Here is a 144,179-nt window from a genome sequence, read left to right on the forward strand (position 1 = left end):
GGAGCTTGCCGAGATAGTCTGCGCATTCAAGGTAAACACTTCGGCCAAGTGACGCAGTGGCTAACGCAACTTCGTAATAAGCACCTTTCCCGCTCCGCTCGTCGAGCGAGTAGGTTCTGCCTGCCCCCACCTCTATCATAGCGCTGACAAGGGGAGGCCGCCAATTGTGAAATTCAGATTCAATTCATACTGCGCATGATAAAAGCTCATGGCCAGAGGTGTAATGTGGCAAAGCACCAAGATGCACTTCTCAGCCGTTGTCGAGAAAATCGACAGTTAAAATAAACCGTTGCGGTGAAATACTCTCAACGATTAATAATTATCGACAGCGTCGTGGCGCAGCGGTAAGCGCTCGGGTTCGTAATCCGAAGGTCGCCGGATCGAATCTCGCGCCATGCAATTTTTTTTTAGTATTTGTTTTTTGTTATTCAAATGTGTCTATACACACACACACACACACACTCACACACACACACACACACACATATATATTGAGAGGCACCCACTTGCCTTTCTCATACTGTGGCATCAAGCAGTCAGGCCTGCAAGATGAGTGGTTTGCCAAGCGAGTGGAATCTTCCTTAATTTATCGAGCAACATGAATTCTCGTATCTTACTATTTAGTTACAAATTATCCACCTGTATGAATAATACGCAACGGAAACACGCATCTGACTATCAGTGATTTATAGAACTGACTGTACACTACGCACTGGCAATACCACATTTACCTTTTGTCTTTGATTTAACGGCTTTTATATAAATTCGGGACATTACAATAACATACAATTTAATGAAAAAAGGCCACCAATCTCTTTCTTTTCACTATTTGATTTATTCCTAAACACACAAATTCTACAACCTACAACAAAATCACATGAGAAATTCCGCCCAGTGGGCATGGCTTTACGTTAGTGAATCTCTATACTATGGTCTCGTAATCTGTTTACCGCAACAGTGCACTCCCTGGATCGGATGGTGGATCTTTTATTATACCTCACACTTCGCCTCTCACAATAATCCTCACGAAACTTTCCTCCAGATCGAGCGATACAGAAGGAACAGGCATACCCACAAATCTTTCGAAACTACCTTGCTACTCCCATGCAAAACACACATACCCAAATTACAAGACATACACAACACAACAATATGAAATATTACACAAAGAACGGTTACAACTTCATCACTTTCCGCTTTCCCACTTCAATCAATATTTATCCCAGTTTCACACGACACTGCCCCACTTTGTAATTCTACTTTCCTACTGTGAACTCTGGAGATAAACGCACGTCTTCCTGTGCAATGCAAGCCAAGTGGCGTTGCTGGAAAAACGGCCGACTCACCTTGATTCTCTCTCAGAGTTTAAATTCAGCGTCACACGGAATGATATTTCTTAAATACTTCAACTTATGATACACACGCTATTTCTTAAATATTTCAGCTTATTGTACACACGCTATTAATTCTATTTCAGCTTATTGTACACACGCTATTAATTCTTAAATATTTCAGCTTAAGCTCACGGAAGTATCTCAACTTATAACTACACGTGGGCTCTTTGTGACCGTTGGTTTACTACAATCCCCTTAAAATTACCTGCCTCACTTTGTAATTTTCCCCACAAAAGGTCCTGTGAAAGAGAAATTATTAATTCTAACTACTCTTAAATATTCCACATCCATACCATGCCTCCACTCTTTCATTACGGAGCACAACAAAAAAACAGGTCTTTACAGCAGAAGGTTCAGCGGCAGAGTGCTGAAACATGGCCGTATTCTCGATTCTCTCGCACCTCTCTCGAAGTGGGAGAAGCACCCTGCTACCTTATTGGTCAGCCACATTTCAGACGCTCAAAGCTCTGGTAACTTCCATCTCTTTGGTCTCACCAAAGGTAGCCAAAGGATCGACTCAAAGATGATCATATATTCCGATTCACTATCTGTGGTTAGCAGACGACCATACATTCATTCCTTTCACAGATCTCACCAAACTGGATGTAGGGATTTATTTTGAGGGAGTGCACATGTGATCAATTAAATAAATAAATTGTCATTCTTTCCCACACTGGTATCCGGCTTCGCTGTATTAATTGAAATTGAGTTACTTTTACACAAAAAATGTGTTGTTCTGACAAGAATTTCGTACCTATTTTCAATGTTGGGCGGTACTGTACCCTTTCAATATCCCGGCAATCAGTTGCAATAATTATGCATATAATAAGTTGTTGAAGGTCGTTTGTCGTGGAAAAACTGGCGACTTCGAACACCATTATGTTTTCCGCAAACAAAGTTGTATTTCACAAATGTTATTAATTGTCTTCATAATGTTAACTACGTATAGTTAACGGAAGACGTAGAAACGATATTCCGAAACGAATACGTATAGCGTAAGTCAGACGTTCGAATTAGAATAGAAACCCCACGAACACAAATTTGTTGTGGCAGGTATGAAATATAAGCTCCGTTACTCGCTCATTACACTTGAAGGACAGCTGTTGAATGGGCCGAAACGAGCCGCCGCATAAAAGAGTAGTTGCCTGCTAACTTCGAAAGAAGGTAGATGCGGTCCCTAGCGGAACTTATAACATCGTCGAAAATCAGTGCGGACGTGAGAGCTTTGGTACACCCTGTTAAACAAACGGAAAAATGGAGGCGGTACAATTGGAGAGCGATACGCCTTCACCAAAATGCATAAGCAATTCATTAATAGTTTATATATATATATATTTGAATGACAAAAAACTAATAATAAAAAAAAATGTTGCATGGCGCGAGATTCGATCCGGCGACCGACCTTCCGATTACAAACCCGAGCGCTTACCGCTGCGCCACGACGCTGTATAAACGTATTAACCGTAGAGAGCATTTCACCGCAACGGTTTCTTTTAACTGTCGATTTTCTCGACAACGGCTGAGAAGTGCATCTTGGTGCTTTGCCACATTACACCTCTGGCCATGAGCTTTTATTATGCGCAGTATGAATCGAATCTGAATTTCACAATTGGCGGCCTCCCCTTGTGAGACATTTTCCTTGTTTGTCGTCGTGTGCGTCACGCTGTTGTTTGTCTTTCAGCGCCGCGTGTTTGTTACTCAATTTTGACGCGGCGTTGTCTTGCGCCTTGATCTCGTCCATGGCTCCCAGGAACATTCCACGCGCAGGTGCCCGCCATTTTAGTTTCGACAAGTCCACGCAGCATGTGCAACCAAGCTCGTTAGAAATTCGCGACTGGCTTGTAGATACGATCAAGGTAACTTCAGAACAGATTCACACGGCTTTCTTCGATTCTGGATCGTATGTATTTTAGGTCAATTCTTACAAAGAAGAAGACAGCAACCAGCCACTATTAATACTGCTATTTATTTAGGTAAATAGCGCCGTTACCGGTTTCGAACTGGCAAGTTCATCATCAGACGGCTCTTCACATGATTTGCAAGCTACACTTCACATTATCGTCAGTTTTCGATTTTTATTCTTACACTGTGGCGAAATATTTTTTTTGTGTGTGTGTGTGTGTGTGTGTGTGTGTGTGTGTGTGTGTGTGTTGGTGCCCTACGGTAGAAAACAGTTTTAGAAGCGCCCTATGTGAAAATAACTAACCTCCAAACGATGAAATAAAGTGTAAATAAATATGTGAGGTTATGTGGTTATGGTACTTACGTCGAAAATTCCGCGCGATTTTGTTACGAAGTTGGAGGATTGTATTTTTCGAATATTCCAAAATATATCCAGCACTTACGTAATTTGTACATCACCATATTGTGCAAAGCACCACACACCGAAAAGAAGTTGCCACATGTGAAGTTATCACAAAGCTTGCAGATTTACAAAGATAACAGTGTCAGAGACATTCTCTCCCAGAGACATCACAATATACATATTGCTTTGATTTCACAATATGACTGTTTTTAAAGAGTAACATAACATAATGAAAATTAAAACACAAAGATAAACCTTACATTATGAGCATATAATATTACAGACGAAGTTGACAGATATAGTAACCACCTTGTGTGAATGCTACTTATATGGTATTATGTAAATACTGTGCTATATACAAGGAGCAACATAGAGTTAAGATAAAATGAATAATATGACAGTAACAATTATATTTACATCTATGGTGCACTGAAATTTTGAATCAAGTACAGTAGCAGTAAAGTATCTTTTTTTTTCCCCTCCAAGGAATCAAGGTAGCATTACAAGGTAGCAACTTCGCAACAAAATTGCGCGGAATTTTCGACGGAAGTACCATCACATATTTATTTACTCTGTATTCCATCGTTTGGAGGTAAGTTATTTTTACATAGGGCGCTTCTAACACTGTTTTCTACCGTAGGGCACCAACACACTAAAAATATTTCGCCACAGTGGAAGAATGAAAATCTAAAACTGACGATAATGTAAATTGTATCCTGCAAATCATGTGAACAGCAGTCTGATGATGAACTTGACAGTTCGAAACCGGTAACGGCGCTATTTACCTAAATAAATAGCAGTATTAATAGTGGCTGGTTGCTGTCTTCTTCTTCGTAAGAATTAACCTACATTAATTGCACACGGCTACGGTCTCACCATGTCAGTTTTAGACAAAATAGCATATTTTAGGTCAAGTTTCTAGACCCACTTCATGTTGACAGGCTCCTTTTGCGACACAGACAAGTCCCTTTCACTCACTGCGATGGCTCTAATAGTACGATTACTATGGCGGATGCGGAGGTGGAATATACGAATGTTTGGGAGTTTAACCGTCTGCCTAAAGCTGACGACAGTTTCGTCAAGACCGTCCTGTAAACTTTCCCAGCAATTGTGACAGAAAAAGTGAACTAGAAGTGTTATTAATGACATGTCACTTAGAATCAGTGATCAACTTTCCTACACATATTGCTCAAGACAGTAGCACTCTAATAGATAATGTATTTGTACAGCAAGAGGATGTAAAACTAACACATGTTTTCTGTGTGGTAAATGGATTGTCAGACCATGATGCACAACTGATTAACTTACAAAATCTAGAAGGGGCCGCGCGTGGTAGAGGCGTGGTCTGGGACGCCTTGTCACGGTCCGTTCGGCTCCCCCCGTCGTAGGTTCGAGCCCTCCCTCGGGCACGCGTGTGTGTGTTGTCCACAGCGTAAGTTAGTTTAAGTTAGATTAAGTAGTGTGTAGGCTTAGGGACCGATGACCTCAACAGTTTGGTCGCATAAGATGGCCAAATGTGTGTGAAACCTTATGGGACTTAACTGCTAAGGTCATCAGTCCCTAAGCTTACACACTACTTAACCTAAATTATCCTAAAGTGAAACACACACACCCATGACCGAGGGAGGACTTGAACCTCCGCCGGGACTAGCCGCCGCATAAGATCTTACCACAAATTTTCCACATTTCTAGCAGGATGTACAGTTTAGAAACCATTAAGTAAAAGTGTAAGGCTGGGAAACCTGGTATCTGTAGAGCATTTCTGAGAAAGTTTAAGAAACGTTAATTGGGGAGATGTATATAATGAGCTAAATGCTAATGCTAAGTGCAATATATTTCTTGATAAATTTATATCACTTTTTGAACACTAATGCCACAAAAAATTACTGAATGTAACACCAAACAGTTTTCAAAGAAACCTTTGATTACTACAGGTATTAAAGTGTCTTCAGGAAGAAAAAGAAAATTGTATGAGACAGCAAGGATTAGTAAAGACCCAGATGTATTTTTACACTATAAAAATTATTACAACATACTGAGAAAAGTTAGCAAAAGTTATATATATATATATATATATATATATATATATATATATATATATATATATATTAGAGATGAAATTAACAACCTGGACAATAAAATAAAATCAATATGGAATGTTGTTGGAAGAGAGACAGGAAAAGCAACCACTGGGGTAGGTAGTACTACTACCAAAGAGAATGAGATCATTTTAACCAACAGTAGACAAGTTGCTAATGTATTTAACAACCATTTCTTAAGTGTAGGTGAAAAAATGGGCGAGAATAGTTCCAAAGAAAAAGCCAAGCAGTACATGGAAGAGTCAGTTTTGAGAAATCCTCGTCAGATTAATTTCATCTAACGACGACTTGTGAAATAAGGAAAATCATTAAATCTCTGAAAAATAAATGTTCTGTTAGAGTAGATGATATCTCTAACAAGATATTAAAACAATTTGGTGCAGTTACAGTTGATGTTCTGAGTCACATCTGTAATGCATCACTAACTCAAGGTATTTTTCCAGACAGGTTAAAATATGCCATCGGCAAGCCTCTCTACAATAAAGGGGACACCACAGATGTCAATAATTACCGGCCAGTATCCCTGCTTACAGCATTTTCAAAAATCGTCGAGAAGTAATCTACACGAGAGTGTAATGGGATACTTACAAGGGAACCTCCCCATCGCACCCCCCCCCCCCCCCCCTCAGATTTTGTTATAAGTTGGCACAGTGGATAGGCCTTGAAAAACTGGACACAGATCAATCGAGAAAACAGGAAGAAGTTGTGTGGAACTACGAAAAAAATAGGCAAAATATATGAACTGAGTAGTCCATGCGCAACATAAGCAACATTAAGGATATTACGAGCTCAGGAGCGCCGTGGTCCCGTGGTTAGCGTGAGTAGCTCCGGGGTGAGAGGTCCTTGGTTCAAGTCTTCCCTTCGAGTGAAAACTTTATTTATTTTCTTTATTTTCGCAAAGTTATGATCTGTCCGTTCGTTCATTGACGTCTCTGTTCACTGCAATAAGTTTAGTGTCTGTGTTTTGCGACCGCACCGCAAAACCGTGCGATTAGTAGACGAAAGGACGTGCCTCTCCAATGGGAACCGAAAACATTTGCTCACAAGGTCATAGGTCAACCGATTCCTCCACAGGACAACACGTCTGATATATTCTATACGACACTGGTAACGGCATGTGCGTCACCTGACAGGAATATGTTGTCGACCCATCTAACTTGCACACTTGGCGAATGGGTAAAAAGATTCTTCTACCTTACCGATTTAGGTTTTCTTGTGGATGTGATAATCACTCCCAAAAAAGTGATGAAAACATAAGAGTTTGTCACATGAACTGCAACAAATGACTGCAACAGTTTCATAGTCGCACAGTTTTCCCTGTGCTCTGTCAAAACATATGTTTTTAACGTTTTCAAATTTTTCCGTGTGTAGACCGTCAAATCCTGCATGTGTCCAAGCAAATCTGAACATGTCCTGGAATTTTGGAGAGCGAAGTTGATTATGTTTGAGTGCCTTAACTTTGATAATAGTCTGAAAATAAAAAAAATTTTCAATCGAGGCAGGTTTGAACCAAAGACCTTCCGTTTCGCAGCTGCTCACGCTAACCACGGGACCATGGCGCTTCAGAGTTCACGGGGCCCTTGATGCTGACTATCTTGCACATGGACTACTCAGTTTGTATATTTTGCTTATTTTTTTCATAGTTCCACACAACTTCTTCCTGTTTTCTCGATTGATCTGTGTTCAGTTTTTCAAGGCCTATCCACTGTGCCAACTAGTAATTAAATCTGAGGGGGGTGCGATGGGGAGGTTCCCTTGTTAGTAAATCACAGTTTCGATTTCAAAAATGTTGTTCTACTGAAACAGCAGTATATAATTTCATTGCCCACATAATAGTCTTTAAATAGCAAAATGTCACCAATAGGAATTTTCTGTGACTTATCCAAAGCATTTGATTGTGTGAACCATGACATTATGTTACAGAAATTACAATTGTACGGTATAAATGGAACAGCATATGAGTGGTTTAAGTCATATCTACAGAACAGGATGCAAAAAGTTTATTTATATGGTTTAAGTGATTAAAGGAAGTTTCCCACTTCATCTAACTGGGGTGAAATCACATTAGATGTTCCACAGGGTTCGATCATGTGAATGACCTCCCTTCTTATCTGAAACAAGAACACTGTTTGCTGATGATACAAGCATCATCATTAATTCAGTAAAAGGAACTCCAATAGAAAATGATAGAAATAATATCTCTGGAAAAGTTATTGATTGGTTTTCTGCGAATGCGCTTGCTCTGAACTTTGAAAAAATACAGTACATCCAATTTTCTACTGCAAGGAGTAAAGTTCCTTCAATAAATATTATACATTAACAGAAGTCAGTAGCCAGGGTAGAGCACACTAAGTTTTTCGGAGTACATATAGATGAGAATCTTAATTGAAAGCCGCGCAGGGTAGCCTTGCGGTCTCAGGTGTCTTGTCACGGTTCGCGCGGTTGTCCCCGTCGGAGGTTCGAGTACTTCCTCGGGCATGGGTGTGTGTGTGTTGTCCTTAGCGTAAGTTAGTTTAAGTAGTGCAGGGCTTAACAACTGGCCGGTTTTGAGCGCGAGTACTCGCGTCTGCTCAGGCACGTGCTCGCGAGCAGGGACAAGGTCGCGAAGTAGGGAGGGAGGGGAAATGCGCGCGCACGTTTGAATAGGGCCGCAGCGTGCCTATTGAATTCGCGCCGACGTGTAACGTTTAAAGTACTACGATCAGATCTAACAGTCACTTCGCTGGTTAAGAATCATGTCAAGTCGCCGTTGTGTAACCCCAACCATGCTTTCGCAGTTCAACCCCCATTGGGAGGAATTGTATCTGTTTACAGAAAAAGATGGTGTTGCAAAATGTTTAGTATGTCACAAAACGCTGAATTCTTTTAGGAAATTTATTTTGCAGTGACATTTTATGTCGTACCACGCGAAAGACTACGGAAGTGGAAAATGTGATGGACCAGATCGTGCACAGAAAGTGATTAAACTCAAAAGGAAGCTATCCGAAGAAGATCTGGACGACGAAGAAAAATCAACTGAGGCAGCTCTCAGAGTGAGTTAGAAAATTGCTTTGCTTTTAGCAAAATCCCTACGCCCCTTCACTGATGGCGATTTAATAAAAGAATGTTTGGTAGTTGCAGCGGAACATTTGTGTCCATCTCAAGTTGAACAGTTTCGGATTGTGCCATTATCTAACATGACCATTATGCGTCGCATGCAGGACATGGCAGACTACGTCCAGAGCCAGCTTGTAAATATGTGTAAAGATTTTATGGCGTATTCTCTAGCTCTGGACGAAAGTGTTGATATCACTGGAACAGCGCAGCTTGCCATATTTATTAGAGGTGTTAACAGAGATCTTCAGCTGAGGGAGGAGCTCCTCGATGTAGTAGCCATGAAGAACACTACAACCGGAGGTGATATTTTAAGTAGTGTTGAAGAAAGTGTTGAAAATATAGGATTGTCGTGGAATTCTTTAGTTTCAGTGTCTATAGACGGTGCACCAGCGATGACAGGGAAAAAAATCAGGTTTCGTTGCACTGTTGAAGGAGAAAATGCAAAAACTGACCGTGCCGAATGAAATAAGGGGCGCTCACTGTGTGATCCACCAGAAAAACTTATGTGCAAAGATTATCACTCTAATAAATGTGACGAGTGTTGTTCATACAACCAATTATATAAGGAAGCATGGGTTACAACACAGGCAATTTAAAAGCTTTCTTGAGGATGTAGAAAGCCAGTATGACAGCCTGCCTTATTACAGCGAGGTCCGCTGGCTTAGTCGTAGCGAATTATTAAATCGATTTTTTTTGCCTATTAGGTGAGATAAATATGTTCATGGAAATAAATAACATGTGTATTCCTGAATTGAAAGAGCCTTCATGGAAATGTGATCTCGCGTTCTTAGCAGATTTAACTAGTCATCTGAATGCTTTGAACATTTCACTACAAGGTAAAGATCTGCTAATTACTCATTTCATAGATCGAATACGAGCTTTTAAAATCAAATAGATGCTTTGGGTGAGTCAGCTGGAAACAGGAAATCTAGCTCATTTTCCTAAATTATCATCCATGCAAGATGTTCACAAAGACTGTGAACGTTATTCACATAGTTTAGTTGCCCTTAAGGAAGAATTTGATCAACGCTTTCAAGATCTGACAGCACTAGACAGTGATTTTGATCTGTTCTCCTCTCCATATTCAGCGAATATTGAAGGGATTCGTCCTGAGCTGCAACTAGAAATTATTGACCTGCAGTGTGACAGAGAATACAGAGACAAATTTCAGAACAAGAAAAACATTTTGGAATTCTACAGACACTTCCCTCAGGATAGATTTCCTCGTTTGCACAAACTGGCGGCTACAATAATATCAATGTTCGGTTCCACGTATGTTTGTGAACAACTGTTCTCTGCAATGAAATGTAACAAGACGCGCCTGAGAAACGCATTGTCTGATGGAAATTTAAACTGCACGCTGCGCCTACAATGCACAAGAACAATTACTCGGAACATAGACGCAGTTGTAAAAGGCAAAAAGTACAAGATAACCGAGAATCCCAGACTTCAGTGACACCTTTTATTGTGTAACAGTTCACAAATTAATACGAATGTAGAGGCATACAATAAGCTAATAAAATTATGTGGCACGTGTACATTCTCCTTTATTTGTTTAATTTGTCGCAGTAATAATTCGTGAGTGATATCCCTGCAGGTGGCCGCGGATTTACATTGACTGGCGGCAGCTGTTGTGTGCCCCAGGTGACTCTCCCTACTCTCCGCTCTGGTCCGGTAGTGGGGGTAGTGTGCTCGCGCTGCTCCGTGCTCCCGCCTTGCTGCTCACAGCTTGCTCCGCGAGCACCTATGTTGTGAAGCCGAGAAGTAGTGCGTAAGCCTAGCGAATGATGGGTCTCAGCAGTTTGGTCCCATAGTCCTTACCAAAAGTTTCTGAATTTTCCTTAATCGAAAAATTCATATTATGGATCTCCTAAAGCGACTAGGTTCAGCAACTTTTGCAATCAGAATAATTGCTAATTTTGAGAATATAGAAATTAGCAAGCTAACATACTTCACATAATTTCACTCCCTGATGTCATACGGAGTAATATTTTGGGGTAACTCAACACTTAGGCAAAAAGTATTCACTGCTCGAAAGAAAGTGCTTAAAATAATGTGTAGGACTGATGGCCGCACATCTTGTAGGCATCTGTTTAAAAGGTTCGGAATTCTTACAACAGCCTCACAGTATATTTATTCAGTAATGACATTTGTTCTCAACAACATGGACCAGTTTAAAAACAACAGTGATATTCATGATTATAATACCAGAAGGAAGAAAGACATTATCCTCTACTGTGATACTCGCCTTTAAAGGTCACTTGCAAGTAATCAGATGAATAGTTTTGGTAATATACAGGTGCAGGCCTATACCGTTCTTATCTTGAATGTGAACGGTATTAGTTCCGAGCTTAGACTTGCAGCTCTGCGACAACATATTTACGATTCAGGTGCAGACATGATATTTTTGCAAGAAGTGTTATTTGACCATCGTTCTCTTCCCGACTCATGAACTATCTACTGGTACTGCGCTATTTTACAGAGAAGGAATACCACTGACTGATTTCGAAGCAATTGATGACGACCGAGGAATAGACTGCACTTTTTGTGACCTTACTTCATGCCCCTTCAGGATCTGGGCGTTCCACAGATCGCGCTCGTTTTCATAAATAGGATATAGAATATTTATTTTGTAAAACTCAACAGAAACTTCTGTTAGGTGGAGATTTTCATTGTGTTTTACGTCCTGTGGATCACACCCCTAATTTTAATTTATGTAGGGAAATAGACGATTTGGTGCGTTCTTCGCAATTACGCGATGCGTGGACCTGCCACTACCCCACTCTCGTGCGGTATACGCATTTTACAGTTACTTCCAGCAGCACACTCGACGGCTTTTATCTTTCAGAGTCTTTATGTGGACAACTTTTAGCGGTAGGGGTCATACCCCTTGTTTCACTGATCACTGTGCCATAGCAGTAGCCTTAAATCATGTGCCGCAACCAGTACAACTGTATCGCCTCACCTGGATGTTGAACACATCTCTTTTAAAGTATACTTCCCTCGAGATTATCGTTCCAGAGGTTTGGTCACGTAGCTGACGCCGCAGGACCGTTATCCTTCTCTTATGGAGTGGTGGTCAGGGCATACAAGACCATTGCTCCGCAGAGCGTTAAAGCGTTACGGAGCTGAGAGGGCGAGGGTTCTCCGTAGGACCCAAGAATTTTATTGTTCCGTCTTGCGACTACTTAATGAAGGCACCAAACAAGCTCTCTTACGGATTATGGATGTTCGCCGTGATAAGACGAAGCTCCTTCCGTTAAAGAGACAAAAAATGGAAGTATTCAGAGTGCGATAAAAATCCCTTTAATTCCTACAGGATGTACTGACCCCGTTATATCACCTAATCCGGTTGCGGACGCGTCGAAAAAGAGCACGTATCTCTTTCCTTAACCAGACGGTTGATCACTTACTGACACCCCAACATGCCTTTTCCAGAGAATTCCAGAGAGATCTATAATTACTTTATTGATCTTTATGATGTCCCTGCTACAGATACGATTGTCACTGGTGGATTCACTCCTCTCCTGGATTCATTGGTTACTCCTGCGTTAAATGATGAATTTCTAAGAAGCTTTACTCGCGATGACATATATCGTCTTATAGTTGTTTACCATCGCAAAAATCACAGTGACTCGATGGTATTCCTAAGAAATTTTGCGCACATTTTTGATCTCTTACAGGTGATACCATTACGTCACCGGTAAATGAGACGATCTGGGAGGGTTTGATTCCTGACCTCTTCAAGGTTGGTAAAATCTTTATCATTCCGAAGACGACCGGACGTCCAGACATTGGTAAATACCGCCCGATCACTCTACTCAATTTCAGTTACAAAACTGTCGTCCGGGTGGTTCATAGCCGTTTGTCGATTTTAGTAGAGAAAATTCTTGCTCTTCACAAAGCTCTGCGCCCGGGCGGACGATTCTTACTTCTGTAGTCTAATGCCGGGGCGTCGTCTTGGGTGGCTGCAGCGGCTTCTGTCTCTGGAGCCTTGCTTCTTATTGATTTTAATAAGGCAATTGACTGGGTCAGTCACGGTCTTTTGATGCAGGTGCTCAAGGCGACCGGTCTCAATCTTACTGCATGTCAGGTATTATGGAATCTTGTACTGGTATTCAAGCATCTGTCGTCGTGAATGGACACCTTACTCCCCAGATCACCGCCGGGGCGCCCCCTCTCCATGTCGCTTTTCCTCTTGTCCCTAGAAGCTCTGCTTCGCCTTATTGCCGATCAGTTGTGTGGCTGGAGGATATTAGGAGAAACCTTCTCGCTACGAGATTACGTGCACGATGTTATGGTATTGCTACGTCATATAGCTGACGTATCCTTGCTCAAGGACACATTGAATTCCTTTTATTCGCTCTCTGGGGCCCGCATTAATGAACGGAAATGTACTCTGTTACTATTGTGGGGTTTTCATCGCGTTATCATTCCATAGGCAACGGTGGTGGCTCACCACAGATCTTTGTAGATTACCGTGGATCACTGCCCGATGGAAATCTCTGCATTCATTTTGCGGGAGGTGACGAATCGAATTTGAGGGGAAATTCGTGAACATGAACGTCTTTCCCTTAGTCTTCTTCGCAATCTGTAGACCTTGGATTCCTACATTTTCAGTAAAGTGTACTATGTTGCACAAATATTTCTGCGCCCCGCGATGCTGGCTCTCATCTTGGTGCAATTATCCGGTCGTTTCCTTGGGAAAAGTCATATTTTTCGACTTCGGTACAAAGCGGTTGCGAGGCCCCGCCCCCCTTGGAGGACTGGGACTTCCCAACGTCAAAATGAAATCGTCACTATTGTTAATACGGCGTAACGATTTAACATGTACTCCAGCTACTCATTATACTCTCGCTTATTTACGTTTCTTCTACCGGCCAGTCTGACTCCCCCTGCCGATATTGGTCGGATAAACTCTAAATTGCAGCACATACGCGAATTTTATGCTATAATAAGTTTTCTGGGAGCCGACATTCTATTTGTGACACATCTTACCATCAGATCTTTGCTTTCTGGTTGGGGCGTACAATCATCCTTGTCCCCAGTTTAAATGGCCGCGCCATTGATATCCTGGAAAACAGTGTGGCTTTATGTTAGTCTTCCTATTCTCTCGATGGATCCGCAGCTCGTGGTCTAGTCGCTAGCGTTGTTGCCTCTGGATCACGGGGTCACGGGTTCGATTCCCTGCCGGGTTGGGGATTTTCTCTGCCTGGGGACTGGGTGTTTGTATTGTTCTCATCATTTCATCATCATTCGTGAAAGTGGCTGGATTGGACTGTGTAAAGATTGGGACTTCGCACGGGCGCTGATGATCGCGCAGTTGGGCGCCCCACAAACCAAACATCGTCATCCTCCCGATGGAAGTCGCTTCATCGTGGTATAGGGTCATTCACAATATGATTCCGACCAACGAATGTCTCCATCGCACTGGTCTTAGTCCGACTGGTATTTGCGATACATGTCTTCAACCTGATACATTAACAGATTGGCTTGTGTCTTGAGAACAAGAGCACTGGCACTTGATTAGCCGACAACTGACTTTCCTTACCTGATCAACTGAAGCTGTTTTCTCGGCTGAACTACTTCTGTGTCCAGACTTTTCCGTTTTCCCTCGGACGAAGACTAATTCGATAGTATGGTTTTTCGAAAACTACGCCCACTATGTAGTCGGGTGTGACAACGATCCCGATCCCCGTGTTTTTCGTCAATATGTCATAAATAAAGCACGTTTTCGTGCTTTATTTGTAAATATGTTTTGCACCTTGTCCTTAATCGTCAAGGCATTGGATAGCTGTTTTTTTTCCCTCTTTTCCTTGTTCTGGAGCCTTCCCTCATTGTGTTCTTCGTAGAGAAAAAAATTTTCTTCTTCTGAGTCGCAGAATTATGGAATTTTGTCTATCAAATTTTATTTTCATAAAACAGTAAAAAATAATGAAAAATAAAACCATATAAAAATGAAGTAAAAAACCTAGTACCATGTCCATCTGAGAGGAGACCAGCACAGTGACAGGTGGTGACCGGGGGGGGGGGGCATCGTGGCCAGGCCTCGGGTTTCGACTCCTGTCTATTTTTTCTCCACACAGCCTGAAGTTGACTGTTTCCGTTCTTTCCTGTAAACGAAGAAAAAAAAATAAGCAGCAGATTCCAGGTTCGAGTCCCGGTCCGGAACACATTTTCCCTCGTCGCCACTGATTCCACACAATCTCCCGATGCATCTGATACCATTAGTTCGTTTCTTTTGCTTTCCTTTCCTTTTTCTCTCCTCCATCTTCAGTTTAAATGATAGCACAGAGATGGGGGCGAAAGATTGAAACAATGGGACTTGCACGCGACTACTGTTCCAGAAATGAAATCGGGAAGTCTCTTTCTGATATACTTAGTTTACCGATGTTGGATCCTGATATGGTTGGTAACTGTTTTGTTGAGGACTTAGCGTCAGCGATCCTTGTATGTGAAAAACTACAAAGTTTCTGTGACTATTTAGTATATACATATGTAGACTAAAATGCTCTCTTTCCTCCATCCATGTGAGAAGAACTACGTTGCAATAGGTAGAGAACCACCAATGCTTGCGAATATTTCCACAGCAAACGTAATAGTCAGTTCTACTCCTGCTATCCACATAGATATAGATTTCTTGAGGTACTGATGCAAATGCAACTCGATACCAAAACTGCAATCAATTTTTCAAAAACCAAAAAGAAAGAAAGGTCTTTTCCAGATGTAAAATTCATGAAGCAACAAATGGAAAACTTCAAATATGGAAAAATTACAAGAATGCACTATGTGAAATTGGTTTCATATAAAGTAAAACCTGGAAGCACAAACTAAAATCGAAAATACTGCCAGTTTTAATGATAAGCATACATTCTAGATTATTACTACAATAAACTTGAAAATATATTTAGAAATATAAAAATATAAATTTGTAAATTCTTGTGGTAGAGCCTGGTAACGCTAAAAGAACTGGCACAAAATCCACTAATACGCACTGAGAAAACACAGGCTCAATTTTTATCTCGACATACAGAATAGTCAGAGTCGTTTTTTCTTATTACTTACGATAGAAAAATGTTTTACAGCCTTGAATAGAAGTAGGTATGTTACTACCTGCTTTGACTGGGACGACTGGGTTCCTTTCCGGACCGCGGGATGGTTCAAAAATGGCTCGGAGCACTATGGGACTCAACTGCTGAGGTCATTAGTCCCCTAGAACTTAGAACTAGTTAAACCTAACTAACCTAAGGACATCACAAACATCCATGCCCGAGGCAGGATTCGAACCTGCGACCGTAGCGGTCTTGCGGTTCCAGACTGCAGCGCCTTTAACCGCACGGCCACTTCGGCCGGCTACCGCGGGATGCTTGGGTTCTGTGCCCCAGGTGGACCCTAAACGTCAGGGAGGCTTGGATCCCATTTTTATGGCTGCAGGAGACATGGGTCCTGCGCCTTTGATCCCTGGCGACACTCCAGTTAGAACGTGACAGACCTCCCCCGCGGACTACCCTGTAGTCACTGAACCACACCTGTCCCTTCCTGAGCTCATTACGCCTCCCAGACATGCAGCTACAGAAAATTCACATGCAAAAGCTACCCAGTAAGTGGAGAATATTAAAATGGGAAATGACAGCTTAATCGTTGTAATAACTGAGGCTGCTCAATGTCAGCATTTATTTTTTGTTCGGTACCACAATGTGTCAGACGTGAAAATGAATTCAAGTAATAAAATAAAACTGAGGCGAGTCAGTCTGGAATATACTGACGAGTTTAAAGATTAGATTAGATTAGTACTTGTTCCATAGATCATGAATACGACACTTCGTAATGATGTGGAACGTGTCACGTTAATAAATAATACAAGATATTACATTGCACAAAATATTACATGACACTTAATATTTTTAATTTTTTTTGTGGGGGTTGGGAAAATTACCCACTTACTACATCCAAAAATTCATATAATGAATAGAAGGAGTTGCCATTAAGAAACTCTTTTAATTTCCTTTTAAATGCTATACGGCTATCTGTCAGACTTTTGATGCCATTAGATAAATGACCAAAGACTTTTGTGGCAGCATAATTTACCCCCTTCTGAGCCAAAGTTAGATTTAACCTTGAGTAGTGAAGATCATCCTTTCCCCTAGTGTTGTAGCCATGTAGACTTTTGAATTTGTTCGGATTGTTAATAACAAATTTCATAAGTGAATACATGTATTGAGAGATTACAGTGAAGATCCCTAGCTCTTTAAATAAGTGTCAGCAGGATGATCTTGGATGAGCTCCAGCAATTACTCTGCTTACACGCTTTTGCGCAATGAACACTCTTTCACTCAATGATGAGTTACCCCAGAATATGATGCCATACGAAAGCAGAGAATGAAAATAGGTGTGGTAAGCTAATTTACTGAGATGTATATTGCCAAAATTTGCAATGACCTTAATAGCATAAGTAGCTGAACTCAAACGTTTCAGCAGATCCTCAGTGTGTTTTTTACAGTTCAACCCCTCATCAATGCATACACCTAGAAATTTTGAATATTCTACCTTAGCTACCGATTTCTGATGGAAGTCTATATTTATTAATGGTGTCATTCCAATTACCGTGTGGAACTGTATATACTGTGTTTTGTCAAAGTTTAATGAGAGCCCATTTTCAGAGAACTACTTAATGATTTTCTGAAAAACATCGTTTACAATTTCACCAGTTAATTCTTGTCTGTTGGGTGTGATAGCTATACTTGTATCATCGGCAAAAAGTAACAGCTTTGCATCCTTGTGAATATAGAATGGCAGGTCATTAATATATAGTAAGAACAGCAGAGGACCCAAGACCGAACCTTGCGGCACCCCATTCTTGATTGTTCCCCAGTTTGAGAAATCACCAGTTCTTTTGCATATTATATGAACTGCTTACTTCAACTTTCTGCACTCTTCCAGTTAGGTTCAAATGGTTCAAATGGCTCTGAGCACTATGGGACTCAACATCTTAGGTCATAAGTCCCCTAGAACTTAGAACTACTTAAACCTAACTAACCTAAGGACATCACACACATCCATGCCCGAGGCAGGATTCGAACCTGCGACCGTAGCAGTCCCGCGGTTCCAGACTGCAGCGCCAGAACCGCACGGCCACCGCGGCCGGCTCTTCCAGTTAGGTATGATTTAAACCATTTGAGCACTGTCCCATTCATACCACAGTACTTGAGCTTATCTAGACGTATTCCATGATTTACACAATCAAAAGCATTTGATAGATCACAAAAAATCCCAACGGGTGACTTCCGGTTACTCAGAGCATTTTTGTTAAAACTTTATTTTTACAAAGGTGCGAAGCTACTCTACAATACATTACTTTTTCAAGAATTTTGGATAAGGCAGTCAAAAGAGAGATTGGGCGGTAGTTGTTGACATCAGACGTATCCCCTTTTTTATGCAGAGGTTTAACAATGGCATAAGTCAAGTACGATCTTCTTTTAGATGGCTACAGCGTAGATACACATACCAGTCATACTTATGCGACTACTGCCTAGGAACGATGTCAACGAGCAATAACCACAACCACTCACAGACGGCAGGTGACAGGACTAGCAGTGGAGGGTGTTTACAGCGTGTCAGGGGAAGCGGAAAACAATGCAGTCGTTATGTTGCGGAAATGGAGCGATGTATCCGACGTCCAAAAGGGCACGATCATTGGCTTTCAGGCCGAGGGTGGAAGCATTTCCGAAACGGCTAGGTCTGTTAAATGTTCACATGCCGCCGAGGTTTAAGTATACCGTGTATGGCAAAATGGTGCAATCCAATACTGGTGCCGAGGCAACTGTGATGCACCACAGCCCATAGATGACAGGGCTGAAAGACAGCTGTGAAGATGTGTACGGACGAATACACGTGTAACTGGCAACTGACCACCAAGGTGAACCAAGGGGCTGCCAACAGTGTCTCCTCAACGACCATTCAGTGAATGTTGCTGTATAAGGAGATCTGCAGCAGGTGCCTCCTTCACGCACCCATAGAGACTGCTGTTCGTCAGCGACGAAGGCTGGACTTTGCACGCCAGTACTGCAACTGGACATCCATTAGGTGGGTACAGGTAGCCTTTTCAGATGAATCACGTTTTATGCTCCATCGGACAGAGGGCCGTTCGCGCATACGGTGTGAAATGTCTGAAAGCGAACACCCCACAACTAGCGGGGGGAGTTATGGTCTGGACGCCGGCCGAAGTGGCCGTGCGGTTAAAGGCGCTGCAGTCTGGAACCGCAAGACCGCTACGGTCGCAGGTTCGAATCCTGCCTCGGGCATGGATGTTTGTGATGTCCTTAGGTTAGTTAGGTTTAACTAGTTCTAAGTTCTAGGGGACTAATGACCTCAGCAGTTGAGTCCCATAGTGCTCAGAGCCATTTGAACCATTTTTTTTATGGCCTGGAGAATGTTTTCGTAACATTACCTGCGTGATCACGTCATTATGGAAGGCACATTTCATCAACACAAATATACATCTGTTGCTGCGAACCAAGTCCACGCCGGCCGGTGTGGCCGAGCGGTTCTAGGCGCTTCAGTCTGGAATCGCGCGACCGCTACGGTCCCAGGTTCAAATCCTGCCTCGGGCATGGATGTGTGTGATGTCCTTAGGTTAGTTAGGTTTAAGTAGTTCTAAATTCTAGGGGACTGATGACCTCAGATGTTGAGTCCCATAGTGCTCAGAGCCAACCATGTCCACACCTATATGCAGTTAGTTTTTCTCGGTACTATGGCATCTACCAACAGGACAATACAATGTGTCATACAGCTCGCAGTGTACGTGCGTGGTTTGAAGAGCACTAGGATGAATTTATTATACTCCCCTGACCACCAAACTCCCCGGATTAAAACCCAACCGAGACTCTGCAGGCCCACTGCAGAGAAACCTAGCGCAGCTGGTCACAGCGCTGGAGTCGGCATGGCTCTAGATGCCTGTCAGTACCTTCCAGAAAGTCATCGACTCTCTTCCTGGAGGTCTCGCACTGCAAAAGATGGCTAATCAGGCCTTTGACAGGTGGTCGCATTAATGTGACTGGACAGTGTAATTTACCTGAGGAGTTTTACCAAATACATCTCTAAGCGAAGCAAAGTCATTGGCCACCCAGTGCCAGGGGCACTCCCACTGGGGTTAGCTCGGTGGGCAAGGCCAATAATAACATAGGTTTGTAGGCACACTTGTAACGCTGCAGGTAGTGTAGATCAATAGGATAAATAAAGTTGCACTCTAACAATAACAGTTATAGATGAAGCTAAAATCAACTAGCACTTACAAGGGAACCTCCCCATCGCACCCCCCTCAGATTTAGTTATAAGTTGGCACAGTGAATAGGCCTTGAAAAACTGAACACAGATCAATCTAGAAAACAGGAAGAAGTTGTGTAGAACTATGAAAAAAATAAACAAAATATACAAACTGAATAGTCCCAGCGTAAGATATGCAACATAAAGGAAGTACAATCAAGGAGTGCCGTAGTCTCAGGGTTAGCGTGCGCAGCTGCGAAGTGAAAGGTCCTTAGTTCAAGTCTTCCGTGGAGTGAAAATTTTAATTTTTTATTTTTAGTTTATGTGACAAAATCTTATGTTTTCATCACTTTTTTGGGCGTGATTATCACATCCACAAGAAAACCTAAATCTGCCAAGGTAGAAGAATCTTTTTACCCATTCGCCAAGTGTACAAGTTAGGTGGGTCGGCAACATATTCCTGTCATGTGACGCACATGCCGTCACCAGTGTCGTATAGAATATATCAGACGTGTTTTCCTGTGGAGGAATCGGTTAACCTATGACCTTGCGATCAAATGTTTTCGGTTCCCATTGGAGAGGCACGTCCTTTCGTCTACTAATCGCACGGTTTTGCGGTGCGGTCGCAAACCACATACACTAAACTTATTACAGTGAACAGAGACGTCAATGAACGAACGGACAGATCATAACTTTGCGAAAATAAAATTTTACTCAAGGGAAGACTTGAACGAAGGACCCCACGTTCCGCAGCTGCTTACGCTAACCACGAGACCACGGCGCTCGTGTACTCACACTATCCTTGATCTTGCCTATCTTGCGCATGGACTACTCAATTTGAATATTTTGATTATTTTTTTCATAGTTCCACACAACTTCTTCCTGTTTTCTCGATTGATCTGTGTTCAGTTTTTCAAGGCCTATCCACTGTGCCAACTTACAACAAAATCTGAGGGGGGTGCGATGGGGAGGTTCCCTTGTTAGTAGATTAGAGAACCCTGTAGTGGTGAAGGAATGATAGTATTGTAGCTGTAGTGTTAGAAATTAAGCCGCAGAAATTTAAAGTAATATGAAATTAGGACCTACTAATGCACTTAGGTAGTGGGCTGATATGTATAATTTTACTAATTTGAATAAAGAATTTAAAAAAAATTGAAATATATCCATAATGCTTTGAGAGTTAATAAATGCTCCTTTTTCCGTTGCTTGTTCCCAAGTGTTGATACGAAGTCCAGATTTTCTGTGATATAGCCGGTTCCTTCTAACATAACATCCAGGTTCTTTAAGTATGAACAACTTCACTACTGACTGCAACTGATGGCTATATCAGTCTTAAGGATTGTCGAATGCTGTCAAAAAAGTACGCAGTACTATTTAATGATAATATAGTTGCTTCAGCACGAGGGAAAGGAACATGTATCTGACGTGACGCAGAGCATTAACACCAACGAACTTTCGTGTTTCGAAAGAATGACACAGTCATTTTTGGAGTAGACAGTGATCACTTCAGGTTGAAATATTTTAACTGACGATCTTAATATATGTACACAATACAACTATCAATTGTGGTAAGCAATTGCCATCTTCACAGCACTACAGCCAGTAGTAAAATACGTTTAATAACGGTTCACTGTTTCGTAACGGAAAATAAAATTGCAATTTCGCAAGATCTAAATTCAAAAGAACTTTGACATATCTGTTAATGATTGCCGTTAAAATAGTGCGTCTAATAGATTTAACTGTCGTGGCTCGTCTAAATTAACTTTTGTGGAGACTAACACAGTTCCATATAAAAGTCAGCTGTACAGTGATACCTAGTGCAATGCGAGAGATCATAGATCCACAGAATAATACTATAAAATCATTTAGTAAGTAGAAATACTGATCGTTCACTAATGAGGCAACTCACTGTGACCACTGTGAGATTGAATGCCACTTGATGGCGCTGAAGGCACGCGGCGCTATAAGGAAAGTATATAAACGCATCAGGGATGACTGATACATCATTCTACCATCTATGCAGGCGCAAATGGGGAAATCCATTGAAATTAGCGATACTGACAGTTTGTTATGGTTCTGTATCTGGGAACGAGTACTTTCGAAAGAGCGAAGCGATTTGGATGTTCGTGTGTTACTGTCATGAGCATCTACGGGAAGCTTTGGAAAGGCGGTGGAACTGCGAGTAGGCGAGAAGGTGTTCGATGTCGGAGGTTGGGAACTTGATTGCTCTGCAAAGGCGGACAGGCGGCGATCTGTGGCAGATCTGATACCAGAATACAGTGCTGGTGGAGGCCCGAGTGTCTCAGAGCACACCGTTCAGTGCACACTGAAGAAGACCCCCACGTGTTCCCATGTTGGCCCAGGGGCATCGTCAATGACAACTGTAGTGGGCTTGGAATCATCGAGATTGGACCGTGGATCAACGAAAACGTGTCACCTGGGTGAATGTATCAAGATTTTTGCTACACCAGATCGACTGTCGTGTCAGAATACGCCAGCATCCAGGCGAACGACTGCTCGAAACATGCTCTGCGCCACGGATGGAGGCGATTGGAGGCAGTATTATGTTATGGGGTCACCTGGGCTTGCATGAAATCTAAGGTAGCATGACACAAACCACCGGTCCACAATTTATGGGAGCTTCGTGACCTGCATGTAGACACCAGATACCACATACGCTATCTAATCAAAAGTATTTGGACAACTATTAGTGGTCATTAATGTGGGGTGTGTCCACCCTTCGTCTTTATGCCGGCTTGAAATCTGCTGGAAATCTTTTCAATGAAGTGTCCGAAAGTCTGTCAGGAGCCTCCTTGAGAGCCCAAACCAGTGGAGATAGTGATGTTGGACCCTTTGGTATGGAGCGAAGGCCGGCCGGAGTGGTCGAGCGGTTCTAGGCGCTACAGTCTGGAACCACGCTACCGCTACGGTCGCAGGTTCGAATCCTGCCTCGGGCATGGATGTGTGTGGTGTCCTTAAGTTAGTTAGGTTTAAGTAGTTCTAAGTTCTATGGGACTGATGACGTCAGAAGTTAAGTCCCATAGTGCTCAGAGCCATTTGAACCATTCTTTTTATGGAGCGAAGTCGACACTGTAACTCATACGAAAGATTTTCCATTGGGTTGAGGTCGGGACTCTGAGCAAACCATTGCCTCACATTTGCTGCTTTATCAGAGGGAGCATTGCCATGCTAATACAAACGAATCGTTGTCTCGCAACTGTTCTCCTAATATACGCAATACCCAATGCAGTTAATTTGTTCATATACTTCCGCATTTAGCGTTTTCTTAATCGTCGTAAGGGACCACATCCTAACTACGAAAATCATCCCCATACCATAACATCGGCTCCTTCACACTTTAACGTTGGCACTACAAATGACAGCAGGTAACTGTCTCCAGGTACTCGCCAAACCCAAACCCTTCCATTGAATTGGCACAGGGTATAGCGTGATTCTTCACTCTAAATCACTTGTTTCCAGACTTCCATTGTCCAGTGGCGTCGTCCTTTACACCACCTCAAGCGCCACTTAGATTCGACTTCATGAATGTTTGTTTCGGTTGTACCCCTTTCTTTATAACAGTCACTGTGCTACCTGGACTGCTGGTAGCGCTTTGGAGATCACTAATGATTCCTTCGCTGATTTTATTCGATTTTTTTACAACCACCATCCGCAATGCTCCAGTATATGTGGTCTGCCTGTGATTGTTCGTTCGCATTTCCGCTTCACAATCACATTACCAACGGTCGATTTGGCCAGCTTCAGAAGGGTTGAAATTTTCGTTATGGATCTGGTACTCTACTGATATCCAATGACTAGTCCACGTTCTAAGTCACTAAGTTCTCCTGGTCAACACACTCTGCTGTTATTGCTTCACTACTGACAACAGAATACTTCCTGCCTTATTTTGTACTGGCGGGTCTGCCTCTCGTGACATCCAGTGGTCACTTCCACATTACATAGGAGTGTTCAGATACTTGTGATCAGATATGGTACTTCTGGAAACCTACCAAGGATTTGTCGAATGTATCCCTTGCAGAACTGCTGTTGTATTACGTTCCATAAATGGGCCAACATGCTAGTAAGCAAATGGTCGCAAAGTTTTAGCTTATCAGTGCAAGTATGTATGAATGAAATACTAAGTACTAGGTCATCAGCTTTGATAAAACATGTAAGATGTATTGCCTGTGTCCAATTACCAAATATAATGTTGTCAAAATTCAGGGTCTAGTCTTAAGATCACCTGTATAGACAACACATATTTAATATACGTACACAGGAAACCAGTCCACGTGAGTGTAATCATTAATGTGGGATTATATCAACAGCTTGGCTGCTATACAGAGGAACTGGGTTTGATTCCCGGTACTACCAGGGATTTTTGCTTGATGAGAGGACTGGACGGGGTGCATTCAGCCTCAGAATGCCAACTGAGGAGCTGCTTGACTTTGGATCCAAGGTCAAGGAACAGGACAGCAGTGTCATCACCCTATGCCCCCCCCCCCCTCCCCCTCCATACTGCATCCAGAGGATGACACAGCAGTTGGTCTGTTCCAATTGGCCCATCTTGGCCAGAACATGGAGCTAATACCAATATATAATTTTGCAGTTCTATAATCTACCTCTTTACATGGTAGCCATCGCAAACAAGTGAAACAGTTATACGGTGGCAAGATTTTGCCGCCATACACTTAATATTCTTTTAGATTTTTGTTATATTAGATCATCTACATCTACGTGATTACTCTGCAATTCACAATCAAGTGCCTGGCAGAGGATTCAATGAACCACCTTCAAGCTGTCTCTCTACCGTTCCACTCTCGAACGGCGCGCGGGAAAAACGAGCACTTTATTTTTTCTGTGCGAGTCCTGATTTCTCTTATTTTATCGTGATGATCATTTCTCCCTATGGAGGTGGCTGTCAACAGAATGTTTCCCTATCGTACGAGAAAACTGGTGATTGAAATTTCATGAGATCCAGTCGCAACGAAAAACGCCTTTGTTTTAATGATTGCCACTCCAATTCACGTATCATGTCTGTAGCACTATCTCCCCTATTTCGCGATAATAGAAAACGAGCTACCCTTCTTTGTACTTTTTCGATGTCATCCATCAGTCCCACCTGATGCGGATCCCACACCGCACAGCATACTCCAGAATAGGGCGGACAAGCGTGGTGTAAGCAGTCTTTTTTTGTAGACCTGTTGCACCTTTAAGTGTTCTGTCAATGAATCGCAATCTTTGGTTTGCTCTACCCACAATTTAGATTATTTGTAATTGTAATCCCTGAATATTTAGTTGAATTTACAGCCTTCAGATTTGTGTGACTTATCGCGTAATCGAAATTTAGCGGATTTCTTTTAGTACCCATGTGAATAACTTCACACTTTTCTTTATTCAGGGTTAATTGCCACTTTTCGCACGATACAGGTATCTTATCTAAATCATTTTTCTAGTCGTTTTGGTCATCTGATGACTTTACAAGACGGTAAATGACAGCATCATCTGCAAACAAACTAAGACGGCTACTCAGATTGTCTCCTATGTCGTTAACATAGATCAGGAACAGCAAAGGGCCTATAGCACTTCCTTGAGAAACGCCGGATATTACTTCTGTTTTGCCCGATGACTTTCTGTCAATTACTACGAATTGTGGCCTTTCTGACAGGAAATCATGAATCCAGTCACACAACTGAGGCGATATTGCATAGGCACGCAGTTTGGTTAGAAGACGCTTGTGAGGAACGGTATCGAAAGCTTTCTTGAAATCTAAAAATATGGAATCAATTTGACATCCCCTATCCATAGAACTCATTACTTCATGAATATAAAGAGCTATTTGTGTTTCGTAAGAACGATATTTTCTGAATCCGTGCTGTCTATATGTCAATAAATCATTTTCTTCGAGGTACTTCATAATGTTCGAATACTGTATATGTTCCAAAACCCTACTGCAAATCGACGTTTGAGATATGGGCCTGTAATTCAGCGGATTATTCCTACTTCCCTTTTTGGGTATTGGTGTGACTTGAGCAATTTTCCAGTCTTTAGGTACGGATCTTTCTGTGAGCGAGCGGTTGTATATAATTGCTAAATATGGAGCTATTATATCTCTTTATGTGAGAGAAACCTGACTGGTATACAGTTTGGACCGGTGGTCTTGACTTTATTAAGTGATTTAAGCTGCTTTGTTACACCGAGGATATCTACTTCTATGTTTCTCATATTGACACTTGTTCTTGACTGGAATTCAGGAATATTTACTTCGTCTTCTTTGCTGAAGGAGTTTCGGAAAACCGTCTTTAATAACTGTGCTTTAGTGGCACTGTCATCAGCGATTTCACCATTGTTATCGGGCAGTGAAGGTATTGATCGGAATATTAATCATTTCATTGGGTGATAGTGGCTAGCACAACATACCAACAACTTCTGTGGTACTGCATATCTGGGAGTTAATTCAGGCTGAGCACGGAAATGGCGTTGCATTGCTCAGAAGCTGCTAGCAACTAAAGAGGGCCTGGGAAGCGTCTTATTGCGTTCTGCAGGGGGAAAATTTACTGCCCTGAAAGAGAGCGTTGCATGGCGGCGGTAGTTTCCGATGCTAATGGTTGCCTAACACCTGTAGCATGACCAGAGGGAGTGGAAGGTTACTCCCTGGTGACACTAAGAAAAATCTGAATAGCGTACCTGGAGAAAGAGCTTTGATGGTGGAAGAAGGTAAAATAATAATGTTTTGGTGCAAAGAAATGCACGGAGTCACAAATGATGGTCATAAGCTGACCGAAAAATCTTATGGGAAGCGCCAAAGCACGTTTCCTGTTATAAAACAGGGACGCATTTCTGTTCGGTGGAGTGCAAAGGATGAAGTATGGGAAATGGAACCTTCCAGGAAATCTTCTGAAAGAAGTGTGAATTTCAGGTGATTGGCTGGCACATTAATGACCCATCTAGTCCTCCCTACAACAAATACAATAAAAAGTATGAATTCCCTAAAATACCGAAAAATTTCGTCAACTATGTTTGTGTTACTGACTCCCAAAAATTCGTTTAAATACTGGCTCACCCATGAGATTGGCCAATTTCATTTGAAGATATATGTCATTTGCCATGGCATATTGGAATGAGTGGACAGCATATTTGTCTATAAATAATTGAAAACCAGCATTCACTTATAAAATATAAATAACGAATTAGGAATTCGCATTTGTCGAAAATGAGTTTTACCTTAAATACTATCCCACAAACGCTGAAAACGCGAAATAAAATCAAGTCCGTTTTCACAACCCACTTGCTCCTGTCACCAGCATATGGCTGCACTTTAGAAAAGGTGTCCTCCTGTCACCAGCAGATGGATGCATTGTAGAAAATGAACAAAGGTAATTCTTTGTACCACAATTTTCTTTGAGGTTATTACTGCCACCAATAGCTGGCTGTACTGTAGAATAGTTGATAGTTCATTTTTTGTAGTATGAGTAATTCTCACTTTTACCAGCAGAGTGCTCCAATGCTAAAAACGCAATGGAGTCTTAAATTAATTATTTTCAACATATAATATGTTGCAATACTCTAAATGATCTGCAAAATACATACACAGTGCAAAAACTGCGATGTTTGCACCCATTATGTAGATCCTAGTTGAAAACATGAAACAACGTTGTGAGACTCAAATCAATTACTGTGACTTCACGATATTGACAAAATATATCTGCAGTGTAAAAGACAATGCAAGTTAATTTCCACATATCCACATATTCGCCAAATTAATGCCCAAAATTCTGAAGTAGGTACTCTAATGCAAGATTTTCATGCCCAATAACAGATGACGTTTAAGACGGTAAGCCTAAAGGTTTGATGTTATAAAACTAGCCTGATCAGGCTTATAACTGCAGAAAAATACTTATTAGCTAAAATGCAATGCTTAGCAGGCAAGCAAGCAAGTAAACTGACTGACTGAATACAACTAATTAGGCCTACTCTTGATGTAGGTCACAATACGCCTGCAAATTAAATATTTCAGCATTTAAATTCTTCTCAAGCACCATTTTGGAGGGGACGAAGATAATGCATATGGTTATTCACTAGAAAAATATATTCGATGCTACTGATCGCCAATTAATGCTGCTATTACAAATGACACAGGTGTGCTGAAGGCTATGTAAAATAACAACAGCTATCTAAAAGCTTCATCGACTGTATTATTTTCCACAATTCCAAAAATGTTTGCAAAGTACATCGGCAACCCAAAAAGTGCTATGTTTATATCGAGTGTCTAGGTCATAGGACCTAATAGAAATTAAGCACAAGAGAAATCGCTGTAAGCAACTGCAGATGCATTTTGGGAAACTATGCATCGCAAAAATTGTAAAAAAGAACTATACTCAACTACACAACGATTCATAGTGTACAACACAATTGTCTTATAAGGAAGGAAGGAATGAGGCTCTTTGATATGATAAGTTACTTGAACTGCAGAACGAAAGGAATAGTTTATAAACACACAGCCAAAGACGGTAACAGTGAGAAGTGTGACATTTCGAAAGACAATGTCAGAGTCGGTATCTCAGAAATCAATAAAACTACCTACTATATATTATGAGATGTTACATATTTTTCAACCACAATGGAGCTCCAAAATTTAAATACTGCTTCATCTAAACTGTCTGGATAACTCATTAAAATGCATGCTTCTACTAATATAAACAAGACCTCTACGAGAATTCGAGCAAAAATAAAGTTGTACTATTAGTGAGATAACGCACACCTTGCAAGAACCATGAGGCATTAAATACGTCTAATGCAAGATATTGTATGACCACCTTCCATTGTTATAATTGCTAATTGCTAACTGAATGCCACGACACGTATTAAAAAGATGTTATTCTTTATAACATACTAATATGCATATGTAGCTGCAGACGTATATGTAAAATTTAGTGTTCACAACCAGAAATGACGTGAGAGATCCTACCAAATCACGATGCTACCTCAACAGAAGTATACACTTAATATCAATAATTGCCAAAGTAAAGTAATTATAGTCCATAACAAAGAAGGGTACAAGTCATCGTGTAGATGGCTAAACAGTCCTGCACGGGGATCAACTACACGATCCATTTTGTAATGGTCTCTGGTTGGGTAATATCATGTTCTTTAGCCAAGGAAGACGTAAAAGTTTCCCATAGTCGAATGTCTGGATACTTTATGAAATCTGTAATGTGGTTACTAATGACTTTGTTCACTCCTGGGCTTGTGGTTTGAGATATAAATATATAGGTTTTACTCTACAACTGGAGATTATCCATGTCAAACAGTCGATCCCAATTGTCTTATTGTATAGTATAATCCTAGATGTCACTGTGCATGCGATATTCCACCTCCAAGCGAACATTATGCTCCACCTAAGAATCGTTGTTGGACTAACAAAGCAAGCTGGTTCTGCTAACGTATATTTATAGTGTAGTTTCATGAGGCAGAATAGTATGTGAATCCGAGTTGCACTGTGGATAAATTAATGATGTCATAAAATATTACACAAAAAATGGCATTGACTAATAATGTAACGTAATAACTTAATGGTCAATTCTATGATTTGTATGTGTCAGAATGCCACTGACGGCGTTGTAGAGAACAATATTTCCCTCTATTTTAATAAAGTACTTATGTGTCTCAGAGTTGCTCGTTATAGCTGTATGCAGACAGTATGTAGTCAATAGTCTACTAATACACCAGTAGACAAACAGCAGGAGTGAGTTATTTGTTAATTGACACCACACTGAAGCAATTTGCACAGAGTAGTGGTACTCCTACTCAGCACATACTGCCCCTGTCAAGTCCAACATAGTGCTGCCCAAACCCTTGCAGCCCAAGGGGCCTCTGATTCAATGCTAGCAGAAATGACAGAGTCACAGCATACAAGTATAGGAGACACATTACCAGATTGGGGGCTCAGATAACATGAGTTGAACCTGCCATAATTGAGTGGTTGTAATTTTTCGCACACACACACACACACACACACACACACACCGAAAAATCTAGCATTCTTTCTGTATTTGAGTCCACATATTTATGTGAGCAATCATTTTGAAATATGAACCTTCTGAAGAGTAAATTAAGTATTCTTAATGATGAGCATGTGAAATCGTGCCAAAAATTAAAACGACATACAAACTTAACATACCAAAACTTTCTGAAGAGATACAAGGCCATAGTTCACATTAGTGTTTGTTAATCATTTTTATGATTTAATTTGATTGATACCTTGCAAAGTAACTGTATCAATAAATAATATCAGTTTTAAGTTTCATTCAATGTACCTGTAGTTTATCTAAGACTTAAAACTTTAATTACAGTCTATTAAGTTAAATTTAAGTAGCATTGTGGAGTGAAGGAACATGTAGTATCGAGTATTGAGAAAGGTATGTTGAAATGATTTGGACATAAAGGTAGAGACGATGAACGAAAGGAGATAGACGAAAGAAGTGTACAAGAAGTGTGTGTAGGGAACAGATGGAAGGGGTTGAGCATAACGAAAGTTTCTCAATCAGACTGAGGATGTGTTTGGCAAAGGCAAGCTTAGGAGTGCCCTAATTATGTTTGTGATAATATTCCCTATATTGTTTAGTTTAAAAAAGTTGGCTCTCAAAAGAAATTTCAGTCGTTATACTGTAGATATTTGGCTCTGTGACTAATGAGTTTGCCGACCATTGTTCTAGTGATAGGTTTATTATTCTATGGATTACAGCACGAAAGTATGCGTGTTTAGGTGCTTTTGGGTGGCACGAATTTGTATTATTAATGTTTTCTGTTGCAGTGCACTAACAGTAAATTCCATATGTATGTGTGTTGTTAATGTTTCTATGGTTACACAGAGGAAATTTATTGCTTCATTGTTTTCTGGTTCTCCTATAAATTTCACTTCAGGACACAGTTCATTCAGTGACTCATGTATTTGTTGGATGTCTGTATTGCCTGCAACTATTAGCATTAGTGTAGCATCGATATATCTATAACAATATACACTCCTGGAAATATTTTGAGCTATGAACAATCACAAGTATTGAAAATAACATACTAAAATACAGAAAAACTTTAATAACAAGCACCAACGAAATTATACAACTACTAAAATTAGTGCTACAACAAAACTACTTCCAATTTAACAATAAAATTTATACACAAACAGTTGTAATGGCCATGGGATGCAGCATGTCTGGGAGAATCGAGGATATATTCTTAAACACGCTAGAGAATAATTTTTCAGCAACACGAACATGTTCGCCACAAAATTCCTGTATTATTATGAATACGTGTATAATACACTAATGTTAATAGCTAGAGACAAACACAAGTCACTGTGTTCACTGCAACATAAAATGAAATTTACAGTAGAACCAGAAAACAATAAAGCAATAAATTTCATCGACCTAACCATAAAAAACATTAACAAATTCGAAATTTACTGGAAGCCCACTCCAACAGATAACATTACTAATGCAAATCTGTGACACTCAAAAGCGCTCAAATATGCACACGAAACCAGGACAGTATACGTTTAAAAAAACAAAAAACACTTATACGAGAAATACCAGAAAAACCAAAATTTACTTATATACCAATTACATATCTGAGAAAGATATCTAACAAAATTAAAGCACTAATAAAAGAAACACAAATGTAATAAGACACAATCATAGATCACAAATTCAATCGGGTAAAACAAAATCACCAATATACTCAAACCCAAGAATATACAAAATCCAATGCAAAGACTACAATAAATTCTACATAGGTCGAACGGTTATAAACTTCACCATTAGGTACCGAGAAGACGTTAGAGACAATCCATCTACTTTTTTCCTTCGACAGAAGACCGAGTAGCACACAGTAGATAATTTAGAGCAAGCTGTCCAAATGCAAACACATCCTATACCGAAATTCGTATACGAAAATGGATTACAATGACAGTATTCGGCGATGTCATATGAACGTGCAAATAATAAGTAAAATAAGTAATAACTAGGAAAACAGAAGTACCAAAATTTGTAAATAATACCGAAAGTTAAGGAATATGTACAATTGTAAAAAACAAAATATATAGATATAATACACGGAAAAAGTATGGCAGTAGCAAAGATCAAAAACTACATAGCAACAGTGATAAACAGAACTGTCTGCAACGAAACAAATCGCTGAATTATTTGTTATATAAGCTGTCACGAAAATGCTGATATACAAAATATAATCTGACAGTTACATGAAGTAGCAAGTTAGATAAGGTTATAACCAACCACTATTACTCCAATAACACTTAAGAAAAGTAATTAACAAACAAATAGATGGTGACAGAAATATCGATATCGCGTGGATGTCAAAACTACCACACTAATGTAAAAAATATATAATAACGAAATAATGACGAATAAAATTAGAAAATGATGGCAATTCAGCCGAAATAGGACTGTCGTAAAAATAAAAGAAGCCAAACTTAGCAGCGTACGTGGAATTACAATTACCTAATGACTGTATTCTGTTGATTGGACACGCAGTGGAAATATTTTAGACTTCGTAGGTAGAAACTGGACTGACCTAATTGACGGCGTCAGTATAGAGATAGAAATTTGTGGCCATGCTGTTACAATAGTTACGATGGGTACTTAAGTTAATAAATCAGTGAAGAAAGTTACGAAAGTATTTCTGATAGGACAAGCAGATAGACAATTGTTAGCATCCCAAATATGTGAATTCCTAAGGGACCAAACTACTAAGGTCATCGGTTGTTAGCATCCCACTTAGACAGTGAACTGACATAAATTAGTTCCAGTACGATGGATGTAGAGGAATTATGGACAAAGTATAAACGGATAATAAATCGTACTCTGGAGAAATATGTGCCAAGTAAGCGGATTAAGGACGGAAAAGGCCCACCGTGGCTGTTGCACTCTCGGTTGAAAAGAGAACGTGCATATGACGACAGACAAAAGTCAATAGAAATCCATGCGTTTGTAAAAAGATCGATGCTCGAAGCTTACAACAGCTACCACCATCATACCTTAGCAACAGATCTTGCCGAAACCGAGAGAAAATTCTGGTTCTACGTAAAATCGCTAAGTGGGTAAGGCTTCTGTTCATACACTCGTTGACCAGTCTGTTGTGGCAGCAGAAGGTAGCAAAAGTATAACCGAAGTTTTAAATATCGCATTTAATAAATCGTTCACGCACGAGATCGTTCTAACATACCGTCGTTTGACCATCGCACAGACTTCCGTATGGAGCACATAGTAATACTGACGGCCGAGCGGAGTCACCTGTGCGCGATGTCAGGATAGGTGTTGGGAACCTGTGAAGCGCCAACAACACCATTAAAATATTCTTAGAGTACAATTATTTATTCACAATATTTAGAAGTTGTCGTTCTTCTGCAGCAGCTTCAACTGTTGCTAATTCAGATGCGTATTGGATTCTAGTTGACATCCGTCCAGTCAGCTCAGCGTTTGCACGCCCAGGAAATGATGTCGACGAGTGGGGCGCCGGCTGCCTAGCGCGAATCATTCTTGCGCCGGCTGTGGAGTGTACTCGGTCCCAAACCGAATTTTGCGATGACCCTTGATGACCCATCGGCGATGTACCTGGTGTCAAAAGCCCCGTGGTCGGCTGATCTCCTCCTTACCCCTGGTAGGTTTCAGCACCCGAAGGTGCCTGAATGTTGAACGAGGTCCAGTTGCTGTCTTCCGTGTTGAAGTCCGGTATGGCAGTACTTCTGAAATGTGTTGTTGTCAAAAGACAGCCAGTTTCCCCATCAGTAGATGGTAGGTGGCGAGGAGCATGATGTTCATCCGGTGAAGGCCACCGTCTTGAGTACATCTTCGGCTAGTTCATAGACTGTGCTGGAGCATCTAGTACGTAGATTCGCTATAGTATCGTAATCGTGGAATCGAGTGTTATTACTATGAATGCCATAGATCCCAATGATCAACTCATCACGAGAGCTGGAGTGTTTAAAGGGAGCCAGCGTGAGACTATGACGCAAAGGTCGGTTCGTAATGACTGAATGTGTTCTCAGAAATGGCTCTGACAAGGGAACCTCCCCATCGCACCCCCCTCAGATTTAGTTATAACTTGGCATAGTGGATAGGCCTTGATAAACTGAACACAGATCAATTGAGAAAACAGGAAGAAGTTGTGTGGAACTGTGAAAAAACAAGCAAAATATACAAACTGAGTAGTCCATGGGCCACATAGCAACATCAAGGAAAACGTGAGCTCAGTAGCGCCGTGGTCCCGTGGTAGCGTGAGCAGCTGCAGAAGGAGAGGTCCTTGGTTCAAGTCTTCCCACGAGTGAAAATTTTACTTTCTTTATTTTTGCATATTTATTATCTGTCCGTTCGTTCATTGACGTCTCTGTTCACTGTAATAAGTTTAGTGTCTGTGTTTTGCGACCGCATCGCAAAACCGTGCGATTAGTAGGCGAAAGGACGTGCCTCTCCAATCGGAACCGAAAACATTTGATCGCAAGGTCATAGGTCAACCGATTCCTCCACAGGAAAACACATCCGATATATTCTATGCGACACTGGTGACGGCATGTGCGTCGCATGACAGGAATATGTTGTCGACCCACCTAACTTGTGCACTTGGCGAATGGGTAAAAGGATTCTTCTACCTTGCCCGATTTAGGTTTTCTTGTGGATGTGATAATCACTCCCAAAAAAGTGATGAAAACATAAGAGTTTTGTCACATAAACTGAAAATAAAAAATTAAAGTTTTCACTTTTTTTTTTTAATAAAATCTTTATTAAAAAAAAAAAAACAATGTTACACATTGCAAATACATACTAAGTTATACATACATGAAGTTATTTAAACAAAGCGGTTTGATCATTTCAATTGCGCTGACATTAAGGAAAGACAACAGAAGATTATGTTACTGACTAAATCACCAGAAAGAATTAAATTAAACATAAATACTTGAGAATGGCGGAAAGGAGATATATAATAAAGTTGACTAGCCATCCAACTACACTTTCTGGACATTAATTGAATCTAAGTATTTCAAGTGATCAGATCTATATAATCAGTCTTTCACTGCAAAAATGAACAGGGCAATGTGCCAGCCATTGAATGTTCATTTATCTCGATGGAAGATTTGAACCACGGACCTTTCGTTCCGCAGCTGCTCACGTTACCACAAGACCACGGCGCTCCTGCGGTCCTAGTGTCCTTGATGTTGCCTATCTTGCCACGAACTACTCATTTTGTATATTTTGCTTATTTTTTCACAGTTCCACACAACTTCTTCCTGTTTTCTCAATTTATCTGTGTTCAGTTTTTCAAGGCCTATCCACTGTGCCAACTTATAACTAAATCTGAGGGGGGTGCGATGGGGAGGTTCCCTTGTGAGCACTATGGGACTTAACATCTGAGGTCATCAGTCCCCTAGAACATATAACTACTTAAACCTAACTAACCTAAGGACATCACACACATCCATGTCCGAGGCAGGATTCGAAACTGCGACCGTAGCGGTTGCGCGGTTCCAGACTGAAGCGTCTAGAACCGTTCGCCACACCGGCCGGCTACGAGCTAACAAACACGACTGACTCGCTTTCTTCGGTCTTATGTTCTATTTTCTGCTGAATGCTTATTCCTTACTCTGCATACAATCTGACCCTCTTGCCACATGATGGCTCGCTTCCTGCTTCCACCCCTGTCTCTGGCATGACTTGAATTTTTCTGAGGCAATCCGAGTGAGTTTTTCTAAAAAAAATTCTAATGTATACCCCTTAATTTTTTGTGCCGTAACAGTACGAAGCATCGCTGGCATAGAGAAACAACTGATAGAGTTGAAAACAAATCAGTCGCTAGGTCCTTATGGAAACCTACTTCGGTTCTACAAAGAGTACTTTACAGCATTCGTCCCTTACTTAGCCTGCATTTATCGCGAATCTCTATCCCAGCGCAAATTCCCAAGCGACTGGAAAAAGGCGCAGGTGACTCCTGTAGATAAGAAGAGGAAACGAAGAGACTCGGAAACTTACTGACCAATATCCTTAATATTAGATTTCTGCAGATTACTTCAACATATTCTCAGTTCGAATATAATAAATCTCCTTGAGAGGGAAAATCTTTTGTCCACAAATCAGCACGGGTTTAGAAAGCATCGCTCTTGCGAAACTCAGCTCAGCTGCGACCCGTGGATGAAGGGCAACAGACGGATTCCATATTTCTAGATTTCCGTAAAGCATTTGACACAGTGCCACTCTGACGACTGTTCTCGGAAGAACAGATACCATTGATGACCGTGCAGCTTCTCTAGGATAAATGATAGTTAATTGAAATCCTCAGCTGCCGAAAGGTGTTGTTGATAGACCTCGATGGGGACAGCTGAAAATGTGTGCCCCGACCGGGACTCGGACCCGGGATCTCCTGCTTACATGGCAGACACTATCATCTGAGCCTCCGAGGACACAGATGAATAGCGTGAATGCAGGGACTTATCACTTGCACGCTTCCCGTGAGACCCACATTCCCAACTGTCCGCAGTCTACATACGTAATGTTCCTGGCCATTGACCTTCGTCTGTGCGAATGCGCACATGTTGCCCGAACTCTTACGGGAATCGTCACCTTAGTGTGAGCGAGTAATAAGTGCATGCTCAAATATCTATTAGGAGCATTACGTATGTAGATTGTGGACAGTTGGAAATGTGGGTCTCACGGGAAGCGTGCAAGGGATAAGTCCCTGCAGTCGCGCTATTCATCTGTGTCCTCGGTGGCTCAGGTGGAGAGAGCGTCTGCCATGTAAGCAGGAGATCCCGGGTTCGACCCCCGGTCGGGGCACACATTTCCAGCTGTCCCCATCGAGGTATATCAACAACACCTGTTGGCAGCTGATGGTTTCAATTAATCAAAATGGTTCAAATGGCTCTGAGAACTATGGGACTTAAGTTCTGAGGTCATCAGTCCCCTAGAACTTAGAACTACTTAAACCTAACTAACCTAAGGACATCACACACATCCATGCCCGAGGCAGGATTCGAACCTGCGACCGTAGCGGTCACGCGGTTCCAAACTGAAGCGCTTAGAACCGCACGGCCACACCGGCCGGCGTTTCGATTAATTATCAGATACAAGATGACTTAGACAACATTTCGACTTTAACAAAGAAATTCGCCAAACAGCAGTGCAAATTGAGAATTTATTTTGTTTTATTTCTGATACGAGTTTCGGCAGCTCAATATGCCATCTTCAGGCCCCTTATGCACCTCTCAAAAATTATCGGTATTGGCATACAGGGGATATCTGTTTCTGGATGTCGTGCATTCTCAAGTGCTTCCTTCCAAGACTTGATTGCAACCGCTGGAGATAAGAAATTCGTATTGCAAATACTATGATCGTGCTAAACGTCTGGACTTGGATCACTTACAACTCAGCAAGTTGTCAAGTTCAGTTGTTAGAAGTGCATATGCGGCCTGAAGATGTCATATTGAACTGCCGAAACTGGTAGCAAAAATAAAATAACTTCTCAGTTTACACGGCTGTTTGGCGAATTTCTTTGCTAAATATTTGTGCAGCCGCTGTCCCATGTCCAAAATGGATAAACAGAAAATGAAATTTCTAGTTTGTGTGATGAATGTCGGCTAGCTTTAAATGTAGAAAAATGTAAGTTAATGCAGATGAGTAGGAAAAATAAAACCATAATGTTCGAGTACAGATTTATTAATGTGCTGTTTGCCACAGTCACGTCGATTAAATATCTAGGCGCTACGTGACAAAGCAATATGAATTGGAATGAATGTGTAAGGATTGCAGTAGGGAAGGCGAAAGGTCGACTTCATTTGGAGAATTTTAGCAAAGCGTGATTCATCTGTAAAGGGGACCGCATATAGAACACAGGTGCGACCCATTGTTGAGTTGTGTTGAGTGTCTGGGATCCGCATCAGGTCGGATTAAAGGAAGATATCGAAGCAATTCGGAAGCGGGATGCTAGAAATGTTACCGGTAGGTTCGAACAATACTCTGTATTACGGAGTTGCTTCAGGAACTCAAATGTGAATCAGTGGAGGGAAAGCTACATTCTTTTCGAGAAGCACTCTTGAGGAAATTTAGAGAACCTGCACTGAGGTTGACTACAGAACGATTCTACCGCCGCCAACGTACATTTCGTATAAGGACCATGAAGATAAGACTAGAGAGATTAGGGATATAGACAGTCGTTTCTCCTTCGATCTATTTGCGAGTGGAACAGGGAAGGAAATAACTAGTAGTGGTGCACCATACTGTGGCATGTGGAGTATGTATTTAGATTTAGATGTAGAATCCAGTTAACTGAAATTGAACAAATGTTATACTTTAGTTCTATATCTATTCACGTGTTCCCTTTCCGGTAATTAATCTATCTTCTAGCTTTCTCATTACATTAAATGTAGTTATATGTTTTATTGTGTCCGAGCTTATCTAATTAATAATATCCCTGCATTTTACGGTCTAAAGAGCGTGCTGCAGAGTTTCTGATATGTTGATAGTCCTTGTCTCGCCGAGTTTAGAGTGCAAAATGAGGCTACCGGCCCTGATATCAAAGATTTGAGTAATGAAGAGAGTCAAACTGCAGTATAACAGTTTGTATATTTGGCGAGGCCTGTAATTGGCTTCTCAAATGGATCTAATGTTCGAGAAAGATTAGGAGGCGGGAAAGAACAGGTACATCACATTAAAAGATGACAGAGGGGACACAATTTAACAAATAACTCACCAGTTCAGAACTGGACGAGGACAATCGGTGAGCAGTAATACTATCGTGGTAGTGTGGTACAGGAGTCAGCAAACACAACCTTACGTCAACAAGTCACAGTCACGAAATCAGCTTGGTTGCGTGAGTACCGCCATTGGACGCTCAAAACATGGGAAAAGGTAGCCTGAACGTATGGATACATAGTGGTTTATGACAAGTTATGGGTATGATAGCGATGAAAGTCACATGATGTAACAGATATTTACAGGGGTTGAGATGGGGCACCTACAGTGATGTAAATGGACAGTGTTACACCAGGAACACTTTGACCGAACACCACTAAACGGATACTCCAGATTGTCCATTGCCGATTAACAATTCGTTTCTATGGACGTTTGCGAAGGAAAAAGTCATTCTCACGTACGAAGAATGGTTTGAGTATACAGGGTGAAGCGAAATTCGCGCACTCGGTCTTCGCAGCGCGACTCACAATATTTCGTCCGGCGAGTACATCCGGCAGAAAAAGGACGTTAAAGAGTGGCAATCTGGCAACAATGTAAAAACATGTATGGTAACTACCTCTGTCAGCACACATTATGTTTGCTGTACAGTAGGTGCAGTGACTAGAGTTTCGGGTTAGCATGCAGGAGGTTGAAGGTTCGATCCTGGGTTGGGGCGCTTTTTTTTTTTTTATTTGCTAGTTTCGTTCTGACATTTCATACTTTAATATACACCATTTCTTAGGTCACATGTATCCTAAACTTACAACATTTTGTAGCGCTGAACATAACAAATACGTGATTAGACAAATAAGAAATAGACAGTTGAAACAAATGACCTGTCATAGGACAGAATAACTACAAAAACAATATCAATTTCGAGATGTTAAAGATGATAGCTCATTACAAGAACACAACATTTAATTTATACTACATATAGTATGATCGCTCAGATGTCGCACATTAACAACCAGTGACAATAACAATAACCATATTAATGATTGCAAGACCTTCACAACAGATGCTTAAAGCGACATCCGTGCACGTCCAAACATTGCGCAACCCGCCAGATCATACAGCTCTGGACCCTTCGCAGCAAAGCTGTGTCCACAGTAACAAGAGCAGCGTGAACACGCGCTAGCAATTCTTCCACATTCGTCGGCGGAGTAGAGTACACGTGCTTCTTCAGGTGTCCCCACAGGAAGAAATCCAGGGGATTTAGGTCAGCTGAACATGGTGGCCATACAACTGGGCCTCCACGTCCGAGCCATTTCCCTGGAAATTTTCTGTCCAAATACTGTCGCACATTAATTCTAGAGTGTGGAGGTGTACCATCATGTTAGAACCATATCCTCTGCCGAACATGTAGTGGAACATCTTCTAGCGCCTCAAGCAAATAGTTTGAGAGGAATGCATGATACCTCTGTGCAGCCAACCGGTCAGGCAGGCAACATGTAGGGGCCCAAACACTTGTCGCCCAATATTTCGGCCCAGATGTTGATACCAGAGCAGACTTGATACCCACAGTAGTGGGTGATGTGCGGCTTAACCTCACACCAATGGTGGGCATTGTGCATATTGAAGACACCCTCACGAGTGAATGCTAATTCATCCAACCATATTACGGTGTTCACGAATTCATCATTGGTTGCTTATTCTTGTTGGAACCATTTAAAGAATTGCATCCTCTGATGGCGATCTGCAGGATGCAGATGTTGCATGAAAGCATAGTATAGGGGTACAGCCGATGCTCGTGCAGCACTGTACTTCGCTGAGGTTCTTGGCGTATGACTTCCAAAATAACTTCCTCAGTAGCTGGAGTATGACATTTTCGTTGACGACCTCTGTCATGGGATGGTGGAAGGAGAGAATCTGTCTCCCGAAGGCATGGCTCCAGACGACGAAACACGTTTTTATCCGGATTGCGTCGACCTGGATATTTAGCAGCATATTCACAGGTGGCAACACCAACCCGTTTATCAGATTCGCCACGGACCAGAAGCATATCCACATATCCATCGTTTCTGTATGACATACGTCATCCACATTGTTTTAGAATAACACGCGAAGAAACTGCGATATGCATAAAAATGTACGTGGAGTCTGTCACGGGCGCGTTACACCGCTAGCTACTAATCCCTATCTGGTGGACAGCGCATACAGTATAACCACGCTATCAGTCCTGCGCGCTGTTCCACCTAACGCGCATTACGCCTCTGACAGATATTGTTCTGCATGATTCATCCTGACACCGCTAATTGTGAAATGTTCGGTTTCGAATTACACTGCTTCCCTAACGGTAATAGACGTGATGTTTCCACAAGCCCATCGACAGAATAATAATAATAATAAAAATGCATTGAGATACATACTAAACAGCATGCGGTTACCAGACTCAATGTCGAAAGGCATAATTAGTGGGGCCATGGTGATAATACATACAAATAGTAACCGAGTTTGGACATTATTCGCAAAGCACGTTGCTAGATCTCCTGGTAAAGTAAGGCCCTGACGAAATGCAATGGACCTGAACGAGGCAAAAATAGTAGTTGGTACTAATCTATGGGATCCTTGGAGGAGGGAACAAAGAAAACTGGTTTCGCATCTAGAAGGTGAAGTGGTGCGAATAAATTCTCTTTCAAAGCTGACCAATCTTCCATTTCCAAGATTGTAGTATGTAAATGCAAATGTTTTCTAGAAGACCCGCTGAAATCGCTGTTGATGATTAAGATGCCACATACCGTACCACCTGGACTACATTTACCAAATAAAAAACATATGCCTCAACTCAGCATGCTAAACCAAAACTGTATCCACTGCACCATCCGTACAGCACACGTAATATGTGCTGACAGAGGTAGTTACCATACGTGTTTTTACAGTGTTGCCAGATTGCCACTCTTTAACGTTCTTCTCCTGCCAGATGTACTCGCCGGACGAAATACTGTGACAGATATTTTTCCATCGCTGCCATGTGATGAGTCACACGGCGAAGCCCGAGTGCGCGAATTTTGCTTCACCCTGTATATGGATATTGTGTGTATCTAAAATTACTGGTGCTTTCCAGGAGGAGATTCCCCTAGGACGTGCACGTACAGCTTATAGCCGTTTTTCGCACACTAGGGAAGGTCGAATCACTGGCGAGAGGGACGTGGGAGTAGTATCATACTGCTATATCGCCCAAATATATGGCTGTAGTGCAATGGCTGAAGAACAAGAGATGGACTCAAGGACGACCATTTAGCAAAAAGAGTACGGATTGGTCGTTCCAGAAGGACTACACTACGAGAAGATCATAGGAGTGTTCAACTAGCTCTGGTGAACAGATAGATGACAACAGCTAGAATCTCGGCAGAGGTGGCAGACTGTCAAGAGTCAGGAAAGGATTACTGGAAGCTGAATTGAGATATCGGTTTGCCTTTTGTGTTAGCAGAAGAGCCAACACCGTGTTACGAGTGGAGGCAGAAATGCACGCGTTTTAGCTCACGCAGGCTGGCGTGAGGAGGGAAGTACTATACTGACGTGAGGTCTGGAACATGACAAGGAATGAGAATTGATACTTAACTTTAATTCATTAATGATGAACGTCGCTCTTTATGGTACATGAGTCACAATATTATCTGTTCAGAATACATTCTTGAAGTAAATATAGTAACTGAATATAGCGCCTTGCTAGGTCGTAGCAAATGACGTGGCTGAAGGCTGTGCTAAAATATATAGTCCCTGCAAATGAGAGCGTCTGTTGACAGAGAACCATCGCTAGCAAAGTCGGCTGTACAACTGGGGCGAGTGCTAGGGAGTCTCTCTAGACTAGACCTGCCGTGTGGCGGCGCTCGGTCTGCAATCACTGCGTGGCGACACGCGGGTCCGACGTATACTAACGGACCGCGGCCGATTTAAAGGCTACCACCTAGCAAGTGTGGTGTCTGGCGGTGACACCACATTGCCATGCGCCATTTACCACCGACATCATACCCAGACAACAGAGACCTGCCTGGTGCAGAGCCAGAGTCAACTTGCACACTGAATGACATTCTGTGGTGTTCAGCGATGACTTTCATTTTGTCTGTCGGGATCACTTCGGGCCTAACGTGTGCGAAGAAGACGTGGTGAAGGTCGCAGGAATCAGCGATTCTCGAGAACCATATCTCTGCAACTCCTGGGATCATGGTCTGGGGAGCTCTTGGATATGGCAAAAGGGCTGGTACTTGTTGAAAGGAGACGCAATGCTTACCAATATAAGGTAAGAATGGTAAGCCCTGTTGTCATACCAAATGACGTAATCCAACAGAATAGTGCAAAATATTGCACCGCAGTTCACACCGCAAACTTCTTGAAGTTTGTATGGATCCCTGGCCGTTCCCAGAATAATATTTCTGGCTTTTGCAGCCATCATATCTACGAGGGGCATTCAATAAATAATGCAATACATTTTTTATCTCGGCCAATTTCGGTTGAAAAAATGTGGAAATTTTTGTGAGACGTCGTGGAATATTCCAGCTTCAGCTCCTATAGTTTCATGAAGTTGTGACAGGTGGCGGCGCAATATGTAGCCTTCAAAACAGCTTCGGTAACGGATGTGTGAGTTCCAAGCAGAGAGCTGTCATTGAGTTTAGTTTGGAGGAAACCCAGAACATCGCAGATATTCAAAGGCGCTTGCAGAATGTTTACGAGATCTGGCAGTGAATAAAATCCCAGTGAGTCGTCGGGCCAGGCAACTGGAATCATCGCAACAAGGCCGCCCAAACATGTCCGATCTCCCGCGTGCCGGCCGGCCACACACCGCTGTGACTCCTGCAAAGTTGGAACGTGAGGACCCTCTCACTCTAGATGATCGACGGATCACAATCAAACACCTCGCTGCAAAACTGGACGTCTCTGTTGGTAGTGCTGAAACATTTGTCCACCAGTGGGGCTGCCGGCCGGTGTGACCGAGCGGCTCTAGGCGCAACAGTCTGGAACCGCGCCACCACTACGGTCGCAGGTTCGAATCCTGCCTCGGGCATGGATGTGTGTGATATCCTTGGGTTAGTCAGGTTTAAGTAGTTCTAACTTATAGGGGACTGATGACCTCAGAAGTTAAGTCCCATAGTGCTCAGAACCATTTGATCCAGTGGGGGTACTCATATGTGTGTGCTCGCTGGGTTGCTCGCCGCCTAACAGGAGATCGTCAAAAACAACGAAGGACCATATGTGTGGAATTGCTTGCATGTTACAAAGCTGATCGTGACAATTTTTGTTGAACATCGTCACAGTCGATGAAACATAGGTTCATCACTTCGAACCGGAAACAAAACGGCGATCCATGGAGTGGCGCCACGCCACATCTCCTCGGAAGAAAAAAATCGAAGTCGCACTCTCAGCCGGTGACGTAATGGAGACGACCTTCTGGAACTCTGAAGGAGTTATTCTGTTGGTGCTCTCCCCCATGGTGCAACGATCAACTCGGAAGTGTACTGTGCTACCCATAGGAAATTGAAGAACAGACTTCAGCATGTTCATCACCACAAAAATGCGAAACCCATGGCATCACACGAGTCTGCGCAACCGAGAGCAGCTCACAGAACTTCATTGGACCGTTCTTTCTCGGCCACCCTACAGCCCTGGACTCGCACCTTCCGACTTCCATCTGTTTCTTCCAATGATGGATGCACTCCGCGGGAAGCAGTACGTGGCTGCTGGGCAGGTTGTTGATGCAGCAAGACGTTGGCTGCGAAGTCGACCAGTAGTCGACCAGTCCTAGTAATATGGCGTACGGCCGTCGCACTGAACGGAGATTCCTTTGAACAATAAGGTTTTGTAGGCAAAATCGTGGGGAATAATATGGCATATTGGAAACTTGAATACAACCAATCTGCTTTCAGAAAAAAATGTGTTGCATTAGTTATTGAACGCCTCACGTAGTTCCAAGAGTCTCTCAGAGCACTTAAAAGTTCAGTCTTGAGCAGATGACGTAATAAGTTGTGTGAGAGACCTGTAGTGGATGGTATGACAGGTATCTCTATCGTGGGAAACACCGTCCGAATTGTAGTCCACCACTGTGATTTTCTGCTGTGTTCGGCGGCAGCGCACCAAAAAGCTACTCTCCTATTATTAATGTTGTAAAAACTAGCCGGCCGGTTTGGCCGTGCGGTTCTAGGCGCTTCAGTCTGGAACCGCGTGACCGCTACGGTCGCAGGTTCGAATCCTGCCTCGGGCATGGATGTGTGTGATGTCCTTAGGTTAGTTAGGTTTAAGTAGTTCTAAGTTCTAGGGGACTGATGACCACAGATGTTAAGTCCCATAGTGCTCAGAGCCATTTGAACCATTTTTTTGTAAAAACTACACATAAAATTTCCTTGACACTCAAATATAGGCATCTTTAAATAGCAGGCTATCGCTCGCTTATTCCAGAAGTCATAATAATGAAAAACAGTAGTTAAACAAGAAGGTAGACGAAGCACTTTGGGTATCTTCGGGTCCCGCCTAAACTGCGCGCCTAATCGTCGTGGAAGGAGCAATCATGAGGCACAGACGTATTGTCTGGTGTGATCGGTTGCATTTCAATTCTTTAAAGAAGAGAGGAATCTGGAATAGTCAAAAGAATAAGTAAATATGTGATCATTTACCGGTGTTTAGACAGAGAACTTATGAAATTATTAATGACGTTTGAATTGTTAAATAGATAGTGGATACAGATTGTAATTCGCAGTTTCTCGCGTACTGCTAAAATAAACACGAGTGGCATCCCATAAAAGTGAAAGAATCAGTCATTTAAACAGTATTAGTTCCTCGCTAACAGTTCATTACAGCCTCAAAACAACGATTCTACTACCTATGTACTGTTTTCTGCGCAAGGGACATCTATAGAAGACTGCAGGTTGGTTAACTTTATGAAACCACAAACATTAACGGCCTCCAGCCAGCAGTTATTATGAACCAACTGAAACAGCATGTGTTTCAGGCGCGTTAAGAAATTCCCCAAGATGACATTCAGACGCTGTTTACTTCATTGCCACAACGAATTTGATGCCCCTGTGGACCACACCAAATGCTGATGGACATAACTTCAGAATATAATTGATTAATTATTTAATATTCGCTATGTTGTGAACATCTCCACAAAGTTTAATACATTTCGGACGGTTTTTAATGGTTTAATACCTTCCATTTCCGTCAGAGTGAAATGTACGCCATTGTCTCCCACTGGCGTATAATAGAGAAACTTATTGTTCTCTCATGTGTATCCTTTTGTTTACCTTATCACCCTACAGGCAATTTGCAAGTGCATAATGACAGTAGTCTGTTCCATCAGTTCCGAAGTATGTGCGAATGGTCTGAGGATCGCTCTAAAAATGTGAGGGTGCTTGTGTGTCCACGCAAGTCATCTGAACTAAATCCTATTTGCACATCTGGGAAGCCATCTGAACTTGTGCACATTGGACCCAGCTACGACTAATATGAGTTGTGGGTGGCAGTTGAACACTCATGATTTTGGTTGAAACTTCCTGGCAGATTAAAACTGTGTGCCCGACCGAGACTCGAACTCGGGACCGTTGCCTTTCGCGGGCAAGTGCTCTACCAACTGAGCTACCGAAGCACGACTCACGCCCGGTACCCACAGCTTTACTTCTGCCAGTACCTCGTCTCCTACCTTCCAAACTTTACAGAAGCTCTCCTGCGAACCTTGCAGAACTAGCACTCCTGAAAGAAAGGATACTGCGGAGACATGGCTTAGCCACAGCCTGGGGGATGTTTCCAGAATGAGATTTTCACTCTGCAGCGGAGTGTGCGCTGATATGAAACTTCCTGGCAGATTAAAACTGTGTGCCCGACCGAGACTCGAACTCGGGACCGTTGCCTTTCGCGGGCAAGTGCTCTACCAACTGAGCTACCGAAGCACGACTCACGCCCGGTACCGGCAGCTGATGGTTTCAATTAATCAAAATGGTTCAAATGGCTCTGAGAACTATGGGACTTAACTTCTGAGGTCATCAGACCCCTAGAACTTAGAACTACTTAAACCTAACTAACCTAAGGACATCACACACATCCATGCCTGAGGCAGGATTCGAACCTGCGACCGTAGCGGTCGCGCGGTTCCAGACAGTAGCGCCTAGAAAGTACAACTTCTGATACATCGTCATAGATAAGAAAGTCCATCGTTTTTACGAACTGGCAAAGTACTCTCCTGCTTGGGTGCCATCATTCGCCAAAATCTCGTTTCTGTTTAGGAGGATGTAAGAATATTTCATCCCCGTGGGCGTGAGATCGGGAGTGAATGCGCTGCATAGGATCCATTTTCTTGAGATCGGGGCAGATGGAGACCTCCTCCCAAGTAAAAAAACAAAAAAATTCATGCTCACCCATGCGCACCATCGTAGTGTGTTACTAAAATGTGTACATCACAATGAGCATGACCATGAGCGAGATGATGGGCACTTCGCCAAGAAGCTGACATATAACGCTACAAGTAAGGCAAAAATCAAATATTTTCAGTGAATAGTTTCTGTAAAATCGTTTGAGAAAGGTAACAGGGTGGGCGTGCTTCCGTTCTATCAGCGCAGAGCATCGCCAGACGGCGCGTGCGAAGTATGTGTACGCGTCTCAATATGCGTTGGACCTGCGCGACACGTGCGGCACGTGCGTGTCGCGCTGTAGTGTCGTGTCACGTCACACGTGCTATACGCGTCTCAATTTGCGCTTAGCCTACAATGTAAGCCAGGTTGGCTTGCCATGAAGGGCAGCAAAACGGGGCATAGAATGTCGTCGACGTTCCGCTGTGCTGTAAGGGTGCTACGGACGACAATGAAACGGGTCTACCAAGAAATGAAATGGCACCGCAGATCATTAGTCCCGGTTGCGGGGCCATGTAGTGGGCGACAGTCAGGTTGGTACCTCACAGCTGTCCAGAGTGTCTGCAGATACGTCTTCACTGGTCATCAGGGCTTACTTCGAAGCGGGTTTCATCACTGAAGACAATTCTACTACAGTTAATGTGATTCCAGGACGAAGATGTGTCTGGAGTCGCCCCTGACAGCGGTGGAATATCAATCTGACTGTCACCCACGATAGGGCCCGACAGCCAGGAGTAATGATCTAGGGTGTCATTTTCTTTCAGAACTTGATTGTCATCTGCGGAACCTTTACAGCACAGCAGTACATGGCAATATTTTATGCCCCGTTCTGTTGCCCTTCACGGCAAGCCATCGTGGGCAAGATAATGCCCATCCACTTGCACCGAGAGTTTCTAGTGCTTGTCTACGTGCTTGCCACAACCTATCTTAGCCAGCAAGGTCGCCGAACCTCTCCCCAATTGAGAAGTTTTGGAACATTGTAGGCAATGTCCTCCAACCATCTGGGGGCTTTGACGATGTGACGCGCCAGTTGTATAGAATTTGGCACGATATTCCTAAGGAGGACATCCAACAACCTTATCATCAATGCCATGCCGAATAATTGCTTGCATAAGTGCCAGAGACAGACCAACATATTGTATTGTATGTAAACCGGGGACCTAGAAACGACGGAGAGGCTCCGTCCCCGCCGCAGCCGCAGTAGTCCACAACCCCACGACGACTACCGCAGTCCACTTCACCCCTCCGCCGCCCCACACCAAACCCAGGGTTATTGTGCGGTTCTGCCCCGGTGGACCCCCCAGGAAACGTCTCACACCAGACGAGTGTAACCCCTATGTTTGCGTGGTAGAGTAGTGGTGGTGTACGCGTACGTGGAGAACTTGTTTACGCAGCAATCGCCGACATAGTGTAACTGAGGCGGAATAAGGAGAACCAGCCCGCATTCGCCAAGGTAGATGGAAACCACCTAAAAACCATCCACAGACTGGCCGGCTAACCGGACCTCGACACAAGTCCACCGGGCGGATTCGTGCCAGGGACCCCACGCTACTTCCCGCTCCGGAAAGCTGTGCGTTAGACCACTCGGCTAACCGGGTGGGGTTGACCAACATATTACTGACTTGCTCAATATGTGAAGCTCTTTCTCTTGAATGTGTCATCCGATTGTTCCGAAACTGTGATCATTTGTTTGTCTGTACAGGTACATCTACAGATTTCCGTCCCATTCAGATAATTCCTTCGTGATGCATCTTTTTATGTCATAGAGGCCTGTAGGGGGACAAAGGGGGCACCACCCCACGCTGCATTGTTGCCAAATTTATTCAAGATGGTGACGATGACGTCATCCAAGATGGCGGCATGTAGACTTGGCAACATCGCATGACGTCATCCAAGATGGCGGCTTTTGGCGGGAAAATAGTCCAATTGTGCTACCTCCACTAGCCTAACCTTCAGAAAAAATGGCGGGAAGTTTCAATTTTGGCGGGAAAATAGTCCAATTGTGCTACGTCCACTAACCTAACCTTCAGAAAAAATGGCGGGAAGTTTGAATTTTGGCGGGAGAATAGTCCAATTGTGCTATGTCCACTAATCTAACCTTCAGAAAAAATGGTGGGAAGTTTGAATTTTGGCGGGAAAATAGTCCAATTGTGCTACCTCCACTAACCTAAGCGTCCAAAGGAAAAAATGGCGGGAAGTTTGAATTCCAACAGGATAATGCATGCAAAAACCGTACTTGTCTTTTTATTATTATTCATTATCATTCATTAACATTCATTATCATTTATTATTATTTATTATTATTTATATCATGCACGTGTGGGTGCAATCCAACTGTGTTAGTTCATGCCCTTGCCACCAGAGAGCACCACCGTGACGTCATTAAAGATGGATGATTTTGGCTGGAAGAAAACCAATTGTACTACCTCCACTGATCTACCATTACCTTTCTCCTGCACATTCAGTCTTCGGTGAACCGTCGTTGCCATGTGTTCGATCATAGAGATGGATGTGGGTGATAGAGCAGCCTTTAATAACTGCATTTCATGTAGACATTCGAGGGAGGACTGTAGCCACAGTTCACTACATGAGGTGTGGAAGCGTAGAATAATGGAGGAGTGTCGGAGCAACTAGTACAAGAATTCTGTTCAGCAGATTTCGGCAATGCAGTGGGATGGAGCTAGGATGCACCCCGTAACCAGCATATGCTCATGTGCATGCGAAACTGCAGGCTTATTTACCATCAAACATTCACGCTTCCAAAACGCAAGAGACGTTCAGTTGACGCCAATTCGCTTCGGCGTAAGCATATTCATATGCAACGTATATACCATTGAAGCCCATCCTCCAGAATGTGTTCAATTGATGAGTTATTGGTGTTCGACCGCGATGAGTTTAACAGCAGTGTAGTTTGCAAGCATACAGCCGAGGACTGTCCCCATAACCTCCTACATGCTGAATGGAAACGTGCATTAATCCTGGAACATATGAACAAGAACACAGTCCTCCAAATAAATTCCTTCCAACGAAATGCTTTAAAAATGCATTACCCATCTCATGGAAACATCTGCTACTGTTGGAACTGTCTACCTTTTCTAAAGCCCACATATAAGCTCCCAGCCCACAAGAGACGTCTGCCTCCGGTCCAGCAGAGCGACAAACTGATCTAGTTCACGAGTTCTCCGCTAGAGGAGAGGGCACTTCGATAGGTCACATGTTCACCTTATTCAATAGCAGCACAGCATCATGATGACGTAGTTGGCTTCTATATAATAAGGACTCAGCAGCTCCTCCATCTCTGTTCCAGTCGGTCAAGATGAAGCGTCAGTCACCACCACAGCAGAATAGGAGGAGGAGCAAGCAGCACCAGAAAAGTAAGTCCTCAAATTATTATTATTATTATTATTTCTCTACCAACATCACATAATTTCTTATGGGTATTCGTCTTGGTCCTCCAGCAGCTCTGCCCTTGACGCCAGCATCAGCAGGTCCCAGCATGTCCCGGTCCACACACGTGAAGGCCTCGGACTCGTCCATGCAGGATCCTGGTTGGTTGGTTGGTTGGTTTGGGGAAGGAGACCAGACAGCGTGGTCATCGGTCTCATCGGATTAGGGAAGGATGGGGAAGGAAGTCGGCCGTGCCCTTTCAGAGGAACCATCCCGGCATTTGCCTGGAGTGATTTAGGGAAATCACGGAAAACCTAAATCAGGATGGGCGGACGCGGGATTGAACCGTCGTCCTTCCGAATGCGAGTCCAGTGTCTAACCACTGCGCCACCTCGCTCGGTGCAGGATCCTGTAGCTCAGCTTCTCAGCATGCTGGAGCAGGATAGCCAGGTGCTAATGTCGGTGCCAGAGGCTGCGCTTGACGGGGCTTCACAGTACTGGGCTCCTTCGTATGCGCCGTCCACTGATCATAATCTCACGAGGGACATTCCGCTATCAGTGTAAGAACAGCAGGCTAACAGCGCTGGTGTGGATGTCGTGGATGAGAAGATACCGACCGCCGCTTCACCTCATCCTTTACTATTCACCTCAAGGTATGTGTTATCAGTTAGTGGTTCAAAACGTATCCATGTAGGACTTGAAGTTTCGCAATACGGTAGCCTCTCAACTGTGTTAGTGCTGTAAAATGTGCTTAAAAATATTAAAGTGAAATTTTCTGACTACGAGTGGGATGAACTGTGTCGTTTAAAAACTCAAATCAAGAATCATATGACTGCCGAATATTATCCATCCCACTCCTACCAGGACATGTACTGTGGTAGTCTAGCTGTGAGTATTCTATCAATGTATGATGAAGCTACACTAAAAATTAAAAGTGCTGATGGCTATAGTATTTTCATGCATCACGCCACTGTTGATAACTTGTTCAGTTTAGACATGGCTCTAACTAGTACGATAGAGAGACTAAATAAATGGTGCCCATATGTTCAGGCAGTGTATACAGACGTCATTAACTCGCTTCACACATGTAGCATCCACATAGATTATATAGAACATTGCTTTAGTATGTGTATAACACCAGTGCTCAAGTCTTGTGCTATTCCTCGAATAAGTGTTGAAAATGTCGAACTCAAATTTACTGATGGAATACCGGACTATTGTAATTCACCCATAACATTACGAGATATACATGCTGAATTTCAAGCATACAAGATGCAGCTATTTTCCAAATACTGTACTTCTGCTGCACCGTTTAAAAAAGAGTTCACTGATTTTTTCTCGTGATGATCATATTTGTAAATATTTTAATAAATAAATATATAATTGTATAATATTAAATTTGTCATTGTGTGTTTTTTATTTGCCAACACAAAATGTCACCTACGTTAATCTACACTCCTGGAAATGGAAAAAAGAACACATTGACACCGGTGTGTCAGACCCACCATACTTGCTCCGGACACTGCGAGAGGGCTGTACAAGCAATGATCACACGCACGGCACAGCGGACACACCAGGAACCGCGGTGTTGGCCGTCTAATGGCGCTAGCTGCGCAGCATTTGTGCACCGCCGCCGTCAGTGTCAGCCAGTTTGCCGTGGCATACGGAGCTCCATCGCAGTCTTTAACGCTGGTAGCATGCCGCGACAGCGTGGACGTGAACCGTATGTGCAGTTGATGGACTCTGAGCGAGGGCGTATAGTGGGCATGCGGGAGGCCGGGTGGACGTACCGCCGAATTGCTCAACACGTGGGGCGTGAGGTCTCCACAGTACATCGATGTTGTCGCCAGTGGTCGGCGGAAGGTGCACATGCCCGTCGACCTGGGACCGGACCGCAGCGACGCACGGATGCACGCCAAGACCGTAGGATCCTACGCAGTGCCGTAGAGGACCGCACCGCCACTTCCCAGCAAATTAGGGACACTGTTGCTCCTGGGGTATCGGCGAGGACCATTCGCAACCGTCTCCATGAAGCTGGGCTACGGTCCCGCACACCGTTAGGCCGTCTTCCGCTCACGCCCCAACATCGTGCAGCCCGCCTCCAGTGGTGTCGCGACAGGCGTGAATGGAGGAACGAATGGAGATGTGTCGTCTTCAGCGATGAGAGTCGCTTCTGCCTTGGTGCCAATGATGGTCGTATGCGTGTTTGGCGCCGTGCAGGTGAGCGCCACAATCAGGACTGCATACGACCGAGGCACACAGGGCCAACACCCGGCATCATGGTGTGGGGAGCAATCTCCTACACTGGCCGTACACCACTGGTGATCGTCGAGGGGACACTGAATAGTGCACGGTACATCCAAACCGTCATCGAACCCATCGTTCTACCATTCCTAGACCGGCAAGGGAACTTGCTGTTCCAACAGGACAATGCACGTCCGCATGTATCCCGTGCCACCCAACGTGCTCTAGAAGGTGTAAGTCAACTACCCTGGCCAGCAAGATCTCCGGATCTGTCCCCCATTGAGCATGTTTGGGACTGGATGAAGCGTCGTCTCACGCGGTCTGCACGTCCAGCACGAACGCTGGTCCAACTGAGGCGCCAGGTGGAAATGGCATGGCAAGCCGTTCCACAGGACTACATCCAGCATCTCTACGATCGTCTCCATGGGAGAATAGCAGCCTGCATTGCTGCGAAAGGTGGATATACACTGTACTAGTGCCGACATTGTGCATGCTCTGTTGCCTGTGTCTATGTGCCTGTGGTTCTTTCAGTGTGATCATGTGATGTATCTGACCCCAGGAATGTGTCAATAAAGTTTCCCCTTCCTGGGACAATGAATTCACGGTGTTCTTATTTCAATTTCCAGGAGTGTATATGACTGCCTTCCCTTTAAATATACCACCTCGAGTTCATTCTATTGTGTAGCCGCTGTAGCTCAGTTGCTAAGGTGACTGCGCTATAGTGACTACACACAAACACATATTTTTAATCATATAAAAGCGTATTCCACACCTTGACCTACCACAGTAGGTATCATGGCGGGCTGGGTGAAACACCCTCGCCTCAAGCGCTTTGTTGTAGGTGACTGGTCCTGTGATGATGACCAAGACCAGAAGACCAATAAGAATGGACCACTCCTTCCCGACAGCATACGAGCTATAATTGTAGGTCCATCCAGCTGTGGTAAGACAAATGTCCTCATGGCTCTGTTAACGCACATAGACGGAGTCCGCTTCGAGCACCTTTTCGTCTTCTCCAAAAGACTCTTTCAGCCCAAGTACCAGTTACTGAAGAAAATATTAGATGGAGTAGATGGTGTAACGTACAGAGCCTTCAGTGAAAGCGACGACGTCCCCCCACCTGAAGAGGTAAAGCCTAACACAGCGTTCATATTTGACGATGTCGCTGTTGAAAAGCAAGATCAAATCCGTAAATACGAGTATTTCTGCTTTGGCCGTCATATGGGTGTTGATGTATTTTATCTGAGTCAAACGTATTCCAGGATTCCAAAACAGCTGGTGAGGGACAACGCAAATCTCATTATAGCATTCAAACAAGACAACCTCAATTTAAAGCACATTTACCATGCTCACGTAGGGACCGACATGTCGTACAATGAATGTGTAAAGATATGTGCTGATTGCTGGAACCACTCACAATAAGGCTTTCTCGTTATTGATAAAACCCGTAAATTAAATGACGGTAGGTATAGCCGTAACTTCCAAGACTTTCTCCATATATAAACGTACGAAAATACCTTATCCCATCAGTTAACATTTCACCATGGACAAATTCGCACGCATGGCGGACGCTCAGTCTGAGAGATTAGGTGTGCAAAGACAGAGTCCCCGAATGTACACCGATATCAAATTTAAAAATCTTGAGTCCAGACTAGTTAAAGTTGTAAGGGAATTAAAGGACACCCAGAAACTTCTTGCCATTAACCAAAACCGGATAGAGAACAGAATTAGCGCAACTGAGGGCCAGATAGCAGCCGAGGCCGTTGTTATTGAAGAAGATGGCGTAGGAAAAAAGGAGAAGAAGTAGTACAACAAAGCACATATAAAACCACGTGATATTCAGAGCTCTGATTAGTATCCTTCGAGATGTCGACAAAGCAAAAAGTCATTCAGGCGCGCAAAGCATTTCCAGAGAAATTACGTTTGATGATGTTGGGGCATATAGATCGCGAGCAAACACTAAATGAAACTTTTGAACCTGTTACCAAATCTATCACCAAGATAGCTTTGTATAATAATGACCCAATTGCAGAATTCACCAACCAGTATCCGACCGTTAAGATAGATAGAACATTTGGTGTCAGCAGGGCGAGACCGTACATGCTGGGCTCTCAAACTATAACTTTATCCGATAGCACAATACGCATCGGGGATACAGAGTTTAGAAGAACACCTGGCTTAATGAACCTAATCTTCCTAAGGCCATCAAAAAACTTAAAATATTCAGCCGATGATCGCAAAGTCTATCGGGAAATAATTAACTTGACTGATCTGTATAAAAATCCCGACGGAACACTGAAAAAGCCTGAAAACTCAAAATACACCACCATTATACAACCTTTACTCAATGAGCAAACTAAAAGTGTCGGTGAGGGTGTAGACTTTCAGCATAAAGGAGTGAGCAATCAAGTCCCGCAGTATATATATTACGATGACCCAGATGAACTAATAGACAGACTTCGACTGTTGATGGCTTCGGCTGCCGCGGGCAATACAGCTCATTCGAATGAGGTTGTATCCATAATCTCAGAGCTTCGAGAGAGAGGTATCATCGAATAAGTACGGAAACCGTGGTTCGAGAACTGCACAAGCCAGCACGCAAAACATACCCCCGTAGACATGTCATGATTAAAGGGCTGGATGACCTCTGGCAAGCTGATCTTGTAGATATGAATAGATATTCACCTCATAATAATGGATTGAAATACATTTTAATGGTTATTGATACATACTCTAAATTCGCCTGGGCATTACCTGTGAAAACGAAAACCGGTAGAGATATTGCTGTGGTGTTTGAGCGTCTGCAGCAGACAGGAACAAATCGATGCCCGACCAATCTTCAAACCGATCACGGTGGGGAGTTTTACAATGACAATTTCAAGACTGTGATGGCGCGGTATGGCATACACCACCACTCCACGTTTACCCACCTTAAAGCTAGTATCGTCGAGCGGTTGAACAGAACAATCAAAGCTCAAATGTGGATGCAGTTTAATCTTCGCGGTTCGTACAAGTGGGTAGATAATCTCCCACAGATAATTGCAAAGTATAATCGAACCAAACATAGTACAATAAAAATGAGACCGATCGATGTACGCGACAATTCACTCATGGACACAGTATATTTAGGGATTAAAATGCTCGACTCTCGCAAACAGAGGTTCAATATAGGTGACTTAGTACGTATTTCAAAACGCAAGACCGCGTTCGAGAAATCCTACTTACCAAATTGGTCGGCTGAGATATTCACAGTGTCCAAAGTGCAGCGAACCAACCCTAGGACATATACCTTAACGGACGACAAGGGCGAAGAAATTGCAGGATGCTTTTACACGGAGGAATTGCAGAAGAGTTCTGAACCAGATGTATTTCTCATCAAGCGGGTGATAAGACGTCGTGGGAATAGAGCACTGGTTAAATGGCTAGGATTTCCATCATCAGAAAACAGTTGGATCGAAGCTGACATGTTAATATATAACGGGGAGAGTAGACCTCTATCTCCTCAGTAGCGTACCATGCACGATAGGAGGCACATCATAATAAGAGGTGGAGGTGGTGTTCTCGACAAGTTGCCTGTTGAATTGCCCATTCCCGGATATAACTTCTGTGGGCCTGGAACAAAGCTTCAGAAGCGCCTGGCACGAGGCTATAAAGTTATTAACCTACTAGACGAAGCCTGCCTTGAGCACGACCTCGCATACGCAGCAAATAAGGATCTCCCAGCACGCCACGTCGCCGACCGGATATTAGCAGATAAAGCCAAGCAAATAAGGCGAAGGAAAGATCTCGGAATAGGCCAACGCGTTGCTGCATTCGTGGTTGATAAAACCATGCGTGGGAAAATTAAGTTGGGCTTGGGTGTGATGAATTTCAAACGAATTATGAAAGCAGCGCGAACAGCTTTGCGAGCGAAGAACAACAAACCTGGTTGTTCGAAAAACTGTATTCTCACCTCGATGTCTGCAGCTAAACGTGTGTTCAATGGTGGGAACAAGAAGAAAAACACGACTTCAATTAAACCACCTAGGGTCCTACCACTACCAAAGACTTCGGGCAGAATTATCCCCTTCCTCGTTCCAGCCCTTGCAGCACTGTCAGCTATAGGTTCACTCACAAGCGGTGCCGCAGCTGTAGCCAAAACGGTCAAAAACGCACAGAATGCACAAACCCAACTAGAGGAAGCCAGAAGACATAATCGCGCTATGGAGGCAGCAGCTATCGGAAAAGGTCTCTACTTGAAACCATACAGGAAAGGACTAGGTCTCATCATAAATAAAAAAAAAGTCCGTTAGTTATCCTACCCGACCGAGCGCTCACGAATAAAGATCTAGTTAAAATTATTAAACAAAAACTTCACATTCGTGGATTCCGCGGCGTTTTTATGCGGAATACATTACCGAAGACCATGTGGCGGACTAATGAGCGCGGAATTGTAAATTTAGATGTTGCTGGGGGTCCAGGGACCCATTGGGTTGTGTATGTTAAGAAAAGTCCAACTACAGTTCAGTATTTCGATTCATTCGGCGATTTACAGCCGCCTGCAGAATTACAGCGCTACTTCACCGGCAAAAGACGCGTCTTCTACAATGTCCGGCGATATCAGGACTTTAACACATATCTCTGTGGTCATCTCTGCGCTATGTTCCTCATCACAGCGACGGCGAACCCCCTCTAGAATGCATCATCGTCAGATCATGTGCACGATGACCATCATTTGATGTTTAGATGCAATGTCGTACACTCTGACTTTAAAAGAGTGAGGATCAGTATTACGCGAAAATTACTTTCCGCCGATTGATTTAAGTGCAGGGGACTGGAGTATTGCACTGATTGGTCTAGAGACGTATAACAGCATTCCAAATTTTACACAGAGCAACAATAAACAACATCTTGAAATTGACGGCCGGAAGGAGATTCTACAAATACAACCTGGTGCCTACGATATTGATGATTTAAACGAACTCTTAAAACAGTCAGGAAAAGGTATTGAACTACTGGCAAACATTAATACCCTTAAATCTGAAATACAGACAGACTTTACACAGAGACATTCAATTGGTCCACTGCTGGGTTTTGCGAAGGATCGTGTTTTGGTGAAGGACGGAAGTAAATTTTACCCATCAGATCATGTTGTAGATATACTCCCAGTGAGTACAATCCACGTTGAGTGTAATATTGCCACAAACTCATACCTGAACGATAAATTGATTCACTCAATTTACGGATTCTTTCCCACAGTCGGCACAGGGTATAATATAGTTCAAGCCCCCACAAACGCTATATATCTGTCGATGACTGTTCAGACACTGGACTACCTTGAACTGCGTATTGTGGATCAGAATAATCAGCATCTAAGGCGAGATGGGAATAAGGTATAAAGCTAGCACACCAGGCTCACAACCCGTTAGTGCAATGCGGAAGGGCAAGGTGATAACACGCCTTAATTACGAATTCCTCATTTCAGCAGGTTTAAAGCCGCAGAATGACGTCGCTCAACGAAACTCAGTCAGTAGAGTATGATGACCGAATTATTCGTCATGAATACCACTCACACAAACCCTACGCTTCAAGCATATTTAACAAAAATGATGAAATTATGATTGTTATCCAGCATCAGGACGCGGTAACACTGCCTAGCAAGAGCTTCCTCTATCTGGACTACACATTTAAGAAAGCTGACGGGGCTGCCGTAGCGCTCTCGAAGCTCACACGAAATGCCGTAGCATTCCTGTTTCAAGAGATACGCTATGAACTCAACGGAATTGAAATAGACCGAACTAGAAATGTTGGCATTACATCAGCCCTTAAGACGTACGTTTCAGCCTCACCCTCTGATTCAAACAGTTTGGAAAATGCTGGGTGGTTCATAGATGCAGCGGATGGGGAGGGTGGACAAAGCCGATTTACCGCGTGCGTGCCACTAAAAATGCTTATGGGTTATTTTGAGGATATGCAGCGAATAATTATCGACGCTAAACAGGAACTTATTTTGGTGAGAAGTGCAAGTGACGCGAATTCATTCTCTCAAACAGCTGCAGAGAATGTTCAAATCAAGATTAATAGCATATCATGGAAAATGCCTCACATCACCGTTGCCGACGAGGAGCGCTTGAAGCTCTTAAAAGTCCTGAATGCAGGCACCTACCTACCACTAACTTTCCGATCATGGGAGCTTTTTGAATACCCAGTCCTACCTACAGCGTCCACACATACATGGGCTATTAAAATATCAGTGCAGTTGGAAGCACCTCGATTCATCACACTAGCATTTCAAACTCAAAGGCGTGCTAATGTATCAAAGGACTCAACTGAATTTGACCACTGCAAGTTAACTAATGCCAGACTCTACTTGAATTCAGAATACTACCCATATGAGAATCTACATCTACAGTGGGACAGCAATGTATACAGTCTGGCATTTGACATGTATGCGAGATTCCGAGCATCTTACTACGAAGGTGTTGAAAATGAAGGATGCCTACTCAGCCCACAGAGTTTCAAGAAGCTAGCGCCAATAATCGTGATAGACTGTTCAAGACAGAATGAGATAATTAAATCAGGACCAATAGATGTACGGATTGAATTTGAATCTTCAGCAAACTTCTCTGATCAGACTTCGGCATATGCTCTCGTTTTGCATGATCGTCTCGTTAACTCCTGTCCGCTCACTGGTGTTGTGCAACGAGTTGTACGAGGTGCATTCAAGTTCTAAGGCCTCTGATTTTTTTTCTCCGGACTGAAAAGAGATAGAAACATGCGCATTGTTTTAAAATGAGGCCGCGTTCATTGTCAATACGTCCCAGAGATGGCAGCACCATACGGCAGATGGAATTTTACCGCCAGCGGCGAGAATGAGAACTGTTTTAAATACTAAAAATGGCGACGTTTTCCTTACTTGAACAGCGTGCAATCATTCGTTTTCTGAATTTGCATGGTGTGAAACCAATTGAAATTCATCGACAGTTGAAGGAGACATGTGGTGATGGAGTTATGGATGTGTCGAAAGTGCGTTCGTGGGTGCAACAGTTTAATGAAAGCAGAACATCGTGTGACAACAAACCGAAACAACCTCGGGCTCGCACAAGCCGGTCTGACGACTTGATCGAGAAAGTGGAGAGAATTGTTTTGGGGGATCGCCGAATGACTGTTGAACAGATCGCCTCCAGAGTTGGCATTTCTGTGGGTTCTGTGCACAAAATCCTGCATGACGACCTGAAAATGCGAAAAGTGTCAGCCAGGTGGGTGCCACGAATGCTGACGGACGACCACATGGCTGCCTGTGTGGCATGTTGCCAAGCAATGTTGACGCGCAACGACAGCATGAATGGGACTTTCTTTTCGTCGGTTGTGACAATGGATGAGACGTGGATGCCATTTTTCAATCCAGAAACAAAGCACCAGTCAGCTCAATGGAAGCACACAGATTCACCGCCACCAAAAAAATTTCGGGTAACCGCCAGTGCTGAAAAAATGATGGTGTCCATGTTCTGCAACAGCGAGGGCGTAATCCTTACCCATTGCGTTCCAAAGGGCACTACGGTAACAGGTGCATCCTACGAAAATGTTTTGAAGAAAAAATTCCTTCCTGCACTGCAACAAAAACGTCCGGGAAGGGCTGCGCGTGTGCTGTTTCACCAAGACAATGCACCCGCACATCGAGCTAACGTTACGCAACAGTTTCTTCGTGATAACAACTTTGAAGTGACTCCTCATACTCCCTACTCACCTGACCTGGCTCCTAGTGACTTTTGGCTTTTTCCAACAATGTAAGACACTCTCCGTGGCCGTACATTCACCAGCCGTGCTGCTATTGCCTCAGCGATTTTCTAGTGGTCAAAACAGACTCCTAAAGAAGCCTTCGCCGCTGCCATGGAATCATGGCGTCAGCGTTGTGAAAAATGTGTACGTCTGCAGGGCGATTACGACCAGAAGTATCGCCAGTTTCATCGATTTCGGGTGAGTAGTTAATTAGAAAAAAAAAATCGGAGGCCTTAGAACTTGAATGCACCTCGTAATACGCACTGTGCTAACTCTAGCGTAGATCACGATGTTACCTGAAGGTGTGAGGATCGTAGCTGACGTTCAAAGATTTTACTATGATGAGTGCAGGCGTTTTATAATTAAAGACTGTGCATTAATAGCATTCACGCAAAGTGATGGAGTAATAGGAACATTTGTATCAAGAGTTGAATCGCCGAAACCATTTAAAGACGTCAAGTGCAGTAAGACAGTCAGAAGCGCGATGTGGCTAACAAGATTCTATCATGGGATTAAGTGGGACGCCCCTGGCATCTCTTATAAACATTTGCTGCAATTGCTGAGAGTATTTAATCACAAGGAGACAGTAATCTACGTTAAAGGCGATGAGAAGAGTAGCTGGCTGCGTCGAATCTTCAAATATGCGGCTATCCAGAACCTGGAATACTAGGATTGTCCACCTATCCATCAACGTAGACAGCGAACGTGTGAAGAAGAAAAAAATAGTTTTGTGCCAGCATCTGAAAATGTAAAATTACTTTTAAAATGGCTCACAAATAAATAAATAATTTTTTCTCCATAAGAATTCTTGTTGTTTTCTTTCTGTGACACCTACTTCCATAGAATTAAGTTTATTGGTGATACTGTTCATGAAGCGTATTCCACTGGAGCTGTCTGAGGCAGTTTACCTGCTTCCACCTCGCCGGCGCGGCGATGAGTCAACCGTTGGAAGTGACAGGACCTGAAAGAGAGAGTGCTAGGGTCGGCTGCGCCAGATGCCCGCCGTTTCAAGTGACAGGACCACAAAGAGAGTGGCGGGGTCTGTTTGTGACCGGCGGACGAAGTCCAGTACGCGTCATTCAGATTTCATCTCTGTCTTTAAATCAGTAAAAATCTTATAGGTCTCTCTCTGTGCCAGTGCAACGTGTATGGATCATGATTGAGGGTCAAATAATAACAAACTCGGGCATTTTTTTTTGCAATAAAATAATTGAATTTATTATTAAATTCAGATTTTGTTTGCGACATATCAGTTTACAGTAAAATGATTCACTTTTTTATCACATTATATGAATTTACAGATACATTATTTGTCTTCAAGTAAAAATATGAAAGTTCTGATCTTTGCAGATATGTGTTTTTACATCATTCATAAATATATAAGCACTGTATATATATATATATATATATATATATATATATATATATATATATAACTAAAGCAGAGGTACTAGAATGTAATTATATTATCTTACAAGGTAAATAATATGTCTAGTGAAGTTCCACTGGAAGCACTTTTTTAACTGAAGGCAAACGTATTTTTAATTCAAGATAGTGGCTCTAAACCATTTTCCACTAGCAATTTAAATTATATTTTACTGAAGTAAGTAGCTCTAGACATTTTCCACTACAACAAGCAGGTGAACACATATTTGTGGGTATAAAGATTTTTTTTCCACAGTGAAGTATATATATAAAGAATTTAATTGGTGGAACTCACATTCTTAAAAATCTAGTTCTGACTGGATGGCTAGCGGCAGGTGAAACTTACAACTACTACTAAGATCAAAGCAGATACGAACTGCGAAAATTGTATTTTCGTCTTCTTCTATTTGATTATAAGAGGTGTAAAATTTTTATCTGCTTTCAGTCATATAGCCATTGACTAGTAATAGTGGAGAAAAAATATACAAATATATATAAAGACTTTTTTAAAATGGAATTATTTTAGTTTTTTTCTGTCTTTTATGATTTTTTATAGAATAAATAATATTTACACACATGCACACTTAACACAGGCTCACACACATTCACACACACTCAGACATACACGGAAGTACGCAAGCTGATACACACTACAAAACACTCTCATTCAATATTTACACTATGATAAAAGGGTCATACCACTACTCTGCAGACACCCTCGCCGTCTCTCTCTCTCTCTCTCTCTCTCTCTCTCTCTCTCTCTCTCTCTATCAGAGTCCCCCACCCCTTTTCTCGCTACAAGTGAGTAGTGTGAGTACGGGCGAGTTTCAATGGCGTCATCACAGATGACCCTTTTATCGTCATGAGGCGACAGACCGATTTTAAACTGCAGCACAGTGTATACCTGCTGCGCTATCGATCGAATACTAGTTTGCCGGACCATATGCGGCGGCTGCAGCTCAGCACCGCGACCACCACCACGTAGGCACTGCAAATAGACTTCGATAGACAGAGCTCGTGATGCCATCCGTCGTACCCCCTTAGCCCGTCTCTGAGTGGGACCTTCCAATGTGCGATATGCATACATCTTGGACCGAAGACCTACAAACTCCACAATCGGCAATCCATTCGTCTCGTCTTTCATGAGACCGATAACCTTGTTTTGCGGAACAATACCATAAGGATTATCGGCTGCATAAGAAGACGTGTCGAATTCATTGGCGTGGTACCTAATTACTTCATATGGATCGCAGTTCTTCACCCAATAGATGAAACTATCTGTATCCATATAAAGTAATTTAGGATCTGCGAAATGAGTTTTCGCAAACTCATAATGAAAGCGGTACATGTGGAGTTTGGATAGGTCTAGTATGCACCTCCCCACATAGATAGGTTTAGTAAACTCTACTGCAGTTTTAGCCATCTCCACAGCAACAAAATTCTTATTGAAAATAGTGACCCGTTTAAAATTTGGTCTGGCAATGCATTTTCGTACGCCATAACGCCCATCCCATTGCGTTCTAATAAAACTTTCACGTCGTTCTCTCAAATTCTCCATAGTTTTTCCGAAAATTGAATTATTCATTAATTTATAAAAATCTTTCTCAAAGTCACACGACGCGGAAGTTCTCTGTCTCGTATTCAGATCAATATACTCCTTCAACCAGGGGGACTGCTTGAAGGAGATGGCCCAGGTGATTTTAACCAGCTCCATACCCAAGCTGAGGCATTGCTGGAGGTTAAGACAGTGAATGATGTACCTCTGCTTGCCCCCCAGCGTTGTCATCAGTTTCGGTGTGGAACCACCTCGCGGAACTAGTTGCTCTGGACACAGCGGCAAATCGGCATGCGCGTCATGCAAACTAATAGGATATGTGAGTTCTGCCTCCACAACATACCCTACATCAGAATCGGCGGCCATACCTCCCCTGATTTTTCCACCTAATCCCTTGTATTCATCTTCGGACAGCCAGCGAAACTCGCGAATAGACAGACATTCCTTCATAGCATGTCCGTATAAGTTATTCACATCTAGATACAATATATAGCTTGAATCAAGGGATGCGTTAAACCTGTCACCCATCCGTGGGTTATTTGCTTTCGCGTGTCTATGAATACATTGGCAGAGCCCCCCACGGATCCCTCGCTGAAAGAAAAGAAGCATGTCAGGCTCGGTCGATAATTCGATACTGCACTTCGTTTTCTTGAGCATCGCGTCCCAATGCAACCCCGGTGCCGTGTAATAAAAGGCAGGGTCCAGAGAATATGTGGTCATACATAGACTCCGGAACTTCTCGAAAACGTCTGCAAGCAAGCGCACGTCTGTGTCCATGTAAAGACGTGCGTACTCTCCTAAATTAGAAATGTTGAATTCCCGCCAGACATTCACGGCATGCTCATACTCTGCATTCGTTATCGTGTCGCCTGTAAGGTTGCTGGAGAATGCAGTTATGTCGGGTAGCCCGGTTTCGTCGAGTTTGGCCATACTATTCACATACTCGTATGGAAAAACCCCTTTCCTAGTCACAAGTTGAAACTTTTCCTCGTCGGGGAATGCAGCTCGAGTGATATGCATATCCGCCGGAGGTAGAGTTTCAACAAGTCTCTGTAGTGGTGTCTGCATAAAACTAGTGTATCGAGGAAGCGCAGCGTAATTCTTGACGTCATTCGTTTGGAGAATGATATATACTTCTCGACGCTCTCAGGTAGGCCACTCACCTGATCTTTCTCCAAACCGAAATCGGCCAAGTGCTCAACTAGAAAATGAGCATCATACCCACTTAAATTATGAAAGAAAACTGGTATGTGCCTAAGTAATTGGTACTTCAAATTGCACGCATTGTGAGCAGCGCCACGGAATTTCCCTGTAGGATGACAGTGGTCCCTACGAGGAGTTTCCGCTTTTCTGTCCAACGGCAGCCCACAAATATGACACTCGGTGGCTTTATTATACAAATCTTCATTCTCCTTCGATTTGGTCATTGGAACGTTGCCGCTGTACAGCTTATCAACTTCCAGTGAAAATTTCTCAAGCTCAGGGAGCAACCAAATCGATGGATTATCGCCGACGTAAGATTTGTATCGGTTAAGGTTGGTGTCATATGACGATACAATTTGGTACCCTGCAGCATAAGGTACGTGTTTTTCCGTAAAGGTGGTGTGTGAGGTCGTAGGATCGCCTTCACAGCGGGTCACAGGAGCGAGGAGGCACTCAAAGTCGGCGTACACAACAAACGGACACCGCTCCTGGTCGTGAGCATTCCTAAACTTTATGAATTTGTTTTCCTCAGTGGGCATAATAACACGTACCGCATCCTTGTAAGTACAGTCTACTAGATGCGTAGTTAATAATCGTTCAGAGGAGAAAAATTGAGACACCTTAAACAAATACGTTTTTTACCGTTATTGTAACTTAACTGGGAATAAAGGAGGCGGGACATGTCCTTGATCCAGACATAGTGATAATTGTCACCTTCAGAAAAGAGAAGCATATTTACATGCAGCTCACGCTCACTGGCAAATTTTGAGAAATGGAGGGGGCCGACTACGACATGCTTGTCTTGCTCGTCTGACTTGCTTTTCTTCTTCTCCAGGCCATAAACGTGTACCGATATTCCGGTATTTTGTGCCTCGAATTTAGGTATGTCCTGGATCTTGACGGGGAACTCAATACCATCAAAGTTATAATATGTGTTAATATCACTGACTTTGTATGTACTGGGACGTTCAGGATGAGCTCTATAATTATACTTTCTTTCGCAAGCCAGGACTGACCATGCAAAACAAGCCTGATCTTTTGTATTTTCGACATTAATGCACGCTTGTTTATTAGCTATATCTTTAGGGAGCTTGATATAGCTAGACCCTCCATTTAATGGATCGTGGACATGTATATGGATGTCCAGGTGTAGAATTCTGCTGTGTGCCTTAGCTGAGCCGTAGACTTCCATCTCGGAAAAGCGGCCCAATATGACACTCAAGGTGGATTTACAAAACGACTCGGCGATTGATGTGCTCCGCGTTATCACGCCATTATCGCCCCAAAGATAATGAATGCTGGTCTCTTCCTGACCAGACTGAACTTGGGGGGGGGGGGGGGGGGGGGGGGGGGGCGATAACTCAATGCATAGCAGTGCACTGCACTGCACTTAACGGCGGGATAACGCGGATTATCGACTACCCTGAGGAGCTCGGTTTCCAGGACAGGGAGGCATGCGTTTAAAAATCCAACAGGATCGCGGTACCCCCCTGCCGGATTTACGATGCGAGTGACCGAGATTCGCTCCTCGAAGGCGTCGGCAATCGCCGAGTACTGCAACTGAGGTATGGTGTCACCGACCTGATCTACTTCACTAAAAGGGCGGGTTAGAGAACTGCCACTAGCCACAGGATGATCACTAATGCTAATGATACTGGGGGTCCAGCCGGTGGATGACGGTGTTGCCGATGGTGCGTCATCATCATTTAATGGGAGGGGTATGCGTCTTGGTACACGGACCTTGCGCTGGCGGTGTCGTGGACGGTCAGCTTGCGGAGGCGAAGAAGGCTGCGAGGGGCCCCTGACAGTGCTGCTACCCGCTTGTTGGGATGCCCATGGACGCAAGATAAATTGGGCCGCCGCCGCCGCGGCCTGTCGAGCTGCGGTGATCGGTGCGATGCAAGGTGGGGCGTGTCCTCGCCCATCCTCGAGCCCCGCGCCTGCAACCGCCGCTCGCGGAACATGGGCAATGCCGTGTGATATACCTGTAACATAACTATAAGTTTAATGATCTGGATTTAAAAGAGAGAGAAATAATAATTATTATTATAACAGTAAATAATGGTAATTATTTTGGTTCAAATGGTTCAAATGGCTCTGAGCACTATGGGACTCAACTGCTGTGGTCATAAGTCCCCTAGAACTTAGAACTACTTAAACCTAACTAACCTAAGAACATCACACACATCCATGCCCGAGGCAGGATTCGAACCTGCGACCATAGCGGTCGTGCGGTTCCAGACTGTAGCGCCTTTAACCGCTCGGCCACTTCGGCCGGCAATTATTTTGGACTAATGATGAAAACTATTCACCCTCTCCGATCTCATCCCACGGCTTCAGCAGTTCATTGCCGGATTCGACAAGCCCCTCAAGCTAGTCAGGCATGTCCAGTTCGTCCTCATCTAAAAAGTTATTACTGTGTTCGGCTCCCTCGCTCTGCGTGGTGTTAGGATGATTTAGAAACAAAATATATGTTAAGGCTAGATCAATAGACTAGGAAGAAGGGTATATATTAAAAGGACAAGAAGAAAAAAATATTTAATATTTTTAGCGAGTATGATTTTTATTATTATTAGAGATGTACTTACATTCACGACGAGCTCTCTCCATTTCGAGTTGGCGATCAAGCTCTTCTAGCGCTGGGCCGATGTAATCTAGAAAGATGGAATATAATGGGTATAATATAAAGCAAAAAATGTTTGTAGAAGAAGTTTGGTGTCACAGAAATGAGAGGACGAAGGTAGATATGTATAAGAAAATGAAATCTTTATAGAGAACGAGTATAACACACACACCAAGTGAAAAGCGGATCTTTATATATAGCAATCCAAAACAGATGTAGCGCTCGTACACGGATTTAATGGGTAGAGATATCAAAACATTGAAAAAATGTACTTACCAGGTAATGGAACTTGTTCAGGACAAGGCTGATAGACGCCACCTGCTCGCTCCTCAGACTCGATGATAAAGTCCGCGAGTACAGCTATACCAATGAGATATATAATTAATAAGGAGAATATGTAAGATATAAAGGAAAAATGATAATTAAAAATAAAAATTATTTACTTACTCGATAATGGCGAATCGTGGAGTCTAAGTCTCTTCGCAGCAGCAGACTCCTGGGTGTTGTTAATTCTCTTCATCTTAATAAAACAGATACAGCGCGCGCACACACACACACACACACACACACACACACACACACGATGCGGCTGACAACTGAAGAGTGAGAAAGATGACCAGGGGATGACTCCTTATATAAGTGTGATGACGTAGTATAACATGATCTTAGGATGAAGAATGGCTGTTGAGAATTCTGTGGGGGTGGTGAATGAGTTCACTAGCGCCCCTAGTAGCTGAAAGCTGAACTAGTCAGATCGTTCCTGGACATGGTGGAGGGCTGAGCATTTTATAATTTATAAAACTATACACAAATAATTCATAGTGTCAGTGAAGATCTTATTTCGGTTTGAGAGAGGATGATAGCGAGATCCTTATGTGTGTGTTAGGATGAATGATTATTATTATTATTATTATCATTATTTAAAAGTATGTTATATAGGCGTAATTGGAGGTTGATGGTATTAAGACTGGCGCTGAAGGTAATGTTTTTGGAGATGAATATTGTTAGCTATTTTTTTATTGGCGAGGAGTTTGTGGTAGGGAGCGAACATATTTTGAATGAATAAAGGGGAGGTTAGGTATTTTGGGAACATATAGAATTTGAGTGAGTTGATAGGTATGTGAGTTGCGAAGTTTGCTAGGAGCGTGCGATGGCTCCCGCATGTGCGCGTGATGTTGACTTGTTAATTTTTTTTATTTGAGTTGAGAGCTTCGTGTTAAATTGACTTGCGGAGGTATGTATCTTGACGGGAGCGACGGTTCACGCGTATGTGTGTGTTTTCGCGTAGATCCTGGATTAGGTAATCGGGGTATGTGGGGTGAATAGTTAGAATTGGGTGATCAGTTAACTTAGTGAGAGCGTTCTTTGTCCCACAGAGCCATGTGGTCGATCGCCCGTTGTAACGTCAAGGAAGTTTCCAACTCGGAAGCAAACATTCCAGTTCGAGCGTGTCGGTTCCTGTCTATCAGGGAGAGAATTGCAGAGTTTATGGGGGAGAGCGTAGTTTGTGCTCCATCATCACACGTGCTGGTGGCGCCGTGGAGTCGCGGGCATGTGGCGTGAGGGTGGTTTGGACAAAGCAAGTGTGTCTGTTCCTGTCCGTCAGTGCCGGGAATTTGTGAACTTTAGGACCGATATAGATTTTAGTGTGTCATGTGATAGAACTTTCCAAACATCTCGGGCGGTTGTGTGAGGTAGGTATCGGCACGTTGGAACCTGTTCAGAAAAAAAAAAAGAAATTGGAGTGGAACGTGTCCTTTGTACGGCATGCGGTCGACAGGAAACATCATGTCCGGTATTAAGTGCTCGCGGGCGCGGCCGACCGTTTGTGGTGGGACCCTCAGGCGCCACCGCCCCGCTCACGTGACAGGCGTAGGCAGTGTCTCCGCGCGCTGGCCAGGGAGTGGCGAGGATTTGAACTAATTCAGTTGCAGCGCGGACGTCGTGGTGACTGCACTGCGATATCAAAGATGTGTGTACTGACTGTGTTGGAGAACAAGTGATGACCGTACTGCTTGAAATTAAGTCTTCAGTCCCTTCCCCCCTGCAAAATCAAAGGACGCGAATTACGTTACTATAAGTACAGTTTATTATTTGACGCGATTATGATAGGCTACCAGTGAAAAAAGATAAGTAACGGAGAAAGCTCATACTTGTGATCAGTTATGGTGTTGGGGATTAGAACTTGTGATAGATTCTTGTTATGGATGTAAGGAGAATGGCTTTCTTTGGACATCTTGAATAAATAATAAATGATAATAATACATAGAAGTACAGTTTTCGAGAGAATATTGTGTTGGAATTTGAATTTGGCGCAATTTTCTAGTGGAGGTAGGCCCTTTAATAATAAATGATAATGAATGATAATAAATGATAATGAATGATAATGAATGTTAATAAATGATAATGAATAATAATAAACAGAAGTAAGGATTTGCAGCCATTATCATGTAGGAATTTGAATTTGGAGGGAATTTTCTAGTGGAGGCAGGTCAATAATAATAAATGATAATAAATGATAATGAATGATAATCAATAATAATAATAAAGACAAGTACGGTCTTTGCATGCATTATCCTGTTGGAAATCAAACTTCCCACCATTTTTTTTCTTCTGGAGGCTTAGGTTAGTGGATGTAGCACAAATGGACTATTCTCCCGCCAAAATTCAAACTTCCCGACATTTTTTCTGGAGGTTAGGTTAGTGGAGGTAGCACAATTGGACTATTTTCCCACTAAAAGCCGCCATCTTGGATGATGTCATGCGATGTTGCCAAGTCTACAAACCGCCATCTTGCATTACGTCATCGCCACCATCTTGAATAAATTTGGCAACAATGCAGTGTGGGGTGGTGCCCCCTTTGTCCCCCTACTGACAACAAACAAATTTTTTAACATGCGCCATCCCTAACCCATATTCACGAATCACAGCACCGAAATATTTAATGTAAATGTATTATATAGTCTCAATATTTATCGAGTGCCTATATAAAATTTCCAGTAGTTTTCTGAAAGATAAAAAAGCCATTAATTATGCTAATGTTGGCTGCCATTTTTGGGTGCGTCACGCACACAATTTGCCTAGAGAACTAACATTTTCTGTAGGATTCATACACACACCGTAATGTCAAAGTACACTACTGGTCATTAAAATTGCTACACCAAGAAGAAATGCAGATGATAAACGGGTATTCATTGGACAAATATATTATACTAGAACTGACATGTGACTACATTTTCACGCAATTTGGGTGCATAGCTCCTGAGAAATCAGTACCCAGAACAACCAGAACAACCACCTCTGGCCGTAATAACGGCCTTGATACGCCTGGGCATTGAGTGTGTGGATGGCTTGTACATGTACAGCTGCCCATGCAGCTTCAACACGATACCACAGTTCATCAAGAGTAGTGACTGGCGTATTGGGACGAGCCAGTTGCTTGGCCACCATTGACCAGACGTTTTCATTTGGTGAGAGATCTTGAGAATGTGCTGACCAGGGCACCAGTCGAACACTTTTTGTATCCAGAAAAGCCCGTACAGAACCTGCATTATCCTGCTGAAATGTAGGGTTTCGCAGGTATCGAATGAAGGGTAGAGCCACGGGTCGTAACACATCTGAAATGTAACGTCCACTGTTCAAAGTGACGTGAATGCGAACAAGACGTGACCGAGATGTGTAAGCAGTGGCACCCCATACCATCTCGCCGGGTGATGCGCCAGTATGGCGATGACGAATACACGCTTCCAATGTGCGTTCACCACAATGTCACCAAAAACTGATGCGACCATGCTGTAAACAGAACCTGGATTCATCCTAAAAAATGACGTTTTGCCATTACGCACCCAGCTTCGTCGTTGAGCACACCATCGCAGGCGCTCCTGTCTGTGATGCAGCGTCAAGGGTTGGTTGGTTGTTTTCGGTTTAAGGGACCAAACAGCAAGGTCATCAGTCCCTTGTTTCAAATATGCTCCATTCCGCTAATGGGACATCTCAGTAAAGTCAGAACAATAAAACGGAAAAAGGGAAAAACGTAAAAGGGCAGTCAGGTTGTCATTGGTAAAAAAACAAAATGAGGGAAGTCGGCAAGAGAAAGAACCCAACACTACGCTGAAGCAGCATAGGCAAGACCACCTGTGACTTAAAAGGTACAACTGCTATAATGTAGAAAGTACGTATGGGAATAGAAAGACTAACCAAGCCTTAAAAAAAGGGTAAAAACAGAGTAAAAGGGGAAGAAAAGAGGATTTAGGTCAGGGAGGTGAATCGGGAATCTCCGAACACTGCCTACAGTGGGAGACACCCAAACACTCACCGCCCTGCCCCAACACCAGAGAGAGATTAAAAACCTTAAAACTGAGAATAAAAACCACTTTCCCGGAGGAAACCGAGAACCAGAGAGACCATCCGGGAATCGTCCAGCGTCAAGGGTAACCGCAGCCATGGTCTCCGAGCTGATAGTCCGTGCTGACCCTATGACTTATCTTAGAAGCTAGATTAAGGAAAGGCAAACCTACGTTTCTAGCATTTGTAGACTTAGAGAAAGCTTTTGGCAATGTTGACTGGAATACTCTCTTTCAAATTCTGAAAGTGGCAGGGGTAAATACAGGGAGCGAAAGGCTATTTACAATTTGTACAGAAACCAGATGACAGTTATAAGAGTCGAGGGACATGAAAGGGCAGCAGTGGTTGGGAAGGGAGTGAGACAGGGTTGTAGCCTCTCCCCGATGTTATTCAATCTGTATATTGAGCAAGCAGTGAAGGAAACAAAAGAAAAATTCGGAGTAGGTACTAAAATCCATGGAGAAGAAATAAAAACTTTGAGGTTCGCCGATGACATTGTAATTCTGTCAGAGACAGCAAAGGACTTGGAAGAGTAGTTGAACGGAATGGATAGTGTCTTGAAAGGAGGATATAAGATGAACATCAACAAAAGCAAAACGATGATAATGGAATGTAGTCGAATTAAGTCGGGTGATGCTGAGGGAATTAGATTAGCAAATGAGACACTTAAAGTAGTAAAGGAGTTTTGCTATTTGGGGAGCAAAATAACTGATGATGGTCGAAGTAGAGAGAATATAAAATGTAGACTGGCAATGGCAAGGAAAGCGTTTCTGAAGAGGAGAAATTTGTTAACATCGAGTATAGATTTAAGTGTCAGGAAATCGTTTCTGAAAGTATTTGTATGGAGTGTAGCCAGGTATGGAAGTGAAACATGGACGATAACTAGTTTGGACAAGAAGAGAATAGAAGCTTTCGAAATGTGGTGCTACAGAAGAATGCTGAAGATTAGGTGGGTAGATCATACAACTAATGAAGAGGCATTGAATAGGATTGCGGAGAAGTTTGTGGCACAACTTGACTAGAAGAAGGGATAGGTTGGTAGGACATTTTCTGAGGCATCAAGGGATAACCAATTTAGTATTGGAGGGCAGCGTGGAGGGTAAAAATCGTAGAGGGAGACCAAGAGATGAATACACTAAACAGGTACAGAAAGATGTAGGTTGCGGTAGGTACTGGGAGATGATGAAGCTTGCACAGGATAGAGTAGCATGGAGAGTTGCATCAAACCAGTCTCAGGACTGAAGACCACAACAACAACAGTCCATGCTGCTGCAAACGTCGTCGAACTGTTCGTGCAGATGGTTGTTGTCTTGCAAACGTCCCTGTCTGTTGACTCAGGGATCGAGACGTGGCTGCACGATCCGTTACAGCCATGCGATTAAGATGCCTGTCATCTCGACTGTTAGTGATACGAGGCCGTTGGGATCCAGCATGGCGTTCCGTATTACCCTCCTGAATCCACCGATTTCATATTCTGCTAACAGTCATTGGATCTCGACCAACGCGAGCAGCAATGTCGCGATACGATAAACCGCAATCGCGATAGGCTACAATCCGACCTTTATCAAAGTCGGAAACGTGATGGTACGCATTTCTGCTCCTTACACGAGACATCACAACAACGTTTCATCAGGAAACACCGGTCAACTGCTGTTTGTGTATGAGAAATCGGTTAGAAACTTTGCTCATGTCAGCACGTTGTAGGTGTCGCCATCGGCGCCAACCTTGTGTGAATGCTCTGAAAAGCTAATCATTTGAATATCACAGCATCTTCTTCCTCTCGGTTAAGTTTCGCGTCTGTAGCACGTCATCTTCGTGGTGTAGCAATTTTAATGGCCAGTAGTGTATCTTACGTTAATATTTATTACGATTTTGCGGAATGTGCTCTGTTGTGTCACACACACTGCAGTGTCAAAGTATCTCAGATCGCCATTTTCTTTGTTAACTCTAAACGTATAGACTCTTTGGTGGTTAGTAAAACTTCGTCGTTCTATCTAGTGGAGGCAGTGTCCGTAATCGTGTCAGAGGGAGCCATGCAATTACTCAGAAGGTTCAAATGGCTCTGAGCACTATGAGACTTGACTACTGAGGTCATCAGTCCCCTAGAACTTAGAACTACTTAAATCTAATTAACGTAAGGACATCACACACGTCCATGCCCGAGGCAGGATTCGAACCTGTGACCGTAGATGTCTTATCTTAATGTCAGGCACTTGTCTATTCGTTTCCTTTTTAGGCTTGTTACTCTTGACAAGGGCAATATGTAGACATGCTTAGCGTTTAATGAAATAGTAGCAATAGTGACTAGCCGTAGATTGCACTGAAAATGTGGGAATGGAGACCCTTTACTGCATTACGGCATACACGAAAAAAACTTATTAATACAATTCCATTCACATCTGGATCTACTCAGATGATGCATACCTAGCAGTATAACAACCATTTTTGCAGAGTTTAAAGCAAATGAAATAACGGCTTTTAATGGTAATTCGTTTGGAAAAGTTGGTAACTTAAAGTTCTACACGGAAATTCAGCAGGAATGCGGAATAGAATAACTAGCAGCGATCAACCAGGCACATATGGAGTGTTATTAACAGCAGCCCTATGCAGAAGATGCTCTGCACTGGCAGACACGCGCTGTAGGCCGTTTGGGCCACAGGGCCCCACCACCGCATGCGGTACTGCTTACCGTTGCGAGAACGCAGCTGCGATCTGTCCATAGTGGGTGATGTGAGCATGTATCTTGCGCATACCACTGGTATGACCGTATTTCATCATCTTAACACGTCCTGCAAAGAAAAAAAGTATGATTTCTCAATGGTATGGAAGCAGTCAGGATACATATGCATAATTTCGGGAACTCAAATCGTGCCACAGCGTTCTTCTTTCATCAGCTTACACGTACCATCATCTCAACATGTCCTGCAAAGAAAAGAGAATGGCTGCACGATGGTATGGACGCAGTCAGTGCGTATATACGTAATTTTGGATACTGAAATCACACTATAGTGTTATTCTTTTGGCCTATTGGAGTGCATTCTATTCAGATTTGGCAGCAGCACTCACATGCATAATTTTGCGAGTATGATTGCGTCATGGAAGGGCCTGCGGCCAAATCGACCCTCAGCGTTCGCGCTTAACACATCGCGTCTGCCAGTGCAGAGGATCTCCTGCATAAGGCTGCTGGTAAAAGCGTAACACATCTGCCTGTCTGTACTCTCCTAGCGAATATATTCCACATTCTTACAGAATTTCCGTGTAGAACTTTAAACTTAATAATATTTGCAAACGAATTACCATTAAAAGCTGTTATTCAATGGGGTTTAAACTCTGCAAAAACAGTTGTTATATTGCTATGCATTAAAGGTCTCGATTGCGACGTTTTCGATCCAACTTATGGCTGCTCACCATTGCTATTTTTATAGTAAATGCTAAGTAGGTCTACATATCGTCCTTGTCTCTTGAAGCAGAGACGAACTTTTACTACTCGCCAATGAGTTGATGTGTTTAGAGTTTTAAAAAAAATGGCGAGGTGAGACTCTTTGACACTGCAAACGTGTAACATTACAGCACAAGGGACTCTGTGGGCTGCAGACAGTTGCTGCTGTGGTGTGAGATAGTAAAACGGCAACACGTTCGATAGCTTGGGCAGAGGTCCTGAAGCAATAAAAGCCGCTGAATACCTGTGAATACAAAAATCTAAATATAAATGTTATTAATTTATCTCAGAGGATCAGCGTGTCTGTGAACTACACATGCATGGAAGCAGTATAACGTTTTCTGCCACATTAAAGTGCTGTGATGCATGCACACAAAGTTGGGGTGTTTTGCTAATAATAACTGTATTGTTATAACAAAAAGAAATGACAGATACTAACTGGTAGGCGTCCTCTTCCCATCTCATAGCAGCTGCTGGTGATGGCGCTTCATAATGGACAGAGACATAGACAGCAAATGTCAGTGAGCATGCAATCGAACTTATTGTTGTTGTTGTGGTCTTCAGTCCAGAGACTGGTTTGATGCAGCTCTCCATGCTACTCTATCCTGTGCAAACTGCTTCATCTCCCAGTACCTACTGCAACCTACATCCTCCTGAATCTGCCTAGTGTATTCATCTCTTGGTCTCCCTCTACGATTTTTACCCTCCACGCTGCCCTGCGATACTCATTTGACCATACAGTAAAGCAGCATGCCCTCGGGAAAAATTACGGCTGTAGTTTCCCTTTGCTTTCAGCGGTTTGCAGTACCAGCACAGCAAGGCCGTTTTGGTTCAATCGAACTTAAGAAATTAAAATTGCTCGAAAAATGGGGAGGCCAAACTTGCACACCATTGATGTCCTGTGGGCTTCTACAGAATTAGCAGACAGCACGATGACATCGACGCACATATACAGCTCTAGGGTGGAGCTGTATGGTGGAGAAGAGGGAACTGGGAGATGGGGAATGGAGGGACGGAGAATTCCTGAAATAATTCATTGTCCGAATGCCGGATGTCGGATGCTGGTGTCAGCGATTCCGAAAAACGTTGATTCTAATATCATCAATTCCAGGAGTGCTGATGCTGATGTCAGCGAATTCCTGTCTCAATTTCTTCTTGACCCTCTACTAGAGAGTACACAAAAAAATGAAGAAGAACTGGGGACATGATAAAATTAAGAGGGAATACTAAGAGAATTATGATGAAATAAGTAGGGATAAACGGGAAGGTGAGAGCCCTAACCAGGAAAAGTATTCCGGCACTAACTAGCCAAAATCAATCTATGTTTGGGGATTGATAAGAATAACAAATTAATCCCTGACGTGAAGCGATGTGCAAAATAGAGTTATGGTACTATGAACAGTCAAGTGGCATATTTGGAAGACACTTTTGCTCATAAAACTGAAGAAACATAAGAATGGTCATGGCATGTAGACAAGCGAGGAGAATCACTACAGAACGTGACATAACGCTTAACCAGAAAGCAATCAAAAATATATGGGGGTACACATCAGCAAGTGGATGGGACTTTTAGCCTGATAAAAGTAGATATAGGGTAGATGAGGGCATGGGTAAAACTGCAGCTAGATTTCACACATTCAGTGACAATCAGCAGATGAGAGGAAAGTGTCTTGGACAGACGAAAATTATAAAATCCACAGAAAGAAGATGAATGACATACAGTGAGCTGTAGAAGACCACTTGAAGGAATACTCCTAGTGACGTAGGATAAACGTCGAAAGAATGGATGTATGATGTTAGTTACGAAAGGTGGGTTGTTGTCCAATCTGTATTGTTGCTAAATTTACTCCTCTTCCATTCTCAAGTAGCGCTGCCAGACTTCTAGGGACAAAATCATAGACTGCGAAAGTGATCAACAAATGCCAAGCAAAGTAAAATTTCAAACAAATGCCAAGCAAAGTAAAATTTCAAGTTGGGAGACCCACCTGACTTGTTCTACGTAAAAAAACGACGGACACATCTGTCACACTAATATGGATTCGAGTGCTGGTAGGAACATTTTTCATAAAGATTTCTATTTTCAGATTTCTTCGGTATTTCCGATATTCTGTAAACTTAAGCGATTTTTAAACATATTTTGGACTGTATCATAATTTATGAAGTGTCACATTAGCTGTTGTTCACAGGAGTGGTCTCCTGGGATTTGGTTTGAGGTTAGCTTCCCACAAATTATACACTAATACCGTATTTTTCACAAATAACACACATGGAAGGGAGCTTTATTTTTTCCCACAGGGGAACGATTAAGTAGGAGGCTGTTTAGTTACTTGCAGTATACAAGCAAATCACATCAACTCACTTATATACAGTCAGAGAACCAAAGAACTCAAGCCACACGTCGCCTCATTCTCCCTCTGAAAGAGACATTTACGAACATAAAGGAAAACGTACTGTCACACAGAGGGGCTAATGTGCACACACATGCAATGCACAAAAATGTACCAAAATATATTTTGATGTGAAAGGAATTCAGAAGGTAGCTTCAAATACTACGGCCTCAGTTCATTGTGGCTATTTGCAGTTTCTGGTGTGAGGAACTTAGGTTTATACTACATGGTATATGTTTCAACAGCAAGATCGAATCAATGGAAGTCCTAAGTGAGTTGTACATTTAACTGCATGTGATATATCCAGATGAATACGAAGTTTAGGAGTGGCAGAAAATTTTATTCAGATGAGGTTGTTGTGCACTGTGAATGCAATAGTTGGCTGGGATAAAACATCTAAGTGTGCAATGCCGACTTGTGATTTGTTGGAACTGTATTTCGAAGCGTTCAAAAAATGTTTCGCATCTGTAAAAAGACGCTAACTGCCATGCCATGCCATGCCCCTATAGCGTCCCTAGTGAAATAATAAGAAAAGACTTAAAAACCGGTATTTATAAAGAAGAGACATTTAAAAATTGAATAATATACATTTTTCTCATGTATCCGTATTATAATAATTTCTTTGTGTAAGTTTCGAGGGCAAAGAAATATAACAAAATGATCTAAAGAGACGACAAGATACGCTCTTTTGTTAATTTTTTAGTCGTCTTCACTTCTTCTCTTGTCTTGGTTGCGTGTAGACGGACATCTTGCGAGTGCTGGCAAATGTAAGCATATTTGTACTGCCGGCCGCGGTGGTCTCGCGGTTCTAGGCGCGCAGTCCGGAACCGCGCGACTGCTACGGTCGCAGGTTCGAATCCTGCCTCGGGCATGGATGTGTGTGATGTCTTTAGGTTAGTTAGGTTTAAGTAGTTCTAAGTTCTAGGGGACTGATGGCCACAGCTGTTAAGTCCCATAGTGCTCAGAGCCATTTGAACCATATTTGTACTAATTAAGCAGATAATATATGGATTTAATATTATTGTGCACTTTTAATTTGTAAGACGTGATCCCGATTTCATGTCCGCCTTCCTTTGAAGTAACCTGCATTCGAGTAATTTACAGTTCAACAATCGCAACGGCCGATGCAGCCAACGACGCCATTACGTGGCGATATTATAAAAAATCAGCGGAAGCGAAATCTCGCCCGCTATTAACATAATATGCATTTTTCTCCACAGCCGACCGACGTTGCAGAAAATACGTAACTTTAAGATTCTTATTTTCAGTACAACAGCCGAGAGCCAGAGCCAGGACTCCGACTACAATGCAACGGTTAACGGAGGTAAGAAGAAATACTCTCGCGCGTGTGTGGGCCGCAATTGTAATTAATAACTAAAGATTTTTTGCTTTAAAGTGAGCTGACTAGCCGAGGCAATTAATATGAAAAACTTATTCCATTGTTCAACTTATATGTTCATGCTTTAAGATTCAGTGAGTCTAACGTTTATTAACGTAAAAAAATAATTTCCACTCATGTTTAATATTGTTAAGAAAAGGGAGAACTTCACAAAAGCATTTAATTGTAAATGAAAATAAAATGAAATATCATTTTTATTAAGGCCCACCACGTAAGTCGGCAAAAATAACCATTACCAATAAATAATATATTAAATTACGACGGCCGACGGACGCGAGGTTGGCGCCGCAACTTTTGGGCCCGATCAATATGATACTTACTATTGTTATGAATGTAATCATGTATGTGCCTAATTGTTGTAAAATATTAATGCCTATATGGATTCTTTTACATGTACAACAACAAAACCACACCCTGAGGAGATCTGGAGAAGAAAAAGTGTAGAAAAGGATTACGTGAAAGAGAAATAACAAACGTAAGGCCTATTGTGCAGGTATCCTGTGTAGGTCTGTGCGGAATATCGAACCCATGTCCACATGAGATACCTTCGGTGAAAAAATAGTAAGTAAAGTGCAAATTAAAATGTGTGTATTTGTGTGTTCATGTGTTTATTTTTTGGAGGGGATAATTATTCGTGTATGTGTCAGTGTTAAAGATTTGTCAATGGCTTAAAGTGAATTTATTATGAGTAAGATAGAACAACCTAAAGCATCCGCACCAGAAGAACAAAATTCTGTTAACATGGAAAGTGAGGATCAATTGCGAAACGTAAACGAATCCCAAGCCACCGCCTCGGATAACAATTTCCGGAGCGGGGGGCGAGGATCTGTGGAAGGTGAATGACGCTCAACAGCAGAGTGGGAATAGAATAACAACTCCACTGCCTTGGCAGGGGGGCCAACCGAGTGCTAGATTACGCGGGGCACCAGTATGCTCACCGATTGCAGACCCATTTGCAGAATTCATGCGCAGGTTAGAAGAAAGAGATAGGGAGAGAGATCAGAAATTTGCTCAGATGCTCTATGCTTAAGAGCAACAAAGAGAACAGAAAGAAAGGGAAAAAGAAAGAATGTCAGAACAGAAGGAAAAAGAAAGAGACGAAAACTGGCTCAGATCCTACATGAGCAGGAGAAAAAATTAACGCAAAAGGTCATTGAGCAAGAGCAGCGCAGTAAAGCGAAACTAGACAGTATCCAAAGCGAACTTGCCGAGATGCGGGACGCTTGCAAAGAAAGACCCGATCTTGTGCAAAGCTTAGCCGGCGAGATGCAAAAATTACAGATATCGCAGGCTAGGCTTGAAGACAATGTCCAGACTTTAACCACCCGCGTGGATAATATGGAGATAGATGCACGGAAAAGTATTGATACATATTTGGAAGTGCAAGCTCAAAAAGTCGAAAAAGAATTTAATGAATGGCTAGAAGTAAAGGATCGTGAGATATCTGCAAAGATTGAAAGCGATGTGAAAACAGCTGTAGAACAAGCGACTGCGGCCGCGAGTGTAAATATTGACGCTTGCGCTTCGACCATAAATATAATAGACTGGCCCTGACGTCATTTTCGTGGCTCCAACATCTCTGGGCTAAAGTCACGTGAATGTTGGCAAAACATGGTTGTTTCGTCTTGCGCTTATGGCTGTACTCAGCGTTTTGTCGGGGGAAATGGCATTACATTTCACGTGTGTTTCTGTGATAGTGCAGATGCGTTTATTGAAATCTGGTTAAGTGACTTTTATATGTTTTTTACACTTGAAATATAGTATCACGTCAATTAAAGTGTTGAAAGTGATGCCCGTAAAGTCAGACTCATATTACATTTTGGAAAGTTTCTGTGATAATTCGGTTACAGAAGTAAGTATAACTGTTTCTCGTTCCTACGCATAGGTTCACTAAGGATGAATACCGAAGGCAGCTTTGGATACAGGCCCTGAAACGGGAAAACTTTAAGCCCTTTGCACATACGCGCCTTTTTGTATATACAACTGAGATTATAATAAGGTAAGAGCACCTATAGTCGACACATGAAGAGAATTTTTTTCTACCTTCTAATACTATTAAATAAATGTAGGCTCCAAAATTATTTACTGAAACTTCACAGTCTCACCTTTCATCTAAAATATCATTTTTTTAAAACTGTTAGTTTAAACTTTTGTAAAAATAGTAGGAACTGAACCTTTGAAGTGCACCTAAAATTGATACCCTAAAATGGACCTGCTCCTAAAGTCGACAATTTTGGCACCTATAGTTGACATAATTCCCATATCCCATTTTCTAATTTGTGACTAGAGCTCAAAACGCGGCGAATCCAATATTTAAAGTTTTGACCCGAGCTCACTCTTACTGTTTAAAAGAATTTTAACGACATTTTACTTTAATTGATAGTTTATAGTAATTTCGTCCCGCTGCCCACCAGAGGGGCGTTCGATGTATTTGTTAGATTTTGTAAATGGTACTGTGAACAAATCAAGGTCAAATGTATTTCTGACGTAATTTTTCGCAAATAAAAAAGTAATTTTTGTTGGAAGCGTTTGGCAGTCAACTGAGAAATGTGGGTAAAATACGATACAAACATAGGATGGCAGACCGCTGATTTGAAATCCCGCCACGTTTTGCCAACAGTCACGTGGTTTATGTTGGAGCCACACCAGCCCTATAGCTTCTGAACAGCAAGGCCAGTCTACTAGTATCTATGGTCGAAGCGCTAGCGCTGCCGCACTACACGCCAAATTAGCACAGATCAAATCCCGTGTGACAGCGGAGTTGCCGAATTGGCAACAGGAGGTCGCGCGGAAACTTTGTTGGAAAGCAATGTAAACAGTGGCGGACAGATAATGAATCCGACTCCGCGTACTGATTACTATAATAACGCAGACGGTATGCAGGGTGCGAGTGCGCAACCGCAACCTAATGTGAATTACGAGCACGAACAACATGCGATACCGTGCAGCACACATCACGAAGTAATTAATGCCACAGAAGGCAGCAGTCAGATGTGGAAAAAGGAAGACAATGTGATAAAACACAGGACATTCCAACCCTTCAATAGCGTAAAACGAAATGTCCACCCTGTGGTGTTCATTAAGAGCTTCAGGAATGTGTTTCCCAGGACATGGACGGGAAGACAAAGAGTACAGTTCGTGGTCTCCTTTATTCAAGGTGACGCGGCACTGTTGGCGACCGACGTGTCCGAAAAATGTCTAACGATGCAACAGTTTGAAGGTGCATTCTTGCAAAAATTCTGGTCCGATAGTATCCAAGAAAGACTACGCAAGGAGTTGTACAGTCCAGAAATGTACAATCCTAAAGTGGGAACGTTACGCAAATACACTCCTGGAAATTGAAATAAGAACACCGTGAATTCATTGTCCCAGGAAGGGGAAACTTTATTGACACATTCCTGGGGTCAGATACATCACATGATCACACTGACAGAACCACAGGCACATTGACACAGGCAACAGAGCATGCACAATGTCGGCACTAGTACAGTGTATATCCACCTTTCGCAGCAATGCAGGCTGCTATTCTCCCATGGAGACGATCGTAGAGATGCTGGATGTAGTCCTGTGGAACGGCTTGCCATGCCATTTCCACCTGGCGCCTCAGTTGGACCAGCGTTCGTGCTGGACGTGCAGACCGCGTGAGACGACGCTTCATCCAGTCCCAAACATGCTCAATGGGGGACAGATCCGGAGATCTTGCTGGCCGGGGTAGTTGACTTACACCTTCTAGAGCACGTTGGGTGGCACGGGATACATGCGGGCGTGCATTGTCCTGTTGGAACAGCAAGTTCCCTTGCCGGTCTAGGAATGGTAGAACGATGGGTTCGATGACGGTTTGGATGTACCGTGCACTATTCAGTGTCCCCTCGACGATCACCAGTGGTGTACGGCCAGTGTAGGAGATCGCTCCCCACACCATGATGCCGGGTGTTGGCCCTGTGTGCCTCGGTCGTATGCAGTCCTGATTGTGGCGCTCACCTGCACGGCGCCAAACACGCATACGACCATCATTGGCACCAAGGCAGAAGCGACTCTCATCGCTGAAGACGACACGTCTCCATTCGTCCCTCCATTCGCGCCTGTCGCGACACCACTGGAGGCGGGCTGCACGATGTTGGGGCGTGAGCGGAAGACGGCCTAACGGTGTGCGGGACCGTAGCCCAGCTTCATGGAGACGGTTGCGAATGGTCCTCGCCGATACCCCGGGAGCAACAGTGTCCCTAATTTGCTGGGAAGTGGCGGTGCGGTCCCCTACGGCACTGCGTAGGATCCTACGGTCTTGGCGTGCATCCGTGCGTCGCTGCGGTCCGGTCCCAGGTCGACGGGCACGTGCACCTTCCGCCGACCACTGGCGACAACATCGATGTACTGTGGAGACCTCACGCCCCACGTATTGAGCAATTCGGCGGTACGTCCACCCGGCCTCCCGCATGCCCACTATACGCCCTCGCTCAAAGTCCGTCAACTGCACATACGGTTCACGCCCACGCTGTCGCGGCATGCTACCAGTGTTAAAGACTGCGATGGAGCTCCGTATGCCACGGCAAACTGGCTGACACTGACGGCGGCGGTGCACAAATGCTGCGCAGCTAGCGCCATTCGACGGCCAACACCGCGGTTCCTGGTGTGTCCGCTGTGCCGTGCGTGTGATCATTGCTTGTACAGCCCTCTCGCAGTGTCCGGAGCAAGTATGGTGGGTCTGACACACCGGTGCAATGTGTTCGTTTTTCCATTTCCAGGAGTGTATTTTGAAAAGTATATAAACAAAACCAGGTACTGGGACGAGCCCATGTCCGATCGTGATATAATCAGGAACAATTCATGGAAATAGTGGATTCTGTTGACTTATTGATCGAAGACATGAAAACCGAAAACAAGTGGAACCATGCAAGCTGTAATCAACAAAAAGCCGATTACAATGGCAGCAGCAGTAACGGTAGTAACTTAGTACCAAATGGTAACGGGGATAGGCAAGAGAACCGGCAACAGAATAGAGGCACAAACACTGGCAATTGTTATAACGGCAACGGTTATAATCGTCAAAATCGGAAGAGACGTCATGATGGACGCGTGACTAGTGGATATTCTGGTAACGGCAATCCGGAATGGCGGAACAACCGAAACCAGTGACGTGGTTGTAGTGAACCAACACCACTGTGGCAACAAAACACAGCGCCACAATGGAACGCAAATCCAGGTCCATCACAGAACATGTCAGGAAGTTGCAACCGACCACCGCAAAACCAGAGCCATACACAGTATCAAATTACACCATCGGGGAGGCAGGGCGGCCAACCCAACAGTAGCAACAACAACAACAACCAGAACCACAATGTGAGATTAGTGGAAGTGACAGACAACTGTCAACCCACTAATGCTCATCCGTTAAACTAAAGACAGCCACAATACGCTCTCCGTTGTTGGCTGCAGGATGGTGTAGTGAGGGCACATTCACGGATGACAGCCATAAACTTTGTATGCTGAGATACAATGAGGAAATAAAAGTAGAAAAGGAACTTGTAGACATACCGCAGAAACGTAGCCGAACCGACAAAAGTGTTGTGCAGGCTATATTGCAAGCAGATATGTACGGAGCACCAGTACATACAGTAGTCGATACCGGTGCGTCAACCAATATCATGAGTGCAAATTTTTACAAGTACTTGAGTCAAAATAATAGAATACCAGTATTTTCAGTGAAGAATTGTCGTTTAACAGGTGAAATAGGTGCACAATCTCATATCATAAAGCACCAGGTGCAAGTCGAGTTTACGGTAGGAAATGAAGCAATGAAAAGCTCGTTCCTAGTAGTTAGGTGTTGCTTGCATCCTGGGGATGGAATTTTTACGCCAGAGGGACGCAAAAATCGACCTCTTGTGCGGGGAAGTAAGCCTAATGAATGAGGGTAGACGTGTAATTTTGCCATTGTTGAGGACACGGGAAGTGCACGGTAAATATTGCCGGAGCTTTCAGTTTAGATTCGAAGGAATACAGGTAATGAATTTATATTCTGACTTAAGTACAAGACAAGCATATTATAAATAGTTTATTACTGAAGACAGAGAGGAAAAAAGGAACTGAAAGTCATGAAAGTCATGGAGTCAGAACATTTGACTGAAGCACAACAAAACGAATTGTCTCAGCTACTTACAGATTATGAGAATGTGTTTTCGGAAAAAAACCCGGTGTTATCGAGGGCTACACCTATAACATGGAAGTGGTACCTCACGATACTTTCCGTCACGCAAACTACACCATCCCGTGGTCCAACAGGGAGGCAGTTACGAAGGAAATAAGAAAAAATACATACAAAGACTTACAGAAGTTTGCGCAATAGAGCAACTTTTACATATAGGAGTAGAAGGTTAAGTTTATAGCGTATTTTTTTCTGTGTGTAAATGTTCAAATTTTAGTGTAACAGGTAAAGACAATGAGGCACACAGGATTAGTACGATTCAATTTTGTAGATGTTAAGGAATAACAGTAATTTTAAAGTAATTACATTTAAAAAGAATGAACGTAGGTTTAAGAATATTTTACAAATTTCATTTAAAAAAATGCTTTAAAAATATTTTAAAAAATTCAACAGCATGTAATGACGAAAGAATTTTTCATTAGTGTGTCATGAATATTTTTGAACTGTAGTAGTAATGAAACTTATGAAATTCAATATTATAGTGTATATGTTATTCCATGTATTTATGTCTATAGCGATCCTGAAATATGATCAGTCATAATTTACCATACAACATGAGTTCAGGGTGTACATCATCCAAGGTACCTCATGTGTTGTAGACAAGGTACAAAGCAAATTAGTAAACGCGACTAACGCTAAGCACTGTTAAAATATATTGCCATTTGCTAAGGCAGAGATTTGCACGAATTTATCGAGTAAACAGAAGTCACAGATCTAACACTAATCTAGGAACTTGCACGCTAGGTTCAAATGGTTCAAATGGCTCTGAGCACTATGGGACTTAACATCTTAGGTCATCAGTCCCCTAGAACTTAGAACTACTTAAACCTAACTAACCTAAGGACATCACACATATCCATGCCCGAGGCAGGATTCGAACCTACGACCGTAGCAGTCCCGCGGTTCCGGACTGCAGCGCTAGAACCGCACGACCACCGCGGCCGGCTTGCACGCTAGGCCTAGATTACAAAATGTGTAAAATAATGCGAGAGGCAAAGTTTTGTAAAGTCGAGTCTGGCTCTGGAGGGCAAGTATGCAATGAATAGGCAGACATGACATGGGGACTTACCTCAGATGAGACGGAAATGCAATTGTATACTCAAAAGTCTGAAGGCAAGTACGACTCTGTAAGTGGAAAATGAAACGAGGTAATTAGTGCGAGAGACTGGTAAAATCCAGCACGAGCCAAAATCCAGTTCAGATTGTTTGAAATACATTAGTGGTTGTGAACTAATCGAAAGAGTTACTTTAAGCAGTGTGAAAAACTGTGAAGGTGAAACTTTGATACGGACAGTGAAGTGCTAGTATTGAACGTTCAACAGCGGTGAATACGCAAAACGCCAGTATTACGCACGAAAAACTGTGAATTTGCTTATAAATGTGAACTGTTAACATGAGGTGAACCCACAGTCAATATTTTTGGGACAACTGTAATTTCAGTGAGTACAATAATGCGAGATTTGAATGCGGTGCGTGGACTGTTGCAAAACAGCGACCGCAGAAACGGCGAATGTTTGTGCTAAGCTCGTATTGGGACACTCACCAGTGCCTGCGAGTGCTGCGAAAACATAAATAATTTTATCAAAAAAACTGACGTGTAATAGAAACAGTATCGAATCAAAACTGCATTCACGGGAGAAGATCCATGTCATGTATTCTGCAGGACAATGCTGGCTTGACACTCGGAAACTGGCGAAAACTTAACAACTGCCGCACTAATAAATGCTTCTTTCCCACTAGCGTAACCATCTGCAGCGGGAGGGAAATATTACGTTGGTTGCGTGTATGTTTCATGTACTACGTCGGAGATGCGTAGCAGAGCTGATTCCTGCCAACAAGCGCGCGGGGCGGGTATCATCCCACTCCGCCAAGCCCAGCCGAGACAGAAGCGCATTGCCAACGGTGCAGCGGATCAGCTGATTCTGACGTTCCGCGACGGCGAGAGACACGCTGGCGTCGAGCTGGCATTGACCTCTCCACAGCCACCGCGAACGCCGAGCACCGAACACACCCACGGGTCCGTCGCAAGCTAAACGTCGCGGCGTAGATCATCAACGACACCGCAATCAATAACGACGATATATTAATTGTTATAATGACCTCATTTCTTTGCATAGTGCAACGAAAAATTGTTCGTAACGTATACACATCCTGTACTCCAATGACATCCCAGAAAGAATTACGTGAAAGTAACCAAAGCAGATAGTCTGTCGCTCCGCCGAGGTTTTCCTCAGGGTTTCCCTACGGCCGTGCCAAATGGGGAGCGAACAGTTGACACCCCTGGGACTTCAAGAATTACAGACTAACTCGTAATTGTACACCTTTGAACACTGCATAAGCTGCAACCCCAAAAAGAAGCAGCCAAAATGAATGTACCAAAATAACATGTCATAACATAACTGTCAAACCAATTGTATTCTATGTCCTTTTCTTTTGTACATGACTATATTGGTAACCAATTGTATATTATATTGTTATGCAAATAACTTCATCTGTATTACTTTGTGTGCAACAAACATTATTAAGTACAATGACTAAAACGTACGATGTGACATATGTAGACTGTGAAAGAAAAATCTGCGTGTTGACACTGTGGACATGAAATAGGAAGTATTTATGTCAAAAAACACTAACATTTTTATGACATAAAGATTTCGGCGGGAAATATAGCGTCCCCAGTGATATAATAACAAAAAAATTAAAAACCGGTATTTATAAAGAAGAGACATTTAAAAATTGAATAATATACATTTTTTTCATGTATCCGTATCATAATAATTTCTCTGTGTAAGTTTCGAAGAATTACGTGAAAGTAACCAAAGCAGATAGTCTGTCGCTCCGCCGAGGTTTTCCTCAGGGTTTCCCTACGGCCGTGCCAAATGGGGAGCGAACAGTTGACACCCCTGGGCCTTCAAGAATTACAGACTAACTCGTAATTGTACACCTTTGAACACTGCATAAGCTGCAACCCCAAAAAGAAGCAGCCAAAATGAATGTACCAAAATAACATGTCATAACATAACTGTCAAACCAATTGTATTCTATGTCCTTTTCTTTTGTACATGACTATATTGGTAACCAATTGTATATTATATTGTTATGCAAATAACTTCATCTGTATTACTTTGTGTGCAACAAACATTATTAAGTACAATGACTAAAACGTACGATGTGACATATGTAGACTGTGAAAGAAAAATCTGCGTGTTGACACTGTGGACATGAAATAGGAAGTATTTATGTCAAAAAACACTAACATTTTTATGACATAAAGATTTCGGCGGGAAATATAGCGTCCCCAGTGATATAATAACAAAAAAATTAAAAACCGGTATTTATAAAGAAGAGACATTTAAAAATTGAATAATATACATTTTTTTCATGTATCCGTATCATAATAATTTCTCTGTGTAAGTTTCGAGGGCAAGGAAATATAACAAAATGATCTAAAGAGACGATAAGATACATTCTTTTGTTAATTTTTAGTCGTCTTAACTTCTTCTCTTGTCTTGGTTGCGTGTAGACGGACATCTTGCGAGTGCTGGCAAATGTAAGCATATTTGTACTAATTAAGCAGATAATATATGGATTTAATATTATTGTGCACTTTTAATTTGTAAGAGGTGATCCCGATTTCATGTCCGCCTTCCTTTGAAGTAATCTGCATTCGAGTAATTTACAGTTCAACAATCGCAGCGGCCGATGCAGATAATATATGGATTTAATATTATTGTGCACTTTTAATTTGTAAGAGGTGATCCCGATTTCATGTCCGCCTTCCTTTGAAGTAATCTGCATTCGGGTAATTTACAGTTCAACAATCGCAGCGGCCGATGGAGCCAACGACGCCATTGCGTGGCGATATCATAAAAAATCAGTGGAGGCGAAAAACTCGCCCGCTATTAACATAATATACATTTTTCTCCACAGCCGACCGACGTTGCAGAAAATACGTAGCTTTAAGATTCTTATTTTCAGTACAACAGCCGAGAGCCAGAGCCAGGACTCCGATTACAATGCAACGGTTAACGGAGGTAAGAAGAAATACTCTCGCGCGTGTGTGGGCCGCAGTTGTAATTAATAACTAAAGATTTTTTGCTTTAAAGTGAGCTGACTAGCCGAGGGAAATAATATGAAAAGCTTATTCCATTGTTCAACTTATATGTTCATGCTTTAACCCTAGAAACACCAAGCACGGGCAAAAATTGCAGTACATTTGTATTTTTTAAAATGTCATGGCAAATGTACTTCTATGTTTTTGGGACTTTTTCTATTTGTCTGTTACCTTATAATACACTATGCTGTACTTTTCTATGGTTAAATTTTTATAACTGTACAAAAAAGGAATTTTACACCCAAGGGCACATTTTGCGTGGGGTTGGTACTCCATGCGACCATAATTCTTAGTATCTTCCCTACAACCACCAAGCATGGGCGACATTTGCCCATACGTTTTTCTTTCTTTTATTTAGTTGGCAACCTCGAACATGAGTTTTACAGTGGTTTTGTTGAGAGTCTAATTGTTGAGTTTCACTTTCATTGTTGATTTTAGACTTTCCATTATTACTATTAGCAGTTTGTCACAGTAGAGCGACGCCTTTATAGTAGAGTATATTTTGTAAGATGACTTATAGAGGCCTGAACGACGCAGAAGTTCTTCCAAAACTGTTACTCGACGACGAATTATCAGATTTAAGTGATTTTGAGTCAGATCATACAGAAGTGGAAAAGGATTCCAGTGAAGAAGCGGAGGACAATGAAGAAGAAACAAACCATGCAGTAACGCTTCAAATAAATATGTTACAAGTTCTGGCATAGTGTATCTTGCAGAAGCTCCGAGACATAGTGAAATGGATTTTGGTAACATAGTCCGTGAACGTCAAGGAATAACCAGTGCTGGGAAAGTAACAAGCATATGTGAATCATTTTTAAAAAAATTCACTCCAGTTTAGTACGGAAAATACTTGACCATACAAATGAAGAAGCTTAAAGAGAAAATGTATCTCCTGTTAGCGATTCTGAAATATATGCATTGATGGGAATTTTAATTGTAATGGGAGTTTACCAGGACACCAATATTTCTTTATCTGATTTATGGTCAAATTTATTAGGAAGAGCGATTTACAGAGGAGCTATGGGTAAGGCAAGATCATATCAGCTATTGAAAATTCTTCGCTTTGACGATAAAGACACCAGGTCAGAAAGACGTGTACATGACAAATTTGCGCTGCTGCATGAAGTATTTGAAGTATTGAATGGAATATTCTCACGTTACTTCAGAAGTGGACCTGACAATACAACTGATGAAATGTTGTGTCTTTTCAGAGGTCGTCGTCCTTTCAAAGTTTTCCTCAAAGATAAACCTGGAAGATACGGAATATTAGTAAGAATGCTTTGCAGTACAACTGAACGACACATAATAAAAATGGAAGTGTATGCTGGAAAAGACAGTATACCTGTCAGTGAACAAGGTCCTCTTGAGATTGTGAAGAGACTGGTGAAGCCAATAAAGAATACAGGCTACAATGTCACAACTGACCGCTTCTACACTTCTGCGGAGTTGGCGGACATTTTCTATCAAGACTACAAACTTACATTGGTTGAGACACTCAAATCAAACAGAAAACATCTACCGCAGGAACTTAAGACGACAGCAGGCAGAGAGCAGTATTCCTCCAAATTCGCATTTAGAGACCCATCTTCTAAGAAGCCGCCAGTAACACTTGTCTCTTACATCACACAGGAAAAACCAAAGAAAAATCTGTTGATGTTGTCTACACAACATCGTAATGCAGGAGTAGAAGTTGACACACCAAAAAAGAAAACACACATAAACATGTACTATAATTCCACTAAGAGAGGAGTGGATGCCGTACACCAAATGATTAGGACATATTCTACAAAAAGGGGTCCGAGAAGATGGCCACTGTCAATGTTCTACAGCCTACTTGATATAGCTGCAGTTAACTCATACACTCTGTTGAAGATGAATGCGCATAAATGGAATGAAGAGAAACCAAACACCAGAAAACTATCTCCATGAATTAGGCCACGAACTTTTGAAACCATACATAGAAGAGCGAGCCATGGATTTGAAAGGACTCCAGTTACCTATTATTTGCGCGATGGGAGAGATCCTGGGAAAGAAACTAGAGGTAAACAAAATTGCTGCAAATGAAGAACCAACTAGGAAAGCAAGGTGTTACTTACGCTTGAAGAATGCAAGTAACCAGGAACTTAAGACGACAGCAGGCAGAGAGCAGTATTCCTCCAAATTCGCATTTAGAGACCCATCTTCTAAGAAGCCGCCAGTAACACTTGTCTCTTACATCACACAGGAAAAATCAAAGAAAAATCTGTTGATGTTGTCTACACAACATCGTAATGCAGGAGTAGAAGTTGACACACCAAAAAAGAAAACACACATAAACATGTACTATAATTCCACTAAGAGAGGAGTGGATGCCGTACACCAAATGATTAGGACATATTCTACAAAAAGGGGTCCGAGAAGATGGCCACTGTCAATGTTCTACAGCCTACTTGATATAGCTGCAGTTAACTCATACACTCTGTTCAAGATGAATGCGCATAAATGGAATGAAGAGAAACCAAACACCAGAAAACTATCTCCATGAATTAGGCCACGAACTTTTGAAACCATACATAGAAGAGCGAGCCATGGATTTGAAAGGACTCCAGTTACCTATTATTTGCGCGATGGGAGAGATCCTGGGAAAGAAACTAAAGGTAAACAAAATTGCTGCAAATGAAGAACCAACTAGGAAAGCAAGGTGTTACTTACGCTTGAAGAATGCAAGTAATCAGAGAGCAAGAGAGAACATCAGAAAAACCAAGTTAACATGTGGAAGCTGTGGGCGCCATCTGTGTAAGACTCTTTCAGAATCAACAATTTTGTGTGCAGGAGGTCAGTGTCATCTGTAAGTGAAAATATTCTCTCCAAGTGAAAAGTGTTTTCCGAGAGTTTTCAATGTACAATAACATGTATTTTAGCAAATGTTTTCATTTCCGGTTTTGAAAATTTCTCTCAATGACAAAGCTGTATTATACAGTTAATAGATCAAAGAGTGCATAGAAACTTTAGACAGCCTTTATATTCAATTACAAACCTTCTTAACTTGTTTATACAAACTTTCATTGATCAAGATTTGATCATTCTTGGTTGTTATATTCACCCTATGAGTGTTAAAAAATTAAGCCTTCAATTATGTTGTCACTATTTCCTGTTAAACTAATACCTCAATGGAAACAAAATTACATAAAATAAATGCATATTAGAACAAATTACAAGATTTACAACTTATTGTAACACGGGCAAAATTTGCCCTTGGTTGGTGCTCCGTGTAACCTAAAATACCTTGGTGTTTCTAGGGTTAAGATTCAGTGAGTCTAACGTTCATTAACGTAAAAAATAATTTCCACTCAAGATTAATATTGTTAAAAAAAGGGAGAACTTCACAAAAGCATTTAATTGTAAATCAAAATAAAATTAAATATCATTTTTATTAAGGCCCACCACGTAAGTCGGCAACAATAAACATTACCAATAAATAATATATTAAATTACTACGGCCGACGGACGCGAGACCCCACAGACAGTCCATAAAATAACAGTGCGGACTGTTAAAAACGCATCAATAGGTCAAAAAACACAGAAACCAGTCGGAAACAGATGGGATGAAATGGGAAGACATACTAAGTTTTGGGTGGTGTTGGTAGGTATGAGTTGAATCCCTATCACATTTGTTGCATCCATGGCTGCACGATATAAGTCATTGAACACAAGGCAAAATCTTGTAAAAAATAACACCACGTACAGCTGTATGACGATATTTAATGGGACACGATCAGTTTCGTGCCCTATACCCACATCCTTAGGTGTACATCTGAACAGAAAAAATCCGAATCATTATCCATATGATCCAGTGAACCCACGTCATAACTTTACAGTCACAAAATGTTAATAATGAGAGTCCCTAAAAATATTCACAGCAATTTAAGTCAGTAAAGACATCGCTGTAGAAAAGGGAGACTCAACGTTCACCAGTAAAACGGCATTGCCTACCAAGTGCACACACACAGTTACAAGACAGGCAACCCAATATCACCTCATAGCATAATACCAGGTGCTGGACTAGTATATCTAGTAACGTTTGTTCTACTTTAAGCCTTCACACATGGGTCCGTCCATCATACAGCTGCACACAGAACAGGCACTCACCTGAAAGATGGTGTGGTGCCACTCCTCTGTCCAGTGTTGTCGTTGGCATGCCTCTTTTGTGCTGCTGCAGTAAAGGAAGTCATAACAGTGGTCGCCGTCCTGACACTCAGTGGTGCTCTAGATGTTGTCGCCCTGTCCATGTGGACACATGTTGCTGCAAACAACCATGTTTCCTGAATAAAGGTACATGACATTGCTCTTCAATCCTGTACGTTTGAGCAAACATTATGCCTGTCCTCTCAGGTGCTAGTCGAGTGTGGCCATTACGATTCTGCATGGGGTTGAGTATCGCCCTCCTGAATACCTCAGTTTCATGTTTGCTCACAGATACTTGTCTTGCTGCAAAAAACCTTCTTTCATAACAAAAAGGTATGTGGCATAGCTGCATGTACAATCCTACTTGTCTGAGCAAATAATATGCCTGTCCTCTCACGTGCTAGCCGAGTGGAGCCGTTGCTATCCTTCATGCGGTTGAGTATGGTCATCCTGAATACATAAGTTTCACGTCTGCATGTGAGTTGTGGGATTCTGAACAACACAAGCAGCAATTTCGCCGAACTATAAATCACACTCTCAATAGGCCACGATCCAGCGACTGTCGAACTGGTAGCCGCTTCTCCTTTTACTCAAGGTATAAAATAATCTTCTCACAAATAAAAAACATGCAAATGCGATTTATCAATGAGAAACAAACTACATGATCTTTCCTTACAGGCAGAATTTAAATCACGTTACTCCTACCCACTTCGTGTGGCTCTGCTGAAATGCTAATCATCTGCACAGCCACATATGTAGAACAGTTGACGTTTGTTGCATTCCGCAATTCCTTCGTTAGGATTTAATATTATTTAGCTCATCATCAGGCACTGAGAACATTGCTTTACTGTTCTGTTTAGTTGAAGGTGCTTTTGGGATCATTCTCTTTGCAGACAAAAGTGTTTGTACAAGGATGGCATAGTGGCAGTGACTGCTGTGTAAGATTACTATAGGACATGAGGGAGGTAGCCGGCCGGAGTGGCCGAGCGGTTCTAGGTTCTACAGTCTGGAACCGCGCGACCGCTACGGTCGCAGGTTCGAATCCTGCCTCGGGCATGGATGTGTGTGATGTCCTTAGGTTAGTTAGGTTTAAGTAGTTCTAAGTTCTAGGGGAATGATGACCTAGAACCGCACGGCCACTTCGGCCAGCGAAAATTTAAGTATATTTGGAGTTGGAGAGACATGTAAAATTGTAATGATATTGGTGAGGAGTGAGTCCATACAATTGGTTTTCTTAACTACATCTCATGTTCATAGTTGGAGCCGATAAGCTTCTGATTCTTTTGGTAGATAGAATGCAGAAAGGTTTTCCTGTGGCGGTAAAGGATAGCTGGTGTTGGGTTTGTAAGTTTTTGAGTTGCCAATTGCACTCTCAAAAGAAGTCACCAAATTGCATGTAATGAAGGTAGAATTTAATGAAATATAAGTTATGTTGCTGCTGATGTTGATGATAATGAAAGTTCTCCTGTTACAGATTACTGTAACTGGTAAAGTCGAATGCTGTGACTCTCATGTGAAAGCTGATAGTGAGTATGTGGTTTGGTATTCTAGAGTCATTTGACATTTAATATTATTTAACTCATTTCGTACAATATGCAGCCAGGTTATACGAATGGGCAGTAATATTTCTGATAAAACTGTTTTAGTCACATCCACAGTAAGAAATTATAATGTAAATCCTATAGTACAGCTTCTTTTAAATCATTGCGCTTAACAGCTGCCATATAATATCATTGCACTTAATGTCATCATGAAAAAGAGCAGGTAAGCAGGAAGGCTAATAGCTGAAAACAAAATAGAGTAAGCTAAGAAGTATTTATGAATCAGATTGTATAGGAGTGCAAAATTCATCTAGTCGGCGTGAAATACATAAAGTCTTCTATGTACACTCCTGGAAATGGAAAAAAGAACACATTGACACCAGTGTGTCAGACCCACCATACTTGCTCCGGACACTGCGAGAGGGCTGTACAAGCAATGATCACACGCACGGCACAGCGGACACACCAGGAACCGCGGTGTTGGCCGTCGAATGGCGCTAGCTGCGCAGCATTTGTGCACCGCCGCCGTCAGTGTCAGCCAGTTTGCCGTGGCATACGGAGCTCCATCGCAGTCTTTAACACTGGTAGCATGCCGCGACAGCGTGGACGTGAACCGTATGTGCAATTGACGGACTTTGGGCGAGGGCGTATAGTGGGCATGCGGGAGGCCGGGTGGACGTACCGCCGAATTGCTCAACACGTGGGGCGTGAGGTCTCCACAGTACATCGATGTTGTCGCCAGAGGTCGGCGGAAGGTGCACGTGCCCGTCGACCTGGGACCGGACCGCAGCGACGCACGGATGCACGCCAAGACCGTAGGATCCTACGCAGTGCCGTAGGGGACCGCACCGCCACTTCCCAGCAAATTAGGGACACTGTTGCTCCTGGGGTATCGGCGAGGACCATTCGCAACCGTCTCCATGAAGCTGGGCTACGGTCCCGCACACCGTTAGGCCGTCTTCCGCTCACGCCCCAACATCGTGCAGCCCGCCTCCAGTGGTGTCGCGACAGGCGTGAATGGAGGGACGAATGGAGACGTGTCGTCTTCAGCGATGAGAGTCGCTACTACCTTGGTGCCAATGATAGTCGTATGCGTGTTTGGCGCCGTGCAGGTGAGCGCCACAATCAGGACTGCATACGACCGAGGCACACAGGGCCAACACCCGGCATCATGGTGTGGGGAGCGATCTCCTACACTGGCCGTACACCACTGGTGGTCGTCGAGGGGACACTGAATAGTGCACGGTACATCCAAACCGTCATCGAACCCATCGTTCTACCATTCCTAGACCGGCAAGGGAACTTGCTGTTCCAACAGGACAATGCACGCCCGCATGTATCCCGTGCCACCCAACGTGCTCTAGAAGGTGTAAGTCAACTACCCTGGCCAGCAAGATCTCCGGATCTGTCCCCCATTGAGCATGTTTGGGACTGGATGAAGCGTCGTCTCACGCGGTCTGCACGTCCAGCACGAACGCTGGTCCAACTGAGGCGCCAGGTGGAAATGGCATGGCAAGCCGTTCCACAGGACTACATCCAGCATCTCTACGATCGTCTCCATGGGAGAATAGCAGCCTGCATTGCTGCGAAAGGTGGATATACACTGTACTAGTGCCGACATTGTGCATGCTCTGTTGCCTGTGTCTATGTGCCTGTGGTTCTGTCAGTGTGATCATGTGATGTATCTGACCCCAGGAATGTGTCAATAAAGTTTCCCCTTCCTGGGACAATGAATTCACGGTGTTCTTATTTCAATTTCCAGGAGTGTATATAGACATAGACAACGTTGAACAATTTTGCTTTAAAATATGTACTTCTATCAGTAGATTAAATACTCATAAGGTATAGATTACACGTTCCGTCAAAATATCATGGAAAATTAAGAGAGGACTGTACATAATATCAAGTAACACTGATGATTACTGAATTACTCACACTGGACGTTCCGCTCTAGAATTTTTTGAAAAATCTCTAGGCTACTGAAATTTGGATACTTCCAAGAAAAAATAAGCTCCTATAGAAACAAAATAAGAACTATTTGGAACATAATCCGAAGTGAAATAGGAAAATGAGTAATATTTTTAATTTCAAGAAATTTCTTTAATTTCAAATAAAGAACTTATTACAGACAGCAAACAGAAATTTCGAAGAAGAGCATTCTGATGTTGATGTAATTAAGGTGTAGCCTACATCAAGTCTCTGCAAGATAAAGTTTTCCAGCTGTTACATGGCAATCAAAAGTACGACACAGGAAGTTAACAATATAACGAACTACTTCATACGTCTAGTTTTATAGACAGATCTAAATCTACTATTGTGAAGCCACTTTAAAAGGAAGAAGAAAGAATACTAGTAATTTATTGTCTAATCTAACCACCAGCAGCGTTTCCCAAATTTATTTCAGAATAAAATTGTTTCATGAGCGGCTTACAAAATAGCAGCTATGAATAAAATAATTCCACAAATGTATTTAGAAAAAACACTTAACAACAGAAATTATAAGCAATCTGACAAGAAAAAATTTTTAGTAACAAACAGTTTCAACTTCAAAAAGCACTCTAAAGTAAACAGATAAAGTTCACTTACCCCTAAGGTATGTTATATTCATTAAACGGAAATTTCTACTATTGGAAATATTTTGCTAGTTAGACAGGCTTAAAATTGTGAGAATAATGAAACTTTTGTGCAAAAGTTAAAATATTATAAAATAGTAGAACATTTTTATGGTTTTTACCTAAGATATATGATAAAGAGCTCCAAGCCCACAATGTAGCAATAAGCACTTTGAATTTGATCGATTCAAATATGTTGATTCGCTAAGATTCTACCTTGGATTATTTGTTGTTTCTAATTCATATTAATGATCTCCCACTTTCACTGTCACAGGATGAAAACTGTAGTATTTGTATACGATAGTAGCATAGTAAAGAAACGTGGCATTTAAACAACCGCATCACTACAAACACCATCAGTAATATCTCTAGCCGTAACTAATGTTTCTTTTTTCTCATAAACTTAAACAAGGGATGATTGTAATACTATGACCAAAACCAGTCTCTACCAAGACTTCAGGGGTTTCATATCAGTATGGAAATGAGTTAGATGCATATGTACACATATATTCAACAACCTGTCTTCCAGACAGTATAGTGGAGTTTAAGAGTTAATAATGGATTGAAATTAATGCCAAAACTTTTGTGAACCGAGGAATTGGTCCAAAAACTCAATTTATATCTGCTTCTTATGGACAATGTCTGTTATCTGGTTTACTTTTCGACGCATTGAGGTTCATTCTGTGGCTCGTTATTGAAGTATTAGTGCTTGGATGATTTTTTAAAAGAATTTCCATTTACAGGATCCATTGGTGTCTGTTTCTACAAATAGGATCCCCATCACACATGATTATCTTTTAATCTCCAAGTCCAGAAGTGTAAGTATGTCTCCAGTTTCCGTCCAAGGGTTTGTTACACTGCCAGCAAGAGTCAAAGATTTCACTTCAGTGTCAGGCTATATGATTTTACAATCTTCCTCTAAAGGCTGGCTCATCACAGATATCCGCTGCACATTTACTTCTAGAACTAAGTTTTTGTAGTCTTCGTGTAGATTAGAGTTTAATGTCTTCGGGTCATCGCTGTCAGTAGAGACATAAAATTAGAATATACTACACACAGGTGGACGAAGGGTGATATGTAACATTGTAGATGAATGGAATTACCCAGATATTCGTATGAAGTATTGTAGTGAGACCATGTAAATCCTAAAGCAGAGTAGTTTTATTGGGAGTTGAGCTACATTCTTTTGGAATAACAATCCTGTGTTTTATCTGGCCTGTACCATTCTCGTTCATGTTACTTGATTAATTCAATCTGCGTGGGCTTTATACTTTCCTTGAGGTCAAGCAAAATTTCATTACGCTCCCCCACCCCCACAATTTTTGTCTGTAAATTTAAACTACTTATACATGTTATTTAAAATGTGCTTATCATACGACAGATGTTATTTTCTCACCAAAGGTTATCTCAGCAACATGCTTTTGTGATGAAAAAATCAAATAAACCTTAAACGTTTTGCAATTTTTTTGTATTTTGTTTCAAAGAAGCAAGTACAGGTTGGGATCAAAAGAACTTTACAAATTCAAAAATTCATACAACCGAAACGGTGCAACTTATTCACTTCAAAACTTATCTTATTAATAGAGTACCTCTGGAACTCTTTTTTACAGGTTATAAGGACTCGATATGTGCTTCTTGCAATTCACGGTAAATGTCGAGACGGTTTTCATATCGTTCCCAAACCTTGTGCAACGTGTCTGTGGCTGATGGTCTTTACCACAGCCGTGATTCGCTGCTGAAGTACTGAAAGATTGTGACAGGAGTTGAAAAAACATTTTGTCTTTCATTTAACCTCACTGAACATCATAAGGGCTTATGTCTTGCCGGCCGCTGTGGCCGAGCGGTTTTAGGTGCTTCAGTCCGGAACGGCGCTGCTGTTACGGTCGCAGGTTCGAATCCTGCCTCGGGCATGAATGTGTGTGATGTCCTTACGTTAGTTAGGTTTAAGTAGTTCTTAGTCTATGGGACTGATGGCCTCAGATGTTAAGTCCCATAGTGCTCAGAGACATTTGAAGCTTATGTCTTGTGATCGTGGTGGCCACCTGCGACACACGTAATCATCAGCACATGCACGGGCGAGCCTTCGTCTAGACAAATGTGTGTTCAGGTATTCTCGTACTGCCAAGTGGAAGTGAGGAGATGCACCATCTTGTAATATCAAGTTGTTGAAGTCTTCTTGCGACTGAAGTAGATCCCAGAAAGAAAGCATGTCGAGGTAGCAGATGCCTGTAACAGTTTTCCCCATGAGAAAGAAGGGGCTCGACATTGTGCAGAACACGTTGATCTTCGGGGGACCTTGTTCATGTACGATCGAAAAATTAAAGTTTTCTGTTCTCCAAAAACGAACATTGTGCCAATTAACTTTACCAGTACTGTGAAAAGTTGCTTCGTCGCTAAAAGTTAACCACTTTGATGTGTCATTGTCACTATCCATCCTTGCCAACATCTCGGTGCAGAAGATGGATCGTGCACCATAGTCTTCTGGAGTGAGTTCTTGGAGCAACTGCATTCCGTACGGTTTCGTGCGCAAGTGTTTAAGCGAGATTTTGGAAACGGTTGTTTGTGTGAACTGAAGCTCACGACTTGCTCGAAATGTTGATTTTTGTAGGCTTTACTGGTATGCTGCTCAAAATCGATCAACGTTTTGCTCCGATACATGTGGTCGAAATAGATTTTTGCCTTTGTAAATGCAGCGATTCTCTTAAAACTGTTTGTACCAGGCATAGACGGACATTCTGCTGGGTCGCTGCTGGTGAAAGTGTGCGCGAAATGCTCGTTGAACGGCATTTACCGACGCTCACTTTGCAAAGTGAAGGACACACGCTCTTCTGCTGTGTTGTAATTGCCATTTTCTACAATAAAATTTTCTAATGGCAGCAGCTTGGAACGGACGAACTGAGACAATACACAGAAGAACTTACAGAGACACTCTGTCAACAGGTTAGGGGTTGAAGCCCATGAGTTGTACCGTTTGGCTTGTACGAATTATTGAAAGTGTGAAGGCCTTTCCAATTAGCTGTCAATTGTTGTTGTTGTTGTTGTTGTTGTTGTGGTCTTCAGTCCTGAGACTGGTTTGATGCAGCTCTCCATGCTAATCTATCCTGTGCAAACTCCTCCATCTCCCAGTGCCTACTGCAACCTACATCCTTCTGAATCTGCTTAGTGTATTCATCTCTTGGTCTCCCTCTACGATTTTTACCCTCCACGTTGCCCTCCAATGTTAAATTTGTGATCCCTTGATGCCTCAGGATATGTCCTATCAACCGATCACTTCTTCTAGTCAAGTTGTGCCACAAACTTCTCTTCTCCCCAATCCTATTCAATACCTCCTCACTAGTTACGTAATCTACCCACCTAATCTTCAACATTCTTCTGTAGCACGACATTTCGAAGGCTTCTATTCTCTTCTTGTCCAAACTATTTACTGTCCATGTTTCACTGTCCATTCCGTTCAACTGCTGTTCCAAGTCCTTTGCTGTCTCTTACAGAATTACAATGTCATCATCGAACCTTGAAGTTTTTATTTCTTCTCCCTGGATTTTAATACCTACTCCAAATTTTTCTTTTGTTTCCTTTACTGCTTGCTCAATATACAGATTGAATAAAATCGGGGAGAGGCTACACCCCTGTCTCACTCCCTTCCGCCCGCATCTCGTGGTCGTGCGGTAGCGTTCTCGCTTCCCACGCCCGGGTTCCCGGGTTCGATTCCCGGCGGGGTCAGGGATTTTCTCTGCCTCGTGATGGATGGGTGTTGTGTGCTGTCCTTAGGTTAGTTAGGTTTAAGTAGTTCTAAGTTCTAGGGGACTAATGACCATAGATGTTAAGTCCCACAGTGCTCAGAGCCGTTTTTTTTTTCACTCCCTTCCCAACCACTGCTTCCCTTTCGTGCCCCTCGACCCTTATAACTGCCATCTGGTTTCTGTACAAATTGTAAATAGCCTTTCGCTCCCTGTATTTTACCCCTGCCACGTTTAGAATTTGAAAGAGAGTATTCCAGTCAACACTGTCAAAAGTTTTCTTTAAGTCTACAAATGCTAGAAACGTAGGTTTGCCTTTCCTTAATCTTTCTTCTAAGATACGTCGTAAGGTCAGTATTGCCTCACGTGTTCCAACATTTCTACGGAATCCAAACTGATCTTCCCCGAGGTCAGCTTCTACCAGTTTTTCCATTCGTTTGTAAATAATTCGCGTTAGTATTTTGCAGCTGTGACTTATTAAACTGATAGTTCGGTAATTTTCACATCTGTCAGCACCTGCTGTCTTTGGGATTGGAATTATTATATCCTTCTTGAAGTCTGAGGGTATTTCTCCTGTCTCGTACATCTTGCTCACCAGATGGTAGAGTTTTGTCAGGACTGGCTCTCCCAAGGTTGTCAGTAGCTCTAACGGAATGTTGTCTACTTCCGGGGCCTTGTTTCGACTCAGGTCTTTCAGTGCTTTGTCAAACTCTTCACGCAGTATCGTATCTCCCATTTCATCTTCATCTACATCCTCTTCCATTTCCATAATATTGTCCTCAAGTACATCGCCCATGTATAGACCCTCTATATACTCCTTCCACCTTTCTGCTTTCCCCTCTTTGCTTAGAACTGGGTTTCCATCTGAGCTCTGAGACGTTTGTATTCCTTTTTGCCTGCTTCATTTACTGCATTTTTATATTTTCTCCTTTCATCAACTAAATTCAATATTTCTTCTGTTACCCAAGGATTTCTACTAGCCCTCGTCTTTTCACCTACTTGATCCTCTGCTGCCTTCACTACTTCATCCCTCAGAACTACCCATTCGTTTTCTACTGTATTTCTTTCCCCCATTCCTGTCAATCGTTCCCTTATGCTGTCCCTGAAACTCTGTACAACCTCTGGTTTAGTCAGTTTATCCAGGTCCCATGTCCTTAAATTCCCACCTTTTAGCAGTTTCTTCAGTTTTAATCTACAGTTCATAACCAATAGATTGTGGTCAGAATCCACATCTGCCCCCGGAAATGTCTTACAATTTAAAACCTAGTTCCTAAATCTCTGTCTTACCATTATATAATCTATCTGATACCTTTTAGTATCTCTAGGATTCTTCCAGGTATACAACATTCTTTTATGATTCCTGAACCAAGTGTTAGCTATGATTAAGTTATGCTCTGTGCAAAATTCTACCAGACGGCTTCCTCTTTCATTTCTTAACCCCAATTCATATTCACCTACTATTGTTTCCTTCTCTCCCTTTTCCTACTGTCGAATTGCAGTCACCCCTGACTATTAAATTTTCTTCTCCCTTCACTTCCTGAATAATTTCTTTTATCTCATCATACATTTCTTCAATTTCTTCGTGATCTGCAGAGCTAGTTGGCATATAAACTTGTACTACTGTAGTAGGCATGGGCTTCGTATCTATCTTGGCCACAATAATGCGTTCACTATGCTGTTTGTAGTAGCTTATCCGCACTCCTATTTTTTTTATTCATTATTAAACCTACTCCTGCATTACCCCTATTTGATTTTGTATTTATAACCCTGTATTCACCTGACCAGAAGTCTTGTTCCTCCTGTAACCAAACTTCACTAATTCCCACTATATCTATCTTTAACCTATCCATTTCTCTTTTTAAATTTTCTAACCTACCTGGCCGATTAAGGGATCTGACATTCCACGCTCCGATCCGTAGAATGCCAGTTTTCTTTCTCCTGATAACGACGTCCTCTTGAGTAGTCCCCGCCCGGAGATCCGAATGGGGGACTATTTTACCTCCGGAATATTTTACCCAAGGGGACGCCATCATCATTTAACCATACAGTAAAGCTGCATGCCCTCGGGAAAAATTACGGCTGTAGTTTCCCCTTGCTTTCAGCCGTTCGCAGTACCACAACTGCAAGGCCGTTTTGGTTAGTGTTACAAGGCCAGATCAGTCAATCGTCCAGACTGTTGCCCCTGCAACTACTGAAAAGGCTGCTGCCCCTCTTCAGGAACCACACGTTTGTCTGGCCTCTCAACAGATACCCCTCCGTTGTGGTTGCACCTACGGTACGGCTATCTGTATCGCTGAGGCACGCAAACCTCCCCACCAACGGCGAGGTCCATGGTTCATGGGTGGAGGAGCTGTCAATTAGCAGCCTCAAAGTAAGACAGCTAATTTAAAAATGCAGAAAATTCAGTACCCCTTTAGTTCTTTGTTTCGTGGTCTATAGCAAGGCTTTAGACTGTGTTCGACAGAAAGAACTCTGGAGTGTGCTAGCAGAAATGGGCGTTCCTGGTCATCTTGTTACCCTTATCAGAAATATCTACTCTGATAGTAAGGCAATAATCAGAATAGATAGGGTGCATTCTGTCACCGACTCTATTTAACATCTATGGAGAAAATGTTTTGAGAAAAAGTCTTCATGGCTGGACTGGTGGGATCCGAGTTGGAGGACGAAGAGTCAGTAATTTAATATTTGCTGATGGCACCACGTCGTGCTCAGAATCACAAGTGGAAATGAAAGATTTACTGGATAGAGTTAAGAGAGAAAGTGAGAAACTTGGATTGTCATTTAATAGGGGAAAGACTAACAAGGGGAGGCCGCCAATTGTGAAATTCAAATTCGATTCATACTGCGCATAATAAAAGCTCATCGCCAGAGGTGTAATGTCGCAAAGCACCAAGATGCACTTCTCAGCCGTTGTCGAGAAAATCGACAGTTAAAAGGAACCGTTGCGGTGAAATCCTCTCTACGATTAACAGTTTTCTACAGCGTTGTGGCGCAGCGGTAAGCGCTTGGGTTTGTAATCCGAAGGTCGCCGGATCGAATCTCGCACCATGCAACTTTTTTTTATTATTAGTTTTTTGTAATTGAAATGTACACACACACACACACACACACACACATATATATATATATATATATATATATATATATATATATATATATATATATATAATTCCCAGCAATCAGTTGCAACAATTATGCATATAATAAGTTGTCGTGGAAAAATAATACTTGAAATAAAACACAATATCACAAATAATATTCAAGTGGATACAATTTATTGAAAAGTTCGGTATACACTCGCACATAATTAACAATTAGTGACTAGAAGTAGCTGGAGTATCGCACGAACTAGAGTGATAGTTATCATAGAAACATGGAAAGCAGAAAACAGCACGACATCGAGCACATCTGATAAACGAAACGTTTTTACAAGAACAATTGTTTTTTTAAATTATGTGTTGGGAAATACACCTGATTGACATTCTGAAAAATTGATCTATCGTTCATCAGGTTTGTTGCATACCACGCGTATCGTATCATATTGGCAAAAATCGGAGTAGACAATTGGTGGTGGACGATGGATTCGATTTTTATACAATCGTCTCTGGAGTTGATGTCACGGTTTCGCTCGATTAAAAAAGCACAATTTTGAAGGCGCTTGATCAAATTTTTTACCTGCCGGTAAAAATACACGGCACACGGTTGGACGAGAGGAGTGCACCTTGGAGGAATGACTTTTATAGTGCACGTTGGTAACTTCTTATCGTCCTGGAACATCTCATCGTATAACGCCGGGTTCGTTTGCCTACCCCAAGAGTCGATCAGAAGGAGAAATTCTTTCTTTTGTACATATGGTTGCAAAGCATATCGCAAGAAGTCCATGAACAAACCCATTGTTAGTTTACCGGATTTGTAGGATGTAATAACAACGTTGGTATACTTCTTGGCGTACTCGTCGACTGTCTTCTGTACTCTGGGTCCAAACGTCCCTGTGGACTCTCGGAGGCATACGAAAACAAGAGGCAAGACTCGTCCAGACATCGTGATTGAATATTGTGCCGTATGCGTCACCTTGTTCATGTCGTGTCGGGTTACCAGGACAGCCTTTGACCCTTTTTCGGCGAGAGTTCTGTTGAACGTGGACTGGTACTGGCGCCCTGACAAACAAAATATAAAAATATCGTTTATATAAGAAAATACGAAATCTGTTTTGTCTATCATATATCAGATTATCATATTCTACCATCATGTCATATAAAATTTGTGAACAGCTCTTTACGTATCTGTTTGATCAGTATTAATTATGAAATCTCTGTCGAAGTTAGTTATCAACGTTCGCGTCTGGATCCGAAATGTGTCCGCTGCGGCCAAAATTTCGTCTTGGGTAGCCGTCTCTCTTCGGGAAACAAATTTTGTGATTTTCCGTTGCCGAATCCCATGCTTCTTTTTAAATTCGGTGACCCACGTTTCTGAAGCTTTGAAGCTTTGAAGTTGAAGTCTGGGAACTGACTTGCAGCGCCCAAGGCCCACTGCTGCAGGTTTCTGGTAGTAACTTGCTGGAAGTTTTGTCGAGCTTCTACAAAGCGATCATGCACCCATGAATCGATGGTACAATATTTATCAAATTTGCTACCGCCACGTTTGATTTGCTCTTCCCACCTGGATAAATAGCCCATATTTGTTAAACGAGAGCACCCCTTTTTTTTTTAGAGTTTTGAGACTCCAGCCTGGATGTTCTTTGGCCAGATTGACAGCTCTAATTTTATAATTCAAAGAAATATAGTCGTGCCCTTTTTTTTGCTTCTCGTCTGGCTCGTATTCGTCTGATGATTCGTTGGCAATGGGACTCGTTTCAGCGTCTTCGTAGGCATTATTATCGTCGATTTCATTAATGTCTATCAGTTCCTCATCATGAACTAGGGTTTTTTCGGCGAGCATTTGCAGCGTATTCTGGAACATTTCTTCCCCAATTACCATGGCTTCTTCGTTGATTGATGATGACGGTTCTGCTACGATGAGATTACTGTTACGAAGGAGGCTTTCATAATACACCAACGCATCTTTCAATTGTTGTTTCACCACTTCACTGTGTATAGAATCTTCTTCGATCGCATCACTTTCATGCGAAGGGCCCGGATCGCTCTCCAATTGTACCGCCTCCATTTTTCCGTTTGTTTAACAGGGTGTACCGAAGCTCTCACGTACACACTGATTTTCGACGACGTAATGAGTTGCGCTAGGGACCGCACCTACCTTCTTTCGAAGTTAGCAGGCAACTCGCTTTATGCGGCGGCTCGTTTCGGCCCATTCAACATCTGTCCTTCAAGTGTAATGAGCGAGTAACGGAGTTTATATTTCATACCTGCCACAGCAAATTTGTGTTCGTGGGGTCTATATTCTAATTCGACCGTTTGACTTACACTATACGTATTCGTTTCGGAATATCGTTTCTACGTCTTCGTTAACTATACGTGGTAAACATTATGAAGACAATTAATAACATTTTTGAAATTCAACTTTGTTTGCGGAAAACATAATGATGTTCGAAGTCGCCAGTTTTTCCACGACAATCGACTTTCAACAACTTCTTATAAGCGCAATTGTTGCAACTGATTGCCGGGAATTATATATATATATATATATATATATATATATATATATATATATATATATATATATATAATTCCCGGCATATATATATATATGAATTACAAAAAACAAATACTAAAAAAAAATGTTGCATGGCGCGAGATTCGATCCGGCGACCTTCGGATTACGAACCCGAGCGCTTACCGCTTTTTTTTTAATAAATGAAAAACAAAGACAAAAGTAATAATCAGGTTTCGAACACGGGACGTAATATTAAGAAGACGCGATGCTATACGTTTTTTTTCTGCACTACTTAAAATAACAAAATGCGTACGTAACACAAATGGGCATTTTTTTAATAGCCAGCTATCCTTGCCACTTTTTTTTAACAAAAACGAAAAAAAAGGAAAAAGGATTTTGGATGGTTTGTTTATCTGCTTTTTTTATTTTTATTTTATTTTATTTTTATACAAATGGATAAAAGGAAGGCCGTTTCTCTTCGGCTACATAAACAGAATAATAGGAAGTCGTCCCGTTACGACAAAGGATGCTCCATACTATAGCCCGCTGCGAATTTTTCGATGTCTGTCTTCTCGTTGCTGTGTTGTTTCCGTTGATTGTTCAATCTCATAAAAAAAGGAACTGGGAAGAGGTGCTATGGTTATCTTCTCATGTCATCGATAATCCAGTTGCGAGGCGGATTATGGAATGCGCTCCAAAGAAAATTAGAAAAACATTGCCTATATTTAGGGTTCTTGACGATCGCACAATGTCGTTTGTTGAGGTAATACCAAAAATCGGGTACTGTCTTTTCGCCATTACCGAAGAGGTAGTGAACAGCGTGGCCGCTGATCCACGTTACAGAGTTCGTTTTTGCTCTTGGGAAATAAATCTTATTGGGGAAAAGAAGTGATCGGGTAGTTATCGTGTCGGGAGTCGTGCGTGTGAGAAAAGCCAATATCTGACGCACCAAATACCAAACGTCCTTTGCCGACCCGCATTCGAAACGATGTTCATCCGTGTCAATCACTTGGCATGTGGCACACAAGGGTGAATCAGCGAGGTGGATGTGATGTAGGCGGGACTGGCACAACTGTTTCCCATTAACAGTTACGTACCATGCAGATTGCACGTTAGTATCAAGGGTGGTGGCATTCACTGCCTCCCACACAGCGCGCCACTTTGTAGTGGGGTGTTTGCTTTCAATCACATTCGGCGTGTTGTTCATTTGCATGGCAGCATATATCACCCTCGTCATCATCAAGCGTGTGGGTAGTAGTGCGCTGCGGAAGTAGCTTAATTCAAGGAAGAATTGGCTAATGTAGAAGAAAGGTGCTGGAATGTCCGATATCATCACAAGGGGTGCGAGTGAGATTGGTCGTAAGGCTTCCAGTAAGAGACTTGTGAGGCACGTTGGACTTCGTCGCCACAGTTACAGGTGACAGCTGACGAACAGGGCCTTCGCTCTGTGCTGAACATGACAAAGGCCTAAACCCCCTCTGCTCCTCGGGAGGGTTAGGGACTCGTAACGAATCTTAAATAACATGCCCGTATTAACAAAGGATCCCAAAACCGCCAACATGCGGTGAGCCAGGGTAGGTGGTATGGGGAGTATCTGTGCAAAATGTGGGATACGTGACGCCAAATAGACGTTAGCATATCGTGTTCGTTGCAGAAGGTCTAGATGTCTCAGACGGTGGTCACTTATTCCTGCTCTCATCTTATTCAATAAACGCCTGTAGTTCAGGGCTGTTGAGCGCTTCATGTCAGATGTGAAATCAGTGCCAAGACAGCGGATTGTGTCACTGATTCGTAGTGGTGCGATGCTCTCGTCGGGTAGGCCTCTGCCTATAGACAGGGCGTGTGATTTGTGGAGATTGAGATGGCTCCCCGATGCCGCGCCGTAGGTCGCCACTCACGCCAGTGCTGCACGAACATTGTCATTATTGCGAAGAAGGAGTACCAGATCATCCGCATAGGCAGTGCAGCAAAAAGTGTGTCCACCAAGGGACATCCCAGTCAGGCGTTGTCGGAGGCCACAGAGGAGTGGTTCCAAGACGAGGGCGTACAATATCGCCGAAAGAGGACAGCCTTGTCGCACCGATCGTTGGATCTGTATCGGCGGCGTAAGACGGCCATTATATAACACCTCGGACGTCGCGCCGCGTAGGAGACGCATCAGTAGTACATTAACTATGACGTCCAGATACCCCATGTGTTGCAGTACCTCCATCAAAAATGTGTGGTCGACCCTGTCAAAGCCCTGGCTAAAGTCGAGTGAGGCCAAAACTCCTGGCAGTTGGCGAGCTTTGGCTAGCGCGATCATATCTCTATATCGGCACAATGCAGTGCGAATATTATGGTCACCACCTAAAGATGCCTGGTCCTGCGACACAACACATCGTACTGATCGCTTTAGGCGTACCGCCAGAAGCCGGGTGAAAATCTTCAAGTCACTGTTGAGTAAGGTCAAGGGCTGATAGTCACTGATCCTGGATCCGCCTCATGGTTTGTGTATGGGCACAATCAGTCCTTCTAGGAAGGCCCCAGGTATCTGCGTTGTGGGAGACATAAGATCGCGGCAAATATCAATCCATGCTGGTGCCAGCAATTGTTGATACGTCCGGTAAAATTCCACAGGAAGGCCATCAGGTCCCGGGGACTTATGAGCAGCTCCAGCCTGTATTGCTTCAATGATTTCCTCTTCCGTTACATCTGCAGTCAAATCCGCCGCCGCTGTCGGAGAGATCGAGCCATAAGTGAGTTGAGAGATTTCGGCGATCACCTCTGGGGGATGTCGATGTTCCGAGTACAGCCTAGTGTAGTGAGCATGAAGGGCGTTTCCTATGTCGCGCTGGGTATCAAGGCGTCGTCCGTCTTCCGTCGTGATAGCTTGGATCAGTGTCTTGCGTCGGTGCCGTCGTTCTGCAATGACGTGGTACATAGATGGTTCCTCCTGTGCCACTCTGTCTTGAGTGCGCGTTCTGACGATTGCACCCTCAAGGTGGCAACGTGTCAATCTGATGACCTGTGCCTTGGCACGGTTCACCGTCACCTGCCGTGCAGGTGAGTACGGCAGTGTTATACATTCCCTTAAGATGCTGTAGTAAAAGTCCATGGTATGTCTCTTCCATGCTGCAACATCTCGGCCGTAGCCTATCAAGGTCTTCCGGAGGGCTGGTTTGGTGCAGAGTAACCACCACGACAGTGTAAACCGGTAGGTGCCACGCCGGCAGCTACAAGAGTCCCACGTGTTCTCTATAAGGCGGCGGCATTCCTGAGAAGCGAGGTGGGCGACGTTCAACTTCCAAGGACCACGGCTGTGTCATACCTTCTGGCGGCCGAGGGTAATAGCGCAGATGTAGGCCTCGTGGTCAGAAAAAGCTGTGGGCCAAACTACGGCAGCTCTTGTCCCCACAGCTATGGAGCGCGAGATGTAAATCCGGTCGATGTGGCTGGAGGAATGGCTGGTGTAGTGAGTAAAACTGGGCCGATCGCCACAAACATGTTCCCACGAGTCCACCAATTGAAGATTATTTATAATTGTCGTAAGTTCTGCGCAGGGAGAATGATGTGGTAACTGATCCTTAGGTGCTTGGCTACAGTTGAAGTCCCCTCCCATTATCGAGGCGTCCTGACGGCCCATAAAGAGGGGCGTGATTGTATGAGCGATAAAGGTGGATCGTTCGCGACCCCGACCAGATCCTGACGGTGCATAGATGTTAATAAGTTTGACTCCTTGGATAGTAAGAGCCATGCCTCTGGCGTCAGGGAGATACTCGGTGTCTTCTGCGGATATACCTTCGTGGAGGAGGATCGCCACACCACTGCCATTGGCAGACGCATGTGAGACCCAAGTCTTGTAGCCATAGGGTCCCTTGAAGTCTGCGACACACACCTCTTGAAGGAGCACAATGTCGATGTCTGCTGCGTTGAGTAGATCCTGTAGCATCGCTAGTTTATGTCGGGCACGTATGTTGTTGATGTTAATCGCCGCTAGACGGTATGTTTGGTGAGCCAGGTCGGCAACTGGGTTGTGTAGGAGGCCAGGTGTGGGCGGCAGGGGCGGCCCCACAGAGGCTGACGATACAGCCGTAGTCACTGTTGTTGGTTGGTGCTGGGTACAGCCGAGGGAGCATCCCTGCCTTCGGCATCCTCCTGGTGCTGTGGCTCATCCTCGACATCATCCGCCCAAGAATCAGATGCAGCAATTGGTAACTGTTGATTAGTGCTGTCAGTAGAGCGCTTGCGCGCATGTTCAGTAGCAGAAGTGATGTTGTCAGACTGAGGCTCAGAAATTGTATCCGCCGTAGCATCGTGATGGGAAGGGTGAGTTGTGGTAGTAGAGTCCCGAGTGTCGTCCGACGCCGGATGTTCATCCGGGTCACGCATCCGAAGCAGGCAATCATCGGACGGCGTATGGCGCCGTTTCTTGCGTTTTCGAGGGGACCGTTGTTTTCGGACATGTTGTTCTGTGTCAGAGTGCGGGCGACAATCATCTGACGCGGTCTCCATTGGTAGGAAGGCAGAGGTCGGGACAATTTCAGTTTCTACTTCCATCTTCTCTATAGGCTCGTCTTGGGGGCACAATTGATCACCGTGTTGAGGCAAGTCTACCGATGACGTCGTAGAGGGGGATATGCTGCCCGCCACACTGTCATTGACCACTGACTGCAATATGGTGTTACGATCCTGGGCAGGAACAGCTGTTGCGTTTGCAGCCGCTGCATACGTGATGGGGAGTGAAGTAGGCGTCGCCGGGGATGGAACTTCACCAACCGGTGTCTGAGTCAGTCGGCATTGAATGCAGGCCGATCGGACATGTCCTTCCTGGCCACAGCCGGCGCAAGTACGCGGTTGTCCGTCGTACATGACAATGGATCTGCAGCCGCCAATTACTAAATAGGATGGCACGTGCTTCGTCAGTTCAATCTTAATTTGTCGCACTCCATTTACGACGGGGTACGTCTCAAACGTTTGCCATTTTTCAGCCAAGTGGCTTAGCACGTTGCCGTACGGTTTGAAAGCTGTCATCACAACATCTGGCGGGACTTGGAATGGCAGCTCGAAGACCCTCAGAGTGCGAAGGCCTAATCCAGCGTGGTCAATCGTAACAGTTCCTATGTGACCATCAGAATGCTTGAATTTAAGTCCATGAGCGTGTCGGCACACAACATCTGTGCACGCCTTTTCATTGATCATTTTTATGTAGACGACACTTTGTGTTATAGAGAAGTGGATCCCAATGATGTCTTGAGGTGCAATATGAAGTTCTTCCCGGATGAAACGTTCAATGTCAACTGCTTGAGGTCTTGCATAGGCCGCTTGGTTCAAATGGCTCTTAGCACTATGCGACTTAAATTCTGAGGTCATCAGTCGCCTAGAACTTAGAACTAATTAAACCTAACTAACCTAAGGACATCACACACATCCATGCCCGAGGCAGGATTCGAACCTGCGACCGTCGCGGTCGCTCGGCTCCAGACTGTAGCGCTTAGAACCGCACACCCACTCCGGCCGGCCGTAGTCCGCTTGAAATGTGATCTTAATTGTGGACTTGCGATACGAGTGTGCCATGGCACTACCGAGACACGGACGCGTGACACTCGCCGCAGCGGAAGGTAAACAGTAAACACGCATGCGCGGTGCGCTAATAGGGGAACACAGGCACGAGGACCTTGCCCCACCGCTGCTAACAGCGGACTGCTTCGCCACGACGCTGTAGAAAATTATTGATCGTAGAGAGTATTTCACCGCAACGGTTTCTTTTAACTGTCGATTGTCTCGACAACGGCCGAGAAGTACATCTTGGTGCTTTGCCACATTACACCTCTGGCCATGAGCTTTTATTATGTGCAGTGTGAATCGAATCTGAATTTCACAATTGGCGGCCTCCTCTTGCAAGATCATGATAAGTGAAAGAAGTGAGTCAATACCAGCTACGGATCTACTATCAGGATGTGGAGAAGTTGATAAATTTGTCTACCTGGACTCAGTGGTTCAGGAAGAGAGTGGCTCTACATAGGAAATACAACGTAGAATTGTTGTGTGAAGGGAGCTGCATCGAATCTGACAGTAATTTGGAAAGACCGAGCCCTAACCAGACGTACCAAATTAAGAGCGCTGAAATCTCTGGTATTTCTAACTTTCCTTTATGGCGCTGTAACATAGACAATAACTGAATAGCAAAAGAATTGATGCTTTTGAGGTGTGGACATATAGGAGGTTTCCAGAATGAGATTTTCACTGTGCAGCGGAGTGTGCGCTGGTATGAAACTTCCTGACAGATTAAAACTGTGTGCCGGACCAAGACTCGAACTCGGGAGCTTTGCCTTTCGCGGGCAACTGCTCTACCAACTTTTTTTTTAAATCTCATTTTGTTCGTTTTCGTTCGTTGCATCTGTTCGTGGCGGACGTTGCAAGACACCCGTTTCAGTTCGTCGTTGATCCACGAACTCAGTTTTTTTTATTACAGAGGGCAGCTAACCCTATGACCGAACACGCTGAGTTACCGTGTCGGCAAAAAACCAACTGAGCTATCCAAGCACGACTCACGACCCGTCTTCACAGCTTCAGTTCTGCCAGTACCTCGTCTCCTACCTTCCAAACTTCACAGAAGCTCTTCTGCGAACCTCGCAGAACTAGCACTCCTGGAAGAAAGGATTTGCGGAGACATGGCTTAGCCACAGCCTAGAGGATGTTTCATATCAGCGCACACTCCGCTGCAGAGTGAAAATCTCATTCTGGAAACATACCCTAGGCTGTGGCTAAGCCATGTCTCCGCAATATGCTTTTTTCCAGCATTGTTAGTTCTGCAAGGTTCGCAGAAGAGCTTCTGTGAAGTTTGGAAGGCAGGAGACGAGGTACTGGCAGAATGGAAGCTGTGAGGACGGGTCGTGAGTCGCGCTTGGGTAGCTCAGTTGGCAGAGCACTTGCCCGCGAAAGGCGAAGGTCTCGAGTTCGAGTCTCGGTCCGGCACACATATTTAATCTGTAAGGAAATTTTGTATAGGAGGTTGCTGAGAATGTCGTGGATGGACAAACAGACCAAAAAACTCTATCCTTCAAGAACTCTGTGCGGTATTGGTTTCCATCGAATCCTGCAGTTCTTTGGCCACATAGTTCGAGAGAGGAGGATAACTTGGTAAAGATGATCGTCCAAAGCAAAATCGAACAGAAGAGATTGCAGGGAAGACCACCGAGACGATGGATGGAGCAGATAAAGGAGAAGACACATGAAACATTGGGGCCTGCTACTTTGAGATGCAAAAGACCGGAAAAAATTGAAGGAGACAGTTAAGAGGATTGTGTGATGAGTCACCAACTTTCAGGTAGAAAAGACCAAGTGTTTATGATGAAAGTTCTTTTGTGCTCACTCTGCACGTAGTGACATTACAGTTACATTAAAAAGTCCATGCAAAACACAGACTGAGGACTGATTGCACTCTTTATTTAAAACCATTTATAGAGTAGAATGTAATAAACATATGGGTGCAATTCTGATGGAGAAATGGAAAGAAATGTTATTTTAGTTGGCCTTTGTAATAAATAAATGGGGTAGTCCATCCGTAAGTTAAGAGAAAACTGGCTGTGTTTTTCTAAAAAAAAAAAAAAAAAATACATCTGTTAACTATAGCATTCAAAACTCGATGACGAAATGTGTATAGTGTAAACAGAAAGTGGAGGGGGCAGAGGAACTATTGAGGTTAGCAGGGTCGGGACTTTATGTAGAATCAGCAGCGACGAGCGACAGTGTGTGCTGGATCGGGACTCGACCTCAGGATTTCCTGCTTACTACATAATTGCGTTAACGACTGCGCCACCCAGACACAGTGTTGATCGCAACTGTGCGGACTATAATGGAACGCCTGTCGGCCGACCCTCTCCGTAGTCCTTGCCCATGTTCTCCATGCTCCTAATTTGAGATCCCCACATTCATATAAAATGGGTATAAAATTTTGACCTGTCAGTAACTACTCGATTTTATCTAAAATACATGTAAGATACTATGTCACATAAGAATATAATTACATCTGGACCTGAGAAAGGGAGAAATGTTAAATAGACAGATGATGTTTGTTTCAGGAAGATAACGTGTACTGAATTTTTTTACTGCCATGTGCCGTATGGCTCTTGTTCTGTGATTGGCGTAACTGTTGCTTACTAATGATCGGTTATAGAACTTGACTGTCGCAAATTGATAGACAGTGTTGCATGGGGGCTTAATTAAATATAACGCAAATATTTTTTAGTTAAACCGTATGTCCGATTACGCTGTTTCGTAAACGGTTGGCCCTGACTAGTATTATTACGCTATCTGACTGCATAGAACAACAAAGAATGAAATGAAAATTTTCGTTAACACAATTAATTAATGAAGTCCCCAGCAACTATAAACCTACGAAACCAAAGCACAAATGTAATTGTTCTGTGTGTGGGAGTGTGACTCAACGTACACATCTGGCACGGTTCTTCTTCAACAAGACAAGAAATTTCAAATACCATTTATACTGACGTGATAAAAAAAAATTAGAAATACTATAATTGCGCAAGAAACCCAGAATTACACTCTAATACAAGAACACACGCCAGATGCTTTGTTGACTGAACCTGTAATGACGCATTATTCAGGACACTGAAATAATGAGAGAGAAAAAAAAAAAATTTTTTTTTTTTTACCTTCGTTTATATTGATGAAAAGCACTCTAGACATTACAATCTCTCCACACGGACTCGCTACTATCACATCTCAACAAGAACTTTTCAGTATCACATCTCAGCAAGCACTGCCTACTAGCACATCTCAACAAACACTGACTACTACGAGTTCTCCCCAAACACTGACTATTACGAGTTCTCGTCAGGTACTGCCAGTGGAGGCGGCTGAATAATACTCTTTGGCGCAATCTCTGGCGCTGTGGCTCAGTGTAGCCACCTTTCATATGCCCCTCCTCCACGGGCCAGAATTTGATGGTATTTTTGCCAGCATTGGTGGTGAAAATACCACCAAATTCGTCCACAAAAATACAGACAAAAATAAAAGATAATATTAATACCTAAATCACACATAATTAGATAAAATTTTGGCTTTGCACTGACCTTTCAATAACCTAATATATAAAATACAGTAAGCAATACAAATTCTTTCATACATGTGGCTTTACATAATAGTTTACACACAATACACAAAAAATCAGTTTATACAAATGTTCACATAACATGCTTTCCATAGTTCAAGAAACAAGTAGTTGACAGTTCCAGTAGTAGCACCCAACAATGGTCAACAGGTGCAAACACCAACAAGTGACATCATTTTAGTAAAAGCAGTTCCATCTGTGGCATCCAGTAATGCTGAACAGGTGCAGACAGCAAGAAGCAACATCATCCAGCAGAAGCAGTTCCATTAGTGGCACCCAGCAATGTTGAACAGGTGCAGACACCAACAAGTGACATTATGTCAGTAGAAACAGTTCCATCAGTGGCACCCAGCAATGTTGAGCAGGTGCAGACAGCAACAAGTGACAACATTTCAGTAGAAGCAGTCCATCAGTGGCACCCAGCAATGTTGAGCAGGTGCAGACAGCAACAAGTGACATCATTTCAGTAGAAGCAGTTCATCAGTGGCACCCAGCAATGTTGAGCGGATGCAGACAGCAACAAGTGACATTATTTCAGTAGAAGCAGTTCATCAGTGGCACCCAGCATTGTTGAACAGGTGCAGACACCAACAAGTGACATTATTTCAGTAGAAGCAGTTCATCAGTGGCACCCAGTAATGTTGAACAGGTGCAGACACCAACAAGTGACATCATTTCCATAGAAGTAGTTCCATCAGTTGCACCCAGCAATGTTGAGCAGGTGCAGACAGCAACAAGTGACATCATTTCAGTACAAGCAGTCCATCAGTGGCACCCAGTAATGTTGAACAGGTACACACAGCAACAAGCCACATTATTTCAGTAGAAGCAGTTCATCAGTGGCACCCAGCAATGTTGAACAGGTGCAGAAACCAACAAGTGACATTATTTCAGTACAAGCAGTCCATCAGTCGCACCCAGCAATATTGAGCAGGTGCAGACAGCAACAATTCAGTAGAAACAGTCCATCAGTGGCACGCAGTAATGTTGAGCAGGTGCAGAGAGCAGTCCCTAATATTCACTATCACTGATCACACTGTCCATCAGAGTTTATAAGCAGAAATTAAACATGTCCTAGTGGCACCAATCATGTAGAAAAAGTACAAGTAACAGTCCATAATATTCACTATCCTAATCACACAGTTCATCAGCAGAAATTAATCATTTCTAAGTGGCACCCATTATGTTGAAAAAGTGCAGGTAACAGTCCATAATATCCACTATCACTAATCACACAGTTCATCAGCAGAATTTAAACATTTCTAAGTGTCACACATCAATGTTGAACAAGTGCAGGTAACAGTTACATACAAATTCTAATAAACACACAAATGATATCAGATAATTGTCATATCAACTATTACAAATACTCAAATATCAGTAAACCTATAATATTTATGGGTGTCAGTGCAAGCCACAACAAACAAATAAAATAATATTTAGGAGATAGGTGGGTAGGATTAGGAAAGGAAAACACACGAAACACACTCACTCATCTTTCATCCACATTAAGTACTACTGTGTAATTGAATAGTGTTAACTGTGTAAATGCAATTCTGTCAAAATTTGATGTTCATCATGTGTATCAAGTAGTAGTGGCAGCAATGTATAACAGTCAATAATAGTTAAGTCAACGTCATAGTCATCATGTCAAGACCAATGTTTGCCAAGCCAAATCAAAATGTACTGTTGCTGAACAACTGTCAGTGAGCCAAGATATGCAAATACTTCCTCTCTCCAAAAAAAAGTATATACTGCTTAGTGATTTAACAAAGTGTGTGTGTAGGCAATCTTCTTACCACTTGAGTGTTCTAGTCTGCCATCTTCATCCTCCTTGTTCCACATAGGCCAACAAAAAAAAATATGCAACTCACTTACTTTACGTCTTATCCACCAAAACTCCAATAATCATCAGTATCACATAATCTCAATACTTCAATAATACCTCTTACGTCGATACATATAAATCTTATCATCAATATCATTTACCTTACCTCTTGTCCACAAAAACTCCAATAATCATCAACTTCATATAATCTCAATACCTCAATAATATCTCTTCAATACGTCGACACATATAAACCTTATTGCCAATATCATTTCACTTCCATAACAACTCTTTCCTCTAGTCAGTCTCCTCGAACAAGTACAGATAAAATCCTAATGCAAACCTCATCATCCCATACAATCCGAAGACACACTGTCAACACACAACCTCTGTGTAATCCATCTGACCCAAATCTTCTACTCATTATGAATTATAAACAAAAGAAATGCATACATGACCTCTAGCAGACTTAGTTCGAATAACTCTCAGGAATTAAGTACGATTACGGAGTGTGAATGATTATAATATTTCACAGTGTGTACACCACTTCAAGAATTATGGCAAACAGAAGCAAACATGTGGAGTATTTCTTGTGTCAAGTGTCACTATTTCAGTTGCTCACGAAGAATGCAGTGTAATAACTGTCAATGGTCTAAACCTAGTTTTGGTATGTCATGTCGTTAGCTTCCTTCCTATTAGCATACATTTATACAGCTTTCATAAAACCTCCAGCTCATGTGACTTCTATGAAGTTTCTTGTACTAATGTCGTTTATGTCGAATTATAGCAGTTCATTCTCCTATCTTAAAAATATAAGGCACTGAGCGTAAGCAAAACAAGCAATAGCGAGTAAATATACCAGTAGAGAACAGAATGTCAACAAGTGGATGCAGCACAATTCTTACAACAAGGCTCTGCCAAGCGAACAATCTGTAACTAATACCATAGTGTAACCTAAACTCTATGTTCGTACACTGTACATCAGCATTGCTATATACCAAATTAAAGACTAGTTGTGACGACAAACAGAAATGTATAAATATGCAATCCATACGCATAGCAGTAAACATATATCTTACGTAATAAACAGGTCATTAGCATCATATCAGCATAAGCAAATAAATGTTCATATGTCATCTTAATAAGTAAACATGAAGGCGCAAGCAGATAAATCACAAAGTATAACTTACATACATATCAGCACAACTAATCAGGTGACAATTATAATTTAAATAAATAAGCACAGCAGGCACATAATAGAAAAATACGACATCAGTGAAAAAGCAGTGCAGCCAAGCGATGCATAATATATACAAGTAACAACCCTGTTAATTAATAAAACATTGACAAAAATCAGCAAATGTACGCAAGCACGTCGCTTCACAAGTAAATTCATAGAACATGAAATTAGCACAAAGTATGAATCACGTAATTGCGAGCAGCAAATTACGTCTAAAGTACGTACCTAAGTGGAAATATGTTACCTGAAAAATGAACTCAATTAATAGTTACCTTTTTTAGTTTATTAGTTTCTTCTTCGAAATTACATTCTTCCTGAAAATTTCTCGATAGCAAGTCGTCTTAACGTCGGACACGCACAGAATTTACCTGAAGTTCTTAAATATTTTATACAACCGTATCCTGAAAAATACTGAACGTTAATAACGTAATTCATCAACTCACTATAGCTTTATACTGAATTTAGTCGGAGAAATTAGACTGTGTATTTGTTTACGGCTGTCAGTGCATTCGCACTGAGCGCTCGATCAGCTGTAGGCGCGTGACGTAGGAAGTAATTGTTTGCGGTCAACGACTGCCTTGTGCGGCGCGCAGACTTGCCTGTTGCTTTGAGTATATGCCGCCGCCAAAACACAGCGCGGTATCCTTGTATTCTCTGCATGTTTACATGTAGCTGTTAGTTTCTCTAAAGTATGTCATTCCACAAAAATTTTTCAAAAGTATATCATTCCACAAAAATTTTAACGTTAGATATGTGATGTATTCCCTTAGAGCGTCGAGATTTAAGAGTTTCTACTTCGACAGTGTTATCATGAATAATTTTACGAATTCTTTATGGACCGTTATAAAGCAGAAAAAATTTGCGACACAAGCCTTTTCCTTTATGAGACAAACGGTGAGACTTAATTAACACTTTTTTGCCAACTGACAAGATTTTTAAACGACCAGGACGCTTAGCTGATTTCTCTCTTCTAGCAGCCGCAGATGCAATATTTTGTAGAGCCAGGTTGACAACTTCAGAATGCCGCAGTTTCCGTGAAGGCGGAAAAGGAACGATTTCAGATATGCGATTTGTCGGTGCTTTGTTTTTTAATATCAGTATATGCGGTAAAGAAGTTGAGTCATTAGGAAGTTCATTCAGAATGTTTTGAAAAATATGAAGATACTGATCCCACGTTCTGTGATTCTGATGACAATAAAGACAACACAATTTATTGATTTCCTTCATCCACCTCTCTGAAGTGTTAGATTGAGGGTGAAAAAGTGAAATGAAAATTGGTTTAATCTTACGACGCCATAGAGTACGAAGCCAAATTTTAGAGCGAAACTGTGATCCATTATCTGATATAACCTTATCAACATGACCAACTTCTTTAAGAAAATGGTTAATGAAAGCATTAGATACTGAACGAGCTGTTGCTTTGCGTAAAGGTGTAAAACACACATATTTTGACGTCAGTTCCTCTGCTACAAAAATGTACGCAAAACCATTAGTAGAACGAACCACTGGACCGAACAAATCAACTGCAGCCATGTCCTTTAATTTCGCTGGAATGATAGGAAACAACGGTGCTCTGTGAGAAATTGTTGGCGGCTTAGCCTTTTGACATAATTTGCATTTGGCCAGAACAGATCGAATACGTTTTTCCATATTACTGAAGTAGCAATTTTCCCGTAATTTATGAAAACATTTTCTGGGACCAAAGTGTGCAAAACTGAAATGCGTATACCAAATCAGCTCATTAACCCACTCATCAGGAATACAAACTAACCAAACAGAGTTGTCGACCGATTTTCATTTAAAAAGAACTTTCCAGATAGATCGCAAAAACGAGGTGTGGCCAAATCGTCCAATCTAACAAAGCGTCTAAGAAAATTACAGACACCAAGGAAACTACGAACATCACGTTTTGTGGTAGGAACAGCATAATTACGAATAGCGTCAAGTTTTTCTGGATCAGGAAGAATACCTTCTGTAGAAATAATGTGACCGAGAAATTTCACCTGAGAACGACCAAATTCAGATTTTTCTAAGTTCACTGTAATGCCAACTCTTGCAAAAATACGTAATAATGAATCCAAAATTTTGTTGTGCTCACTCCAAGAATGTTTAGCAATAAGAATATCGTCAACATATGAAGTAATATTGTCACGAAGATAAACAGGTAAAATTTCGTTTAAACTAGGAATGAATGCTGATGAAGATACAGTAAGTCCAAACGGTAATTTCCGAAGTCACTTTTGGGTAAATTAGTCATATCAGGTTATTGTTTAGTTACTCTCTAGATAGATTGATAGTCGAAGAGTTGGTTTGATAGATGCAAAGAATAGTAAAAGAGTAGGCAGCGGTACAGAAAACTAAAAGAGAAATAGCACCACTACAGCTCGGGGCCCTATGCTCGCTACGGCACATATTCACTTAGAGTAGTGAATCCCCTGAGGACTTTAATAGCCGCACATAATTTCTAGTTTGTGACTTTGTGGCAAATCTGGCGGAAGTGCGTACATAAATTGATCTAACCATGCACATGGATGTACGTCATTCTTAGAATTGTGAAATATCTTAATCTTCCGAACAGTCAAAAAGTGTTTATAGTCAAAGTTTTCGCCTCGTGGCGACAAAGACCTACCGCGTCTGTCCCAGTCCCAATGTTGATTATTGTCAAGTTCGCGCGCCTGGTGCTCTCTTGTTGCATCCCGTAAATGAAACAAATTATTTTCTTGAAACCCCTCTGGTATCTGTGATTCTAAATTTCTTCTACTGTCTTTTCCTACAATTTCGCCTTCGATTTGTTTGACTTGCTTTCGTAATGCCTCAACTTCCCTTTTAACGCGTTCATTAAATTTTCCCTGATTTTCAACATGCTTATTTATGTTCTGGTACTCTTCGGTTTCTGCAAATAGCAATGGTGGTGTATCATCTGAATCTCTGTCCCCACTTAAACTAAGACTTGTCAATTTATCTGAAATCTCCTCCACTTTTTCCGATAAATCACCTATTTGTTCTTTCTGTTTATTTACGTCTTCCGTAAGTGTCGCGACTCGGGTTTCAGTATTAACACATTTGGTAGTTAACTGTTCATATTGTTGTGTTAGATTATTTATTCTGTCATTTGGTACGGATTCCTCGATTCTCTCAAATATTTCTTCCTTATCGTGTGCGCGTTGTAAATTTAACTCTGAAAATTTCTGTACTATCACGCGATCTCTTTCCTCCTGTTCTCTATCCTGTTCCTTTTGTCTGATTTCTACTGCAATTAATCTATTATTGTAAGCATTCAAAATTGGTTGTACTTCTTCTCTGATTTCTTTCTTTAATTCATCTTTCATATTTTTGAAACATGTCCCTATTCGTGAGTCTAACCGTGTTTCCATTGTTCCCATATCAGTTTTTAATTCAGATCCCAAAGTTCCCATCTCGGTTTTAATTGTTCCTATTTGTGATCCCAGTGAGTCTAACCGTGTTTCCATTGTTCCCGTATCTGTTTTTAATTCAGATCGAAGCTGCTCCATTGTTCCCATTTGTAAGTCTAACCGTGTTGCCACTGTTTTTAATTCAGATCCCAAATTTAATATTACACCCATCAACTGCTCCATATTAAATGGTTCAAAATTCTTTTCGCCCTTAACATTTCCCGCAAAACTAACTTCCTTCTGCATAGCCATAAAGCTATCTGTGTTCGATACTATTCCAGAATCTTCTGTCGTTAATCTCGGATTCTGTGAATTTTCTGATTGAGAAAAATTTTGAAATGGTTCCGGACTATTTTCCCGACTTATTAAATTGTCTTCCACTTCATTATTCATCACACTGTTCTCCTGTGTTGGCGAGTTCGCCATGTTAACAATTTCGTCATTCTCACTATTCATCATTTTTGCCTTTTTCATTGATCACGTAATCATTTACAAAATATACAAAACTCGTCACTATATGAAAATTGCACACAATGACACTTTATCTCCAACAATACCATTTACACGAAATGTTTCCCTCAAACACGATTAATCGAACAATTGAAATAATTGCCCTAAATTGTCAAACCCATAGACAAGACAATAAAAATTAAATTTTGAAAAATACCATTAGAAGAATGCCAATTACCAAATCTACATATGCAATATGGACTACAATTACTAAACTACAAATTACTACAACAATACTACTGTCTACTATTTTTACAATCAGAAGAATTCCAAGGGACGATCCGAAGCAGCGGTCGCCACGTGCATGGGGGCTTAATTAAATATAATGCAAATATTTTTTAGTTAAACCGTATGTCCGATTACGCTGTTCCGTAAACGGTTGGCCCTGACTAGTATTATTACGCTATCTGACTGCATAGAACAACAAAGAATGAAATGAAAATTTTCGTTAACACAATTAATTAATTAAGTCCCCAGCAACTATAAACCTACAAAACCAAAGCACAAATGTAATTGTTCTGTGTGTGGGAGTGTGACTCAACGTACACATCTGGCACGGTTCTTCTTCAACAAGACAAGAAATTTCAAATACCATTTATACTGACGTGATAAAAAAAATTAGAAATACTATAATTGCGCAAGAAACCCAGAATTACACTCTAATACAAGAACACACGCCAGATGCTTTGTTGACTGAACCTGTAATGACGCATTATTCAGGACACTGAAATAATGAGAGAGAAAAGAAAAAAATTTTTTTTTTTTTTTACCTTCGTTTATATTGATGAAAAGCACTCTAGACATTACAATCTCTCCACACGGACTCGCTACTATCACATCTCAACAAGAACTTTTCAGTATCACATCTCAGCAAGCACTGCCTACTAGCACATCTCAACAAACACTGACTACTACGAGTTCTCCCCAAGCACTGACTATTACGAGTCCTCGACAGGTACTGCCAGTGGAGGCGGCTGAATGATACTCTTTGGCGCAATCTCTGGCGCTGTGGCTCAGTGTAGCCACCTTTCAGTGTCTGAGTGCGTAAGATGATGCTACGTGTCTAGGGATCGTTTGAAGCCGGTTCATTAGTTGTCCCTACGTTTGCATAGGGCGCGAGGAGAACAAACTAGAATTAGTTGAAGTGAGTGTGGATAACTACGTAAAAGCCGTAGGTAGACTGATCCGTAATTCGTAGGAAGTTAGATGTCTTCTCTTGGTCTTGACAACAAGCGCGTAGTGCATTGCGTTATCCGAGTAGGTCAAAAGTGAGACATATGTGAAGACGAAAAACGCGTTGTATTTAAATGAGAAAGGACGTGAATGGCAAACTAAATACAATGAGAATAACAAAGGCTCAAATGTAGAATGTCGTTTATCACAGAAATCGATAGAAAAGGGAAAATATTGTGAAGTAATGGTTCTGCAGGTGTATTGTCTATAGTTAGGAAAATAAGAGCTCATCTTGTGTAACCAAAAATTGGTTTCAAAATTGCTCGGAACTAAATTTAAAGTCGGCCGGAGTGGCCGAGCGGTTCTAGGCGCTACAGTCTGGAACCGCGCGACCGCTACGGTCTTGGTTCGAATCCTGCCTCGGGCATGGATGTGAGTGATGTCCTTAGGTTAGTTAGGTTTAAGTAGTTCTAAGTCTAGGGAACTGATGACCTCAGTAGTTAAGTCCTATAGTGCTCAGAGCCATTTGAACCATTTTTGAACTAAATTTAAAATAGCACAGTGAGTTACCACGGCCCATTGTAAAAAAAAATAACGTCGATGTAGAGGAATGAAAATGTTAATGCACAAAAACTGAAGGTAAAGATTTTCTAATAAAGGGATTATCAAGTAGGTAGTTTCAAGTAGTAGCTAAACAGGCAACTACACTACACATTCTATGACTTTCAAATCATTTTCAGTTTATACTACGTCTTTGACGGCAGTGAAATGTGTCTCAAGGTACAGTATAAATTTTATTTTGCAAGTGAATTTCCATTTCAATGTTAGTGTAGAAATTTCTTACGAAATATTGAAAAAATTTCTTGTTTTTGCAAGACACTGTTTACTACATTTAAGAAGCACTGAGATAGTACCTTTCACTATTTTGTAGCATAAATTTCACGTGTGTGTCGTATACGACACAGTGGATTTGTATTTCGTAAAAACGTTTGTTCATTTGTGCATATTCAGCAGTAATTTGCTGTCAATTTTGGCAAATTCCGGTGTTATTGAACGATAATAAGTGAAGTAACTATAATAACAACAACTAAAAAAAAGTTAATAACAGTGATAAGGAAAGTTGGCTGAAAGTAAAGTAAACAAACATTATTCCGTAGTGTCAGAATAAGAGATGCTTCATGAGCTGGAGAAGCCATTCGACTTCCTTCCACGAAGCTCCACATTTAACTTCATGAGAGCGGCTCTTCCACTGTGTGCAGCAGAGAAAGTATTGACTTTGTCCGTGTGAGCAGATTACAGACACGCGCAACAGTGTTTCACGGCTTGCGGGTTGGCTAACGAAGCGGTTCGAATTTTTGCGTCGATCACGCATGCGGTTCGTGGCGGATGGCGAGAAGCCATTACTGCGGCAAAGATGTAGCTGCCGATACCCGCTGGGGGTGCATTAGGTACCGGCATTTGCTTTTAACGTATCACGCTGTTCGGGTCCCAGTGGCTGATCTTTGGTTTAAAAAGCCGCGGGTAAGTGCAAAGACCTCGCACATCGTGGCCACAACTGTTGCTGTGTTGAGAAAGGCCACACCTCTTCTCTTATCAGTGGGATAAACCGGAAGGACCACCGAGATATTCTTAGCTGAGTCGCTCGTTAATTTGAAGAGCAGTCTGTTAGCAACCGAGGGGTAAGTTCTGATCCACAGGTATATATTTATTTTCTGTAGATTATTTCGGATATTGAGAAAGAGATATATGTTCATTTGGAATAAGTGAGTTATTCTGTTGGAGTAACATAGAATTACGTATTTCTTGAAAATTTTGAAAAAACATATTTATTGTTTTTAATGAATTCTTCTGCCAGATTCCGTTTTTTAATTTTTAAGTTGAAGTTAAACTAAACATTTAATTTATTTAGTACACACAGTCGTGGTCGCAATAACTTGTTACTTTTTATTTATGGATGACCGGTTTCGATCTACTTCAGAGATCATCTTCAGATCTACATTCCTTGGTGATAGTAGGAATCCCTCGTGTTAGAGCAGACCAGTCAGTACCCCCCCCCCCCCCTCCCCTCACTGGTAGTAAACGTTACTGAAAGTGCATTGATATTGTTAAGCGTGTGCTAAAGGATATTTGCAGGTTATCGACCCTACTTACACATCACTATGCCTTTAAAAAGTATTTTGTTGATATAAGTCAACAACGAATAAATACTTCTATATTTTTACATTGGGCAACGCGCGTTATGGAAAATGTGTTGGTATTGCTAGGGTTAAAGCTGAGCGACCTACTATATAAGTACTTAATACGTAGCGCTATAGATTATGGGAAATTCACAATATTAACAAGTGAGTTATCATTTTAGCATCTAGTCAGCCAGAAACGTTGCAGTCACAGGTTGACAAGTTGTAGTTAGATTTATATATGTATTATAAGGGATATATGGCTGTAGTGCCATGCTGCCTTTGGCAATACGTTATCGTTATCGTTGTTAGTAATGTCAGGTGATAGTATGTGCTAGCCAATGAGAATCGCTCACTATTATAATCCGGGTTGTCACTTATATCTGGCTATTTTTGCCGTATATGTCACGATTACGAAGGTTGTGGTTGGTTTGGGACCTGAGAGGTCCTCCAATAATAAAAAAAAGAAGTTCTCATCAATTAACTTTGAAACAGTCATGCAACACACACGCAGAGAACTACTGACGAATAAACGACGAAAAAAGAGAATGAAAAAGTTGTTAGCGGCACGGCTTCTAGATCGTGGCGTCCCAGGTTCGATTCCCAGCCAGGTCGGAGATTTTCTTTGTTCGGAGAGTGTGTGTTGTATCGTCGTAAGCATTTCATCTTATCTTCATCGACGAGCATGTCGCCAAAGTTCTTTCTATTGAAATAATGCACCAGGTGGCCGAACAAACTCAGAAGAGCTCTCCCTGTCAATCATGCCACACAATCATTGCACATAAACTGTTATAGCTGACTATTCACTTTTATTACTGACCGAGTTACACAGATCTGTGGATGTCAGGTTCACACTGATTCAAAACACTTCGCTTCCCGCGTGCTGTAAACATAACTTCATCTGCGTCGTGGGCTTCGGTCTGCATGCAGAACCTACGTAACGCCAACAGTCTCCTCACCTTCCGCTAGGTGTCACTACCTACCGTAGAACGTTTCAGCGCCCTGCGGCGTCGGTTATTGCAGTCAGTCGTTGTTTCCCTAACGACTGCAGTGGAGGAACAGCAAAAAGGTGTCGACACAATATTGTGCAAGGGGCTGTTTTTATTCGTTTATGCGCATCCTGTCTACCTTGAGTCGATCCTATTTCATTGTTAACAGAATGTCCTTCGAAGCACTGAAATAGTACAGGGTAGGGCAAATAAAAGTGGCCTGGTCGAGTGGATACGATTGGACGTGAATGTAGGCATATAAACACACCCGTGAAGCGCACATCACGTGTACACCCGCCACGTGATCCATACCGGTTCAGAGCGTAAGGCGGGCTGTGTCAGTTTGAGTGCAACAGTGCAAAGGGGACGATGGTACTCACAGTGGAACAGCGGGTGTTGATTTGTTTTGAATATGTCCAAAAACATTCTGAAACATGGCAGCAGTTCACCAGAAAATGCTTCAGAGTTCTACCAACTCAACCCAACACATGTCGCAAGAAACCGGCATATCACATCGATGATGCGGTCGAATACCTGCACACGTACCCCTACCGAGTGTCTGTTGTTCATGCATTAAATCCAGCAGACGCTCTCAGCGCATCCAGTTTTGTGAATGGCATTTCACTGAGGCAGCAATAAATGACTTGGACATGCACCTGTTCCTTATGTCTGATGAAGCTTGGTTTCACCTGAATGATTATGCCAACTCACAGAATCACAGATCCTGACCAACAGAGAATCCGCTTAACTTCCACGAAACGCCATTGCATGATCAGAAGTTTGGTGTGCAGTGTCTGCAAGCAGCATTATCGGTCCCATCTTCCTTCATCAGACGTTGACTTCGGCGCGCTAGATTGCCAACATTTTGAAACCATTTGTGGCAGCATTAATGGAGGAGGAAAAGACCTACAGTTACTTCCATCAGGATGGGGCAGCTGCCCATACAGCGGGCGGAATCTTGGAGCACGCTTACACGAATTTCATGCTTGACAGAGTTGTTGGCAGAGGTAACTCTGTTCACGGCCCTAGATGGCCACCTAGGTCACCTGATCTGTCAGTGTGCCATTACTTTGTGTGGGGAGACTTCAAGTCTAAGGTACATCGCAACAACCCTCACAGCCTTCAATAACTGCAGCAGAACATTTCGAATGAGACTGCAGCATTTCAAGCAATCCAGATTCCAACCAGGGCCCAAAAGCGCCAAGAGACGAGTGGTGGTCACTTTCACCATTTGCTATAGTCAGGTTAGTGATGTATTTCCTTTCCTCTGTTTTTTTCTGTGTACCCAGCAACTCTGTTCTCCAGCTTCCTTTTATTTGCCCCACCATGAACTTTCCACTATTTTGTAGCACGAGTTTCACGTCTGTGTCGTGTATGAGACAACGGATTTGTTCATTTGCACGTTTTCAGCAATAATTTGCTATCAGTTTTGGCAGATCCTGGTGTTACTCGGTGATAATAAGTGAATAACTATAAGAACAACAATAAATAATGATAATAATATTAATAATAATGGAATAATGATTTGATTGAATGTAAAATAAAATAACTTTTTTCTTCGTGTCAGAAGATGAGATGCTTCATAAGCTGGAAACGCCATACAACTTTGATGGGAACCAAACAGAACATGATGAAATGTGAAGCGTTGATGAGGATGATGAGACCTTTGTTGCACGTACAGACACAACATTTGTCGTATTGCCGTCTGGTGACGACTCGAACGTGACAGATTCAATATCACTTCTGCCCAACGACGAAGTTGTTCTCCTTAGCGTCACACAGATGTGTCTGAGCCCTTGCCATTTGCTCATTTTTCAAGAAGCAGTCTGGGAATGCAAAGTCTATCAACCATACCAGTACTTCATAAAATACATCACAGCAAGGATTTTTGAATTGATCTCCATATACACAAACCAGATATCATTCATACATACTGGAAAAATCACTGAACACAAAAGCTGAAGAAATAAAGATACTTTTCGGAATATCTATTAAGATGTCAAATGGTTCAAATGGCTCTGAGCACTATGCGACTTAACTTCTGAGGTCATTAGTCGCCTAGAACTTAGAACTAATTAAACCTAACTAACCTAAGGACATCACACACATCCATGCCCGAGGCAGGATTCGAACCTGCGACCGTAGCAGTCCCGCGGTTCCGGACTGCGCGCCTAGAACCACTAGACCACCGCGGCCGGCATTTAAGATGTCATATCTTGTACTATTCTAGAGTGCAAAAGTACTGGTTTTGGGTATCAGAGCCTATGATATGTGTACAAAAAGTCGAGGAATCTTTTCTTTCCTGTAAGGAGTGCCTTGAAAACTGTTGGTCCCAGTCACTGCTCGCCTAATAGATCTATGTTTAGCTGAAAAGTTGTAGAAGATACGGCCAGGACCAGTTCGAGAACACTTTTTCACACAAGTGACATTGTAGTTTGGCGCCTCCCTTCCCCCCACCCCCGCCAGCCCCTACGCCCTTTACCTCGTACACCCTTCACTCGTTGTGATGTGTGCTGTATACAAGTCTTGCTCTTGGTTGACACTGGCATCCCTCCCATCTTGGGTCCCCAAGCGACAGCTTGTGTTGCTTGGGCCTTAAGCTGGCCCTGGAGACGCCCCATACGGAAACTGTAAAATCTGCCTGCTTTTAGAATCCAAGGGAATTGAAAGTATCCATAGATGAGAAGATTGTTCCATCCTGGGAACAAACTACAATGAGACAGTATATTCGTGACAAACCAAATCCATGTAATTTGAAAAATTCAATTTGTATGTCACGAAATGGACTTCTTTTGGATTTCTTTATGTGCGGTGGAAATATTGATGCAGCACTGATTTTTAATTATTGGAGGCAAAGTTGTGATGAAATTGGCAAATACATTACCTGCGGGTTCTATTATTTATATGGAGAGGTACTTGCATCCACTGAGCTGTTAGACACTCCACTTAGAGCTAGGTTGTAAGGCAGCTGGAACCATACAGCTAAGCTGAACTTCAAGGCGGTGAAAGCTACAGCCTCACAATGAAATGAGAAAGGCAGGCCTTAGTGGAATTGGCCAGTTCATAGGAGGAGACTGACTAATTTCTGTTGTCAAATGGTATGACAGCAAACAAGTATTCCTTACTTCGTCTGCAGAATGCAAAATTCCTATGGGACAAAGCAGGCAGTGGTCAAAGAAAGAGAGAAAGTAAATCATCATCAAGACACCACATATCGTTGAAAGTTACAACGAAAATATGGGAGCAGTCGATTTATTTGAGCGCGTCATTACAGCACGCAGGCAAACTGCAAAAACTACGAGGGTCACTCCGAAAGAAACGCACACTATTTTGTAAAAATAGTTTTCATTCTGCATGTGTGAAAGTTTTACAGTGTGTAGATACATCCTTCCTGCTTGTTTTCAGACTTAGTTCAACCTGTTCCCGTGAGTGGCGCCGTCACAGCATGTCTTCAAGATGGCTGCCACACTTGACGTTCGTCAGAAACAACGTGCTGTCATAGAATTCCTGTGCCATGAAAACGAGACAGTGGGGAACATCCACAAGAGGTTGAAAAAGTTGTATGGAGATGCTGCTGTCGATCAAAGTACAGTTAGTCGGTGGGCAAGCAGGTTACGTGATGAAAGCGGGCACGGAAATATTGAGGATTGTCCTCGCAGCGGCAGGACTCGTACTGCACACACTCCAGACAATGTCCAGAGAGTTAACGAATTGGTGACTGCTGACAGACACATCACAGTGAACGAATTGTCACGCTACGTTGGGATAGCGGAAGGAAGTGTTTGCAGAATACTGAAATTGTTGGCGTCAAAAAAGTATTGTCCCAGTTGGGTTCCCAGGATGTTGACAGTGGCTCACAAAGAAACAAGAAAAACGGTAATCAGCGAACTTTTGGAACAGTACGAGAATGGTGGAGATGGATTTCTTGGAAGAATTGTGACAGGTGATGAAACATGGCTCCATTTTTCACCAGAGACGAAGAGGCAATCAATGGAGTGGCATCATGCAAATTCACCCAAGAAAAAAAAATTCAAAACCACACCTTCTGCTGGAAAAGTTATGGCTACAGTGTTTTTCGATTCCGAAGGACTCTTGCTTGTGGACATCATGCCAAGTGGAACCACCATAAATTCTGATGCATATGTGACGACACTGAAGAAACTTTAAGCTCGACTGAGTCATGTTTGACCACATCGTCAAAAGCAGGATGTTTTGCTGTTGCACGACAATGCACGGCCACATGTCAGTCAAAAAACCATGGAAGCGATCACAAAACTCGGATGGACAACACTGAAACACCCGCCTTACAGTCCTGACCTGGCTCCCTGTGACTATCATCTCTTTGGGAAACTGAAAGACTCTCTTCGTGGAACAAGATTTGAAGATGATGACTCCCTTGTGCACGCTGCCAAACAGTGGCTCCAACAGGTTGGTCCAGAATTTTACAGTGCGGGTATACAGGCGCTGGTTCCAAGGCAGTTGAGAGGGATGGAAATTATGTGGAGAAATGAAAATATTGTTCCTAAAGGATGTATCTACACAATTTAAAACTTTCTAACATGTAGAATAAAAGATGGATTAAAAAAAAAATTATGTGCATTTTTTTTGGAGTGACCCTCGTAGCAATCGGAGAGTCCGCTTAATATTACTTTTTTTTTTCGTTTTGCCTGTGCTGCTGGATGGATTCCGTACAGGCGGAGCTGCACTGCTCTGAAAATAAACAAAGAAACAGTTCACGATTCAGGTATCACAGTGGCTGCTCCACGCTAAAAAAGGAGCACATGACAACACAAAAGAGTATAATAAAAGACATGTATATGCCATATCTAGCCCTCCAACAAAAAGGAAGCTCCTTGTGCCGCATCCAACTCAACAAAAAAGGATTACAGGACCAGCACACATGCCAGAGATTGTTAGTTATGATAAGACTCATCGCTGCACAATTTCTGGGTGTGAAAGATTAAGAGAAAGAGTCTTCTGCACAGAATGTCATGTTCAATTGTCTCTCTTGAGAAGAAAATTAAAAAAAGAATTTGCTTCAAAGCTTATCATATGATTTTAACCCATAAGTATTGTGTGTCACAGATCATTCTCTGTATGCAAATATAAATTAATTTTTCCTGTACCATGATCCAACTGAATAATTCACTTTTGTTGGTTTCTTCTTCATAACAGTGTTGTTAAATATAAAATCAGTACATTATACAACTTTATTCGTATAATTTCCTTAGTGCCAGTGTGTCTGAAGTAGGGATGGGCTATGATAGCGCTCGAGAAACGTGCGACGCGAAGGCAATTTCTCGAGAATGTCTCGGGTACGCTCGAGAAGTTGACAGTGCTGCGCTCTCTGAGAAATTGCGCAAACCTTCAGTACATGAAGCACTGAGCCACAGTGGTCGTACTCGTCGTAGTATGTGCACGGAAAACTTTGAAATTCTATGATTGATATCAACTGTACTACCGTTATTAATGTGTACTGAAGTATTAGTATATGTTTCATAAGACAAAAATCATAGAATTGTTTAAAAAAAAGCACAGAATTCGCATGAAACAGAAGCTTTATTCTTACAAAATACACTCCTGGAAATTGAAATACGAACACCGTGAATTCATTGTCCCAGGAAGGGGAAACTTTATTGACACATTCTTGGGGTCAGATACATCACATGATCACACTGACAGAACCACAGGCACATAGACACAGGCAACAGAGCATGCACAATGTCGGCACTAGTACAGTGTATATCCACCTTTCGCAGCAATGCAGGTTGCTATTCTCCCATGGAGACGATCGTGGAGATGCTGGATGTAGTCCTGTGGAACGGCTTGCCATGCCATTTCCACCTGGCGCCTCAGTTGGACCAGCGTTCGTGCTGGACGTGCAGACCGCGTGAGACGACGCTTCATCCAGTCCCAAACATGCTCAATGGGGGACAGATCCGGAGATCTCGCTGGCCAGGGTAGTTGACTTACACCTTCTAGAGCACGTTGGGTGGCACGGGATACATGCGGACGTGCATTGTCCTGTTGGAACAGCAAGTTACCTTGCCGGTCTAGGAATGGTAGAACGATGGGTTCGATGACGGTTTGGATGTACCGTGCACTATTCAGTGTCCCCTCGACGATCACCAGTGGTGTACGGCCAGTGTAGGAGATCGCTCCCCACACCATGATGCCGGGTGTTGGCCCTGTGTGCCTCGGTCGTATGCAGTCCTGATTGTGGCGCTCACCTGCACGGCGCCAAACACGCATACGACCATCATTGGCACCAAGGCAGAAGCGACTCTCATCGCTGAAGACGACACGTCTCCATTCGTCCCTCCATTCCCGCCTGTCGCGACACCACTGGAGGCGGGCTGCACGATGTTGGGGCGTGAGCGGAAGACGGCCTAACGGTATGCGGGACCGTAGCCCAGCTTCATGGAGACGGTTGCGAATGGTCCTCGCCGATACCCCAGGAGCAACAGTGTCCCTAATTTGCTGGGAAGTGGCGGTGCGGTCCCCTACGGCACTGCGTAGGATCCTACGGTCTTGGCGTGCGTCCGTGCGTCGCTGCGGTCCGGTCCCAGGTCGACGGGCACGTGCACCTTCCGCCGACCACTGGCGACAACATCGATGTACTGTGGAGACCTCACGCCCCACGTGTTGAGCAATTCGGCGGTACGTCCACCCGGCCTCCCGCATGCCCACTATACGCCCTCGCTCAAAGTCCGTCAACTGCACATACGGTTCACGTCCACGCTGTCACGGCATGCTACCAGTGTTAAAGACTGCGACGGAGCTCCGTATGCCACGGCAAACTGGCTGACACTGACGGCGGCGGTGCACAAATGCTGCGCAGCTAGCGCCATTCGACGGCCAACACTGCGGTTCCTGGTGTGTCCGCTGTGCCGTGCGTGTGATCATTGCTTGTACAGCCCTCTCGCAGTGTCCGGAGCAAGTATGGTGGGTCTGACACACCGGTGTCAATGTGTTCTTTTTTCCATTTCCAGGAGTGTAAATTACCTTGTACATTCTGCATGTATGCATGCATGCTTAAACGTAAAAGAAAAGCGCTATAGCCTTTTATATACAGAAACTGCGTACATGCGTTTACTTACCGAAGAAAGAAAGGAAACAAAAGTTGTTCAGCGGAAGGCATTTTTATATCCCATTGCTGCACTGCCGTCGATTTTAGTTTAGAAATACGATTTTATTAACCAATTGGCCTTTTAGTCGGCTTCTTTGTTTGTTTGTTTATAAGTAGTCCTGTTTTCGAAAATATTCGCCACTCGTCAGCTGTGAGGTTCTCTACACCTGGATGCAAAGATGATAAACAGGCTGCAATGCATTCCTTTTGCTCCACTAGACGTTGTAGCATATAAAACGTACTGTTCCATCGGGTTTCGGTTTCCTGAATCAATTTATGAACAGGTTTTTTCATTAGATCCTAGATCTCATGGAGTTTTTCATTAGCATTGCAACTTGTTTTAAAATAGCTAACAATTTTTCTGGCATTTTCCCGCATTATGCAGGGCTCACCGTTGCTTTTCAAAGAATTTTTCACAACTAAATTGATGGTGTGTGCTAAACAAGGCACATGTTGCACTTCTATGTTGCCACTGTGAATAAGTTGTACGGCTGCCGTCATGTTAATGGGGTTGTCAGTTGTGATGCTTACAACATTGTTTTCAATGTTCCATTTTAAATCACGTTATCTAACGCGTCACTAATATTTAGCGCTGTATGCCTCTCCGGGAAACGGAATGTGTCGAGAGCTAAAGCTTTCAGGCACCAATTAGTGATAATGAAATTACCAGTTACAGCAATATATGCCTCACTATTGAGTGAGGTCCAAATATCGGTCGTTAAAGAAACACAAGTAGAGTCTTACACTGACAAGTGTACAGCCTCTTTCTGTTTATGGTAATCGTCCTCAATCACGAGGCGCAACTTTTTTCGATTTGGTATCTAGTATTGTGGGTCCAACAATGAAACAAAGTGTCGAAAACCAGTGCCCTCGACGATTGAAAGCGGTTGAAAATCGTCTGTTATCATGGCCACTAGTGCTTCATCTAGCTGTTGTTGCCGCTTACTTCCCTCTATGAAGAGAAACGTAAGATGTAGATCAGTGCTCCAGCAAGGGGATACATTATGCTCGACAACTAGCCCAATAAAATTACGTATCGTATCGTGCAAAAGCTAGGATAGTATAGGTTTGATTTTGGGGTATGTTGTATGTTATCGGAGTACGATTAAAAAATCAATGTTTTTTTAAGCGTGCCGGACCGCTTCGGACACTATCCGAACTTTTGCACGGAACTCACCTTTTGTACCATACATACCTGGATATTTTATCTGCCTCGCACTATTGGAAGAATGAGCCTCTGTATCCACGCACGTCGCTGTTGTATTGCTCGATAAATTGTGCAGTTTAAGATGTCTAATCATGCCCGTTGTATTTTTTTTAATACATTACGGACATTTTTACGACAAATGTTTGCAAGTAACGTTATCTCCATCCTCCGTAAAGTATTGTCAGCACCATGATGTTCGTTTTCGAGTGTCCATATTGATGTGAATAACAACTTTACTCGAATGAAACGCCGGCCGGAGTGGCCGAGCGGTTAAAGGCGCTACAGTCTGGAACCGCACGACCACTACGGTCGCAGGTTCGAATCCTGCCTCGGGCATGGATGTGTGTGATGTCCTTAGGTTAGTTAGGTTTAAGTAGTTCTAAGTTCTAGGGGACTTATGACCACAGCAGTTGAGTCCCATAGTGCTCAGAGCCATTTGAACCATTTGAATCGAATGAAACCTGAGACATACTGGTTGGGAGCAGCGAGCGTGTTTGTCTAGCGGCGGCATTCAATTCATAAAACAACAGGGGTGTGGCGTTTCTCGTGAGCTTCTCGAGAATTGCTTGAGAACTAGAGGCTCGAGGAATTCTCGGTTCGCTCGAGTCGCCGCGCCTCGCCATCCCATCACTGGTCTGAAGAGCAAGTCAATAAGAAGACAATTACATTTTCTTCATCTTGTTGGTCAAAGAAAGTGTGATAAAAATTAGATGGATGAAAATACTTTTCTACTAGTGGTCTAAATAGAACAATGTTTTTTAAAAGTTATGCTTTTTATTACTCCGCATCTTTACTTGCGACTCTTGTCTTGAAGGTTCCAAGATCTTCCCCCTCCCCCCGCCACCCCCCAGAGCAGTCTGCGCCGTGTTAGTAACCATCTAATCATTGTCATAGTATTAATTACAGACCTGCTTGGTCATGTATACACAACAAGGTTGGTTGGGTTGTTTTGGGGAGGAGACCAGGCAGCGAGGTCATCGGTCTCGTCGGATTAGGGAAGGACGGGGAAGGAAGTCGGCCGTGCCCTTTCAAAGGAACCATCCCGGCATTTGCCTGGAGCGGTTTAGGGAAATCACGGAGAACCTAAATCAGGATGGCCAGACGCGGGATTGAGCCGTCATCCTCCCAAATGCGAGTAGACAACAAGGGCACAGAAAACTTAGCAGCTTTGACGTTTGTGGGGAAAACCTCAATTTAACTCAGCAAGAATTTTGCACCTTCGCGGACCTAGTAGCATATCTTAAAATTGTGCGAGTGAAACGAACAGCTATGAAATTTATAGTCTTTTTTTCGCACGGCTATTTTTTCGAATATGTCACAATTTCCGAGGTCACAGTTATGTTATGATCTAATGGGAAAAGGGCAAAGCTCCCCTTTCTGGCCCAGACGAGCCAATCGGGACTGTGGGAGCGCAGCTTCATCGTCTGCCTGGGGCGTCATTTGGATGTTGTCTGGAGGGGCAGGGGGCTCAGCACACCACCCTCACGACCGTTGCTGACTTTCTTGATCTTGGAGCCACTCCTTTTCACTCAAACAGTTCCTTATTTTGCATCACGAGGCTGAGTGCGCTCCATTCCAGTCCTCTCGCCAAGGAAAAATGCTTGGTGGGACCGGGAATCGAACTCAGGTCCTGTCAGTACATATCAACCAGATACACTGCCCACCGAGCTACAGAGGCGGGCTTGGGAGCTAACAGCCCAGTAAAAATTGCTAGGATTAAAGCAAAATACCAGCTAATATCACTTACGAATCACACGAAATTACGAATCAGCTTTTTGTTCGTCACGCCAACAATCACCAGCAGCGCGCACCACTGTAAGTACACTCTTACCTAGGTTTCTTTCAGTGTGTGCGGTGGTGGAGCTTGGAGTCATGAAGGACGAGCAGGTGATCGCTACTAATACCCACAATCCAATTAATTGCCAGTGTCTTTATTCTTATCACGACACATAGATACAGGCAAGTTATTGCGGCCCTGGATGTCTACCGACTTAAATCCGGTGCAGACGTCGCTAGCGGCGACAAGAGTACAACAGACAGCCTTGGTCTGACAGGGACAGCTTTTATTGGCTGTTGGCGGCCTCCCGTTGTCAGCTGAGGCAGGAGTGTGCGTACTGGGTGCTCCAAGGCTCTTAGACAACTGTCATTAATAAAAATGAGCTAGCAGAGTGGCTCCGATATTGTGTCAAAAGTGTGGTGCGCTTAGACACCTGACTTGTTACGCTTCATTTGTAACAGGTGACAAATCAACCGCAATGGGATATGCAGTATGATGGCTGGTTCAAATGGCTCTGAGCACTATGCGACTTAACTTCTGAGGTCATCAGGCCTAGAACTTAGAACTAATTAAACCTAACCTAAGGACATCACACACAGGATTCGAACCTGCGACCGTAGCGGTCGCTCGGCTACAGACTGTTGCGCCCAGAACCGCACGGCCACTCCGGCCGGCTATGCTCAACAAAACCTGTATTTCTTCATTCCATCTGATGAGTTCATTGGAATAATGACAACAGGTGCTCCCCACAGACTATCACTCTCCTCAATAATGCCACTAGCTGACTGCTGATTGATAAATTCTTACATTATATGTTGTAGGTGCCTGGGTATTCTGTACGGCTTTTAGTAGACTGTGGGTAATTGCCCTTCCGGATTTTATGCTCCATCTCGGATGTCGCTGGTTATGGTCCACTAGGTCTTAAAAAGTCCAAATAGCATATTAACAAAGGTCTCCACTTGACCTCACATAGGACGTCTAAATTGGCAGTCAATAAACCTTTTGTCCGATCTACTTCGTCAGAGCCAAAATTATCCACACTCACCAGAAGCCTGTTATCTCCATCTATTATTTCCTGCACGCCTGCACGCTTCTACTCGCATAAAAATATAAAGTATGTACACTCCTGGAAATGGAAAAAAGAACACATTGACACCGGTGTGTCAGACCCACCATACTTGCTCCGGACACTGCGAGAGGGCTGTACAAGCAATGATCACACGCACGACACAGCGGACACACCAGGAACCGCGGTGTTGGCCGTCGAATGGCGCTAGCTGCGCAGCATTTGTGCACCGCCGCCGTCAGTGTCAGCCAGTTTGCCGTGGCATACGGAGCTCCATCGCAGTCTTTAACACTGGTAGCATGCCGCGACAGCGTGGGCGTGAACCGTATGTGCAGTTGACGGACTTTGAGCGAGGGCGTATAGTGGGCATGCGGGAGGCCGGGTGGACGTACCGCCGAATTGCTCAACACGTGGGGCGTGAGGTCTCCACAGTACATCGATGTTGTCGCCAGTGGTCGGCGGAAGGTGCACGTGCCCGTCGACCTGGGACCGGACCGCAGCGACGCACGGATGCACGCCAAGACCGTAGGATCCTACGCAGTGCCGTAGGGGACCGCACCGCCACTTCCCAGCAAATTAGGGACACTGTTGCTCCTGGGGTATCGGCGAGGACCATTCGCAACCGTCTCCATGAAGCTGGGCTACGGTCCCGCACACCGTTAGGCCGTCTTCCGCTCACGCCCCAACATCGTGCAGCCCGCCTCCAGTGGTGTCGCGACAGGCGTGAATGGAGGGACGAATGGAGACGTGTCGTCTTCAGCGATGAGAGTCGCTTCTGCCTTGGTGCCAATGATGGTCGTATGCGTGTTTGGCGCCGTGCAGGTGAGCGCCACAATCCGGACTGCATACGACCGAGGCACACAGGGCCAACACCCGGCATCATGGTGTGGGGAGCGATCTCCTACACTGGCCGTACACCACTGGTGATCGTCGAGGGGACACTGAATAGTGCACGGTACATCCAAACCGTCATCGAACCCATCGTTCTACCATTCCTAGACCGGCAAGGGAACTTGCTGTTCCAACAGGACAATGCACGTCCGCATGTATCCCGTGCCACCCAACGTGCTCTAGAAGGTGTAAGTCAACTACCCTGGCCAGCAAGATCTCCGGATCTGTCCCCCATTGAGCATGTTTGGGACTGGATGAAGCGTCGTCTCACGCGGTCTGCACGTCCAGCACGAACGCTGGTCCAACTGAGGCGCCAGGTGGAAATGGCATGGCAAGCCATTCCACAGGACTATATCCAGCATCTCTACGATCGTCTCCATGGGAGAATAGCAGCCTGCATTGCTGCGAAATGTGGATATACACTGTACTAGTGCCGACATTGTGCATGCTCTGTTGCCTGTGTCTATGTGCCTGTGGTTCTGTCAGTGTGATCATGTGATGTATCTCACCCCAGGAATGTGTCAATAAAGTTTCCCCTTCCTGGGACAATGAATTCACGGTGTTCTTATTTCAATTTCCAGGAGTGTATTTCGTCAATGTGTTCCAACGCTTCTATAATACACAACACATCGTTCAGTAGGTCATTACCCACAATCATCCAAAGTAATTTTTCTGTAAATCGCGGTATTTCATGACGCGAATTGAACGTAATGTGCACTCAGTTTATTCGGTTCCATCTTCATGATCGGCCATCCTTCCGACACTGCACCAATTGCAGCTGTTGCTCCCAAATGGAACGACGTCTCACTAAGTTTTATACAATACTGCAAAAGATCGGTTTCTGCATGATACTTACTCAGAAAATGCAGTCCTAGGATTGTGCAGTTAACCTGAGTGGTAAGCGGTAATACTTCCATATATTTCTGAAAATTGCTTGCTCCGATACAGAAATTGAGCAATACTGACTCCAATGATTCCATATCATAGTCCCCTACCCCACATAACCTACACTGCTGGCCGTTAAAATTCCTACACCAAGAAGAAATGCAGATGATAAACGGGTATTCATTGGACAAATATATTATACTAGAACTGACATGTGTTTACATTTTCACGCAATTTGGGTGCATAGATACTGAGAAATCAGTAACCAGAACAACCACCTCTGGCCGTAATAACGGTCTTGATACGCCTGGGTATTGAGTCAAACACAGCTTGGATGGCGTGTACAGGTACAGCTGCCCATGCAGCTTCAACACGATACCACAGTTCATCAAGAGTAGTGACTGGTGTATTATGACGTGCCAGTTGCTCGGCCACCATTGACCAGACGTTTTCAGTTGGTGAGAGATCTGGAGAATGTGCTGGCCAGGGCAGCAGTCGAACATTTTCTGTATCCAGAAAGGTCCGTACAGGATCTGCAACATGCGGTCGTGCATTATCCTGCTGAAATGTAGGGTTTGGCAGGGATCGAAAGAAGGGTAGAGCCACGGGTCGTAACACATCTGAAATGTAACGTCCACTGTTCAAAGTGCCGTCAGTGCGAACAAGAGGTGACCGAGACGTGTTACCAGTGGCACCCCATACCATCACGCCGGGCGATACGCCAGTATGGCGAAGACGAATACACGCTTCCCATGTGCGTTCACCGCGATGTCGCCAAACACGGATGCGACCAACATGATGCTGTAAACAGAACCTGAATTCATCCGAAAAAATGACGTTTTGCCATTCGTGCACCCAGGTTCGTCGTTGAGTACACCATCGCAGGCGCTCCTGTCTGTCATGCAGCGTCAAGGGTAACCGTAGCCATGGTCTCCGAGCTGATAGTCCATGCTGCTGCAAACGTCGTCGAACTGTTCGTGCAGATGGTTGTTGTCTTGCAAGCGTCCCCATCTGTTGACTCAGGGATCGAGACGTGGCTGCACGATCCGTTACAGCCATGCGGGTAAGATGCCTGTCATCACGACTGATAGCGATACGAGGCCGTTGGGATCCAGACGGCGTTCCGTATTTCCCTCCTGAACCCACCGATTCCATATTCTGCTAACAGTCATTGCATCTCGACCAACGCGAGCACCAATGTCGCGATACGATAAACCACAATCGCGATAGGCTACAATCCGACCTCAATCAAAGTCGGAAACGTGATGGTACGCATTTCTCCTCAGACGAGACATCACAACAACGGTTCACCAGGCAACGCCGGTCAACTGCTGTTTGTGTATGAGAAATCGGTTGGAAAAAATTTCCTCATGTCAGCACGTTGTAGGTGTCGCCACCGGGGGCAACCATTTGTGAATGCTGTGAAAAGCTAATCATTTGCATATCACAGCATCTTCTTCCTGTCGGTTAAATTTCGCGTCTATAGCACGTCATTTTCGTGGTGTAGCAATTTTGATAGCCAGTAGTGTATATTGAGGGAACAGTCCGTTCCTACCCAGTGGGTCCAGACTAGTTACGTTACTGACATACGAGTCCCTGTGTCCACTAAAAACTTGCTTTCCGTTCCGTTTACCATGCCCAAAAGCGGCACCCCGCCTCAACCGCCTTCGCTGCCTTCGCAGCATTCTGTTCCACAGGGAACGCATCCAGCGGCTGAGGATTTCCCATTGGCATTTAACGAAACATTATTACGATGCTGCTCGCTTTGCTTTCTGCTTCGATAATCCCATGCCCGATACCCCACCATCTCACACTCGTAACACCGCAGTTGGTGCCATTGTTTCGGAATGGACCCCGTGCGTCTACAGCTACGGCATTTTGCTTCTGAGAAAAATACATTCTGCTTATTCTGTAGGCCTACTCGCGTTTCTGTATCCACCCCCTCCAGTTGTGTATCAATCTTAATGGTAGCAGCCAAATCCTTCGGATTTTCCCTCCACACTCGCCTTGGCATATCGAGTGGGCGCCTTCTCAAAAATAAATCAGACGCCCTGTGCTCCATCTCCAGCAGAAGAAATTCATCCACTTGCTCCTTCTGCGTCAACTCATAGATCTGTGCATTGATTTTCCTTATCCTATCTAAGATTGCTACCATCAAATCATTTAATTTCTGGGACATCTCAGTAAGCTATTCTCTGAAGAATCCAGCACTGTTCAGGTTGCAGTAACGCTGATAGAGTTCCGTCTTAATGTGTCAAAATGTACCTACCGTATTCAAATTCTAATGATATGTAATATGTATGTTCGTGTCGCCCACTAATCGTAACTCAGCCATATACATATGTGCGTCGTATTGTGAATTACCAAAAGAAGCAGTAACTTCCAGATTCTCAGTAAACGTTGACACATCCTCTTTGCTGATTTACCTGACAAAGCAACCAAAACCACTAGGCTAGCCGTAACACCATCTACAGAAGCAACAGTATACTGCAGCTTTTGTTTCCACCGTTCTGGCTTGTCTATGCTCAATATCCCCTGTTAACGTGTAGACTTGCCTTTGTAACGCCGTATTCTTCCACTCTAGTTTGGCCGTCTGTTTCGTCCAAATTTTGACTGCTTCCTGTGTCGTCATTGCTCGTGTTTCAGGCATTTGTGTAACCTCTATCTAATACAATACAATACAATACAATACAATACACTTAAAGTCCACCATAAAGCAATGCCATCTACCACAAATACCGAGCGAGGTGGCGCAGTGGCTAGCACACTGGACTCGCATTCTGGAGGACGACGGTTCAATCCCGGCCTCGGCCATCCTGATTTAGGTTTTCCGTGACTTCCCTAAATCGCTTCAGGCAAATGCCGGGATGGTTCCTTTGAAAGGGCACGGCCGATTTCCTTCCCCATCCTTCCCTCACCCGAGCTTGCGCTCCGTCTCTAATGACATCGTTGTCGACGGGACGTTAAACACTAATCTCCTCCTCCTCTACCACAAATACTCGTTTAGAGGTATAAAAGAACTGACAGTAATCCTTATAATGGGTCGTAGCCTGTCAAGACTCTGAGAAATGATGTACACTTCATGCCTATAGCGTCGTCATGTGTCACTCGTAGCTGGCCCTGCCTGCGTACATTGTTATTCATGACCCACTAAATTACAATATTGGCACCTCACTGGCCGCAAGCACACTGACGGAAAAAATCGCGGCACCAAGAAGGGGTTGTGTTACATAAACAACTGTTAGTAAGCGTGTTTCTACATCCGAAAGATGATGTCTATTCAAACTTCGTGCCAGTCGCATAAGAGTGGCGTTGGTGACGCCACTGTGAGTACGCAAATCACGTTTGCTTTAAATACACGCTGTAGCTGTCCTGGGCGTTAGTTATTTTTGAGACTGGACTGGTGAGTTGATGTTAGTGAAGAATGTCTTTAAGACGACAAAGGTGTCATTATCAGCACGTCACTGTGTATCAACGAGGTAGTGTAACAGGCTATGAGAAGCTGGATGTTCCTTCTGTGGTATTGCAGAAAGACTTGGCCGGAATGCAGCCACTGTAAATTATAGCTGGCGGCGGTGGTCACGAGAACGTACAATTACAAGAAGACCGGGATCAAGACGGCCACGTACCACTACCGTGAGGGAAAACTATCATGTTTGGCGCATGGCTTTGGCGCATCGTGGTGCATCTGCAGCAGCGATTTGGGCAGCCGTTGGCTCCACAGTGACACAACGAACTGTTGCAGGTCAGTTACTTCAAGGACAGCTCCGAGCCAGACTCCCTGTAGCGTGCATTTCACTGACCCAAAACCAACGCCG

The 144,179-nt window shown here is 43.0% G+C and overlaps 1 non-coding gene across 1 annotated transcript; it reads left to right on the plus strand.

Annotated features, from left to right (window-relative positions):
• The first annotated feature begins 36,920 nt into the window (after nucleotides 1–36,920).
• On the plus strand, nucleotides 36,921–36,994 carry Trnat-ugu. The gene has a single exon. It is a non-coding gene; the product is annotated as a tRNA-Thr (tRNA).
• Nucleotides 36,995–144,179: the final 107,185 nt, after the last annotated feature.

This window comes from Schistocerca americana, chromosome X, assembly GCF_021461395.2.
Source record: "Schistocerca americana isolate TAMUIC-IGC-003095 chromosome X, iqSchAmer2.1, whole genome shotgun sequence".
Classification (NCBI taxonomy): Eukaryota; Metazoa; Arthropoda; class Insecta; order Orthoptera; family Acrididae; genus Schistocerca; species Schistocerca americana.